Source organism: Tachysurus vachellii, chromosome 12 (genome assembly GCF_030014155.1).
Source record: "Tachysurus vachellii isolate PV-2020 chromosome 12, HZAU_Pvac_v1, whole genome shotgun sequence".
Lineage (NCBI taxonomy): Eukaryota > Metazoa > Chordata > Actinopteri > Siluriformes > Bagridae > Tachysurus > Tachysurus vachellii.
The window spans coordinates 7,095,933-7,218,432 of NC_083471.1; the positions used below are offsets into that span (position 1 = coordinate 7,095,933).

Sequence of the window (122,500 nt, forward strand, 5' to 3'; positions counted from 1 at the left end):
TTGTAAACTTACTTCTTTTTTTTTCCGCTTCGGCACTTAAAAGGGAAAGCAACTATAGGGAACAGAAAATATCCCATTTAAGGCTTTTGTGAGTGAACTGCCTGCACATGGTCCAATAAAGGAAATCTTTTTAAATAAGCGTTAGCGGTCCTCCCTACAATCCTCCCCTCCCTCTCGTCTCCTCTCTTTTTCCTCTCCTTTATCAGAGAGACGCAGAAAGGTTATGAATGATAGCTCGTCGTCTGAGGAGTGAGAGGCAAGGGCCAGGCTTCTGTGTACCATTTGCATTTGAGCCATTTGAAGGAATTCGGGTAAAAAGTGCAAAAAAAAAAAAAGAAAAAGAAAAAAGTCGGCACTCTGTTTGGCGACTGTATAATTATGATTTTGTGTGAAGAATAGAAAATAAAAGTCGTTACTGTAAGGGAAGTGACACACTGGATCAGACAGTTGCTCTGAGCTTCTGTTTATACAATATTCAGCTCCTCCTTCTTTTCAAGACCAGTGATCAACCAATTACTAAGCAAGGAGGGAGGTCACAGGCTGGTTAATGACTGTTATTCAAAAAAGTAAGCGTAACACTCGAATATTATTAATCCACTTATCTAACAGATCGCATGCAAGTCATGGAAAAACAACCCAGACTGATCTTCTGGAAAACAATGGAATCCCTCATTAACACCTACCCCCTCTTATTTCCTACACACACACACACACACACACACACACACACACACACACACACACACACACACACACACACACACACCGGCCATCCGTCCCCTGGTCTAATCCCAAAAAATGAAGCTTCCTCAGTTAATGAGTGGGGTGTGATCTTCCCACAGTCAGAAAGCACAACGTCATACAGTCATAGCTGCTCTATTCACTAATTTGACACAAGTCTTTCTTTCTTTAAACAGACACACACACACACACACACACACACACACGGTGGATCAATCAGCAACAATCCATCACTTAAAGAGAATATTTTAATGATATGAAGTGACATGAGTCATGAAAGAAGAAAAAGAAAAAGAAGAAGAACAAGAAGAAGAAGATCGGCTCCTTATCGTCCCCTAACCCTGTGTTCACATTAGCAAGTGACAGAACCTCATTTTTTCATATACACACATGCATTAGCTGTGATTTCATACTGTACCAGTTGACAGCATGAAATTGAAATTCTTTCAATCCTGAGCAAATTTGCAGTCCTGAGATGCAGTCAGGCAAAAATTCCTAATCAATCCTTTTAATAATTTTAACGTTTTTAACACTCATCTTATAGTTACTATATATTAGCATTCATTTTCTAATTACAGGAAAAAATGGACGGAAATAAAAACGTCTACTTGTGGTTTCATTGCTATCCTGTTATACATGAGCTTTTATATAAACATTAGGAAGAACAATAAGGGTAGATCAAGAAGATCAGAGAGATTACTGTTGCTTCTGGTGAGTGTATAAAGCTAGTCCAGTTAGCACGCTTTGGTAAACAGCTCCACCCCTTGCCAAATAGTTCAAAAGTTTTGTTAATGTGTGATCAATTTTTTATTGCTTTTTCAAATATAAATAAACAAACTTCCTTAGAAGAAACAACCAAGGAAGAATTCATCCATGGTCGAAAATTGGTCTGTCGTAGACTGTCGTAAGCTTAAACATAAATCTGAGTCATCATTGAGAAGATATAAGCCTGGATTGGGAGTGTAGTGAACTTTCAGTAAGGAGCAAAGGTTTTCTTTCCATCAAATGCTCTTGCTTTTTCTTTCCATCAAATGCTTTATTTCTGATGATTGTTACTTCTTATGACTTTTACTTCATCAGTCCTCAGCACTTGTTTCCAAATGATCCTTTGCATACTTCAGGCATTTTGTTGACTTTTGTTAAGCAGATAAAGTTTCCTACTGATGACACTCCCATGCAGATCTTCTGAACATTGAACAGCATGACCACTCTCGGTGTTAGTTCAACCTTTCTGCAGCTCCTTTGCCTCTCTGCCAATCATTCATCATGTCGCACATGATATTTTCTTGGTCTTCCAGATCTTGCTTAGACTTCCACATTTCATCTTAATTCACGTTTCTTTCAGGTGATGTTTCAGATAGCCGAATTCATAGGCTGGAAAAGCTATTTGAAGAGCTTAGATATCTTGCAAGAGCTTTGGTCTGCTCTGGAGGTGTCAATCAAATTCATGTTTAGATCCTCAGCCAGCTGCTTAGAGGAGCCTGAGGTTGTTGAGTGTTGACAAAGAGTCAGGATTTGTTATTCCTAATGACAATTCTTGACCTGCCTAACGAGTCCTAATGAGTCGATTAAGGCCTAATGAGTTCATTAGCTCATGAGTCAATTAAGGGCCTAATGAGTTCAACTGTAAGGATGTCCGAACTTTTAAACTTTTTTGGTTTTATTCTTTTTTTTTAAGTTTGTCAAATATTTAAGGAACTAGGTTTAGGGTTAGGGTTAGGAACTGTATTTAAGGAACTGTGAAGCAAACAGAGTGAAAAAATTTCAATTTTATAATAGCTCACTTCTAATTATTTCTATTTGTTGGCATAAAAAATCCTGAAATGATCCATCAGTAGAACCTGTCATTTAGATCTAATTATTCATCTGACTAAAAGACACACTTGAGGGTTAAAGGCTTACCAAAAAGTGGTACCTTGAAGGCAGCAGGGTTTGAATTGTTTATCTGCAGCTCAGAGCCATGAAGCCGAGCTTCTAATGACTGTATTTTCTTTTTTATCCTCATAAAATAAACCTTTGATGACAAGTTCTACACTTATAGGTCTTGTTTCCACACAATAAAAACCTCAGAATCCAAACCAGTCCTTCTCCAGATTTACCACACAGTCACATCTGTGCCTTAATTTTAAACGTGTTCAAAAAAGTTTTTAAGATCTTATACAGTTATGTGATTTTTCTCTGTACATCATCAAGAGGAGAGGATATTAAGAGGATTTAACAAGCTGGTCATCTACATACTTTTATCTTGGTGCTTGATTACTGAAACTAATTCCTGTACTTCGTTTTTTCGGTCCAGAACCCTCAAGATACTCAACTCTACTATTCATTTGACATATGTGACATATCTGCTCTTGAATGGTCTTCTTGGAAATGCCATTAAGTCCTTGAGGTTTCTCCCAGTTAGATCCTCCTCATCATAAACAATATAACAGCTAGACATCCTGGGAGTCAGAAGGAGCTTAGTCATCTTTAGGCTTAAGTGTAAATTTAAACTTCATGTTCTAGAAAATGCTGGGAAATCCAGAAAGGTCCAGTGTTGGGGCAGGTTTTTATTCCAATCTATCAGGAGCCATACCCGATACTGGGGGACACACCCAATAATGCCCCTTTTCCACCGAGGCAGTTTGAGTGCTGGTTCGGAGCCAGAGCCTAATTTAGAACCAGTTCTTCCTGTTTCGGCAGCCAAAGCACCGGCTCTGAACCAGGAAAAGTGGTTCTTAAGTAGCACCAAAACGTTGTTGGTCTAGACCTAAGAACCGCTTCTGTCAGGGGCTGTGGGCGGGGCTACTGTTAACGCATTTGATAATGTACCTTAAGTATACTAATGTTTAATACACTTTTACTTTACAGCGATATGATACTCACACATGATAGTAAGTAGCTACATGCTAAGGCTAACTTTTTTCCGTGTTAATGATAAAATAACGTTATGTACTTTCTCGATTACAACCTCCGTTTATACAGATTACATGGAGCTGCACGTACACGTTGGATTCGCTACGTTTGGATGCTAATGTAGGTTCACAAAGCCATGAGCATTAACAGTAAAGCAACATCCGCCATTGTTGATGTGTTTGTGCTTGCCGCTGCTGCGCTAAAGTTGCTGGGACACGTGACACGTACAGTATACAGTGACGTCAGACTCGGCTCTGTGATGGCTCTTTAGCCGGTGGAAAGGCAAACCGGTTCTTAGAAGGTTCGCCAGTGGAACCAAATTTGAACCAGCACCAGTGCTAGCTCTGAACCAGCACCCGGTTCTTTTTGGTGGAAAAGGGGCATAAGACACCCAGACAGGGAACCAGCCCAGCCATTGCGGTTACACAAGCAGGTCCAGTTTCAATATTTTGGGCAGGTCATCGTGCAGAAAAACCTGTGCTGAAGAAAATATGGGGCCATTGATCAGCTGTGAGAAAAATTGATTAGTTTTACCAAATAAGTGGCTTCGCTTTTCAAAAATATTTTAATTTATGTAATATTCTGAACATATCATATGTAATAAAAGTGAGTTTTTTGCTTCAGTTGACTGTGTAATTGGGTCATTTGCCAGTTTTAAGTTAGCTTTGACCTTATGGGCATGCCATATATGAGCTGACTCATAACAATGAAATGATTATATAATCTTATATATGTACAAATATTAGCAGTTAATTAATTAACTAAATATTTGATCTAAATGTACAGTATCTGCAGTTTGCATCGGTTTTTATGTGACCCAGTCTACATCCTGGTGGTTAAATAACAAGTAATTGGACAGAGAATAAGATCATAATGTAGTGAATATGTGAAACAAATATGATTTTTTAAATTTGATAAGGTATTTTATTTAATAGTTTTTTAGCTGGATGTATTTTATTTTAAAAAGGTCTATTACTTAATATCCTCCTTTTTTAAATGGGCTAGCCGTGTTTTTATTTTTTGGAAATGAATATTTGTACAGATAAAAAGCTGGCCTCTTTTACTAACGCATAAGCACAAGAGACATAAAATAGGTATTTCAGACAATGTTTATAAAAAAAAAGGAATTGTGTCTACACATCTTCAGTTGTGACTTTATGTAAGAGGTTTTGATAGAGAACCATTGAGAGGAAAGGAACGGAGGTGAATATGCAGCATTGCATCACACTGCTATTATTTCAGGATTATTATAATCACAATGTGATTGGAAAACTTTTGGCAGGCACATCGTTGCTCTAGAATGTACCATTCATCCGCTGTCACCTGACGACATCAGTAAGCCATAGCAGGCAAAGTGAATAAAGTTACAGTATAATAAAGTCTGTTTTTTACTGGGATTGTTTGCTGTGAACAGCCAGTGCTTCACTAGGCAACTGTCATAATTTGTTAACGTGGCTTTTCAAAAACGACAATGATAATGAGAGGATGAAAAAAAAGTGGGAGCAAGAGAAATGTCAGGGAGGTAGGAGGGGTGAAGAGTGACCTGAAACATAGAGCACAGTCCCCAGGGAGTCCCGGGACCGACATCAGACCGATTTCAGTGCAGCAACATGATGGCATCTCTGATATTTTAATATTAATGAGCAGGCTCTTCAGCTCAACAGGTGCCATGGCGGCACGCTACACAATACTAAAGCCTCTCCAGTGTCCTCTATACACATGACCAGCCCGGTTAGGGCCAGTGTGACTTAAAGAAAGAAGGACACGTACAGAGAAAGCAAGAAAGAGAGTTAAGTCAGCCATTTGAAAAACTAAGACGAAGACGAAATGAAAAGCGACCCTTTTTGATTCACCTCTCGCGAAGCCGAAAACACGAGGGCCCGATATTTCTCCTCTTCTTCCCAAACCCCCTTGAGAAAGAAATTGACTTTTGTTTGGAGTTTGTGAAAAGTGGGAATCAGGAGCAGGACAATGGGGCTCCCCATGGAGAGGACCCGAGTGAAGCCATCTCAAATCAGTCAGCCAAGGGACCAATTAATCCGGCCATTGTCAGGCCCAAGCCACTGCCAGCACATCAACACATTCACGGCCCATTGTCCCGACCCTCCTGCAGCAGGATTTAGTCCGTCCAACAGCCAGTTTTGTCCGAGCCAGCTCAGGCGGAAGTTTCTCACTGACAATTTGCCCCAAATAGATTTGTCAGAAAGCGTCCATCAACCTGCCAGTTAGAGTGGGTGAGGTGGGTCTGCACGAGCTTGTTTAGGAGGATGTGATGTGCCATGGGCAGCGAGTAAAACTGTAGGTGTTTATGTGTGACTGATAAATACTTGTTCGAATAAAACAAAATAACTGAATGTTGATGTTAGTAATGATGATGATGATGATGATGATGATGATGATGATGACGATGATGATGGCAACAGATTGGCATGTTGGCTAATTGGGGCTCTATGTGTCTACATATTGCTGGTTGATTTGTTCCATGAATCATTTTTACACTACTTCTTCAGGCATGAGGTACTGGGAAAAAAGGCTTTTAAGAGTCCTTATTGAGACAAAAGGGTTCTATATCTAACCTTTAAGGTGCAGCCATGAAGTCAGTCTAGCAATCCGACAAATATATTAAGTCACCAAAGTCAACCAGATATTATGTGGGGAAAAACATGAGACAGTTGAACAGTTTGATCGGTTTGAAAATGTGTAGAAAAAACTTTATAACCATAAGCATTAAGGTAAGCAGCGGTGATGCTTGGTGTCGACTAAACACTGGTGATTTAACTGTTATTTCTCGCCTTAGATCATTTTCAGACAGACGTTATGGCTTAATCCTTTTCCTTATCTACAGCTGGCTGTTACAACAATGGATGCTGGAATACGTTCGCCACTCAACTTTGAGGACTATGTGAGTAGCTGCATACCAACAACTAGATACACAATCTGATGGTTCTTTGTCAAAGATTTTCATTGACTGTTATTGAGAAGAGAGTCAGCAGCCCCCCCTCCAAAAAAAAAAAGTGAAAGCAAGCAGCCGGGGCAACCATGATGTTGGTTATGTTTGTGTAAAGACTATCTCTGAATGACAGGATTAGAGAGAGTTAAGGAGATTACTACCAGCGGACCACCCCACCCCAACACACACACACACACACACATACACACACAATTGTGTTTCCATCCTCATGAGGACCTTTCACTGACAATTATTAATGCAGATAATTAATAATATAACTGTAACCGTAAGCATCTCCTCAGTAACTAAAAACCTGACTCTGTTTTGTTTGATTGTTTGTTTGTTTGTTAAACAGTAAATAAACAATATAAACACGTTTTTCTACATGAGGATCATCCAGATGGTTCCATAAGATAAGATCAAAACTGTCTGCTATTCCTATTCTTGGTTGGACATTTTGATTTAAACCAGAATGTGTGTGTGTGTGTGTGTGTGTGTGTGAGAGAGAGAGAGAGAGAGAGAGAGAGAGAGAGAGAGAGAGAGAGAGAATGTGAGATCCTATTTATTTACCTACACGTCTTTTTATCAATAACAGCAATACAACTCACACCAACAGCTCACACCATCCAGGTCCTCTATTAGTATTATTTTCTTTCCAGAAGGCTACGCGTCATCGTGTAAAACAAACCTCTGCATACGCAGTCAGTCACCTGTCACAGAATGCTAATTTCTTTTAAGGGCTCGTTAAAAAGGGAGCAAACGACAATGCCTAATTGCGATTCGATACGCCCTCGGTCGCGGGTCGCCTCGCCTAAACCCGAGACTTTGCGGGCTCCCCCATATGGCCCTAGGGCTCTAGCGTGGGAAGCTGCGTCATTAAAGCCGAATATACTGACGGCGGCGGCCTTCGCCATCCGCGAACGCGTGTGCGTTACTGCTGCGCGTGTGCGTTACTGCTGTCTACGCGTGTGCGTTAACTGTTGCGCGTGTGCGTTAACTGCTGTCTACGCGTGTGCTTTAACTGCTGCGCGCAAACCAGGAACCACGCAGAGAAATTGGAGAGAAAGAAGAAGAAACAGTGGGTCCAGTGGTGGAAAACTTACCTATGATGAACTTTGGTTTGAGAGAGAGAGAGAGAGAGAGAGCACCATGTTCACTCTTGTGTCTGGAGCGCGCACAGCTTACTTAAACACAGAACAGCAGGATATACACATGTACCTAATGCGCGTAACTTGTCTGTCTTGTGCGAAATCCAGACGACTAGAAGGCAGCCGGAAGTATGGTGTGAACTATAAAGTTCGGAAAAAAAGAAAAAAGACATCTCCATGGTTTGGTAGTAGTAATAGTACAGTTCTGTACAGCTGATGCAGGCTACACAGCGCGCTCAACAGGTGCGCGCGCACACACACACACACAAACACACACACCGTGCCAAGATCAGCGTGGTGAATGTGTCTCAGATCATCAGTTCGTCATAACCTTTCATTATTACAAATAAAACAGGTAATACAAGAAGAAGAAGAAGAAGAAGAAGAAGAAGAAGAAGAAGCGAGTTTAGACAGTGTGACGCACATGCAGTGAACGATTAAATCATCATCATCATCATCATCATCAACACCAACAACAGCAGATCAAACCCGCGCTCGTGTCTCCATCTGCCTCTGCTTCGTTTCATCTCAAGCTGAACCACCATCCTTCCATCACCCTTCCACCACTAACCACTCTTCTCGGACACTGACGTCATGCGCAAGCGGAACGCAGAGTAGAAAGGCTAAGTGGGTAAAGGGAAGTCGGGCTCTCCTCCCACCCGCCTTCTCTCTCTCTCTCTCTCTCTCTCTCTCTCTCTCTCACTCTCCCTCCTCCGATACTTCTCATACATATTACCAAAGCCTTTAATCTGACGGCACACATCACAAAGTCAGCGAGGCTTCAGGCTGCCGGGCATTTCTTAGCTTGTAAGTGACTGTGTGTATATAAGTGTGTATATGTGGAGTTGTTTTTCTTTCTACTTGGCTTCTGGTTCCTGTGTGAGGGTTGTAAAGGTGCCTGGGCGCACATCCACCGGTACACGCAGCAGTTTTCCGCTGGAGAACCTGCCTCGGATCTTAGGGAGATCAGACAAACAACACAAACTCATCAGAAGTCCGGATTCTGGTTTTCCTGAAGAGCGGAAAAAAGGGGTCTGAAAAGAGAAGACTGGTTAAAAATAAAAATAAAAGCAGACTTAAGAGACCTGCCTGCTGAATAATCCAGCACAATCCAATTGAGTATATAGTTTTTTTTATTTAAAATAAAAAATTGTTTTTCTTTTAATTCATTGAAATCTCAGCGGTTGAAAGAGTTTCCTGATATCAGGGAAAGAAAAACAGAAGGCCAGGATGAGCAAAGCTGCCAGTTCAACAAGTGGCTGTTTGGATATTTTAAATGTCAAATCCAGTAAGTAATCTACTTTTACTCTCTTCACACAAACTCTACAGTTACACTTACTCTAATAGGTGAAATTAACTCCTTATATATTTGTTCGTTCATATAATATTCAAACAGGAAAATAATTCTATTGATTGTTATATGACATCTAACACGATTCCATGTTATAAATTGTACTAATGCAGTATTTGTGAATGGCTAAAACTTTTTTCCTTTCAATATTCTTTTTGGCTTAAATTTAAACTAGGATATTCTGTACAATGATTGTGAAATTCGAACTTATTTATCTTTTATGAGTTATTATAAGGTGCACTGGGATGAAATCGCTTTCTTAAGATTTCTCATTTCGAAAAGTCTCATCATTATTAACTTTTGGTTTAACGACCATTGAAGTTGATACACTGATAATTGCCTAAGCTGGTTTGCTTAATTAGGGATCCTGTGTGCATGCTGGATATTTGTGTGCACCTGTCAATTTGTTTCAAGGAAATGAAATTACACGTGCAAAAAAAAATAAAAATAACAATAATAAAACACGAACAATAAATAAACAAAACAATTAGCATTCTACAGAAATCATCCTAAAACATTTTTACACTATTTCTCAAAGGCTCTGTATAAAAATAGACTTCTATCATACATACATTATATATTTTAATATCATACATAATTAAATATATTTAAATTAATTATGTACTGAGTATAACCGGTTCATTTGTGTGCGTAATTCGATTTTAAATAATAAATGGTGCGCGTAATGGGGTAAAAAAGTGAATCAGCCGTAAATTACTGACAACCTCCAGACAAAAGTTTAAGCATTTAAAAGCACTATTTCCTCAAAAATCGTTTGAGCTAAAACTCTTTAAGACCGTTAAAAATTGTTCGTCAATTAATAAATAGAAATGGAAATTATAGAAATTATAAATAGACTTTCTAAGCTTTTTGGAGTTCACAGTTCGTTACATCCTCATGATAGTCTCTCTGTGTGTGTACTTTTTAATTCATTAATAATAATAATAATAATAATAATAATAATAATAATAATAATAATAATAATAATAATAATAAAAAAGCAAATTTCAGGCCTAAATTCGCAGCTGCACCTAAACCCCTGAACCCTGAAGCTGGTGACTGAAAACAAAAGTGATCTCTGGGAAGTGGCTTGGAGTAAATACGGCACCATGTCGGGAAAGTTTGCAACACACACATGAAACAAACTCGCCTTCTGTAACACTGACGGGAAAAAGATGTACATAATGATGCACATCTTTCTTATCTACACTTATAACTTAATTATAATGACGTGTGATGCTGACGACGGCGTCGTTAAAAATGTTCTGCAAGTCTAGAAAAAGTTGCAATCATTCTGTAGCTGTTTTTTAACGGTGGGTGATGAATGTACATTTAAAGAACATGATAATATATATCTGATCATCAAAATAGAAGCATGTGATAATAATAATAATAATAATAATAATAATAATAATAATAATAATAATAATAATAATAATATACCGCATTATTCCTGCCTAATTTCTAAGAACCCTCAATACAATCATTCTTGTATTCTTATTATATTTAAGATTTTTTTTTTTTTAGGATTTTTTTTTTGGTTTCATTTGAATCAAAGATTACTTTGTAGAATAATTGTAGCATCGCTTGAACCTACTTAAAACTATAACATTTAAAGATGAGTGTTATTATGCTCATTATGATTATTATAGTTGCAGTTACAATAAAGGATCAAATTTGTAAAAAATTTCTTTATTTGTTTTTTAAATGCAAATAATTTCATGGAAATTACTTTGGAACGAACTATAATTTAAAAAGGGATTTCTCCAAATAGCAGAAAGCCGAAAGTCATTGTTTTGCACTGAATGCTTGCTGAGCTTCCTCTGAATTCCCATGCTACCGTTTTTAGGACGGGTCAGTGCGAAATCAATGAGCAGGTGGACATATGTCAGTAATTACACGGCCGTTTCTCTAAACAACACCCCCACTCCCTCCCCATATACATGCAAATATACCTCCATTAACGGATTTAAATACGGGAGGAGGTGGAGGGGGAGCTGAAAGTTTTATACAACACACGAAGAAAAAAAAACATCACAATTTTCATTTACTTCATCCTCATTTGCATACACTTCATTGGAGGCGCGTATTGACTCTCGGTCCGCTGTGTCACTCCTCTAATCCGCGGGGCCCAGAGACCGCGCGCAGAAAAGCAGCTGTCGAGCTTCATTATGAAGCAGCACTGGCAGTTTGTTCAGATTGGTCCAGTCAGACGAGGCTCAATGGGGTGAAATCATTAAGTTAACACTTTCCCTAATGTCGCCTTTGTGCGCGCGCCATTGTTTTATTTGGAAACCTGCGGCACGGCGCTAACCTCAACAAAACGCACCATCAGCGCGGGGCCTGGATTCCCACAGACACAAAGCTGGTCATCAAAGGAACGTGTGTTTAGGCAGGTCTCACATGGGACGATCGTACAGACAAGTTTTATTTTCGTTTATTATTATGACTTTATGCGCTACGCGTATACAAACTCACCTGACATCTGCATTCTAGATATTAGTTGAATGATGAGAACGTAACTTTTATTATTATTATTATTATTATTATTATTATTATTATTATTATTATTATTATTATTGTTGTTGTTGTTGTTGTTGTTATTCTTATTTATTTATTTTGTTCTATTATTATTATTATTATTATTATTATTATTATTATTATTATTATTCATTCCCAGGTCGGATTCTGGATATCCCGTGTAAAGTGTGTGGAGACCGAAGTTCAGGGAAACACTACGGAGTTTACGCATGTGATGGATGCTCCGGATTCTTTAAAAGGAGCATAAGGAGAAACAGAACATACGTCTGCAAATCCGGCACTCAGGTGAGACTCGGATCCTCATCGACCTTCTTTCTATTTTTTTCTTAAGCAAAGAGCGCATTATGTAATTTGAGCCCCTCCAGTTCCCCGGAAGGAAGAGGTTGCGTCTATTTTCATAATTGGAAGATTAAGCAAGAAGTGAGCCTCCTCCCGTGCCTTTGAGAGCCCTTTGGTCCGTCTAGTGTAACAGGTGTAATCCAATCTAACTGGCTGGATTTGGAGAGCAGTAGGCGGGAATGAGATTATTGGCCAAGCGGCAGGGGAGCGAGTCAATGGCCGTCATTACTGCACCATTTCCCCCATACCTGTGGAGTGTCTCCCTCCCCTAAGGAAGGAAAGATGTCTCTGTGCTCTCTCTCTCTCTCTCTCTCTCTCTCTCTCTCTCTCTCTCTCTCTCTCTCTCTCTCTCTCTTTCTCTCTCTCTCTCTCTCTCTCTCGGATCCCTTGCTTCTCTAATTCCTTTCTTGTTATTTTTTATTGCACTTAGGGAGGCTGCCCGGTGGATAAGACGCACAGGAACCAGTGTCGCGCGTGTCGCTTAAAGAGATGCCTGGAAGTGAACATGAATAAAGACGGTGAACAGACTAATGATCTTTGCTTGTGGAAAAATAAAATGATGCGTTGAAATCAATGTGTACAGAAAAGAATATATTTAATACGAGCTATTTGTTTTTTTCCCCCCACCCTGCATGCTGAATTTCCCCCGAACAGCCGTGCAGCATGAGAGAGGCCCGAGGACGTCGACCATCCGCAAGCAAGTGGCGCTTTACTTTCGGGGCCACAAGGAAGTGAACGGATCTTCGTCACACTTTCCCAACACGTCCATCCCGGGGCTGCACTTCTTCACCACAGTCACTCAACTCGAGACTCATAGTCTGGAATTAAACACGCTACCGAGCACACCGGAGCGCCAGGGCATGGTGGGGCTCGCACAACCCACTCCTAAAGTAAGCCAGATATACACTTGGGTGTGAATGAGTGTGTGTGGGTGTGCGTGTGTGTGAGTTTGTGTGTGTGTGTTAGTGTGAGTGTGAGTGAGTGTGTGTGAATGAGTGTGTGTGAAAAAACCTGAATTTTTCTCAGCTTATTATCATCTCATGTCCTCTTCAGTATCCACATGAAGTCAATGGCACACCCATGTATCTGTACGAAGTGGCCACGGAGTCTGTGTGCGAATCAGCCGCACGCCTCCTGTTTATGAGCATCAAATGGGCCAAGAGCGTTCCCGCTTTCTCCACACTCCCTTTACAAGATCAGGTAGGCACACTTCATAAATAAAGAAATCTACACAGTCAGTTTTTGGAGTCTCACTTCATGAACATTATTGTGATGCAGTTGATCCTGTTAGAAGATGCCTGGAGAGAGCTGTTTGTTCTGGGTGTAGCACAGTGGTCCATTCCAGTGGACTCAAACACTCTGCTTGCTGTTTCAGGTAAAAATGAATACTCAATGTATATTAAATATGAAGCATTAGAATGACTCTGTTTTCAATTTTACGCACACACTTATTTCATAACTACATAATCGCCAAGCTCCTCACAGTTCCTTCTATATCCTGTGTTCCTTCAGGGATGACCACAGAAAACACGGACTCCCAGAGGTTAAACAAGGTGGTCTCAGAGATCCAGGCTCTGCAGGAAGTGGTGACGCGTTTCCGGCAGCTGCGACTGGATGCGACGGAATTTGCATGCCTCAAGTGCATTGTTACCTTTAAAGCTGGTAGGTTTTAGCTCGAAAAAGTCCCTGCTTATATTGATACAGTTCATGCATCAACATGTTTAAAATGAATAATAATAAAAAACAATCTATAAATAAATATAATAGAACACTCTCAAAAGCAGTAATCAGTAACCAACAAAAATTTGGTGTTTGGTTTGAGGGCATTATTGCGTCAGGTACAGTTTGTGTGGCTTTATGGAGCATCTCTATGCTCTATGACATACAAATACTGTTCTGTACCAAAAAAATTTAGTTGCTGCAAAAGTATGAAACAGAAGTCATAAAATAAACATCTCCAACATTTTTACCAAAAAATGGAATGTATTGCATGATTTGTACATGTACTAATTTGCATCAATAGCCTACTAAAGGTGCTTTGTTTGCTTGGTTTGCGTCATAGTTCCAACGCACAGCGGTGCCGAACTGAGGAGTTTTCGAAATGCCAGCGGAATTGCGGCGCTCCAGGACGAAGCACAGCTCACGCTCAACAGCTACATCCACACCAGGTACAACACAACAATGTCCTGAGTAAGGGTATGGTGGGGGTGGGGGTGGGGGATTAAGGGGTTTGCTGACAAAGGAAACTAATCACCAGAGGGTTGGAGCGATGCATGAGGCAGAAGGGTGAAGCAAATGTTAACAGCAGTTAGCTGACACTGGAGACTCCTTTCTCAAATGCTGAATAAATGTCATCATGTCAATCAGCAATTAGAAATTTATTTTAAAAAAAATCTGTTGATGCTCATGAATAAGTGGTTTCTATGGAAACACAGATCATGTAAACTATGCAGACCAATCAGAATCAGGCATTATTTCTAAAGATCTTGCATCTTTTCCTTGTAGGTACCCAACTCAGCCATGCCGCTTCGGGAAGCTGCTGCTGCTTTTGCCCGCGCTGCGTTCAGTCAGTGCGTCGACAATCGAAGAAGTGTTCTTCAGGAAGACGATCGGAAACGTGCCCATCACGCGGCTTCTCTCTGACATGTACAAATCAAGCGACATTTAAGCTCTTTCTCTTCCAACTAAGAGGACTCTGCAAAAGTGACAATGTAGAAGCACAGAAACGACGTACTGTACCAAAAGGAACGGCTTTAAGGAAAACATCTGGAAACATCATCTACAGCAGACAGCGTTAAAAAAGGAAACGCTGGAGAAACTCTATGCTGTAAAGACTGGTGGCTGAACTGAAGTTCTGTTCAGTGTTGAGAAAAAAATGTTACACTGTGGACTACAGGATACTTTGTGACTAATTTCCAATCTAATCTTTTCCAATCTACTTATTGAGATAACCTTCTTGATTGATTTGCCCCAAAAATGTACATTTTTTTTTTTTTTTTTAAATTATGTGGTGGACTCAGATATGTACAATCACAATAATGAGTTCTCATCGTTACAGTCTCTAGAAGACCAATGAGCTTTTCTACCAATGCTTTTTTTTGTTTGTTTGTTTTTTTGGTTTTATTTCTGTCGTTGTGACTGAGAGCTATGGCAGAAACCAAAAGTGATTTTTAGAGAGAGAGAGAGAGAGAGAGAGAGAGAGAGATTGAATCCAAATGGCTTGGCAGACTTCTTGATGGAGTCGTTTCAGATGCACCTGGAGACATTAGCCAGGTGATGAGGTGATGATGATTAGGAGAACATCTCAGTTCCTTTGCTGGAAAACCAAAGGCTCGTGCATCTAATCTGATTGAAATACAAATGGGTGAAAGCACTACGTCTCTTTTCCGGTCCAAACCGAACGTCGCTAGAGCTCGTACTGAAGTCGTCAGGAGTGGAAAAAAAAACATGAGAAATGCATTTGTTACAAAAAATTGTACTTCGTCCTGAATCACAATCACAGTTATGAGAATTTGACTTTCTTCTAGTGATTAACACGACTTAGGTGTTCATTTGTTCTTTTAACTAAATACTGACCCCTGATCTCCTCAGCTCTGTGATTCGGATTAGATCGGACCCCAGAAAAATAAAGGAAATAATCAAAGCTCTCATTTCACTCATCCCTATTATTTAGCGCACATCTCTCTCGTCCCTGCTCCAGCGAAACTGGATGATAGATGAACGGTGAAGCTACATCCTGAATCGGATACGCTGCAGGTTTGGATGGAGCTAACGATGGCTGTGGCGTGACGTCACTCTTCCATGCCATTAAAAAAAACATAAAACTGCCATTTTCTGTTTTTTTTTGTTTGTTTGTTTGTTTGTTTTAATGTTGAGTAGTTACTAACACACATCCAGAAACATGTTCAGCACTTGTATTTTTTTGTAGTTTGTAAATATATTCCTTGTTGTAAAAAGTAATAATTTTGTGAAAAGTTGTCTAAATATTAGAATAAATATTGAATATTAATCTGTTGCCTTGCAGCTTTGTTAAATATTTAACCCTGATTTTTGAATCCTGTAATTTTTTTTTTATTTTATGATCGGGTTGAGTTCGGTATACTCGATCTTGTGCGGTGAAAGATCCACATCTCCCCCCACCTCTAAGCTCACGCTAAACAAGGACATAGAGAGGTTCATGTCTGTCCTGGAGTGCATATTGAACCATCAGAGCTACAATACACCCAGACCTTGAGTTAAGTTGCTGTTCCTCGGGCTTCAAGCACTCTTTGATAAATCAAGGGCTTTGGCCAAATTGCATTTTTTAATCTTCATTTTTGGATAGAGGAGCAGCACAATGGAAAGAATCATGATTGCAGATGACAATGTTCAATCCAATTTAGCTTCTTCCTTTAATGTGGTCTGCAATGGCGTGGAACGAACCGCAAGGTTACTGGAACCAAACAGACGCACCTTTCACCGAGTCTCTTTCCGATGGAGCTGAAGCCAATTTGTAAATATTATCAACAATCTACAATCCACTTGCAAGTCTTGTACAAGGCTATTACCTTAGCATGTCACATGTCTTCGGATTTATAACATACATGTGTGCAGGTACCCAACCAGTCAATCAAGTGGTGGCAAAGCACATTAAAATATAAGGATTTCAGTTACCTTTTGCTAACGCAAGAGATCGGTCACATACCCATAGAAGCATCTGAAACTGGACCACATGCCAAACCATCAGGCTACAAATGTACTCGTTAGCTAAGGTCAGGAATCTGAGGCTACCATCAGAAGGTACTGTCAGCGTCACCCAAAGTGGACAACCTGCAGCGAACCTACAGCGACTGTAGCCACCATGTACAGGTATTAGTGCTAAAGTGGCCAGTGGGTGTGTGTATTATCAAATATTCTGATATTTTTCTCTTAGGCAATCTGTAGAAGAACGTCAATAAAAAGGATATGAATAAATACAAAAAATATAGAATCTCATTAAAGTTTTCCCCCCACAACAAGCCACCGCTTCACTGTGTCTTGGGAGAGGTTTTCCAAATCTCTGGAGCTCTACAGGATCCATTTCCTATCCAAGAAGTTCCTTCTTTTTTTATCACTCCATCCTGTGGATGGGGGTGGAGTCATTCTGGAAGAGACCACTGTACATGTTCTTATCCTGACTGTGTATTCTCAAAACCAGATTATACGATGGAGGATGACGGCACGCCAGACTCGCCAAACAGCTTCGTATACAATCGTAGCGATGATGAAACAGACTGCGGATGTTTCTTTGCACGAGCCTTGTGTTTTGTTTTTTTTTAACACCAATCATCCGCAAAGTCTGTTTTACGATCGTTCCGACAATCCTTGTAGCTGTTCAGCGGGTTTGGCGTTAGTTACTATTCGTGCGTTTTAGACACAACATCTAACAATGTAACTATGAGACATTAATCAAAAACAAAAGTGTGTGTGTGTGTATGTGGGTGAATGAGAAACACTTACAGGCTGAGAGGAGTGTGTGTTTGTGTGTGTCAACAGTTTTATTGGAAAACCTTCAGAAACAAATAATGGCACAGCAATATACAAATCAGGGAGCAAGCCTTTTTGTGTTTACATGGACTTCAATTAGAGATAAAACCAAAACCAAAGCAATTCATTGAGGCTCAGCTCAGCTGCATGGTTCTTACAGTTCACACGACTTCATGTCGGAGAGGCGACAAGTTTTTTGCTCCGTGAGAGAAAGAAGAGTCCTAGCTTTGTGTTCTCAAGAGTAGTGCAAGTGTTAGACGGGGGGGGGAAAGAAAAGAAAGTGCCTGAAAAGATTAAAGCCAGTTAAAGAAAAATAGAATTAATTCCAATGACAGTAAATTAAGTCATAACGTTTGCAAGTATATATATATATAGAAACCTTTTTGGTTTGTGTGTTTTGTTTTCTTGCAAAAATATCCTGAGCCTCTAAAAAGTTAGTGTCGCTTTTAAGCTAGCATGATATCCGCAAACCTAACAGATGAGACGCCTCGTTTTCGTCTACGCTTTAGAGACGATTATCGGTTTAATCCGAGAGAACAAAGTGATCTGTAGTGACAGAGTTTTGATGATTCAATCTACAGAGAGATGTTTGAGCGTCAGAGGCTTTTTTTGGGGGCTCAGGACCATATGCAGTGTGAATGGTTCAGAAGTTTCTTGCTTTCTGCTTGTTTTTGAATCCCAAGTGAAGAGGAGTTCAGGTCGGACGAGACGAGTCATGTCGTGTGCAGATTCCAGGTTCAGGCGTGTCTGATTTTGGAGGGAGTGTAGTTTTTATCCAAAGATTCGTCCTGAAGGAACATGTGCAGGCAACGCTCGTTCTGGGCCAACGGATGACCAGCCACTCTGAGAATGAATCACAGAAAAGAGTTTAGTCAAAGGTTACAGGTACGAGGACACATCAGGAAACACAAAATTAATAAGGTGGTGATGAAAACAGACACCACAGGAAAACTTCACGGTGAAACGCCATTTAGGAGAAAGATCTGTAATATTTTATTATCTTTGGAGCCTGATCTGTTGGAGAGTTTATTTAGACCAGTGCTGAATAAAGGATTAAAGCGCTGCTGCATCGCTGCAAGCTCGGCTTACATAGTGAAAGGAGGGCAGGGCTAACAGGCGCTGAAGTCAGGTGAGAAAATATTTTAAAGATGGCCGACGACAACGTGTTTTTCTTAACCTAGCAGAGGTGCGTTACAAGTGTTCAACATCATTCACCATCTACTGGCTTTTTCTACGATACAACCCTTTATACCGTAGACACTAAAGTGCATAGTGCAAGTGTGGAGTACGTCATTTGGGATGCAGCCATTAAGCTGTAACATAATCAGCATGCTCATCAGAGAACGTAGGGGAAAAAAGGGAAAGTAAGAAAGAAAGAGACGGTGAGTCTCTGCCATATTAATGGATCTGTTCAATCATTTGGTCTCTGCATATAAGTGGATCTTTTCCATCATTTGGTCTCTGCTATATAAGTGGATCTGTTCCATCACTTGGTCTCTGCCATATTAAAGGATCTGATCAATCATTCGGTCACTGTCACATAAGAGGATCTGTTCGAACATTCAGTCACTGTCAAATAAGTGGATATGTTCCATCATTTGGTCTCTGTCATATAAGAAGATCTGTTCTAAAATTTGGTCTCTGCCATATAAGTGGATCTGTTTGATCATTCGGTCACTGCTATATAAGTGGATCTGTTTGATCATTCGGTCACTGCTATATAAGTGGATCTGTTTGACCATTAGGTCACTGTCATATAATTGGAACTGTTCCATCATTTGGTCTCTGCTATATAAGTGGATGTTGTTCCATCATTTGGTCTCTGCCATATTGAAGGATCTGATAAATCATTCGGTCACTGCCAAATTAAAGGATCTGATCGCTCATTCAGTAACTGCCATATAAGTGTCTCTGTTCCATCATTTGGTCTCTGTCATATAAGAAGATCTGTTCTAAAATTTGGTCTCTGCCATATAAGTGGATCGGTTTGATCATTCGGTCACTGTCATGTAAGAGGATCTCTTCGAACATTTGGTCACTGTCATATAATTGGAACTGTTCCATCATTTGGTCTCTGCTATATAAGTGGATTTGTTCCATCATGTGGTCTCGGTCATATAAGTAGATCTGTTCTAATATTTGGTCTCTGCTATATAAGTGGATCTGTTTGATCATTTGGTGTCTGCCATATAAGTGGATCTGTTCGACTATAGGACTTCCTTTAATGTCGTGTTCATTCTGCATGTAAAGTCATTGGGGAAAAAAGAAAGTACACAATCTTTCAATTCTGCATTTTATTCATCAGGGTATAAATAACAATTGTGTGCTCATCACCAACATATCGTCGCTGTTGGGCGGAAACCTCGTATGTCCAAATTTGGTCAATTTCATATTTTTCACATATCGGTGCTATTGGTCAGTCCCCACGTGGGTCTGTTATTTTTATAAGTTATTAACCAATCTAAAGTCTTGAAAATATCTTGAGCGCAAATCTCATAACTCCATTGGACACTTCAACTGTCCACCTCTTCCTCACTCCACGGGAGAGATTCGCGGCATATTTCTCCTCAAGACGAGTCGCAACGAATCAACACGTCTTCTGAGGTAAATGTCTTCAAAACACTGGGCTCAAAGAAAAAAAAATCTTGACCCCCGCTAGTTCTGGTGCTGAGGACAGGAATTTAGCGCAAGACAATCCACTGCAACGTGGACTAAACCCTGTGCACTGCAGATAAGGTACTGTGTTTTTTTAATTTCCTGAAAAATAACGGTTTTGGAGATACGAGGATTCCGCCCGACAGCGACGATATATAAACAAACAAATAACCTCAGGTGGCAACAACCGACATTCAGAAAGCAGATGAAGGAAGAAATAAGTACACCCTTCTTCCCTTCTTCCTTACATGATCATTAGGCAAGTAATTACAGCCAGGTGTTTCTAATGAACTCTGTAATGCAGAAGATTAGTTTATCTTTTGGCAGTTTGGTGTTCTGGAGCAATCATGTGTTTGTCTACATCACGCCAAGAAATAACGGCAATAATCTGTCATGACCCCAGAGAAGATCTTATCAGAGCGGTGTATAAACGAATGTCCTCAAACATCGATGAGCTGAAACAATGTTTGAAAAGAAAAGGCGGCCATAATCTCTCCAAATCAATGTGACTGATAAACGTACATTTATTTCAAGTTATTTTTACCAGAACCAGTTCAACATTTAACGGCAATTTCAGGGTGTACACATATTTGTTCCCACCTGTTTTTTTTTTTATGTTGGTTTATTTTAGAGAGGTGATCACCATCTGATGTTATCTGCTTGTGACTTTCCTGTACATATAACCAGAAAATCAGAAGAATTTGATTATCGAATGTGTGTGTAATCGAATTTTCACCCCTTTTAGCTTTCCGCAAAGTGCATCTTCGAATTAATTGGCGCCTCATAGCTGGCATATCTTTTTCTGGTTTCTACAGTTAAGTTTCTAACTGTTAAGAAGGATGAAGAGGACAAGATGTAGTGGAACACTAACCATTCATATGACTACACATTTGGCATAATATATCGTAATAACGCCGTGAATATATCAAGAGTTTGTCTTAATGTCAGTATTAAATTTTTTTTCCAACTTGCAAAACTACCCAACTTAAGGCAAAGCTGATATGGTGGGTGTTTACCGAAAATGGAAACACAGATCATCTCGATTGCACGTAATCACACAGCGACGCTTATGCATGCGTGCGCTGTGCGTCTATAAAGCGCAACGAGCGCGTGGACCCCTAAGTGCTATTAACGATGAACAATGACATTTAATTCAGGAATTTTTGTTAAGAAAGGGGGAAAAGGAGAAAAAAAAAACGGAGAAAGAAAAAAAAACCCTGTCTTAATTACTCGCGTATTGCTTCCGTCTCCAAACCTAATTTGCAGCGGCTCAGTTCGTATTAAAATTCAAACAGGTAGCGGCGACACATTTGCACATGAAACAAAGATAACAGGCAAAGTCTGCAATCAAAGCAAATAATTACAATCGCACTGTAACTTTTATTGTCTGAGCCGGTGGGGGAACGACACCTCGGATCAAAAATAAGCACGGGTGCACGTAACATCCTGCGGGGAAGAGGAGCGCGCGCCTGTAATTTCACTCGCAATTATCATAAATTACACAGCGAAAATAAAACAAATGTAAAAAAGTAAAGCTGGGTGCACTCGCGGCCTCTCATCAGTTTCGATCCATCGGTGGGTAATTATGAGGGACGGCAGAGAAGAAAATAAAAAAAAGGAGTGTAGAAAGTAGAGATATCAGCTGACAGCAAGGCTTGTAAAGAAATCTGATCCTCTGTTTAACTTCAACCTAAGAAACTTCAGATTAACTTCGGGAGAGGAAGAAGTATTGTTACTGCTCGTTCTTTTACAAGCTTTTACAAGCATTCCAGCGCGTTTTCTGCGACCCTGCTACGGAGCTTCTTTGTCGCTGACACAATGAGAGAAAAAAGCAAAGAGAGCTCAGTTTCAGGATTTAAATAATAATCATCATCATTTAGAACATTTGGACCGACAGGATTGGACTCGCAGCTGTGGCCAAATGACATGTTTTCACAACTACCAGGAAATAAGGACTCTTTTTGGACTGTACAGTGCAACCGAAAGAACGGAGGGAAGAATGAGACAACACAAAAGGACAACTTTTTTTTTTTTCTTTGAAAACTTCCCTGTGAGATTTCTGGCTATAATATGATCCGATCTGTAATGACTGATTTGCAAATATAGAAATCTTAACAAAAACAAAAAAAACCAACCACAAACTAAATTCGAGTAGCAAAATCAATGGTGTAAAATCAATTTGCACCTGAACATCTGACTTGTGTTTGGTTCTTGAACACTTTCACACCTACTTGTTGAGGAATTGCTCCAGACCTGCCCGTCGCTCCTCGATGAAGGAGTCGTCGAAAATGCCGTCATCTCCACGAAACGGGAGCTGTCTGAACAGGGCTTTCCCTGGCAGAGGAGGAACAACCACCTGACACACACAAACATGAAATAAATTGCTTTGGATGAATGTTTTTATTACTGAAACTCCTTTAAATCTGAAAGAAAAAAAAAACCTTTGTAGCCTCCTGAGTACAGGCGTAAGAACACAAACTAATCTAAGCCCCGACTTCTAATCTAATCTGCATGGATTTCTGCGCTTTTATATCTGGAATATACCATGGAGGTCAAACTGCTTATTTTTGATGATGTTTATGATGTTATAATGTATAAAGCATTAAATCAGGGACGTAAAGCGCCAACCAGAACATTTAGTGAAAATCGATCGAATCATTTCATTGCCATTAATTAAACAACATGAAAAGTGAAGAAAGCAAGCCAACACAAATTTAGAAATGAAGACAAATAAAATCAAGAAACTTAGGACTGTACACAAACCCCTGTAGCTGATGGGAGGATTCAGTTCTTCTGATTGTAATCAAAATAATTTATTATAAAATAAGTTTATCGACATAAAGGTGACAAATATCTTTCACTTCTGTCGTTCGGCCTTTACGCTGATTCTTCATTTCATGCTCCAAGCTGTCTGTTTTATGGAGTTTTGTGGGCGTCAACACATGTAACTGAGCCACGTCAGATGTTTGGACTTCGCATCTGATCAACGTACGTACACACGAAATCCTATGCATGGAATTTATGTCTGCATCCAGTATTGGGGAGCGTGTCGTCATCTGTGTTTTACTTTTATTCAGTATTCACCTCCATCACAAACCGTAAATTCAATCTTTGGGGATTTCTTGAAATTGGCGTCACGAATGTTGACCCAAAGCGACGCTGTGAGGAGGACACAACGTGCGCGAGATGTTTTTCCACCACTAATTGTAACGATATTGAACTTTTCTAACCAGGAAATTTCAAAATTTTAAAGATATCTATAGAAAACTGAACTCCAACATGTCCATACACCATCTGCTTATTATTATTATTATTATTATTATGAATATTATTATATCACCCTGATCCCATGTTTCCTACAAACACACTACAGACAATATTAAACTGTCGTCTCTTAATATTTAACAGCTGCCGCTGATTAAATTCTGTTTATTAATGTTAATTTGAACCCACCGGTGTTTCATCATCAACGGTGACGGCTTAAGTCACGTTGTTATTAAGCGGAGGACTAAAAATACTCCATTTTGTAAATATGTTTAGTGTAACAGACTGTTTAATGTAACTTCAAAGAAGTGTTCCTTCTTAGAAAGGACCATGGGCTCTTCTTTCGCTCACCTTGCTCTCTCTCTCCAGCTCGGATCGGAGCCACTCGAAGTCGCTGTATCTCCTCCTGACGGACGACTCCTTCAGCTTGAAGATGGGAAGGTTGGTCTGACGAGGACAAGAAGAGAAAAATAAACAAATGAACAAATAAATAAATCAATCAATATCAGCCTGTGATACACAAACAGGGAGTCATCGGTGATGCACGGAAATAAGAACGACTGAAACTGAAATTCTGAGCAGTTTTCGGACACGTGGTATCAAGTAAGTGGCGTTCAATATGCAGAAAAATAGCGCAAGGTGAAAAATCTGAGAACACACACACACACACACACACACACACAAACATTAATCAATCAGAGAAAGATAAAAGAAAGTCTCGATCTGCAAAATGTTTTGACCATCTGTTTATTGGGGACAAAAATAATACTCAAAAATGTTCCTGAGGCCCCTAATTGAAAATAGAAGGCTGAATCGTATCCCTTATCAAGCCCTGGTCCTTCATCATGCCATCTTCGTCCTCATCCCTCTGAATGATATAATAAGTCAGTCCTCACCCTTGAGAGCGCCTCTTCAGCTTTGTTTATAATGAACAACATTGATGAAACACAGCCATCCTGTTTCCCTCAAACCTTGCTCTAGCTTTTACCAGCCTTATCCCCCCAACCCCCCACCCCTTTTTTTTTTTACTCTCTTCACCTGAAGCTTGTTCCTTGCTACGTATTTCCTTTTCCTCAGAACTCCATAAAGAGGAGGAAAATTTCACACACACACACACACACACACACACACACACACACACAAAATACAAAATCAGTTTCAGCAACCTTGATGCTTTACGGATATAAAGATTCGGAAGATTCTGTTCAATAATTAGCGAATAAGAATGAAACGAACGTTTTAGATGTAAATCCTTCAAATAAAAAGAAAAAGAATTCTGAAATAATCAATTGGCTGCGCTTTCTTCTTAGAAAAGAAGTTAATCCTCAGGTCATCCCAGCAGGTACACTAAAACACAAGCACACACACAGACACTATACAAGGGTGTGTGTGTGTGTGTGTGTGTGTGTGTGTGTGTATTTGTCCGGGACACAACAAGCATCTCAGAGAAACTCAATACAGATGTGTCTCACTGGGATGGGGTTTAAAGAGGTGCTGCCTAAAGCTCTCATTTAAAGCCAAAAATTAAAAGCCATTTCAGCTTTTTTCTTCAAAATTTATGAGTTTTTTTGTGCCACTTGAATTGATCTGGGTTGCCAGGTCCTAGTTGTTGTGAATCTGGAATGCTCACTAATTTCCTAACCCTAACTTGCTCCCATGTAAACACTAAGGGGAGAAAGTGTGACCTATACATTCGGTAGTTTAAAATATTTTTGTACAGTTGAGCTGAAGATAGGATTTCACAGAACCTGGCAACCCTGACTACAGGCTTTTAATTTTAAAGTCAATTTTTTCCCCCCATTTCATTCAGTCCGGAAGCAGACGGGTCTAAGGCTATATGGCCAAAGAAAACAAGCAAAAGAAACTAAAACTGGAGCGCGACCCGTACCTGGATTCACCTAGAACAGGTTGCCTGTTCAGTTCGCATTAATCTATGCGTCTTTAGTACAGCCACCGGCGTCTATCTTGGCTCTTCCCAGTTTTCCTAACCTTGACGATCTTGTTCAAAACCCCAACCAAATGTAAAAAAAAAACAAAAAAAACAGCAAACAAAACAGCACAACAAAGACCCTGATTGGTTCGAGAAGATTTAACCACGCCCACACAAGCCCACTTCCACTTTCAATACATTCTGCTGGTCGAGTAAAACCAAAGCTGTTTATTCAGTTTATCAGAAACCTGCTCATTTCTGTCTTCCACAACTGATTCAGAGTTTGGAGATATTAAAAAGAAACTAACGCAAAATCGAGAGACATTCGGAGGAAACTGAGATTTTCCGAGACGTGTTCAGCCTCTTCCTTTCTTGTGTGGAACATGAGTAAAGCTCGCAGAGAAAGCATTACATATATAAAGAACAAAAATGTTCAAATAAATAAATGTAATAAAAAAAAAAAATAATTAAATTGCAAAAAATTTGTAAAAACGTTTATGCTGCAAATCTTTTTTCCACGTTTGGTGTTTGGTTAAAGTTGGTAAAAAGTGTCAGGTGGATAAAAAGACACCATAAAGACACAACAAAAAGAACGTTCTGACGAGGAGAAAATAACCCTTGTGGTACCTTCCGACTGTTTCATCAACGTGATGGAATTCACTTTTCTTTTTCTTTTGTTTTTTTTAAATCGTCTCGATATTTGCGGAAAGTTTCCATAGGTAACCGGCTAGCTATACGCCTTTAGAACAAACAAACAAGCAAACAAACAAAAGCCTGTTATGTGCCGTCCATCGGGGTCGTAGAACACCACAGAAACTAACTGGAGGAAGAAAACAGACTGCAAACAAGAGTCATGTACAAAACCAAACTTTATCATTTCGAAAAAGAAAGGGGGGACAAAAAGCGACAGAACGACGGCACTAACGGAGAGAAGGAGATCGTCCATTTTATACACATCAACCCAAAATAGCGGATTGTCTGATATATGTACTAAAAGCGCTTCTTTCTTCTTTCAGTCTCTCCTCAGAACTGTTAAAAGCCTCCACATGGCTTACACCGATCCCAGGAGAGGGGTCTCCCTCCTCTTATATTTAATCCCCCCCAGAGATGCATGTGTGTGCTGGGGGGACAATGGCGTGTCCTCATTAGGAGGAGAAGTGAGGGGAGTGGGAAAAGAGAGAGAGAGAGAGAGAGAAAGATAGAAAGAGAGAGAAAACCTGTGCTGAAAGGTCACTGTGCTCACTGTAAGGGGTTCAGCGCCAGCTATGCATTAGCTTTTAGTGGGCCGCGTCGAGTCAAGTTTAAGAGAACGCATTTGGGTTCACCGGCCCTTCTCTCGGTCTCTTTTTCAAAATAAAAGTAGCAGGAAAATGGATGCACAATGCCATCTCATCGCATCATATCTCCAAAGAGATGAGGAGAGGGACAATAAGAGCACTCGCACTTGATGCTTACAAACCCCCCCACCACTACCCCCCACTCTCTCTGTCTCTCGCTCTCAAAATCTACCTCTAGAGACTCTCACACTCTGCTCTCTCTCTCTCTCTCTCTCGCTTTTTCTCTCTCTCTCTCTCACATGAACTAGCTCTGGCAAAAAGCTGCTCCCTCGCTTTGTTCCCATAGCATCAACTCCCACTTTTGATACTGTCATCTCAAGTAGGATATGGTAGCCTTGATACAATATGGCCCCCATTACCATTAAAATAGTTGTCGGGGAGGATGCTGTAGACTTTGGATTACACTTGACTGGGACTGACAGCCTAGGCAAGCAAGCTATTTTTTATTAATGGCCAAGAGTAAGAGAAAGAGAGAGGGGTTTTTTTTTGGAAATGGAGGAAAGAATGAAAGAGGGATGAAGAGGTGGAGGTGAAAGGAAGGGTGAGAGAAAGAAGGACGGGGGCCGACGGGGGCGGATTCTCCTGTCTGTAAACAAAGTCCTCTCCCATGCTTTTTTTTTGGGTCAGACGACGCTCTGCTCCAGTTTTTTACTCTGTAAACATGCACGAGAGAGAGAGAGAGAGAGAGAGAGAGAGAGAGAGAGAGAGAGAGAGAGAGAGAGAGAGAGAGAGAGAGAGAGAGCGCAAAACAGATAGTCCAGGTCATATAGTGTCAAACACTTCAAGCTAACTTTTTTGGCATCTGCCTTTAATTAAAAAAAAAAAAAAGAAAAAAGAAAAATCACCTAACAATAAAGTACATTAGCGATGACAGTATTATTTTATTTATTTTTAATTAAGCACAATCCACTTTGATGACTGATACATTTTTAGCAGTTTATTTTCTTTCTTTTTTTTTTTTTAGATCACGGTCCATTCTCATTATTTCAAAATATTCGTATTCATTGCAAAATTCTTCAAAAAGAAAATTTACACGGACTGCAACACCAGATCTACCGCTGTCCGACAAACAAATGAACAACGAACAAACAAACAAACAAACAAACAAGCAGATCCCACAATGACGCTTTGCCGTAAAAGAGTCTTGCAAATGTCTGACTCTAAACAGTACCAACTTTTCCTGTTTTCGAATTTATCTTAGAGACAACAAGTAAAGAAAATGGGGGGGAGGGGTTGGGAGGGTATTGGGGTGCTTTTGGGGTGGAGTGGGGGTGGGGGGTTCTTCAGTAGGGGGTAAGTTTGGTGAAGGGGGTTCAAATGGGCTTCACCATCACCACTCATTCACTCCACGCCTCTCTCAATGAGCGGATTAAGAAGGCAGGCGTTCACACACACACGCACGCACGCACGCACGCACACACACACTCACGCACACTCACGCACCATCATCTCTGAGATGTGGGACATGAAACTCAACTCAATTAATGCACGAGTTTGCTGTTAACTTCACCGATCACGCTCACCTCTTTTGGCACACAAGTAAATTATTATTAAAAAAAAAACTGACAGCTCTGATGTCGTTCTCTGTCGACAGAGCAAAGGGAACGACGGTACCGAGAGAGCCGAATGAGAGGGGCACTCCCTCATGCAAAGCAGGGTCAGCGCGGGCTCCCTGGCACACAATAATGCTGATTACACGCATATGCTAATTATTACACGCTAATCAAGTACAGTAGCTTTAGATTCAGGCTCATGGCTGCCAACGTGTCGCACTGTAGGAAGAGGAAAGCTATAAATACTATAGGAAAAGAAGGCAGCCCGCACGCCGCCAGTCCGTCTGTCCCTCCATCCATCCCTCCATCAGTCCGTCCCTTCGTCGTCAAACACAAAAGCGTCTGTCAAAACTCATCAGCTACAATCTGAAGTAAAGGCCGCATCAGGAACAAAATTACTTCTTGTTCGTTTAGCGGTTTCACAGCAAGACCGACAATACTTCATCACTATTTTGAAAACAGCTACCTGATACCTAATCAAGATCCTTTAAAAAATATCTCTCTCTCTCTCAAAGACATCTGACCAGGTGAAATTCTAAGTTATGTCGAGTTAAAGGTGCTGTTCAGAGAAAATGAGAGAGAGAGCGACAGACAGAGATAGAGAAAGAGAGAGAGAGTGTTTGTGTGTGTGTGTGTGAGTGAGAGAGAGAGAGAGAGAGAGAGAGAGAGAGAGAGTGTATGTGTGTGTGTATGAGAGACCGAGAGACAGAAAGAGTGAGTGACTGAGTGAAATAGAGAAAGTGTGTGTGTGTGAGCAGGAGAGTGAGTGAGTGTGTGTGAGTGAGAGAGAGAGAGAGAGAGAGAGAGAGAGAGAGAGAGAGAGAGAGAGAGAGAGAGAGAGAGAAAGCGCAAGCCAGCACAGAATGGGACCAAGCATCATCACTGAAGGCTGAATGGGGTAGGGGGGTGTAAACATTTGAACAGGATAATCGGTCTCAACATTTTGTTTCTTTTGCATTCAGATTTCCCTTCAGGCGCCAGAAAAGATATTTTCCCAGAAGACAATTCGCACCGATCATCCCGTTCAAAAGTTTACACCCCCCTCTTAACGCATGGTGTTGACTTAATGATAATCTGCGAACATTTGCTCAGTGTAATTGTTAATCGTGTACGAGTCCCTCAGAGCCGCTGCATTTCTTCCACAGGTTTTTTTCACTGCTGATAAAATAATTCCTTTGACTGCACAAACACTTTCTCTAAACCTTTTCTCTATAAGGGAACAACACAAACGGGAGGTTTGTTTTTTGTCTTTCAGATACTGTATGTATGTGAGAACACTGGAGACCCAAACTGAACACACCTGGAACCAACACAGTCAATAACATAATTTAAAAAAAAATAAATAAATAAAATGAAAATTAGTCACAACTGAAAGTTTACTGTTAGTGTGTCTCTGGTGGTGGAGGTGGGGGTGTGGTTGTGGTGGTGTCGGGTGTCATGCGTCGTTTCCCATGATGCACCCTCGGAGCATTCAGCTGATCTTAGTGAAAACTGTGTGACTAAGATTACTCTGAACTCATGAGATATTCTGTAAAGATTTTTTTTTTAGCTGGAAACAATACCGTAGTTTCCGATGACCAACCACTAATCACCATAATTCCAACTGGCCAATCACTAATGGTTATAGTTCCCAATGACCAACCATTAATCATCATAATTCCAACTGGCCAATAGCGATCACCATGGTTTCCAATGACCACCATAATTACCAATGTCCAACCACAAATAACTGCATACTCCTATGACAGGAGTTTAGATCATTTTCCTCAAGCCATGTGTACAATACCCTCTTCCTTGCTTGGAGTTGAGTACAGTACCCTTTTGCTCTCAGTATTGTACTCTTCTTCTTCATTAGAGGGAGGGTACTGTACTCCCTAATTGGTGGAGTACCTGAGTACCAGTATTGTGCCATTTTGATACAGTATGTTTTATGTCCTTAGTCTTTGCTAGCCTTCAATGTCTAGTGTTCACTAAAAACAAATCTTGGTGGAAGGTTGTAATCTTGTCTAGCACTCCCTAGCTCAAGCTGGCACTTCACCTGCCTGTGTGCCCTGTCCTGAGATAGTAGAGCATCTTCTCATATCATCTAACTTCTCGTTTTTGGTGTGCCACTATGGTCAAAATTCATCGTATCTAAACCAGCAACCACCGTAAACATATGATCTAAACCCCTGCTATGACCAATCATTAATCACAGTGGTTCCAAAATGACCAATCACTAATCACCGTAATTCCCAACAACCAATCACTTATGACCACATATCATCAGATTTAGAATACTTTATTAATCCCCAGGGAAAAATTCCAATGACCAATTACTAACCAGTATTGTTCCCAATGACCATTCACAATAATTCCAAATGACCAATAACTAATCACCATAGTTCCCAATGAACAATCATGAATATATTCCTTTGACCAATCCCTATTCACTATAGTTCCCGATGAACAATGAAGTATTACCACATATTGCACCAAATGACCAGTCACTAATCACCATAGTTCCCAACGGCCAGTCACTAAATCACCATAGTTCCCAACGACTAATCACCATAGTTCCCAACGACCAGTCACTAATCACCATAGTTCCCAACGGTCAGTCATGAATAACCATAGTTCCCAACGGCTAGTCACTGAACCTTATTTGTTCTTCATGTTAAACACACTTCATAGATTTATTTACCAACTAATAAGTTAGTCTGCACTGCTTTCTAAAGGCCGTTTCAGTCTTAGTTAAACAAGTTACTAAGCATGCCCATTTCTGAATCATTTCAGGGAATCATTCTGATACAATCCAAACAAAAAGACTTGTGAGCCAACAAGACATACAGAAATAAACAATAGATGCGTGTGACTCAAGCCAGAAGAGAGTAAACTTTTGAACCCACTGACTTTAATACTTTAACCCTTGCAAATTGTTGCCTTGTTTGCCATGGCATGTGTCGACACTAGAGAGACAGTGAAAGATACGAAAGCAAGTTTGCACCAACAACAAACAGTTTAATGTTTGAAGCAGGAGTTTCCGAGTTGTAATATTTTGAATACTTGGTTGTCATGAATGCTCCACCTGTTGTAAAATTCACAGAAAATCATCACCCCTAACCTTAAAATTTCAACTCATCAGCTTGTGGTAGTTTTATCAACTACCAGTTTACCGAGTGGCATCAGATCAACATGGCTGCGCACATTGTGTACGGAGTAAAGTCCTGCTTCTCTATTTTTAAACAAACACTGTCTTTAGTTCAGTTTATATACAGACAAAGCACTTGGTTAAATCTATAACATTGACCATACTAATTGCAGTTTTGAGAAGGTAATCAACAACAACAGAGTTATCACTAATTGCTGCTAACACTTCTCACTATTGTCCACTGTTATACATTTACGGCATTTAGCAGACTCCCTTATCCAGAGTGACTTACATTTTATCTCATGTTTATACAACTGAACAATTGAGGGTTAAGGGCCTTGCTCAGGGGCCCAGCAGTGGCAGGTTGGTTGACCTGGGAATCGAACTCACAACCTTCCAGCTTAAACACTAGGCTAACACATCCCAAAATCATCTGTAATACACAGTGTACTTATACTTTTTTACATTTCTGACATTTCACAGACTCCCTTATTCAGTGTGTTTCATTGTTATTTCAATTTATACAACTGAGCAATTGAGGGTTAAGGGCCTTGCTCAGGGGCCCAGCAGTGGCAGGTTGGTTGACCTGGGAATCGAACTCACAACCTTCCAGCTTAAACACTAGGCTAACACATCCCAAAATCATCTGTCCTACACAGTGTACTTATACTTTTTTACATTTCTGACATTTCACAGACTCCCTTATTCAGTGTGTTTCATTGTTATTTCAATTTATACAACTGAGCAATTGAGGGTTAAGGGCCTTGCTCAGGGGTCCAACAGTGGCAGCTTGGTTGACGTGGGATTCGAACTCACGACCTTCCGATCAGTAGTCCAACGCCATAACCACTATTAAAGTGAATAGTAATAGTAACCATGAGTAAATACTTTCCTGACATCAAAACAAAAACACGCACATTAGTAATTACATGGTCACAAACTCAGAATCAGAAAGTTCTCATTTATTTTTTTTTATCTGATGAAATCTTTCCTTATTCGTGTAAACAGTATCAAAATGCAAATAAGAGCTTAGAGATCATGAATAGGCAAATTAGTCCCGTGACGTCATCCCGCGACTTTCTGAGCATGCGTTTACAGTGCAGTGAAGTGAAAAGGACCTTGTCAACAGTGAGGGAACTAATTTAACTAACATTCTAATTTATTATTCTAATTCGGTACCATTCATATATGTGTTATTTACGAATACGTTCAAGTTGATACACAAGCCATAAACAAACCGATGTTTAACCTGGAGTACCTAATTTATAGTATGATTTATATTATAATTACATTATATACTAGTTACTTTAGTCTGTATAATTCTTTAAAGCTCTAACAAATCGCCCGGTTTTGATTATATGGCAAAGAGAGACTCATCGAGCTAACATGCTAACAAGCTAACATGCTAACCAGCTAGCCGGCGCACCTTCAGTCTGATCTCGTATGTAGTGAATCTGCCCCGTCCGACTCCAACCGTCTCGGGATTGCTGACATCGATCTCTAGGAAGTTACTAGGAGGTCCGTAGGCATCGTTAAGGTTTTGTGGTTTGGCGTAAAGCCTCCGTGTGTCCGCTACGGTGTCCACCATCACTCCCCCGCTAACACCTTCACCTCCGACTCGAACTTCCGATCAGCTGAGACGCAGCTGACGCCTGAATGGGCCGTATTCCAATCCGCTCTACCCTGCATAAACACGCGCACTACGTAGCACTAACCCTAGCACCGTTGACGCCCTAACTAGTGCACTTCATCTCTATCTAGTGCACTTCATCTCTAATCTCAACCTGTTTGATCTCAAACCGAACACTCTCCAGGTTTCTCTGACCAAACTTCTACATTGATAACGTTTTCTTTTCTGAATTAATTACATAAATAATTTTCCAATCCCGGCTTTATTGATTTGATTCGATTTGATTGTCTTTCTATATGTTTACCGTACAAATATACATACATGCACGTATTATCCTTTTTTAACAGTAAACAAAGGCCTGCATTTCACATAAAGTTTAAATGTTTTGAAAATAAAAAAATAAAAAAAATAAATAAAAATGGCGGCGCTCATAACAGCAAGAGGAATCGTGGGTTATTTTAAAGCGAAGCCTTTATTTGAACGGTCTTTTAAACTACTGACAGGTATGTAAATTAATTTAGTGTGTGTACTGATATGCAAATTAGTATTGTACTCAGTATGGTATTACTCAATTCTCTAATTCTCTATTAATACGATAGTTATTAACCACAAAGGTTAGTTTGTGATATTATGAAATAATCACATTTTTTTAGCACTATATTTAATTTTCAGTTATTTTTATGCTTGAATTTAGGTTTTGTCTGAATAATATATATTAGTCAACATTTGGAGTGGAAAATTGTCCTAAAACCAAAAATGGGTTTCTATCACAATTCATGTATGTAAGTCTGTTATTTGAATTTGGATTTGAATTTATTATGTTGTCGTTAATTGTAATGTCATCCTTCATGGCTTTTGATGGTCACCACACAATATTGATTGTCATTAGGTACCAATTGACCTTTCCGTAATTGGGAACCGGTCATATTTTAAGGCTCTGAAAGGTTTACTTGAGGTCAGAAAGCATTGAATATGGCACGTTTAATAAGATTGCAGGATTCAGGGCCATTGAGATGCTGCAAGGTGGCATGATTCAGCTTGAAGTTGCAGATGCAGTGGGAAGGTCTCAAAGTGTCATTTCCAGAGCTTAGAGCAGGTTCAGAAGGTCTGGTAGTGTGAGTACCCTCTCAGACAACGGGTTGTGACCGCAGACGGTCACCAAATCAAGGTCGACACTTGACCCTGAAATTGGGATAGAAAATGAGCAAATGTTAAACATATTTCACAAAAAGCTTCAAAAAGTTTTTAAACATAATATTTCAATTCCTTGAGTTCTTTCAGTTGTTCAGACCCTGAATTATGACCCAAAGTCAATTAAAACTAATCGTGTAAGCAGAAACTTTGTGAAAACTATAAGCATCTGTGTCAAGTAGGGCTGGGCGATATGGCTGAAAACTGTATCACGATATCAGTGTTTCATATCGGTCAATATCGATAATTATTGATATTTTTTTAGACCCATTTAAAATAAGGACCAGGAGAAAAATATATTACATTTAAACATTTTTATTTTAAACTTAACCTTCCTCTGATCATAATACCCCCAGTTATTAAGACAGAAATGTCAACAACCAGGTAAACTCAAATAATTAAAATGTAAACATAAGTCTAAAGTCACAATGAACACTTAACAATTATCTCTTAACATTTAAGGTGCAAAATGAAAAAAAAATGTAAGAAATGCTTAATAAAGTGTAATAAAATAGTGCAAAGTGTTAAATATAAACATAGAGATACCTGAGAATTTAGTGCAAGTTTAGTGCTAGGAAGTTCACTAGCTGTTCACCTTCTGGTGAATAAAGTGTTTTAAAATATGTGCAGTGTTTTGTAAATGTAAATAAAACTGAGGTAGACTGAGATACATCTGTAATATAAAAAAACAAACCTGATCCAGTACAGTAACATTGTTTGAAATATAAAACCTGCAGAAATATGAAAAAGTAGCTGACTTTTCCTCTTTTATTTACAATTTCCTCGCTCGCTGCGGCGCTCATTTTCTGCTTATCAGTCGCCGGTTACTGAAGCACGAGACAACGATATGGCGCAACCAAACGTGATACTGTTACATGACTGGCTGTTAGCGTGTCTCTCCCTACGTTGCTAGTTTACCAGAGTGTGAGTGCCTTTGTTAATGCAACCAAACTTGCTTCGCAATCTGTTTTCTTCCTATGAAGAATAAAAAATATCGAACGTTTTATCGAACATATTTTTTATTGATATCGATCACGTGTCTATCGCGATACATATCGTTAATGTTTTATCACCCAGCCCTAATGTCGAGTGGAACTATAACACTCGTTAGGAACGTTTGTGCACACCCCCAACCCCCCCGCCCCCCCAAAAGTTTAAGAACTAGCCATCTGTTGTGAGCCAGCTTCTATGAGGCTGAAAGTAATATTTTTAGAGTTATTAAATCCTAAACATGGCTTCCTTGGCCCCACATGCTCCTAGGCTTCTTATGAGTTCTGTGAAGGTGAGAAAGCAATACAGGTTGCTTTCTTGGTGTATGGATATCATGGCAGGTTTGGCTGTAACCACAACGGACCGTGTACCGTTGAGACTATTCCTTGAACAGCTAAAGATTAGCCATTTAGAAAAAGCTTCTGAACACATGACCTTAATTAGACTGCCTGTGTATTCCTTTACATGGCATTTGTGAATAGAGGTTTACCTTGGTGACTTGATACACAGCAGGCTCATGGACTGCTGGATGTTGGTTAGTTCCCATTCTCTCTGGCAGCTGTTGCAGTACGTCACCTCTTTCTATGGTCTCAAAAGCTTATTAAGACATATCTGAAAGTCTTAAGGTACTTTCACTGTCATCCATGAAAATTTCCCAGAAGTTTAACATAGGGTCTCTTCTATGCACTGGAGTCTTTTAAGGATCTTCCTTACAAGCTAGTGCATAATACTGAAGAGAATTTAAGGTCTCTGAAAGCTGGTGATGAGCTTATTTGAAAGGTTCGATGGCCAGAGGACTCTTTGATGAGCAATGAGCTTTGTTGCTGAACCCATGTTTTCTTTGCGAAGGTCATGCAGTTTTCTGAATCAGCTCTTGAACCTAACTGATTTTCAGTCCAGCTGGCTTCCTGGTCTAAACAGATCCTGGACTACAGGCTGATGGATGTTCTTACTGTTGCCTGTATTTGGAGGCTTTAGTCATTGAAATTACCTGGATGTTCAACAAGGTTACTATTGCCCCTCATAGTGACAGGAGTACAGTATTCATATTTGAAAACATTTCAGCTGACATACTAACTTCCATGATTGATTTTCAGCCCCTGTAGATTAGGATGGATTAAATATCATTACAAATGCTATTTATGTGCATACATTTTGCACTCTGATTCCTAAATAATCACCAGGACCAGCACAGACCGTTCCATTCGTTATTAAGAGCATCAACAACTAACTGGTACCTGGTATCTTTTTCCAGGTTGCTGGACATCTGAGAACTACAGACACCTGTGGACTACCCCTGATTGCACCACACCCACTGGACTCATCGCTCACTATGAAAATCTGGTGCACTCCAAGTTCCTCCATGAAGACAGTCTGCAGAAAGCAGCACTTTGGCAGCTTGAGAAGTTGAGTAGAGAAATGGCAAGATATACCAACCTACCACTTTATCTTCCAGAGAAAATGAAGAGAAAGGACAAAATGTCCAAATCAGAGCATAGAGTTAAGAACAAGGAAAGCGTAAAGGATGTTGCTTTGAGAGAAGACGCACAAGAAGATGAAGGGTATTCTAAAAAGGTGTGTGTTTTACTGACATGCTGTGGTTTACTAACTGACTGCTTATTGTGTGGTGGTGGGTTTTTTTTAAGTTTGAAAGGGGTTATTCTTTAGTTTTAGGATATGATTGGGTCAAATTCAACTGTGTCTCGACTGAAACAGACGGATAGTACAGATTTTGCTCCTTTGTGTACTATGTGCATAATCGGTCTGAGGCCATCCTTAAAAATATTTTGGTTTGCATTAACAGTAAAAAAAAAAAAGGGTCGGTAGGTAGGTCTATTTTTTTTTTTCAAGTTTCAGTGTAAAAAAAAAAAGTACAATATTGGTGATGGTGATTACGTAGGTATGAATTTCGGTTGAACACACCATTAACTTTTCTGTTGTAAAAAGGGAAACATTGTGCAGAAGTATTATTTGCTGTTATGCGTGTGTCCGAAGCTGCAGTTGCTGTGTGACGCGTTCCAAAAAAAAAAAAAAAAGAACCTGGACGCGCTCCGAGACAAAGCCGTTAAAATCAATTTCCTATTTCCGTTGGTTTCGTTTCCTATTTTACTTGTGTTGGTTGGTCCAATCGATTCGTGCAATAGATTTTCGAACAATAGAATTTGTATTAGTTGTTTAAAGAATAAAAAATAAAAAGGTCGGTCTTAACGGGGGGCACGGTGGCTTAGTGGTTACCCTCGAGGGTTGGGGTTCGATTCCCGCCTCCGCCTTGTGTGTGTGGAGTTTGCATGTTCTCCCTGTGCCTCGGGGGTTTCCTCTGGGTACTCCGGTTTCCTCCCCGGTCCAAAGACATGCATGGTAGGTTGATTGGCATCTCTGGAAAAATTGTCCGTAGTCTGTGATTGCGTGAGTGAATGAGAGTGTGTGTGTGCCCTGTGATGGGTTGGCACTCCGTCCAGGGTGTATCCTGCCTTGGTGCCCGATGACGCCTGAGATAGGCACAGGCTCCCCGTGACCCGAGGTAGTTCGGATAAGCGGTAGAAAATGAGTGAGTGAGTGAGGTCGGTCTTAACGCAAATTTACAACCGGCTTGGTCAATCGGTCTTGAAGCAAAAAAAAAAATAAAAACATTTGAGTCGGTCCTAAATTGACAGGGTCGGTCGGGTTACGGCAAACAAGAATATTTTTAAGGATGGCCTGACTTCGTTATCCACCCTGTACTGGATTTAAAGCTTTGAAATGAAAGCATTTAGCCACATTTACAAATGACATTCAGAATTGTTTTCCTCTTTCACACTGATCAACATCAGCTTAATGTTTTGAATTTGCATCACTTGGTCCTGAGTGTATGTGTAAGTAAGCCCGATGTGTGATTTTGTGTACGCTATCCCAGTTTGGTTCAGAGTAACTAAGCGTGTGTGTGTTTTTATGCGTGTGTGGGATGCTAGATGAATTGATTTTTGTATTTCATGAATTTTAACAGGGCAAGCAGTCCCGTGAAGTGGGAGGCCTTGCAGCATGATGATGTTTCTATTCTCTATAATAATTGTCACCTACTCTTAGAAATCAGTCACGCAAACCTAAAATACATATTTATCCCCCGGAAGATGAGACCGTAAGCTTTTTAATGGTGTCAAAATAATTTATGCCTGTCTGCTCCAAATATCAGGAGTTACATGAGCTGTTGAGTTACCACCGAATGCCTGTTTGTAGAGCTGCAAAGTGAGTCAAATGGGTCATCGCTTCACTGACTGACTAAATAAAGATTAGCATGAAGAACTTGGGCTGCGGCTACTATTTAATGAGGTAAATTAGCTTCTGGCGAGGACAATTTTTTTAAAGTTAGCTAGAATAAGTGAGATTTAATATGAACTTGTTAAATGATGTTAGTTTGATTTAGATGAAGCCCCATAATAAATACCCAAGCGAGGGCCAATGTCTGTGTTTCTGACCATCATATTTTGATCAAATACACGAGTCCCACATTTTTTAGGACCCCCTTGGCAAATATTCAATGGTGTAATTATTTCATACTTGCTGGTAGGCTTTAAATTTTGATGATAATGAGGTCAAAAACACTAAAATTACAATCAGCTTACTTTAATCAATTTGCATGTCAAACCTTAAAACCCAATCATTAAAATCAAGCACTCTTAAAAAAACATTATAACATTTTATAGTACTGGGAAGATTATTTTTGAATACACAGGATTTTACCTGAAATTTTGAGAAACTGAATTTCTGTCTGAAAATCAGAAAGTTCCTGGAGTCGACAGCTTGATGAACCTTTATGTAATCTTGATTTGAACTGCCGTCATGTGGGTCAGCTTTGTGCTCAGGCCTTCAGCAGTGAACACTTGAAGACAAACTACAAACTGTTGTAGAAAGGACATTATTTACTGTTCAGTGTCACCCAAATGAGAATGAGGTTCCCTTCTGAGTCTGGTTCCTCTCAAGGTTTCTTCCTTGCCACCGTCACTGCAGGCTTGATCATTAGGGATACTGTAGATGTTAAAGAAAAATACTAACTTCATTTTAAACTTTGGAATTTTTATTCTGTTTTTATTCTTCTGTACGGCTGCTTTGAGACAATGTCAATACTGTAAAGAGCTAAAAGTCTGTTCCATGCCAAGGTGATTTCTAGATTTATTGGGACTCTCACATGGTGCATAAGAAAAGTGTTTGTCTTGTTACCACAAGAATGAGAACGTGGATCATAAGATCACAGAATGCACTAGAGGGCAGATGACACTTTTCTCTGAGAGGATTACGCTGCCGTAGGTGTTTGAAAAGAAAAGAAGTGGTTGGTTAGCTTCACATGTCTAAGTTCTGCAGAGACATGTGAAGCATGTGTTAGCCTTCACACTCCCAGGTTGGACTCGGAAAGCTTACTAGTGTTGTGTGAAATTGGCAGGAGAATAATTTGAGGAGAAAATGATTAACTCACTTCTAGTGTGTGATATAAGTTTAGGTAATAAAATTAAACAGAATTTTTCCAGTCAAATTGGCTAGGATGTGCAACATAAAGAGAGCTATGCTTGGACTTCGTTTATACATTGCTCAGTCGTACACTAGTGTTAACTAGCTAACAGTGAAGTTTAGATCAGTTAGACATGTAGCTGGATTACTGGCTAGAGATGGAGCGTGTTGGCTTAGGGGGTGCTTCTGATTTGAACCCGGTTTACTTGACGAGGCTAAACTTTAGGCAGGGATTGTTCTTTGCATATTATTTGATTGGTTATTTTCCGACCCAGAATAAATGAGGACTGAATAAACATTTTGAAAAAATATAAACTCGTATGTTGGAAGGACCTGAAGGATTTTTCTGATGAAATGTGGCCAGGTAATTATATACAGGATCAGAATTCAGGGGGATGTAAACTTTTTAAACTGGTTCATTTGTGGAAATTCAGTTCTTGTTTTGTTTTATGTGAAACTGTTTATTCAATGCAAAACTAAATAAGATCTTTCTTATTTCTTTTAAAGTGGGATGGACACATATGACATCAGCTGTATCAATATGAGAATGAATACAAATACCTAAATGATGTGAGCCCCAAGTATGTTGATGGCTATAAAACATGAAGTGGCTATAAAAATAGCTACATATCTGTAAATACCCAATAATTAAGAAGCGTAAAGCAACCAGCACTGTAATGAACCTGCTTGGAAAAGGACGCAAGTATAATTTACCCCTACGCATAGTGAAGAGGGTGCTTAGTGAGGCAGATTTCTCCAAGGATCACAGGTGAAGATTTTCAGGAGTTGGGAGCATTCTGAGGATCACCAAGTCTCTAGATCTCCAACTGTTTGAAGTTTGGTGCGTTGTTCTGGCACAGATCCCAAACAACTGGTGTCAGTGCCACAACCTGGACTGCACCCAAATTCTCTTAGACAAAATTAGAGCTTTTTAGCATAAAAATAAGAATGGCTCTACACAAAAGAACATTACTGTTGAAGACGATCAATAAGGATCTGTGAGATCTTGTGAAGATCTGTGATGTTTCTCCTCCAAAAGCTCTAGGAAGCTCATTAAGCCTGTACATTTGAAACATATTTCCATATGCAAATTAATGCATAATTAATGTAAACTTTTCCTGATTCATTTACATCTGCTTTACCTTTTCTGAAACTTGGCTCCAGATTTTGGTCCTTCAGGTGCTGATACACTGTAAAATAATATATTTTTTGTTTTTTTAGTGAGTCAAAATAACTTTTGAGTGTCAGTTTTGTCTTTTTGTGAACTTTGTCTTTAATGGAAATGCAAATCTGTTATGCTGTACCTGAGCCTGGGAATTTGCGTTCATGGAAAATCAACATTGGGGGAAAAAATACTTTAGTTCTGTTTTTACGAATAGATTGATAAACCAGGCCCCTTATGAGATACACAGCAATGTGGAGTCTGAGGAACAGGCAGCAGAAGAATGACCCAAAAAATGTGTCCAAATTAACCACAGCATTTTTATGCTGACTAGAAAATCATCATGAATCTGTAAGCATTTATTGTTCATTCAAAGAGGTGGGGCTTTTTTGTTTGTTTGTTATTCACAATTGTCACAATTGTCTCGCAGGATAGTTTGAAGCCGCCTTCCCCTCGTGGATGCTACGTTCACGGTGGCGTTGGTGAGTTTCGCACATCTTAATCTGAACTCTACTGTTATACAGCAGCCATTAAAGATGCATCGAAACACAGAACTTTGATCAACTTTTTATTCGGCAGTGACTCGATGTCTGTGTTTAACTGTAATACACCTCTGTACATCACTGCATCCTAGTATAACCTGGAAAGTATTTTTTCCTTCTCAGGCACTGGAAAAACGATGCTGATGGACATGTTTTACTCTCATGTAGAAAATCGCAGGAAAAAAAGACTTCATTTTAACGCCTTTATGTTAGACATACACAGAAGTAAGCTCTCTTTATCTAGGTGTATGTGTATATATATATATATATATATATATATATATATATATATATATATATATATATATATATATATAAATAAGAGTGTGTGTATATATATATAAATAAGAGTGTGTGTGTGTATATATATATAAATAAGTGTGTGTGTGTATATATATATATATATTATATATATATATATATATATATATATATATATATATATATATATATATATATATATATATACACACACACACAAGTACACTCTTATTTATATATATATATATATATATATATATATATATATATATATATATATATATATACATGTATATAAATATATATGCATGTATATAAATATTATCAATAATAATAATAATAACATTTGCTCTTTTTATTTACTTTATGAGGACTGATTGTATTCGTTCTGTTCCAGGGATCCACCGTCTGAAGCAGAGTCTGCCGAAGGGAAGCTCGGGCGAACTGACAATGCACGACCCCATCTTCCCTGTTGCTATGGAGATCGGCGAGGAAACCTGCCTCTTATGCCTGGATGAGTTTCAGGTGAGGAGGGAGGCAGGCTGAGGAGTCGCAGAAGGTGTTCAGGGCTGCGCGTGGGTGGAGGCGATCAACAGGTGTTTGCGAATCAAGAACTAAAAAACACAAAGCCAATTTGTTAGATCGTTAGCATGGAAATAACAACATTGAGATGCAAAATAAATCATGTGCGCTGTATAATGTAATGCCGGTTCCAGTACTCGACATATTAATACTCTGCTATTAGAGATTATATTTTTCTAAACGCTGCTGCTCTTATTGTTGTTTTTTTTTTAAATTGTATTTTTTTTATTAATATTATTAAAATGCATTGTTGCTACACTGCAGGACTCGTCCTACATTTAACGTAGAAATCATCCTTCAACACGATTCAGGTTTTGAGCGATTGAACACCTTGCTTGAATAACTGTGATTTTTTTTTTCTTTATTTTTATTTTTATTATCAGTTTGAGGACTTGAAGGTGATGTTTAAGCATGTAAAACTGACATGTTTGTACATTTTGGAGCCATCTAGTGGAGTCCAAACCCTAAATACAAACAGATACAAATCCAGGAAAGCTATATGACTTATGTTTATTAACTTTTCATTCATTTCTAATCAGAAAAAGGAAACACAGTGCGCGAACACAGTTATGTAGAACACGGTTTTGAAGAACATCTAGTCCTTCAAAAGATGATTTATAATTATTATTATTATTATTATTATTATTATTATTATTATTATTATTAAGTGATTCTTTTCCATAAGCAGGTCTTTCACATGCTGTTCATCTCAAATCTGCAAATGTTAATAAATTGTGCATGCACGTACACACACGCGCGCGCAAACACGTCTGAAGTCCACAGTGTGCGTGTTTGTCACGCGTCGCTGTCCTCGCGCTCGGCTTTCCTGCACTTGTGGATCGTGGCAAGCGCTCACACGGAACTCTGGTAGCCGTGTTTTGTTTGGGATACATAAATTAGGAGCCTGATGGACCCTTACCAATCAGGAGCCGCGTCCACTTAGGCATGCAAATAAGGCATCGGGTTTCAGACGTCCCCTCTGTGTTCCTTAAGTGAAGGGGTAATGGAGAGCAGCCGCGGCGGGTCGCGCGCATCCTCGCCTCTTAAATGCTAATGAAATTTCTTCGTTCTCTTCATTAGTCAGCCGTCATTATCAGTAATTTGTAGTCTTCCCCTTTTTGTCCCCCCATTCGCTGCCCTAATGAACACAAGGTATTGAGACAAGGGCCAAGAGAGATATAGAGAGAGGAAAAGAGAAAGAAAGAAAGAAGGAAAGAGAGCAACCGCTCAAGGCATTGTCTCAGCCTTCGGTCCGAAATTACGCATCGCCGGCTTTGAGTAAGTAAAGGTTTAAGATCAAAAGAGCGTAATTTGGCACCCGCGCGCGCCGCACAAAAGTGACTCTCCGCCGCCGTAATTGGAAGCTCATTTAAATATTTGCGCCGTTGTTTTTGAGGTCGTCCTCGACGACGCCGAGGCTTTCTTCTGCTCAAACGGGCAATCAATACACCGTGTGTGTGTGTGTGTGTGTGTGTGTGTGTGTGTGTGTGTGATGTTGCCTGTGTGACAAACAAAAAAACAAATACAGGATAGATGAAAAGGTCATAATTAAATGACTCTTTTGAAACGGGCCATAGGCAGTTAAAGGACATGTGATCCAATTCAGCTAGCAGCACCTCAGCTTTGTAGCACACACACACACACACACACTCAAAAGTACAGATGCTAATAGGGTTACATTGAGGGCCTAAGGTTTAATATGCAAAAGAAGAGAGCACTTCAGTGGAAAAAAAAACAACAACATATGCTAAGGGTATGGCTGTCTTAAGTGCCCCCCCCCTTTTTTTTAAACAAATAATCCTATAATGTCCATCAGAGTGTGAGGGCGGTGTGCTGAAGAACAACAAAAAAGCATGTGTCTCCAGTCCTCGCTGGAAAAAGCGGCACTCATAAAAATGTACAGTAGGCCATGGAATAGAAACCTGAAGAATCTGTTATTCACTGAAGGACGTCGTACAACTTAAAATGCACTCGCTATAGTCTTCACTCAGGGCCGCGCGGACAAAAATATTGCTCATATTGACAGGATATTAAACACAAAAGATTTCCGAAACGAAAAGACGAAAGCTAGCTGGAAAAGAGGGATGAAGAGCGAGTGAGCGAAATGGAATATGAAAGGAAGAGGATCTCATTTGTAGGTTATTGACTAAAGGGCTCCTTTTGTTCACAGAGGGTCAGCAGCTCCTGTGTTTTTGCAGATGTGTGTGAGGCGACAGCTCGCTGCTGTGAAAAAGGCAACGTTTAAATGATAATAATGACAATGACGATGATGAGAATGATAATGAAAGAACCACTCGTCCCCCCGCGCTTGCCCGAGATTCAGGGACGGCCATGCCAGGCCCTTAAGAACACAATGGGAACGCATCTGTGTGTGTTTGTGTGTATGTACAGTTTGTGTGTGTGGCCATCTGGCATCCATTGTGTCACTGATTTTGCCTCGTATCGCACTGTTTGTTTATTTATTTATTTATTTATTTATTTATGCATTCATTTATTTATTGTATTATTATTATTCCGTCCGGTTGTGCTGACTTGATTAGCTCATCTGAGCCACCTCGAGACACTTGTCTTCATCACCGACAGAAAGCTGCAGCTCCACGTGGCCATTTTGCCGTCAGGTGGAGTGGCTTTGTGTTTGTGTGTGGTGGTCAATGGACCTTGGCCAATCTGAAATGCAACAACACCTGGTATTCATGTGTGTGTGCGCACACAAACACACACTCACACAATCACAATTGTGGTAATTAGCTCAAGGCAAAGGAGTGGTCTTTTGCTCATCCTCAGCTTTTCCACCTGGGACTGCTCCCATAGCCTCAGAAAAACACAAAAATCCCTAAAAGCTAAATGCTGCATTGCTTTTAGGCCAAATACCAAGGTTAGCTAGCTAGCTGAGTAAATTCAGATTATTTATTTCAGTTTAAAAAATGTAATTTTAAAGAAAAATTGTTTTTGTTGTACTGGTCGGATTTAGGTGACTGATGTTGCCAGTGCCATGATTCTGAAGCAGCTCTTTGAAGGCTTGTTTACATGTGGCGTGGTCCTCGTGGCCACCTCCAACCGACCGCCAGAAGGTGAGTGGATTATTTTTTAAAATCTGTCCTGTAAACATAAATAGACGCAGGTAGACTCGTTGCCTCAAAGCTCCATGGTCCACAATTCCTCACGTCCTCGTGGATTTCCACCCGGACCGTCATCATGTACCACCGTAGGTGTAATTGTTTGTGCGAAACCTGTTAACCTGGCCCCCCATTCTGTGTAGTTCATTTGGCACTTCACAGAAATGTATAAACTTTGCTCTTGCAGGACTTCTCTTGTTCTGATGCACGCATGTAGTCTGAAAAAACGTCTGTTATTAGAAGTGAATGTCAATAACAGTTCTGCTGATCTGATTGGTCGAGCAGCTGACATTCAGCGTGCGTGTATCACACTGCTCATCTGTTTACAAGAACTTAACATTCCTCGTCAAGCACTAGTTCATTACACCGGAAACCAGGCTGTCGGTCGATCTGTGCGTTGTCATGGCAACACGGACGACTTTATCGTTTTATCGTCCTGCGTGTCTGCTTTGGGAACGGTTTTCATCGACTTACCTACACATCCGAGTTGCTGTCATGCTGATATTTAGTTATATTTATTAAACGTTTACGGAATTAAACCCTAAATATCTAATAATAAATACATGAAAACATGATTTTTTACATAGACGTCCGCCGTCCGTACACAGTGCGACACACAGTGCGGTACAATGCTTTGTTTGACTCTCTGGCTCATAAAAATAGACTCTAGAGATGCGAACGAGAAAAAAAACAGATAGAAATGTATCCAGAGTAATGTAGAAGTATAGATTGGTGGCAAATCAGTAGGACTGTTACGAATAAAGTACAGATGTGTGCAGATGTTTGGAGAAATAAATAAATATTGACTTTGTGTAGTTAAACACACCTGAACTGTACTCTGAAGTATATTTTATAAGTCTACACTATATTTTGTGACCTGTGTATTAGTGAGTTAACTGCCTTTAAGTAGCCTTTAAATCTAATAGTACATTAGATTTTACATTTACAGCAGACGCCTTTATCCTCATTTATCTCATTTATACCGCTGAGCAATTGAGGACCTTTTAAGGGCCTTGCTTAAGTGCCCAGTGGTAGCACCTTTGATGGCCCTGGGATTCGAACTCATGACTTTCTGATTAGTAGTCCAACATCTTAACCACTAAGATTAGTTGAGTCTCCCAGACTGGAGGTAAAGGTTCAGTTGACGCTTTGTGTTCAATCAAACCTCTAGGATAAAGCTTTAGAGTCTAATCATAAACTTTGCTCCTCCACCTAGACCTCTTCAATTCAATTCAAGTTTATTTGTATAGCGCTTTTTACAATTGACATTGTATCAAAGCAGCTTTACAGAACATAAACATAAAACAAAAGGTTAATATAAAGAATAATATAAAGATTAATAGAATACAAAATTTGAGATTAATATTAGATTGATTTTGTTCACAATGTGTATGTATTTATGCCCTATGAGCAAGTCTGAGGTGACTCAGGCAGCAGTGGCAAGGAAAAACGCCCTTAGATGGTAAAGGAAGAAACCTTGTGAGGAACCAGACTCAAAGGGGAACCTCATCCTCATATGGGTGACACTGGAGGGTGTGATTATAAATATACAGTCTAACAAATGTTGTATTGTTGCAAAAGATCACATGGAGTTCACATCTCCTCTATAGTATAGCAGATATAGTCGGCCTCATCTCAGTGGAGGTCCAAAATCTTCATTGCACGGAAGACGATCTGAGCTGGTACAATTTCTGGATGCCTCAGGATGGGTAGAAAGAGAGAAGCAGTGTAGAGGGATTAACATATCTGCTGTTCATAAAAATGTGCAAGTCTCATGTAATAGTGCACAATATTTTGGGATGTATTATGTGTACGCCTGACTAAAGAGATGAGTTTTTAATCTACAATTAAACTAGGAAAGTATATCTGAGCCCCTGAACCTTGAGTAGGCGTTCATACTTTCAAGTCTTTTTCCCCCGACCCCTTTTTTGAAGAACCAAAACAGAAACCGGCATCTACCTGAGAAGTCCTACGTGCAGGCTAACCAGCAAACGTCTGGATCCGTGTTCTGGAAAGTTCTCCAAAGAGGATTGTTCTTACTAACAAACTGAATTGTTTCGTTTTCGTCAAAGGTGAAGAAGTGATCTTGTGGTCAACACTCACGAGACCCAGAGAAGGTTAGCCATTAATATTTCTTTTCACTCCATACTTTAAGTCAACGCTCTTGATTTGAGTTTGAAGCGAAGAAGAAACAAGTTCTTTCTAAAAGTGCCTCCAATCGTCTTTCAGCGATATTTTGTCAGTGACGTTATCAGATCACCTGATGTGCTAGTCTCCACTTAGATGATCTGAGCATATGATTGGTTTAAGCCACTTGAGAGATTCTGCTTCTGAAACCACGACAGATCATTTGATATGCTGCAGGATGATGTTTATATTCCCTCAGCGTACTTTATTATGGACTTTTTTCTCGTAAGGGGACGCAGCAGCGATCTGCGTCAAGTGTCATAATCGTATGTTTTCCTTATCCGTGGATTGATCTGATATTTTGTATTTATCATTTTATATATATATATATATATATATATATATATATATATATATATATATATATATATATATATATATATATATATATAATGATATAGCTATATAAGCTATATATAACTATAGCTTTCACGCTATAGTTTAAAAAAGTCCCTTGGTGTTGGAGACATTTCTTCACCTGTGTTCTACTCAGTAAGTCATTCACTGGCTTTTCCGATCTACGTAAAAGCTGTTGCAGAACTCAGACACAGAACATGAAGTTTACGCTCTGTTGTACCTCTGGAATATATAACTTCCTGAACACACAAAAAAGTGTGTATCTCATGCTGACCTTCTCACCTGGACGGCTCACATGACCTCACTACATTTTCACTTTGCATTGTCTCGCCGCAATTGTCTCTCTCTCTCCGAACAAAGTCAAACATGTTCCTAAAGCCCCACGGCCTTCTCGTGTTCTCTAATCCAGCACCGAACGCTCTCGGATGTCAGCGCCTCCTTACCTTTCAGCACCTTTTGTTCTGCTCATCATAGCCTTTTCACCCCAAACTCAGTTCACTTCGCGTGAAGTTGCCGTGTCATAATTCTTTCACCTCCGTCGCCTTTTCCTCTTTCCGCTTGCTTCACCACAATGTCACGTAAAAAAAAAGGAGGTTAAACTGATATGAATGGCTATTACTCTTACTGGCTCCTTCTTCTGCAATTTCTTTCCACAGCTTTATATTTCCTTTAGGTCTTTTATAGAGGGACAGCTGTGCATTTTTTTCTCAATGAGTCATGAGGAGAAAAAAAACCACACAGAGAAAAGAGAAGGTCGTTTTGAGGTTTCATACCATTTGTACATCATTGTTCGCTCCTGAACACTTGATACAGACGCTCAACAGCATCCGAATCAGTCTGTCTGCTTCCAGAGTTACTCTTTAATCTCTTCCTCCTTTCCCTCACTTTTCTTTTCCCCTGATGTTACATTAAAGTAGCGAGCTATAAGGAGGGCGATTGAGTCAGTCTTCCTGTCATCTTTCCCTTCTTTTTCTCAGAGCTCTACTAAACGTCGTGTAGCGTGAAGTGGCCTTGCGCGTGGAGTGTGTGTTCCACAGCAAACGCTTACATAAAGAGACACTCTTGTAACATTAACCAGCCAGCGAGTACAAAGCGCACACTAAAAACGTAATAGGCAGCTTATTTAATTTTAATTAGGGCCGACTAATGGAAGCGCTCACATGAAAGAACGGGAAAGGAGATGATGGAAAGGCGTGTTGGTGGCGGCGCACGGCGGCACCGCGGTGGTGAAAAGCCGCCAAAGAGGCTCGAGCGTTTGAACTTGGAGATGCTCTCTTTCACACTTCCTCCAGGAGCAATCGCTTCACCCTTTCTTCATTGCCTCTCAGAAGAAGTGAGGGGGAGGAGAATAGAAACAAGGGATGGTGTTGCTCGGTCACGCCGACATGTGACTCATCAAACTTCTTTAATGTGATTTAAAAAAAAAAAAAACCTTTCAGCTGCCCAAATTGTCTACGCTGAGGAGACAGACGTCTCGTTACAGGGTTTCGCTGTCGCTTCGGGTTCTCCAGAGGGTTTCAGCTTGAGAAATGAAGGTTCTGGAAAGATCATAAAAGCAATCAGTCAGATCCTTTTCTCTTGCAAAACTCTTCAGTTTTTTTTTTTGGACACACAATCAACAAACTCTATTTCCAAATGGCCGTCGATTTGTTCTGTCATCACAACACATGTTCAGCTTCTTCCAAGTAAAGAGAGAGCAAAATTGGGTGTGGTCGCTCGGTCGGACAAACGGACGGTCAGACGGATGTATACTCTGTGCTCTGTCAACCAATCAGACATGTCCGTGTGCTCTTGCGATCATGTATGTGATAGAGGGTGGATGGCGTTTTCCTTACTGGTTGTCCGTCCGCATCATGATGAATTTTAGTGCCTCAATAATTCATTCATTATACAATAATTATTTAATGATGTATTAACGATACCTTTCTCCAGTAGTCAGAAGTCAGAACTGGCAAAATTGGGACAAATTAGGGAGTCCAGATATAATGGACAGATCAACTTTAGAAAGAAAAGGAAATTTAATATAAAGACTAAAAAATGTCTCGAAATCAATGTCCAGTTTGTGATTGTTGCCTTTACAATTCTTCATGTAGATTTATTCTGAGATTAACAAAAGGTTTTTATGGGAAACGTGACAAGCAGGTTTTTCAAGTTAGTTCTTGAGGCACTGGAAAGTCAGTAGTGTGCAGATTGAAAGAAGGAAGCGTGGTTAAAATAAATAAATAAATGCATTAATGAATAAATGAATGAATAAAAGCTCATGCTATAGGCGGCTTGTTTAAAGAGGAGAGAATGCAGTGCTTTCAGGATTTTGTCATCACTTTCTGTGTATCTCTAAACAAGTCACCAATAATAGTATCTCATCATCTCGCTTTTTACGTTCTGGTACGTGTGTTATCAGGGTTTATAATGCCTCCAGGGCTAATTGAAGTCTCTATTCAACATGATGTTGGTCCATTGTTTGCGCTGAATGAGAGAGACTTCTTCTCTTGAGCCCATTGTTAGAGAATGTAATGAATTTCATGTGCCGTTGTTCTCCGACGCTGTACAGAGAAATCATTTTGTGCCTCCTCTCGTCCCCTTTGTCCCTCCTCCCATTCCCCGGCTTCACTTCACATCATCAATAGACACTTTATTTGCCAATCACAGGAGGAAAATGACATTATGAGGAGGGTAAAGAGTAGAGCTAATAATAACCAGCCTGACTCTCTCTTTCTCTCTTTCTCTCTCTCTCTCTCTCTCTCTCTCTCTCTCTCTCTCTCTCTCTCTCTCTCTCTGTGTGTGTGTGTGTGTGTGTGTGTGTGTGTGTGTGTGTGTGTGTGTGTGTGTGTGTGTGTTTCTCAGAACTCTACAAAAACGGTCTTCAGAGAGCTGCTTTTGTGCCTTTCATTCATGTGCTCAAGGTAAAGACAAAGTTAATTTATTTATCCTTTTTATTCTCCTTTTTGTCCCTCGCTCTTAATGTCGCGCGAGCTGTTGGTCCAGTTTTTTTTTTGATGTATTTTATACTTGGTGTAAAACACTACCCCAGTGCAAGCACGCAAAAAGCACACACAACATAGAAAAGGCACCTTTGATCATACCTAGAGAGAGAGAAAGAGAGAAAGAGAGATGGACACAATTAGGCGTTCTGGTTGCGAATGAGACAGAGGAAGCTGTTTAATGATGAGCATGGCTCGGCTGGAATGAAGCCGCCTGCTTGCATTTCAAAGCGAGGCCTATCACAGACGGACCTCACGGACGCTCTGATCTGCTTTTGTAATTTAATGGCGTCATTGTAAGCAGGTATTGGCATTATCCCTCACGCTGTCGGAGTAATTAGCACAGTTCGACCACGGGCCATCATAAATAATCAGAGCTTCATTTCCAGGCATTGCAGCAGCCCACATTCTTATACATTTAACACAGCTCACCTGAAGGAGCTTCAAATCTGTGACACTTTATACCAAATAACTGACCTGTCATTGCAACAGGGCTCGAAAACGTCATCCTGTGCCATGTGCATTTAGTGCATTAACAGAGAAAACACTTTAACACGGTCCCCAAGAACTGATTTGTACGATTTCTCTCAGGTTCCAGTTCAGTTTTCTAAAACACAGATTCACCTTTAAAAAAAAAAAAAAATGTTAATGTGAGTAAAAATGTAATAAAAAAAAGCTTTTATTTTTCCCCGCTAATAGCTACAGTAAGTCAAAGTGAATTCTTTATCTGTTTCTCACTGATGGACAGAATAAAATGTAAATCTCCACATTACTTAAGAATATCGAGAACATTGTTAATCCTCCTGTCCTTCGTTCTCATAATAATGTTGAAGGTTTCTGGACTGTCTTGTGCACAAAATCACAGTTGTTTCATTTAAAAAAAAGATCAAAAATTGTATTTATCTTCACTGCTGCTGTGCAGTCCTAATAAAACAGTTTTAAAAAGTTATTAAATATTTTAGACCTGAAGGTTAATATTTTGTTTATATACACATTAAAAGATCTTTCCTTCTTCCTTTCTTTAATTTCTTTCTTTCTTTCTTTCTTTCTTTCTTTCTTTCTTTCTTTCTTTAATTTCATTTTTTCTTTCCTTAATTTCTTTTTCTTACTTTTTTCTTTCTTTAATTTCTTTCTTTCTTTCATTCATTTCTTTCCTTCTTTCTTTCCTTAATTTCTTTCTTTCTTTCTTTTTTCTTTCTTTCTTTCTTTCTTTCTTTCTTTCTTTCTTTCTTTCTTTCTTTCTTTCTTTCTTTAATTTTTTTCTTTCTTTAATTTCTTTCTTTCATTAATTACTTTCTATCTTTAATTTATTTTTCTTTCTTTCTTTCTTTCTTTCTTTCTTTCTTTGTTTTTTCTTTCTTTCTCTCTCTCTTTCTTTCTTTCTTTAATTTTTTTCTTTCTTTAATTTCTTTCTTTCATTAATTACTTTCTATCTTTAATTTCTTTTTCTTTCTTTCTTTCTTTCTTTCTTTCTTTCTTTCTTTCTTTCTTTCTTTATTTAATTAGTTGCTTAATTTCTTTATATTTTAATATTTCTATACTTATTTAGATTTAGGTTCTATTCCTACAAATAGTCAGTTTGTTTAATTTTTTAATGTAAGTGATATACTTTTTTCTTTTAGAGTAAATGTAAAATTCCTATGAGATTATGGCAGGTTTAAGAATCTGTATAAGTTGAAATGTTTAATTAAATGTTTTATTATTTTTTTTAATATAAGTCCTACTCTGTCTGGGTGGTTGTTATTCGTATATTTTGTGGGGTCTGGGGTGAAATAGATCGGCCGCCATATGTGTTAAATATCAGCCGCTGCCTAGATCTTTGCTCTTCACCACAGTTTATAAGCGAATAGTTCACAGGCTGTTTACATACTTCACTTGCTAGGGTTAAACCAGGGCCACTGCCTTTTTTATTTCTGTCATCAGTTAAAAATAATTCTGCACGCTATACTTTTTGGTCCCCAAATGAAAACATTGAAACGATTATTATTATTATTCTTATTATTATTATTATTATTATTATTACTACTACTACTACTTAGGAGGGCAGACCTCAGACTTTCCTCCCAGGTCAGGGAGGCATTTTCGCTTGGACACGAGATGATTCTTCCCAGGCTCAGGCAAATCTGACGCACACTAAATCCAGATGGTCTGACAAAGGAGAAGAGCAGAGGAGAAGAAGAGAGGAGAGGGTGGGAGGAGACCGACGGCTATTCAGCTTCCTTATCAGGCAGAATTAACAAGGGGCAGAGCGCAGAGTGACTTTCAGGACCCTAATAGGGAAGGAATGACCTGTAAGAGACGCGTCCACTGTGTCGGACCAGTGACCCCGAAGACCGGGGCGTCCGAGGGGACTCGTTAGCCGAGTGAAATCTTTCCTGAAGCCTGGAAATACTTTATATTCCTTACACATGTTGCCATTGCATACGCACATACATATATAAAAAACATTATTTCAGGTAATTGAATATTAAATGCAGTATATGTTTTTGTTGTTGTTTTTTTTGTTTTTTTTCCCCCTCTCATTCACTGAGGATTTATTTTTCCTTTTTTTTCTTTTTTTTTAAAGCATAGCTAAGTCTGAGGTCAACCGGCTGTTGGAGTTGAGTTTGAAATAACATCGCATTGCTGCATCATTCCCTTTTTTCTTTTTTATACCCCTATTCAGATCTCCAGGGTCAAATGCTCCAAACTCTAACAGCAGTTTTTAGCTGACTTTTTTTCCTCTCTCTCTCTCTCTCTCTCTCTCTCTCTCTCTCTCTCTCTCTCTCTCGCAGCAGCATTACAAAATGGCAGAAATATGATCACCTTTAATTCTGCTTAAGTGTCTCCTTTCTTTTTCTTTTTTTTTCTCCTTTTTCCTCCTCCTGCTGCTTTTGTTAGGATTAATTGGTGTGTACAGTTAACCGGGTATTTAAAAAAATTAATCGAAGAGAAATAAATGGAAGTGAAAGATGTCTACGTGTGTGTGTGTGTGTGTGTGTGTGTGTGTGTGTGTGTGTGTGCGCACACCCGGTGAAGGACTCTGTGTCGAGTCACAAATATGATGATGGAGTGACGTGTAGAGAGGCTCTTCAGAAAGTAGAATTGATGTTCAATGACTGTTATTGTCCCTCTGGCCTTTGGTAGGCCAACAATAACTCCTTATTTTTCATATTTTTATTTATTTTTCCATTTCTTTGCCCTTTTATGCTGTCTTTTCCTCCCCCTTCCTCCTAAAAACCGAGTGAACAAACCTCCAATGGTAAAGTTCAGCGCTTTCACTGAAAAGCGACTCAGCCTTGGTAGTGTTTAAGGGCCGCAAGTGAATAACAGCGAGAGCGAGCTTTCCCGTTGTGAGAAATCATGGCTAATTAGCGAAGGCGGTTAGCAAGAGCAGGCCACCTCAGAGAGAGATCTAATCCAATAAAGCATCCAGGGTGAAGGGTGAGACAGAGAGAAAGAGAGAGAGAGAGACAGAGAGAGAGAAAGGTGATCACTAGGAGGAGCTGTCTCTTTCTTCTCAGCATCTATGACCATCATTCCAATAGCCAGCATACATCCTCCCTCCCTCCATCCCTCCCTCCATTCCTCCCTCTTCACCTTTTACTTTTGGTCAGTGTCTTTGCTTGTCTTTAAGCATGTATGAAGAGGCCCAGGAGAATGTGAAAGTAGCACTCTGGTGACGTGTGTGTGTGTGTGTGTGTGTGTCTGTTTGTCTGTCTGGGGTGGTCCAAGCTTTATTTTTTTTTCGTTCTTCTTCAGCGCCTATGCAGATGTTCTAAAAGGTTACGTTTCCCTAAGAGCTCAGGACGGGGCAGCGAAAGGTTGTGAGAACGTTACAAGAACGTTCCGAGTGGCTAACAAAAGCCGGTACATGTAAAGGGAATAGATAATTAGGCGTAATTAGTGTGTTCACATCTTAAACCACCCCCATCTCTCTCTCTCTCTCTCTCTCTCTCTCTCTCTCTCTCTCTCTCACTCACACACACACACACTCACTCTTAATCTCTGAATACGCTCACGCAAGACACACACACATGAAATCACACACCAGAGTGGTGAAAACACTTTGATGTAAGAGGAGTCGTCCCCGGACTCAAAAGCATAAAGGCACTGTTTTAAGCTGTCTCTCGTTCTCTTTCTATCCCTCCCTCTGTTCCACCCCCCTTTTTTCTTTCCTCTTTCCACAGTGGCTGTAAGACACACACAAATGAATGGACAACAACCTTTACACACACACACACACACACAGCCCCACACCCCCGTCTCTTTTTCACTCTTCCCACCCTGCACTCTTTGAGCCCCGGCTCAGTCAATTCTCTAGCCTGCAAAGGGGAAAGCAAGAAAAAGCATCAAATGTTTTCGGCCGTCAGTAATGAGGTAGTGGACCTCATCAGGGCCCAATCGCCAGCTATCTTTGGCTTTTGTTCCGTCTCAATAGTAAGGCTCGCTTTGAAAAAAAAACTGAAAGGCAACTTTTTTTTTTTTTTTTTTTAAAGAAAGTGAGTCAGAGAAAGAGAGAGGGAGAGAAACACGCACAACGTTGTGGGGTTTTTTGTTTTGTTTATTTTTTTACCCTCCTTTTCATTTCCATTCTAAAATGTTATTTGTCTGAACAGCTTGTGTGTCCAGCTTCATACACAGCAAACGTTTTACGGCTTTATGAACGTCCGTCTGTGGAAGAACTGCTTTTATTACTGACTTTTACACTTCAGAACAGCTTCTGAGAGAAAGTTTGCTTTCGGATGAGCGCAGCCTCGGGTTTGGTGTACAGGGAGAATGTTCGCCTCAAATATCTGGGGTTGTGGGTTGCATTCTCTCGTGTGTGTGTGTGTGTGTGTATTCTCCCTGTGCTTTAGAGGTTTTCTCCAGATTCTCCAGTTTCCTCCCTTAGTCCAAAGACTTGCCTTGTAGGCTGATTATGTGTGTGTGTGTGTGTGCGTGCGTGCGTGTGTGTGCCCGAGTGCACGTTCGTCCAGGCTGTTCCTTTGGATTAGAGTCTAATTTCCCTGCGATGTTTAGGATAAACACTGGAGAGAATAGACTTGATTTCAGTTACACACAAACACACACACACTATTCCACGTTGTTCCGAATCCGAGTTCACCCTAAAAACTTTCATGTTTCACTTTTATGATCGTAGCCTCGACTCCTTTCAGTAAAAAATGTGAAAATTTGTTCAAATAAATCAAGTTTGTTGATTTGGACAGAATTTTTATTTCTTTTTTTTTTTCTAGATAAGAAGCTGAATTTTAATGAAGGTCTGATTTAATATCTGTATGTCTGATCTGAATACCACTAACGTTGTAAGTGAGTGGATATTTTTTTTTCTTACCGGCCGATTTTGTTGTAAGGAAGTAAAAATGGACGCGATATTGACGTAGAGCCAAACTCTAACGTCGCTTTAGTCTTGAAATCTCCTTAAGTATCGGATTTTATACTGTTTATTCATGTAATACTGAAAGGAAGCAAACTAACTTCAAATATCCTGTAGAAGTGTGTGTGTGTGTGTGTGTGTGGGGCACGGCAGCATCCCGTGGGTGGAGGATGACACCGAAGGCTTGAAGATGAAAAACTTTGAGGAGTTATAAATCTCTAATGAACCCATCACAGCCCATAATCATGCGATGATCCCCCAAGCAGGCACGTCTCATTATATATAACCACTGTCTGATTGTGTTTCTCCACTCCTCCTTTCTCCCTCACTCCATCACTCCCTCCATTTTCTCTCTTCTAAACTGAAGGATGTCTCGGTTACCCACCAGCTGTCAAGATACACTCATGAGGAGAAACTTTCTCTCTCTCCCTCTCTCTCTCGTTTTTAAATAAACAGTCAGTGAGGTGTAAGAGAGAGAAAAAGAAAGGAGAGGAGAGGAGAGGAAGAGCCTGATTTGGCGGTTGCCGTCACCGCGCTGGCTGTTTACCCGGCGACTCGGTGATGAGGTCATGCAGGGGCTGATGAAGCGACACACTCCCTTTTGTGTTGCGCTGCTCGCGGTTTGTCAGCCTGTCATTACACCCGATTCAGCCAATTGGCTCGGACGCGGAACTCTGAGCTCGAGAGAGAAAAGTTGACAGCGCCAGAGAATGGGAGAGGAGTGTGGTGATGAAGGGGGAAAAATAGGAATATATCATTCGTGTGGTGATTGCTAATTATCCCTGGTTCAAGGAGGAGGGTGGCGGAAAATTCACTGATTTCATAATTCGCCGGATTTGAGGACTGCTTCAGGCGAAGGCCTCTTCGCGTTAATGCTACATATTATTACTCCTGTTAAAAATAATCACCCGTCCTTTTCATCAGCACTGTTTTTTTTTCTGGCATTCTGTTTTTTTGTTGTTTTTTTTTTAAAATAAAGACAGTCTAGATAACTTGCCAGTTTGGTGTGTCTAATAAACTAACACAGAGACATCGAGCTTTCAGTTTTTACAGTGCAGGCTTGGGTAGAAGTGATAAAGTATGAAGAGGCAATCAGTGAAAAGATTCTCTGGTCAGAGGAAATAAGAAACAGAGAAGATTGAAGTCCAATCTCATGACAGTTTGCTTATAATATCGCCGTGCTCCAGTCCTCACGTTAACACCTCACAGGTCGCATCGAGCGACTTAAATCGTACATCAGACTTGGACCGGTACTGTATATTCCTTAAGACGAGTGTATGAGCGTAGACGTGTGTAGGCACGTGTCTAATCCATCACGGCGTCGCCACCTGGAGGCGGGTCGTGTATTGTGTTGTGTATACTGTGCTCCCAAGCGAAATGTTCTCAGAAAGAATGTTTACGTGTTTGAAATTTTTCTCTTCTAGGAGTACTGCTGCGTTGTCAGACTGGACCCAGGATTCGATTACCGCAAGAGGGAGATGGAAGCGGCGGGAAAACTTTATTACACGTAAGAGTGTTTGTCACACTGAACAAACCAGGAATCAGGAAATACGAATAAAAAACGAGAACCAATAAAAACCTGGTTTTCGGTACCTCGATACAACCCTGTACTCTTTACTATCTGTCCTTTTAGTGATGCTAATGCATGTGTGTGTGTGTTTGTGTGCAAGCGTGTATATTGGTAGGTACCTGATTGCCACTCGCTCCCATTCACGCTCACGCTGTTTGTTTTGAGCTCGACACGCCGTGTTATTGAGGCTCCCTGAAAAGCTAAACACAGCCGCACACCGCTTTCTGTTTGATGTGAGCACTACAGCTCTGCTTCATTTCATATTCTGTTCTCCGGCTCTCCGCAGATGCAGTGAACTGGACGCAGAGGTCGCCGTCAATACGCTGTTCCGCCAGTTGGCTTCCAGACAAAACGATGGTACGCAAGTTAATTTCCTTTAGTTAAAATAAAAGAGCGGGAGAATACGGCTTGTGTGTGTTTTGTGTTTTCCAACACACACACACAAAATACACAGTCATAAACACACACAATACACACATACTCATACACAAACACACTCATACACACCCACATAAAATACGCACACAATATACGTTCATACAATACACACTCACATACACACACTCCTGCATCTAAACATACATATACACACACACACACATAATCTCTCACACACACATTTTGAAAGAGCAAAAGAGTTTCAGTGTTCTGTTTTTGTGCTGCAGTAGTTTGTTGTGTCTTCAGTAACCAGGCCGAGAGCGTTGAAGGTGCAGGGCAGAGAGCTGACGTTACACCGGACCTGCGGTCGCGTCGCTGATTGCACCTTCCAAGAGCTATGTGAGCGTGTGAGTACAGAGAAGCATCACTACTTCTGAAGATGGTGAAAGAACCCGGCATGTCATCTTCTCAGAATTACACTGGAAAAAAAAAAACATTTCACACATGAACACGACTCACAGAGAAAACTCTCCTTTTACACACTGATGAGCTTTATACATCAGAAACGTGTATCTCGGTGTACTCTGTTAATAATATCATTTGGACCGATGCATTAAAGGTGCAGTAGGTAAGATTTTTCTCTTCCTACTCACACAAATAAGGTGTAAAGTTTGGTAGAAATGATCATAAATAATCGTCTGAGCCACTGACTCAGGGCAAGTGTTTATTACAGAGCAGTAAAAACACGTTTGGAAGCCTGAATGTTTGTATGTTTATAGCCACACCTCCAAACCCCCCCTTCACGTCTCCTCAGTCATCGTGTGGAGAAGCAGCAGTTCATCTTTCAAGCAGCTGAATGTCCGAGTTTGCTACAAAGTGATGCCGTGACGGCGGATGCTGATGCTAGCTCTAGCTGAGCTGTCATAAGATTTGAAGGCGGAGCTTTGTGCAGATGAGGGGGAAAGGGGGCGGGATCAACAAGTTTATTCAATTTCACCCACTTAAACGTTACAGAACTATTTTTCTAAAAAACGTGACGTGTGTTAGCTTAGATAGTGCTGATCCTTGTGTGTGTCTGTATGTGCACGCATGTGTGTGTTTGTGTGCAGGGATTGGAGAGGAAGTTGCAGAGGCACACTGTAGTAACAGGTTTACCAGTTGTCCAGTTGCACATTGTAGCTTTTTTTCCTGTTTAAAATAAAAAGAGAGAGAGAGAGAGAGAGAGAGAGAGAGAGAGAGGGGGAAAAGAGAGAATCAACATGCTATTCTCTAATGGAGAGCCACAGTGCTGTGTGTGTGTGTGTGTGTGTGTGTGTGTGTGTGTGAGTGTGTGTGTGTGTGTGTGTGTGTCCTTCGGCCTTTTCCAGAGTGCTGTTCACTTCCATTCGCTGTGTGTGTCTATAAAGAGTCCTCAACTTCTTTATCTTCATGCGCAGGCTAATGCAGCCGGGACAATGTCAGCATGATTTAATGTGCCTTCCATGCTGGATAACACACTCATAAACACGTACACAGGTTCCACTGCGCATAGAAAAGGAAAAAAAATAGAGAATGAGCAGGAGAAAAGAGGAAAAATATCAAGAGAGGGATAGTGAAAAAAATGGTTTGGAGCACTTGAGAAAAAAAAAAGAGTATATTCTACATAGTCTTTGTCTCTCAAGGTTGAGAGGAAGCTCTCATACAAACACAGATTAATTTTACTCGCTCGAAACTTCAATTAGAAGTGCTTTATCTTGAAGTCTGTTAATAATTGTTAATTGAACGATAACACTTTCAATGCTGTGTGTGTGTGTGTGTGTTTCAGCCATTAGGAGCGAGCGATTATCTGGAGATCGCTCATCATTTTGATACAGTCATCATCCGTAAGGTGCCTCGGCTGAAGGTTGCTCTAAAGGACCAAGCCAGGCGCCTCATTACACTTATCGACATCTTCTACGACCAGAAGGTAAAAGAGAAAACTGCCGCACAGTGTAGAACAGGAGAGTTCAGGGAAGTTTAGTGTACATTCTTACTAGCAACTATAAGCTGTAGCAAACGTGTCTCCTGGACACATGCTACCACACAACAACATACGTGTTTTTTCCAGTTAAATTAAATTCCTAATTTATTCCCTGGGGAGGAAATAGGACATTGTCAGAAGCTGGATTTATTAGTTCTATAAAGCCGCTACTAAAATAACTCCGTGAGCAATGGGTTTAATTCATGAGTGAGCTGATGATCATAACTCTCGTTTTGCAGGAGTAGAAGCTTTCTTTGAGTGGAAATATTATATATCTCAGACATGGAAGCTTTCTGTTGCTGTTCTGGTTCTCTCTCCTGCTGTATTTCAGTCCAGTTTATTTATCTGCAAAGTGTTTTTCAGGTGAGGGTAGCGGTGTTAGCCGAAGCCCCTCTGTACCGTCTCTTTGATGGAGGCTCTATGTCTGGAGAGGAAGAGCGGGATCGTCTGATGCTTGACGAGCTCGGCCTCACTAATGTAAGCGAGTGCTTTAGCCACAAGGCCAGCAGTGGTTGGCTGTTTTTAAGCATGAATTCATAAACAACCCATTAAATTGCCTGGACTCGTTGATATAAGAAAAAAAAACATGATTTAAACATGTTATTTTTCCAAAAGGTAAACCAACATTTAAAACCAAGTGGTTAAATAGGCAGGGGTGTTGGAAAAAGAAAATTAAAACCTGGGCCAGTGTAGTGTTGGAGGTTTAACACTTATATGGCTTGGTGGCCAATCAGGTCACTGAGTTCACATTCCGGCCTGTTGGCCAATCAGATCACAGGGGCTTTTTACACCTGGCCACTTCAGGCGTTTTCTGTGATCAGATAGCTATCCGATGGTAAAAAGACCAGGTCTAAATGCCCTCCGAAACGTTTTCGAGACGGATATAAATCCGATCGTTCAAACCACTTCAGGAGGTGGTCTGGGACACGTTTCAGATGAAACTGGACAGGTGTAAATGAATGTGGTTGTTCAAGCCACATACATCAGCGATTATACTCCTCCCAAAAGGAAGTACGTCACTTGCAGGTGATCTTTCACCCAGGTGTCTTGTTGGGTATTAAAATGCACTGCTGCCACCAGCGAAAATGCAGCAAACAGTAAATGCTGTTTTTTTGTAGCATAACCGTCTTAACAAGTTTTTTCGTCTTCTTTTTGATTGCATTCTGAAAACCGCATACACCAAAGCGTGTTCCATTTCAATTACCCCGCAAATGAGGTAAAATATATTTGCATTTTGGGCGGGAGTAGAAAGTTCGGATTGATATCCGATTCGCCGAGACGCATTTATGTGGCCTTATGTAAATGGAACAGTTTTAACAAATCAGATAGCTATCGGATCAGAGAAAACACATGAAGTGTCCAGGTGTAAAAAGGCCCACAGAGTTCATAGTCCATAAGTAAAAGCAGAGTTGAATTAGTAGAGCAGTAGTACATTCAACACTACTATCCACACAACATAAAGGGAGACACTCAGAGTTCAAAAGTGTGTTTGTGAGTGTCTCACTGGTGAAACAGAGCCCCGTTATCCAGGGTAATGTCCACATACTACCATGAAGGACCAACATCATCGTACAGGAGTAACTGACCACACCAGAGGAAGTCTGTCTGAAATTGATGTCCGGGTCCAAACCAGGATTGTATCCAAAAAAACATAAAATATCCAGCACAACTCAACACTCCAGTTTCCATCAAAACGTTTTTTTTCTGGAGCTTCACAGGGTCAGTATTCATAGTCATGCTGCTATAGCTGAAGCTTTGGTCACTTGTGCCAGTGCCAAACATTGATTTCAATGTTGCCATTGGTGGAAATCCTGGGTTGTTGACAACGTGATATGTGTATTGTTTTCTGATAACTTCATGATGTTTCCCACATCCAGCTTAGTTACAGAAAGCCTCAAAGAAGAATCCTGGACTGTGCCCAGATTGTAGCATATGGTGGACCAGTGATAATTTGAGCTGCAATATCATGGTGTTCTCTAGGCCCAATACTTGTGCTAAATGGGTACCTCACTGCAATGGACTATTCTGGAGGATCGTGTGCACCCACTGGTTCAAACACCTGAAGGCGGCTCAGTGTATCCGTATGAGGATGCACCGATACACACAGCCAAACTGGAGACAGCGGTTTGATGCTTGTTAAAGTAAAGTGAAGTAAACATCTCACATGGCCTGCTACTGTATGTCAACAGATCTGAATATTATTGAGCCACTTTGGGGTGTTTTTGACTTAGGAAATGTTTTCCTTCACCAGCATCTCCTAGTGACCTGGCCACTATTCTGCAATAACAATGGCTCAGAATCCCTCTGGCCAATGTGCAGGATATGGATCTGTCACTCCCAAGACGTATTGGCCACAAAAGGAGACCCTACAACCACTTTAAATACACCCTTTCTAATTCCACAGTCATTAAGAGAGTAATTAGCAGCCAGCTTTTGCTAATGAAATGCACACGATTGGTCCATCAGTAAGATTGCATAGTCAAGTGTGACTACCTCTATACAAGCAGCACTTTTGGCAATTTGGTGTTCTGGGCAACTCAGAGGTGTATCTACATCTTGTCAAGAAGAAAGCCAGGACCTCAGAGAAGCAATTGTTGCTGTCAGTTCAGTTTGTGAAGGGTTTGAAGGCCGTCTCCAAACAGTCTGAATTTCTTCATGGAACATTGAGAAGAAATGTTTACAAATGGAGATCCTTCAAAACAGTGGTCCAGTTTTCCCACTTCCAGGTCAGACGCTCGAAAACATAAAAGAAAACAAAAACCAACCGATACATCATGTGAGCATTAAATGTTTATATGAATGAGGGTACTGTCAGAAGAAGACTAAACACACCGTAATGGCTCTCATGGAACTATGGTTAAGAAAAAGCTCTGGGTCTCCATAAAGAATATGGAGCATCACTTAACTTTGGAAAAGGGAATCTGAACAAACCACAAAACTATCCAGGGTGGTGAGACCATGGTAGAGATCAGTTTGTTTTTATACCTGAAATTCTTGAGATAATGTGAGGCCATCAGATGAACAGCTTAATATGGGATGGAATTTGGTCATACAATAGGACAATCATCCTGGGACAATCCTAGGACAATCAATGGCTGGAATAGAGACGAAAAAAACGTTGTGGTGAGATCTTAAGAGAGCTGTGCATAAAACAGATGCCCAAAACATCAATGAACTGAAGCAATGTTGTAAAAAAAAAAAACATGGGGTTAAATTTCTCTCAGGATGTTAGCGACTGACTAACTCCTGACAAATAGGTTTTACTTCGTTATTGTTAATAAAAGTGGTTTTATGAAAAAAACACATTTCATTTATTAATTTCTTGTCTTTTAATTGTTTATAGAAGATAGTGAGGACCACAAAACAGGGGTGTGTGCTTTCTTTTTCCCATAACTGTAACTAGTCATTAACAGTTACAGAAAACGAATAAGCAATTAATAGCATATTATTGCATGATGCTTAAAGATTTGTGTGCATGGATGTGTTCAGGAAGCAGCGAAGCGTCTGATGCTGTTCACCTCCGAAGAGGAGATTTTTGCCCTGCAGAGGACGCTGTCCCGACTCACAGAGATGCAGAGCAAGCACTACTGGATTCAAGCAGAGCAACGTCACAAGTAGCTGCTAATTCAAAGGGACTAAACCAAAGCCAAACAAAGTGTAACTGTATAATAATACACATGAAGAAAGATTATTTACATACCGTATTCACCCGGAAGAGGTTAAAGTCTTTCAAGTGTATTGCAATAATTAAATTATATGATTTAATCATACCACAGATTTTCTGACTTCTTGAATATATACTAAATATATAATTAGCGATATGTGCACAGGGACCGTTGTAGCAGACGCTCTGCAGAATTATAGACTAATAATAAACTGATTTACATAAAACCTGTTAATGAAAAGGACAAGAGCCAATCGTATGGGTCTGTGAGCAAAATGTATGCAGAAGAAGGCAGATCACACGGGCCTAAAGATGCAGGACGTTGGCTTCAGGTGTCAGAGGGAGCAAATATTAGACTTCATTCTTCTTGGTATAACAGTTTTTCATAACATCACAAGTTTTATTAGTAAGAGAGAGAGAAACTCTCACTCATTTTCTACCGCTTATCCGAACTACCTCTCAGGCTATCTCAGGCGTCATCGGGCATCAAGGCAGCATACACCCTGGACGGAGTGCCAACCCATCACAGGGCACACACACACACTCTCATTCACTCACACACTACAGACAATTTTCCAGAGATGCCAATCAACCTACCATGCATGTCTTTGGACCGGGGGAGGAAACCGGAGTACCCGGAGGAAACCCCCGAGGCACGGGGAGAACATGCAAACTCCACACACTCGAACCTCCAACCCTGGAGGTGTGAGGCGAACGTGCTAACCACTAAGCCACCGTGCCCCCCAGAGAAAACTCTTGCTGTTTAATTAGTAAATTCTATAATGTAAATGCTAACAGGAAGAAACGTGTTTCACAGGCATTCGTCAAGAAATAGTTGTACAGAAGTTTAACATTAGATTTACGTTATCAAGGATTGAGGAGAAAATCTCAAGTTATTTCGCCGTTAGATCAGTAGTTAGTACTGCATCTGTCACATCACCGTCACAAATGTGGAAAGGATTTGGACTTTATTTATGCAAATCTCAGAGTCTTTATTACTGTATAATCTACACAAATGTTATCCAATACATATACTGTATACAAGATCCCATTGCCATTAAAATGCAATGAAAATACATGTCATAGTAAAGGACATGCCCTGAATAATACAGCTGGAAGATTTGGTTGTCTTACATTAATATATCATTTAAATTACCACAAGCTTCATCAGAAGTGTAACATGACTGTAAATGTATAATTGTAGTATATATAAAATACATAGGGTACTAGAAATGTTTGTGTTAAATAATGCTTCAGGCATTTATAAAATAAAATAATAGTTCAATTTATTTGTATAGCACTTTGAAAATTGGACATTATCTCAAAGCATCTTTACAGAAGTTTAAAATCAAATTATTATTTATCGCTAACATCTGTTCCTAACGATCAAGCCTGCAGTGAGAGCGGCAAGGAAAAACTCCCTGAGGTGATATGAGGAAGAAAAGCTGAGAGGAACCTCATCCTCATTTGGGTGACACTGGACAGGAAATAATGTCAATGTAAATAATGTCTTTTCTACAACAGTTTATTGTAGATTGGAATTGTGTAACCAAGAGCTCCTGAGGAACTAACAAATCAGCATCATTTCTGGGTTCATTACAGACTTAACACTAATTCCTTCCTGATGAAGTCTTCAAATGTTCGATGATTAAGATTAGAGCACAAAGCTGACACACAACGGCAGTTCAAAAACACAGTCAGCAAACCTGTGCTCCTTGCGAGGGTGGTAAGGCAACAGCATCAATGTTCGCCAAACACTATGCCCATGAACCCTCCAGATCTGCTCCTTTATCTAGAAAAGCTATTCATAAAAAGCTAAACAAATGTGTTTTCAGCCAGGACTTAAACACTGAGATGGTGTCTGAGTCCTGAATACTAATTGGAAGGCTGTTCCACAACTACATGGCTCTGTAAGAAAACGCTCTGCCCCCTGCTGTAGCCTTTACTACTTGAGGCACCAACAAATAGCCTGTACCTTTTGATCCAAATAGGTGTGTCAGATCATAAAAGATCACTCAGGTACTGTGGTGCGAGACGATTAAATGCTTTATAGGTTACTAATAGTGTCTTATAATCAATTTGAAATTTGACTGGGAACCAAAACAGTGTGGATAATATAGGATTGATGTGTTTATATCTTCTGGATCTAGTTAGGAAACTAGCTGCCACATTCTGGACTAACTGCAGCTTGTTTATGCTTGTACTGGAACATCCAGAGTGTAAAGCATTCCAATAATCCAAACTAGAGGTAACAAAAGCATGAAAAGCGTCTCTCTGCATCATGTAATGACATATTATTTCTTATCTTAGCAATATTTCTGAGATGAAAAAAGGCTACCCTAGTGAGTGTCTACATGAGCGTCAAATGAGAAACCGGAGTCAATAATCACACCAAGGTCTTTTACTGCTGCACATGATGAAACCAAAAGTCCATCCAGAGTTACTCTGGAATCAGAACGATTATCTCTGGCTGCCTGTGGTCCTAGTAAAAGCCCTTCTGTCTGTCAGTTAAGCCGGAGGACTTTAGAAAGCCTCAACTGTCTAATGTTCTTTATACATTCTTCTTAATAAGTTGGTGTGTCTCATCTATATATAAAGAGAAAAGAAAGAGACCTAAGTCACAGTTTAGATCTACGAACTGATGATGATCAGTCAAATACGACCTGAGCCAGGAGAGGGCTGGTTCTTTAACATCAACAACATGTTCTAGCCTATCAAGTAAAAAAGCATGGTCAATGGTATCAAAAGCTGCACTAAGATCAAGTAACACCAGCAAGGAGACAACGCTGATCAGAGGCAAGTAACAGGTCATTTACAACTTTAACCAGTACTGTCTCTGTGCCATGATGAGGCCTAAAGCCTTACATTTTATGAATGTTATTCCTATGTAGGTCTGAACATAACTACTGTGCTACAACCTTGTCTAGGGTCTAGGAAATAAAGGGGAGGTTTGATAACCCTCTCACTCACTCTCATGGGGAGCCTGTGCCTATCTCAGGCGTCATCGGGCATCAAGGCAGGATACACCCTGGGCGGAGTGCCAACCCATCACAGGGCACACACACACACTCTCATTCACTCACGCAATCACACACTACGGACAATTTTCCAGAGATGCCAATCAACCTACCATGCATGTCTTTGGACCGGGGGAGGAAACCGGAGTACCCGGAGGAAACCCCCGAGGCACAGGAAGAACATGCAAACTCCACACACTCGAACCCCCAACCCTGGAGGTGTGAGGCGAACGTGCTAACCACTAAGCCACCGTGCCCCCGGTTTGATAACCGGTAGTTTAAAATATTTGTAAGCGGTAATATCTGTTTATAGAAACATGAAGGTACTGTAAGGGATCCAGTTCGCAGGTTGGCCATTTTAAGGAGGAAATCAGTGAAAATAAATAAGTCTCTTGAAGGGGAGTAAAACATTCTAAGTGCTGATAAGAAACAGTACTATTATTATCTACAGCATTATCTAACAAATTGTTTAGTATTAAATTAATGGTCTGAATTTTCTGCCTGATATCAATTTATACTAAAATAAGTTATGATGTCATTACTGCTACATAATGATGGTGTGTGCTTTTCTAAAGCAGGTTTAGTCCTAGTTAATTTTGCTACAGTATTAAATAAAAAATGTAGGATTATTTTTGTAATCTTCAATGACGATGGAGAGATACAGTGATCTAGAAGCACTAAGTGATTTTTTTTTGTAGCTATCAAGGCTTTCCTTTCATGCTAATTAAAAAAAATGATAATTTAGTTTTACGTCAATTACGTTCCGATTTCATGGATGATTGTTTAAAGGTACCTGGTCATTGTATGAGGGTGTAAGTTATTATATCGTATCCAAGACGCATTTTAAACCAAATAAGATAATGATCTGAGATAGCTTCTGCTTGTGGGACTGTGACTATATTTTCTATCCATATATTTAATCCAAAGGTTAGAATGAGATCAAGTGTGTGTCCTCCACCATGAGTGGGTCTAATTACTGGAATCGACTCAGTAGGCTTATTTTTTTGTTAAGTTCTTATAAAGAACTTCATGTGTTTTGTGTCTAGAATTTATATCTAGATTTATCTTATGATGATGAATACTATTGTGATGGTATTTAATAGTAACTACCGAAGGTACACAGCACCCCCTGGTGGTGACGTGTTTGGAACCAGCTGAAAAAATATCTGTCGAAGAAAATATTTGGATTATTTTTTTTATGTTGTTCACAATCGTCTTATTTTTCATTTAATAAGTTTTTGTACGTACGTAATACGTATTAATACGTACATTTTAATACGTTTTTATTTATTAAACTCATAAATCACATTATTAAATATCTCTAAACAGCTCACAACTCCAGGGTTGGGGAACTGATTCCTGCCTCTGCTCTGTGTGTGTAGAGTTTGCATGTTCTCCCTGGGGTGCTACATGCTTTATAGGCTTTAAAGGTGTGTGTGTGTTTGTTTGAGTGTGTGTGTGCCCTGTGTGTGTGTTTGTTTGTGTGTGTGTGTGTGTGTGTGTGTGTGTTTGTATGTGCCCTGTGTGTGTGTGTGTGTGTGCCCTGTGTGTGTGTTTGTTTGCGTGTGTATGTGCCCTGTGTATGTGTGTGTATGTAACATGATCGTTTCCATAAACTCCTCGTGTTAACTAGCATTAATTCCTTTCTTTATTCTTCAAAGGTTACATGCACTACAATGTAGAGCTGTGTGTTTTCTCCAAGACATGTTGTATACATTGGTGTATACTTCCTTCAGATCATTCAGCCGTGATCAAACCTTGTTTCCATGAACCCGACTAGGAGCTCTTTTCCTTCTGCATTGTTTCTGAACAATGGAAATGTAAACACACTCGCATGCTATACTCTCAAACAACAAGCTGCTGTGAACAAACACTACATTATAACCACACTGGTTCCTGACCCTCATCCTGGATCCTGGTTCTGTGTCTGAAAGTTTTTGTGAGCCCTTTCTCAGTTAAACTGGACACTCAAATGTTCAGGACACTATTTGAGAACTTCATAAGTCTTGTTGATAGTTTTTCTCTAATTGTCCACTAGATGGCAGCAAAAGGCAGTTGTTCAGGCTGATATGTAGCATAAAGCGTCTATATATAATGAATTCTTTGCTACGGTAAGAAACAGACTGCAAAACGTACAATCTGTTAAAACGAATGCAAATTGTTTTAGAATTGAAGGTAGTAAGAAATCATAATGAATGTGGTATTGTGGTTAAGGTGTTGGATTATTGAATGGAAGGTCATGGGTTCGAATCCCAGGTCCACCAAGCTGCCACGGCTGGGTCCCTGAGCAAGGCCCTAAGTGCCGTAAATGTAAAAAAAAAAAAAAAAAAAAAAAAAAACATCAGTAGAGATGATTTTGGTATGTGGTAGCCTAGTGTTTAAGGCTAGTGTTGGGCTACCAATCTGAAGATTGTGAGTTCGATTCCCACATCAACCAAGCTGCCACTGTTGGGCCTCTGAGCAAGGCCCTTAACCCTCAGTTGCCCAGTTGTATAAATTTAAATAAAAATGTAAGTCACTCTGGAAAAGGGAGTCTGCTAAATGCCAGAAATGTAAAAAAGCATAAGTACACTGTGTAGTACAGATGATTTTGGGTTGTGGTAGCCTAGTGTTTAAGCTGGAAGGTTGTGAGTTCGATTCCCACATCAACCAACCAAGCAAGGCCCTTAACCCTCAGTAGTGTAAACATGAGATAAAATGTAAGTCGCTCTGGATAAAGGTGTCTGCTAAATGCTGGAAATGTAAATGTGATCATTGTGTGCAGTCATGCAGAGACTCTGAGCCATTCTGTACATCAGACAATTAAAAAAGCTTGATGAAGTATGACATCTTGACAAAGAGATACAGAGTGGTATTGTTTGTAATGTTTCACTACACTAAAGAATCACTTCCTGAATCATACTGTATCCATGTATGTAATGTGCAGTGTATCTGAGACGTGTGCATTAAAGGTTAATGACATCATCCCAGTGCCACAAAGCCACTCATGCTTTCTAGTGGACGGATGAAGCTCATTACTATTACATCATGTGTTGGACTCCTGATCATGGCGCACCCTGAAAAAGGATCTTGCAGTGAATTACAGTCTCGCGTTAGCAGGCATTCTTCATTAACCTAACATAACATTTAACATATCATATAACATAACATATAACATAACATAACATGGCGCGCGACCCGATCCCTCGCTGCAGGCGGGTGGCGCGCACAGGTGGAAACTGGTGCGCGCTCTAAATCCGTCACGTGCACGAGCCGTGAGTCATGGTGCTTATCATCTAAAGAGGGGTAAAAAAAAAAACACTTGGTTGTGAACAAAGATGTGCTGGATTGTGGTGTTTGAATGACAGTGAAAAAGAAAAAGACGCAACGCATAATTATTATGACGAAATAATATCTTGAGGTAGAATCAACACAAATTTGTGTGAAATGATTGGTCATCATCACAGAATAGAAGACGCACTGTGTCTTTATTTCTAACAGTATGATGTCACATCTTTGAACACTCTCTCGTGCTGGCAGAAAAGGGGGTGTGTCAGGAGCTTTTACAGCGGTACATGGGATTAAAGGGCCAGCATAGAGCACTACAGTATGCCAAAAGTACCTGACCGTACATCTTAATGTCAATGATGCATGACATCCCTCTCCAGATTTATATACATTTCCTTTACTGTTATAATAACCTGCTCCGTTCGAGTTCTTTGTGCACAGGGACATTGTCATGCTGGAACAGTATCCACTGAAGGGAAAGCAAACAATTGCAGAGGCAAAATAACAATTGCGTGCTTCCAAATGTTTGTCAGATGTTTAGGTTGGTGAGATGGTTAGTGACCACATGCTTCCGGTCATGTACACTAGGCATTACTATGCCTATTGCACACATTGCATGACATGACATGAAATGCTGTACTGTACTTAGCACACAAATGCAGTTTGTATTCTACTAAACGCACGTCAATAGCTTGTCAGATGTGCATGTACACATAATCTTCATTCTCATGCAACTTGCACTATATTTGGCAATCTTAGGCTTGTCTGAACATGCCCTCGTGCGCGCGCTCGGGGTACTTCATGGGCCATGGCCCTTTAAAAGGCGATCCCACGCGCAGAAAAGGGAGGAGTGGATGGAGGGATGGAGGGAGGGAGGGAGGGAGGAGTGCGTGCGTGACGGGTTTAGTCTCCCTTTCTCTCTCTCGCTTTCTGTCTGTCTCTGCAGTCCTTTGTATAAGTTGTACAGGAGCTGGTTTAGTACTGAAGAGTGTCTGATCTACAGTAGAGTACAATAGAGTGCAGTTAAAGAGCACTGGGTGGTTTTTTGTTTGCTTGCTTGCTTTTTCCCGATCGCGAGATAAACTGAGTTTTTTCTCTTTCTATTTTGCACAGCATTCTCTTTTGTGAGTGAAAAGAAAAGCTGAGAAGCGAAACCAAATGACTAATACGAGTAGTAGTGATCTCCCGGATTTCTAGATCTGACGCTGCGCGTTTTTTAATATTATTATAATTAGTTTTGTTTTATTTTGAATGTAGTTCTGGTCCTCTAGAGAGCTCGTGGAGATTTGACTGAATGGGATGGTTTTAGTGACGTCTCAGCGCTGTGTTCTTGGCTGTTGGCGACGTGCGCATGAGATATACAGCTGCATTACATCAGTGCTCTGTGTGAGCTCGAGCGCGCCGCAGGAACGGGGTCCGGTGTACGGCGGGGAAGGGCTGCGGGATCTGAACGGGACCCGGTGAACGGTGTGTGTGTGTGTGTGTGTGTGTGTGTGTGTGTGTGGGTTTGGAATATAACAGCCATAGCGCACAGTTCTGCCGAACGCGCGTGCCTTCTCTAACCTAATTCGAGTGTTTTTTCCTCTCTTGACGTTCTCTACAGATTGTACGAGCGCGTTCATGGCACGCCACCTTGAAAGCATCTAAACTTGCACAGAGGAGCTCGTGCATAGATAGTCTACAAGTTCTGACGTCTCCATGGCTGAGACAACATCCACCGAGCCTCTGTCCAGTCTGGAGGTGGCCATAGACCCGGACTTTGAGCCTCAGAAGCGCCCGAGGTCATGCACTTGGCCGCTGCCGGAGTCCAGCTTGGCGAAACCAGAGGCCAACGACACGTACATCATCCCGGAGGAAGAGGATGATGAGGAGAATGCAATGGCTGTCAGCGTGAATGAAGACGACGGCAGGCCCGACGGGCTGAGCTCGAGCGGAGATCAGGATCAGGATCAGGCGGGATCGCAGAGGCAAGTCGAGGCTGCAGCGCGCGCTGCTGAGCTAAACGGACAGGGGGTGCAGCAGCAAACCCCACGGAAGTCCTCGTCTCGCAGGAACGCCTGGGGTAACCTTTCCTACGCAGATCTTATCACAAAAGCCATAGAGAGCACGCCGGACAAAAGACTGACCCTCTCCCAGATTTATGACTGGATGGTCAGAAATGTCGACTATTTCAAAGACAAAGGAGACAGCAACAGCTCTGCTGGCTGGAAGGTACGTAGGCACTACAATCAGAATCCATTTGATACATGTTTTTCTCATACACGTTCACGCTAAGGTGCTCATGCAGAGTACACCGCGATTGCCACAACCAAAACAAAAACAAAAACAAAAGGAACACATGTTCTGGCGCGCGCGAGCGTCTCAAGACGGACGGGCGCGGGCGCGCGCGCGCTTCCAGCACAGCGACAGGAGCGCCCGCGTGACTAAGGCAGCAATGCTTATGACATCATATATAAACAAAGCATATTTTTACAGGTTTAAATATTTGCCGAATTCATTGTTCGAAGGATACACACACACACACACACACACACACACACACATATATATTTATATATAGGTAGGATTAATTTCTAATGATCTATAATTTAGATGATTAAACACATTGTTAAGCTGTAATAACTTGCAAAAACAAAAAAGAAAAAAAAAGTTTCACGTGAACTGACGAGGCCTTTTGTGAGTGTTATGGCTTGCATGACATAAGACACAGGAAGTTATTATCCTGCCCAGACCACACCATGATCATAATTCTGCAGTAATTAACACTTAATGACACACACACCTCCACAGATCTCTATTGTGCGAAATGCCTGTAGGCGGATTTGGACCTTCACGTCAATAATTCTTATGAAATTTTCTTTAAAAGAAAATGGGTATGTTTCCTATTTCTGCAGCATGGCCAGTTTAAAGAAAACCTGCCTGGACATGTTCCTGTGAAGGTTGTTCTCATGTTGTTCTGCACACATCCTGCCTAAAGGTGGCTGTAGACTAGACAACTTGTTTAAATCAAGATGAAGAACCTCAAACACCTTAGTTCTCTTGGAGGATCTACTATTTAGGTGACTAGCAGATAGTAAAGATAGCTAGCTTAAAGCATTAAAGGGTAAATTATGGACTGCATTAGGTAAAGTTACAGATTAGCTCGGACTCGCTAACGTTCTGTAGTTTCTTTAACACAAAGAGTGAAAATTCTTTCATTTGGTTTGTCTTTCCTACATATATTTAACCATTTCTCATCTTGATCCTATTTTTTTTTTTTAATGCAGGTTTTCACTACTGTTTTTTTTTTGTTTGTTTGTTTGTTGGTTTTTGGACCGGTTCACTTAATGACTCTGATAAACATTTTCACAATTTACTCAGACCTTCTTTGTAGCACCCCCACAAAAACTTAAAAATAATAATCCCATGTTTAAGGTCATCAATTCATCAGTAAATGAATCAATCAAAATGAGTGGGCAATTTCACCAAAACCTCCAAGAAGATCAGATGCATAAAATCTGAGGTAGCAAAAGCTGTGTTTCTGCATCGATGGCCACTGAAGGTCAGAGTTAATGAGGAACAACCTGGGATCAGTGTTCATGGATCCTTAAAATTTAGAGTGAAAACACCAGAGATGGCCATAAAAGCTACACTTCATTATAATCTTTGTTGTGTGGTGGAATTTAACCGGAATCCTCAGATTTGGCCACTTACACTTTCGAATCTTATGAATCTGGCTACACATATTGAGTAGAGATTTCACAACACAGCAAAGATGGCAAAGATGTACCTTCAGCATGGATTGTTGTTTAGATCGCAGCTATAACTATCAATAAAACTGCTACCGGTTCACATGGACGTTTTTCCTTTCTTGAATATAATCTCTGTGGGAGTCACACAGACAACCATATTCATGGTCTGTTTTTATTTTTATGGTAAAGTGTCAAAGTCATATTCCTGCAATGACAAGCACTGAAGCCTTAAAGAGAAATACAGTCAAAGCTCTTCATGTGTACATGAGTCAAAACCAGGTCTTGTGTAAACAAGCGTCTATCTATAGATTCCTCTCTTTGGAGCATATGATCAGACATTTGTTTTTAGTTTGGTCAGGTCACATTGGAGAACACAAACCACCTTAGATGAGTTTTGATTGTGCCATAGCGTGCACACACTGTGCTTCGGATAGCATTCGTTCTTCTGTTAGTGTTTGAGAGAAAGAAAGAAATGGAGAGACAGAGAGAAAGAAATAGATGAGTGTCCTGTGCACTGCGAAACAAATTCCTTCCTAGAGCTATTACTGAATGTTTGGCACAGTGCCATCATGTCATATTATACCTAGACAAATTTTTAAAAATTGAGGTGTGTCTCTTTACCACAGAGGGTGTGTATGTGTGGAAATTCTGCCCCGGCGATATAATTATCCTATTAGGGTAGGTCTGCTTTAACCTGCGTGAATTAGACACACACATGAGTCTAATGAGCGTATCTGGACGTCATGACTGACTTTCCTTTGTCTGGTGGGATCTGCTGCAGTTGGAGAAGAGGGGGTGGGGCAGGACAGTCAGGGGTAGTATAGGTAATAATGCAGCACTCATAAAGTCGCAGTCGGTGAAAAGATATGGAGCTATGCAGTGCGGAATGCCCAGTTGGCACTCTTCTTTTAATCCGTCACACACGCTGTTGTGTGTAGGTGAAGTCGTAGCAGGGTGAAGGATCATTTATTGATTTAACATTCGTATAACATTTGATTTAACCTGCGTATGCTAAATGCATCATGCATGGAAGAACTTATATATTTTCTCTTTGTGTATTTTGGGACTTTTGGGCCCCTGTAAAAAGTCATAGCCCCGATCATAGAGAGTTTGAATCACCTGCTGCAATGCAATGTGTATCTCCTGCCTCTTCAATCACCAAGCTTGCAAAAAAAAGTGTATACCAATTGAACAAATCCATGTTAGTGGAAATGCAGCATGTAGCATGTGCTCCTAAGTAAATAATGTGTTCTTTTATAACATCATGTGATTGGTGGTTTCTTGCCATGGTTGCCCATGTGTGGTATAATTTCACAAGAGGGTGAGGTGGTGTGGGCACCTGTCAGGCTGGCACTGCTACCACAAAGCATTTGTGTTTTGTGTGTGTGAGCAAGGGTGTTTTTTTTTTTCCAGCCAGGATAGTCATAGGTTTTTCAGATGGCCTTGTGTTGCCATGGTAACCCACAGAACCTTAGATGACAGGGCTCCGAGAGTACGGTTCCATTTCCATCCAAAATTTTTAGAATATACAAATGTGTCTCTGTTAATTACGACTGCAATTATTCATAGCAGCGGTAACAAGTCGACACCGTTAAATGTGTGTCAGATAAACACACACACTCCTTTGTTTGAAATCATTTCTTGCATCATGGGTTCCTCAGGGTTGTTAAGGGCTCCTTAGGGTTCCGTAGGTTTTTTTAGGGTTCTTCTGGGTTCCTCTAGGTTTGACCTTTACTATAGGTGTATTGGCTAAGATAAACAGCCTCAGGTGTGAATGAGCGTGTGATTGTGTTAGTGGGTGCACAGTGCTCTGTGACACACCTGCGTCCTATACAGGATATATTCCCACCATATTCCCACTGTTCCTGACCCCGGGATCCGGATCCAAATCCAGAATTCCACCCTGATCAGGATAAACCACTTGCTGTAAGCGAGAGAATCAGAATCAAATGTTCCTCCAAGGTCGTGAAAGGTCATACACTGTGGGTGATTCTGACACATCCACTAAACTCCAACACTGCCCCACTACCCCTCCACCCCCTCCACGCTCTGACATAAAGACTTTCTAAGGTGTAATCTGTCGTCATGACTTTGTGTTCTGTACGATTAAGGCTGTCCGCTACGGCAGCGGCGCTGAGGCAAAATGATTCTTGATTAAAAATTAATTGACTACCATGAAGCTAGCGTTCTGTGTCAGGAGTTCCTGATGGCGGCGATGAAAAGAAACAACTCTGTCTTTAAAAAAAAAAATGAAAAAATGAAGTCGCTCTTCAAAGACACCCCACAGTCTAATTCGGACCAGGACCAGGTGGATGATTACTGCTTAAGCAGGTGGTATCTGGGTTTTCAGTGAGATCTTCATTAACATCAGGTCAGATTAAAGAATCAGAGATACTTTATCTTAAGCTCCGTTTTCTTTACCCCTTGGTTATTCTCTCTTTTTACTGTTTCACATGTTTTAAGTAGGAACAAAGGGCAACTGAGGCATGTCTCGTGTGTGGCTCATGTCCTAAATCATTCCTGGGCAGCATAAAGATCTAGTGTTACGATCTCCAGGGAAGAGCTGAGCTAAGCAGAGCTGGACAAAGAGAACAATGGAGTGAGCAGGGTACTGTATGTCAGTGGACGATGAAGATTGATGACGTTTGCGTAGTTTTTTCCCAGCTTTGGTTTGTCGATCGAGATATAAAATGTCGTTAATTCGCTCCCTTTATTCTGGGAACTGCGACATTCCTGTTCGCTTGCTTTTTTTTCTCTCGCTCTGCGGCAAAACAAATGGCTGTTTTATTCACAGTAGCCACATGCAAGTATGAAATTTGACAGTCAAAGATGCTGTAATGTATACGCCAACTGTCTCTAAACATATAGTGGAATGATCCTCATGGGTCTCCGAGAAGAACTCCGTGAGCCATGCGTCTGTGTATAAGTACAACAGATTCGTACTTTTCTAAGCCGAAAAATCTAAATTAAAGTATGTTCCAGATGACTAAAGAGACGTGAGTTGACGGCTAATCAGACTCTGCTGGCAGCTTAGGCTTTCTTGTGTGTAAAGAGGACAGTTTTCCTTATGCTATCTGAGGCGCTTTATCACAGATTTCCACACGTTTTAATGTTTGCACACCTGTTTTTACGGTCGTACACCAAAAGTGCAGCGTCAGAACTCCGGCTGAACTCCTGCAGTAAAGTTTGAGTGGCTGTTCAGTACGCCGGATCTCCTGTTTCACTCTGAGCAGGCGAACAGGTTTGTGCCTGTAACGCTATCAGTGCTTCGACACACACATTGAAAGGCTGCAGCCTGGATCTTGCAGCCGAGTTGCTTTTTGCAGTTAGATTTGTGTCCTTTCGGTTTTGTTCATTCTGCTCTCTCTCTCTCTCTCTCTCTCTCTCTCTCTCTCTCTCTCTCTCTCTCTCTCTCTCTCTCTCTCGTCGCTTTTGCGCTACGAGGTTTATGGGGGCATGAAATTGTTCCAGAGCTCCCAGGCACATTGAGTCCTGCCTTATCCAATCTACTATCTCTCAGTTATGTAGTCTTTCTCTATTTATTTTTCTGCTTGTTCTCACTCTAAATAGCTGACTAAACAGTTTCACACATTTTTATTCGAATTAGTTTGCACTCCCACAATTGTGCTCTCTTATAAGACTTGTTTGGTGCTTTGTTTGGTGCACATATCCATCTGGAGTTTTCATTTTTGCTGCAGTTACAATGTGTAGTTTAGTTTAAATGATAGAAATACGTTTATTAGGAAATATTGCAAATCAGCTGTGAGTCAGAATCAAAACTGTAGAACCAGAGTTGGTTAAACTTTCTGAGAGACTGGGTGGACTGAGTTTTTTGCTCAATCAATCAATCAATCAATCAATCAATCAATCAATCAATCAATCATTTAACAATTCCTATGCTGGACTTTGGTGTTTTTTTGTCTTGATCTCTTCAAATCAGAGATACCAAGATTATATTTAAATGACTAAAAGACATCATAATTAATGGAACACAGTAATTATATTAACATAATAACATGTGGTGTGGTTTAAAAAATAAATAAATAAATAAAATGCATGCACTCTAGATGTGTGAAAGAGGTTCTAATGGTAGTCAGAGCACAGAGCGTGCCTGCATACAGAAAGGCACTAGCGTTAACCCAGGCTTCAATGCACGCACACACACACACACACACACACACATGCTTTACCCTGCATTAAAGTATCTATGGTGCTGTTGCTTCTTAAATGGGCTTGTTAAACAAATTAATGCCAATCCGGTGCATCTACAGAACCGTTCTCACAGTCCCCCATGCAGAGCTCACAGGGTCACAGGCTTGAGCAAGTTCACCTTCCCGTGTCTGTGTACGACCCCCTCCTTGCCCGTTAATCCCCCGTGTGTTCGCCTGTTGAGAGGCTTCTTTCTGCAGCACACAGACCAGCTCAGTGCTCCGGCTGCACTCTTCAGAGCTTCCCTTATTTGTATGCCTAGGTATGAGCGCTAGAGTCTACTCCTCTTTTAGTTTTAGATTTCGATTATATGGTGTTTTCTTCAGTAATTATTTTTTTATATTTCCGAAAAGGATATGTTGATACTACTGAACTGAATGGATTGCAGCAGCAATGATCTCTCCTTCTTCCTTGAAGAGTTTACGTGTTCTAAAATCATATACTGTTTTGTCTCAAATACAAACAGCAGGAAGGACGTTTGATGGGAACTTTACGTTGGGGGGAGGGGGGGGTTCGGGTCGGTTCACACTTTAATTCGTTCATTCAGATCAGTCGCTTTAGAAATTCAATGTCAGTTGACTATTCGATGAAATCAGGGTTCCGGCTCGTGCACACACACAGAAAACGAGTGTTCGTCCGTCGCTTTGTTGCTCGCTGCTGTGCACATGGGTTAAGGCAGGTAGAAATGTGCAAGACACAACGGCACCTTCAGCAAAAGACAGAAATCTAGTGGGGGGTTTTTTTTTCAGTGGGGAGGCCCAGTCTGGGTTCAGGCTTTATCTTTCTCTAGCACATGTAGAAGGCTACAATAGTACAAGCATTAGGGCGAAACCTTGTAGTGTACAGCGCTTCTGTTTTTTTCTCAGATGCAGAGCAGCACCTCTAATTTAGGTCGGAAGCGAGGATTATAGGTGTGGAAGGTGTGGTCACATGACCCTGTAGATTCCTGAAAAGTGGCAAAAGTGAGAGAATGGCGGGTGTTAAAAGTGTCTGCGTGCCGGTACTTTTGACGATGGCTTGTACGCCAACGGGAGACGTGTTGATACTGTAGAATAGTCGATTAGCTGTAATATATTGGAAGCAGAACTTCTCACACGTCGTATAAACAAAGTCTTATATAGAGTATGTCTGATTGGACGCCGGATGCTGATAGATAGACAGACAGACAGACAGACAGACAGATAGATAGACAGACAGACAGACAGACAGACAGACAAGAACATGAGCACTCCAGGATCATTTTCTGGTTGCTGGTGACATCACTGTTTTCCTGAGTAGGCATTTACCCTGATTAATTGACCATGTGGTTTCGTGTCTGTAGTGTATAGGACTGCTTTTGTGTCCAGTAACACAGTGTAAAGTGGATCATGTGTCCAGTATTTTTAGTTCTAGCCCCCTCTCTCTCTCTCTCTCTATCTCTCTCTCTCTCTCTTTTCTCTCTCGTATATACGAGGTTAATGTGTCTTTCCCGTCTCCTTCTATTTTGTTTGTTTTGCTTTTCTTTCACCTAGTATTTCTTTCCCTCTTTCCCCCTCCCCGCTTCCTGCAGCTGTGGCTCTGCCGATGGTTCAGAGGTTTTTCCATGAAAACACAAAAAGCTGCATGCACAAAAGAAAAAAGACCAAATCTCAGATTACAACTGGTTCTATGCAGTGATGCTTTGCTGATCAGAAATTGTAGTCATGTGGAATTTACTACAAATAAGTACATTTAAGGTAAGGGATCTGCAGAGCTTTGCGTAAATATTCACCCCTTGACCTTTTCCACTGAGGGTAATTGGGATTATGATCATGAGTGTGCATGAAGTAACTCGTAATATTGAGGGATCTGGTGCCAACATGTTGGATGGAGCATATTGTTCCTTGAAAAGAGGAAAGGATTTAGAAGTAGTTTCGGTTATTATCCTAAAGTGTGACCAAAAGAATACGAGCCAAGACGACAACGTCTGGCAAAAGCCAGGAGAAGCAACCACATTAGAAAATGTTGCACTAATGTCTTGGTGTATAAAGATTAGAGATGCAGTAGTAGTCAGGTGCCTGGTCATGTGGTCACATGGTCATGCGAAGAGTTCTCAGTGTGTATATGTGATTACACTGGGTAGAAGAGTCAGGCAATCATAGAGTAATCTGCTCGCTGCACGTAATTACATCAACCACACCATCACACACAGATACCATGACCATGTGAGGAAGTGTCGAGAAAGAGTGAGAGAAAGATTAACCGAGTGAAAGAAACAGAAACGTATTGAGGTCAGATGATAAAAACGGGTAAAAAAGAGCAAAGGTAGCAACTCCCAGCAGATGAGGGAAGCATTTTATCAGCCTGATCTTTATCACCTTTCTCTAATCAGATGGCTTGATGGAGTCACCAGACTGTGTGACCTTGAACGTCGTGGTGTTTCACCAGAAACGTTTCTGTTCTGCTCGCTTTACAGTACATCGTTCTCAGTGTGACAGAAAAAGCAAGCGTTAGATAGAAGAGCAGAGTGCTGGATCACTACGTTAATGAATCTAAGACTGAAGTGTTTAGGAATTTGACGAGACTGAAACCAGTATCTGCTCAGTTCACACCGCTGACTGTATAATTAGAAAGAAGTCTAGGCGACAGGACACGCAAAAGAAATGTGTGTATGTGTGTGTGTGTGTGAATGGTGGAGAAGGGGCATGGTCTTTGTGTTAATTTTTCTAAACGCATCTCGTTGTTAGTGTCTCTCGATCAAGCTCCGTCTCTATGGCTTCTAAGTGTTTTCTGTGACGCCCCGTTTCCCCTCTTTCGTACTCCATTTTCAGACCCTTTCTCTGTTTCGCTCTGTAAACCTTGTGGAGAATCGAAGAGCTGATGTGATTGGTTAGATGGCACTCCGCCCCCGCATGTGACTGGCTGGAACATTCAGTGGGCCACTCAGCGCTGTGGAAGAGTATGTAGGTCAGTGTGTGTGTGTATGAGTGTGTGTGTGTGTGTGAGTGTGTGTGTGTGTGTGTGTGTGTGTGTGTGTGTGTGTGTGTGTGTGTGAGAGCCGTGACCGTGTACCCTGGCAGTCCTCCAGCTCACTCCTTCAGAGAGAGAAAGAGAAGAGTAGAGAGGGGGAGGGAGAGAAAGAACCACAGAGAGTTGACGGGGAGGCCTCCTACACTCCAACTGTAACTCACAGAGGGAAAAGAAAAGAAAAGAAGAAAAAAAAAACAGCTACAGTGTCTTCAATTTTCAATTTCTAAAAGCGTTTGTGTAGAATTTTGCGTTTGGTTTCAAACGACGCGATCGTGAATCAGTCAAAGATGAAAAAAAAAACAGGATGCCTATGCAGAGGGTGACTTGTTACTATGGTGACAGGTCAAACTGCCGTTCTTCAAACTGGTGCCTTCTTTTTTCGTTTTCTGCTCGTGTTACAGGCTGCTCCTTCTGCGTGTGTACCTCTTTCTCTTTCCAAATCCCACAGGAAGCGATTTCCTCTGAGAGTTCCGGGCCCTAAATTTGTCCTTTTCTTTCTGGCCTGAACATGTAAAAAAGTGTGACATGGTACATGAGGCTTTAGTGGATAAAACCACCTGCAAAAACACACACACACACACACACACACACACACACACACTCAGACACACAGACATCAGCACAAACTTGAGCTGTGACTTCTGTTGTGTCATCACACAACAGCTGTCTAGACCATAAAGCCACTCTGAACTCTCATGAGCTTTGCATTGTGCAGTATGCATGCATGCTTTATAAACCCACACACACACACACACACACACACACACACACACACACACACGGTAAAGGCCTGTCAGAGAACTTAATGCTCAGCCAATAAATTATTCACTAATGCTCTGTTCAGCCTTTACCCAGATTTCAGACGGCCCACACGCATATGTGCACCCAGCCTCTCTAAAGACGTGTGAAGAACTTCAGTGTGCAGTTCAGGAAGACGACGTTAACCTAGAACACCACACGCTTTGCTATTTATAACCCAGATAAAATGCAGAAGTAGTAAGAAGGTTTTTGCCAATCGGGTTCGGTGCAGCTTTGCGGTCTATTAGAAGAGTCACAGAAGTCTTCCTTAAGTCTTCTTAAGCCCGTGGTGTGAGAAGGCTGTATTTACACAGGGACTCGGTTACATGCTTAAACACACAGAAAAATGTACAGAGAGAGGGAGAGAGAGGTGTGTCAGGAAAGTCAGGAACAGGGACACACCTTCTGAACAAACCAGAAGACTAAAGCGTCTACAAACTGGCTGACTGCAGCATTGTGATCAGACCAACATGTCTGTGTGTCTGTGTGTCTGCAAGAAAATATAAACATACTTCCCTCCCCCCCCCCCCCCTGCCTATCTAAAAGCTCGGTGACTCAGCGATTGTATGCAACACATGATGTTATAGATAGGAGATTTTTGCATGTAAGAAAACATTTATTTTCTCAGCGACTGTTGCACTTTTGGAGCTTTGTGTGTGTTTGTTCGTCGTACATCTAAGCTCCCAGGTGCGCTCGCACGCTCGCGTCTGGTTGTAAAGCGATCCGTTTTGCACAAACCCCCAGACAAACGAACACGAAGCTCTGAGATCGGTGTTATTGTAGGGTTATTATACGAGGCCTCGGGAGGGTGGAGGCGAGTGTCGAGGATTTCTGCGTAACAGCGCTGTTGCTTTGCAGGTTTTTCAAGTCAGCCGAACAGCTCGTCTTTTTTTCTGTTTTCAACAGAAGAATTAACAAGGCAGTCAGTGTTTCATCACCTTGCTCACACGTCTGTTTTTTTAAGGCTCTTTAGTTGAAATCTGGCGTATTGTTTGGCGAAACATAGCGTATGAAATGGTGCTAGTTTCTTCGTAAATGTTTGAGATGAACAGGGTAGAAAACTCCAGCCAGAAGTGTGTAACTGTTTTGGCCTGGGTCCAACCTCTGTGTGTGTGTGTGTGTGTGTGTGTGTGTGTGTGTGTGTGTGTGTGTGTGAGAGAGAGAGAGAGAGACAGAGAGAGAGAAAGAGTGATATTTTGGCACCGTGCCAGAAAGCTCCCTAAGGCGAAAGAGAGGTTACTTTTACGATTTTGTTCAGGTTTTTATCACTAATTCAGATTAGCAGCTCACATGACACTGTTCCTTCTCGTTCGCTTCAGGAATTGAATTCAATCAGACAAACCAATATACTTGTCAAGTCTATTTAATATTTCTATTTTTAAAAGCTCGTCATTATCCGTGCCAAAAGTTTGTCTGAGTTTTTGAAGAAGTACGAGTTCCAGAAAAACTGAAAATCCCTCACTAAATTCGACTCAGCGACTTTCACTACTGTTGTTTAGATTTTTGCGTCGACTCGTTTTGTTGATGTGAAAAAAGAAAAGAAAGAACCGACTCCGATGGCTGGTGAGGGATTAGAAGAAGAGCGAGGCGAGAAAATCAATACTGGAGCGTGAGCTGGGGCTCGGAGCGCTCGTTTGAGTTTGATGGGTTTCAGTGGGTTTCATCATGCCTCTGAGCTTCGCTACTAAAAACGTGCCTCACAGAGCAAGAACAAAGAGAGAGAGAGAGAGAGAGAGAGAGAGAGAGAGAAGGAAACAGCAAGTAAATAGTGCAAGGGGAGGGACAGAAGAGTGACAAATTGGAGTGTCGTGTCTGCACCGCTGCTACACAATCCAAACGTGCAGAAAGTCCGAGGAGTTTTGTTTACAGTTTAACACAAAGCTCTTTTTTTTTTTATCGATCGGGAAAAAAAAAAAAAAAAAACCTGATGCAACAAACTCTTTAGAGCGTGCAAAGCGCTCGCTCGCACATCATACAGTCATGAATTTTATTGTGTCGCCATCATCTGTCCACGTGGGTTTGTGTTTGCTAATTCATTACTCAGCACAGGCAAATATGAGTGGTTTTGTGTGTGTGTGTGTGTGTGTGTGTGTTTCTGCACCATGCTGCTGAAGTTGCTCGCACCAAAGCAAACATCTCCCCAGACCGAAAGCTCTACAGCGTCTCGGCTCGGGGTGAAGCATGTGCGTGTTGGTGGATGTGTGGCTTCATGTCTTTTTTTTCCTTCTTCATGCTGCCACGTTGTAGCAGAAACAGGAAGTCATGTGACTTGAAAGTCAAGGGAATAGGAACTAAGAGACGTGTGTGTGTGTGTGTGTGTGTGTGTGTGTGTGAAAGAGAGAGAGGGATGAGAATTGCTGCTGCAGCAGAAAATCCCATGACATGCGATTATACTGCGACTGTACTCTTTCTGTCCGTTTCCCTTTTTTCCGCTCCGTTATGTTGTTAGCTGGATCCTGACACACGACTAACACTAACACTGACAAACTTTAGCTCTTCATTCAGATTCGAGGCTTAAGATGACGAAGCTCGTGTATGAGACCTGACCTGTGGAGCTGTCAGCGTGGCGCTGCTGGAATCTCTGCTGCGTTTATGTCCTGCTGTGTAAAGCCGTGATTCCCTAAGGAAAAACAAAATACAGACCAACACGAGGGTGAATATCATGCGGGTTAACACGGCGATATTTTATCAACTGAAATGTGATGCTGAATTCATCCATACATGTGTATCATGGGAAACATCTGTACATCTGTAACATGGGGAAAAAAATTAAAATAAATTATATATATGTGTGTGTGTGTGTGTGTGTGTGTGTGTGTGTGTGTGTGTGTGGAGGTGTGGGCGTGTTCAACCTAGACTGATGAGCTCAGCAAATTAGAGTGTCTCTCTCACACACACGCACACACACACACACACACACATACACACAGAGCGACTGCCTAGTACAGATAAAGCTACGGTTCAGACTCTACAGTAACATTAAAATAGTTTAGATATGAAAATATCAGCTCACACGTCTGTGGTGGGAGAAAAAAAAAAAAAGGTTTCCCTAAAAACCTCCCAACATTTTTAGACCTTTGATGAGAGTTTTTTTTTTTTTTTTGTATTATTATTATTTTATTTATTTATTTATTTTTTGAGAAGAGTTCTTTAAGCATGCTGGTTAGCCAACTCTTTAGACACATGAAAAAAAAAAATACAGCCTCTATTATTGTATTGATTTATTTATTTTTACTGCACCCCACAGAGAAGGTCTGGTGAGTAAAACACAACCTGAGCCACGTCACATACACAACCTCGAAATAAAAAAGTTCACTCCTAATGACCTAGAGGGCAGCGAGCGACTCGAGTGTGTGAGGACGAAAAACCTTTGTATATCTGTACGTATATCTACACCTCTGCCAACAGAAACTCTGCAGAGACGCCTGGTCAAAGGTCTGATTGAAAATGTCGTCGATATCAGATTTTTTTTGGCAGGTGGAGCAAGAGCTTAAAGAACACAGTGTTCACTTCAACCGGCTCTAAAAATACATTTGTGTCGCCCAAAGTTTATGTATGGGTTTATGTGTGCAAGAACGCCCAAGGCCATGCAGGGTGTCTGGTTGAGCCCAAGGGATTCTGGGTATCCATTACCATAGGAGGTGCTGGGATTGGTACAGGGCAGTGGGACGGCAAGCGGGAAGTGGATGGAGCAACAGGGAAAAGACATATGTGTGTGTGTAGGCATTAGTCGTGTTTAGCAAAGTCTTAAGCTCTTGTTTCATTTTGTAGCCTCACCCAAAGAGTTTAAGGGAGCTGCATTTCTTTTGGGTCCTGATGGTACTTGAGGTTGAGCTCATGACACGTCGTCTCACAGACATTTATCAGCTGTTGACAGGAAGGGAGCATTTAGCCTTTTTCCTGATTAGGGGGAAGAAGGCGCCTCCTCCCGCTCGATTGGTCAGATAGGTGAACAGGAAGACTGCTGAAACAGCTACGAAGAAATATTCACACATTTGATATGTCTGTAGGAGATTTTTCTGAGTTATACCTCAATATATGTCATTATGGTAAAATATCTTCATTGTTTTGACTCTTTTTTTTTCCCCCTTCTGACTATCGGAGTCAGGAATCGTTGATGAGAGCCGTAACTTTTTGTTAATGGATTTTCACACGTAGTCTCTTTCATACTCAGATAAAGCGAATGAATGGATCGTGACGGAAGGGTGGAAAATAAATGAAAAATCAAAGCTTAAGAATAAGAACATTGAGGGGATTAACTGTGTCTGAAACCAAAGCGCTGGCTTTCGGTACAAGTCTCCTGTTCTTTCTTCATTCTCTGCTTTCCTCCAGCTTTTTTTTTTTCTTCTTTTTTTTCTCTCTACTGGTTCAGTAAGAGTGCGTGTGTGTGTGTGTTTACACTGGCCAGCTCAGGAGGATGGGACGTGCAGTTCTCTGGCACGCGGCAAAAATGTAAAGCTCCAGAATTGCACGATTTGCACCCAGCTCCTCCCTGATCATTGCGAGTTGTGACATTATCACAATGATGATGTTGCATCTCGGTTGCCCCGGGGATGACAGGAAGGGGTGGAGGGGGGGCTATGAAGTTAGGGGAAAGAGAGAGAGAGAACAGTGCTTAATTGTTTATGTTAGTGCACATGTGAGGACGTGTGATATATCAATCAATTGGACAGCAAAAACACAGTGTGTTTGTGAGAGAGAGAGAGAGAGAGAGAGAGAGAGAGAGAAACAACGTGTCTCTGTGCTAGCCCTCTGATTGGCTAACGAGTGTGGGTTGGAAAGGCCGACGCCCACTCATGAAAAACAGCGTACCGGATTATGCAATGTGTACGTCCTTTCAGACCTATTGATATCACGTTACTATCTCCACCCACATTTTAAAATAAAGTATGGACTAATGTAGTGTTTTTATATCAAGGCAGATATGTTTACACGTTACAATCACTTTTACACGTTGCATACAAACACGCAGACACAAATGAAGATAGACGCCTTATGCTGTCCAGGGGAAATAAAAAAAAGAAAAAAAAAAACATTCACATTTGGTAGTAAGGAATGGAATGTTCTCTTCTACAATCCAGCACATAGAGCAGCTGGGAATGGAGAGAGAAAGAGAGAGAGAGAGAGAGAGAGAGAGACAGTGGGGGAGTGGGGAAGAAAGGGGGGAGAGAGAGCGAGGGTGAGTGGAGAAATGCTTCGTGTTTTTTTTATTTGTGTTTTTGTGAGTCTAAGGTCCCCCCCCCCCCTTTTTTTTTTTTTAAAGGGGAGCGAGTATAAATATCTCTCCTCTACTGTGCAGATTCAGTGCCCGGTCTGAGTTTATTTATAAACTGCCTCCTACATGTCAATGGTACGTTTTACTTCTCTACTCTCTCTCCCTTCTAAAATCTGTCTCTCCATCCCTGATTAAATCAAGTGTTTGGAGAACTATAAATTTTGTGCTGAGGAACAAGGCTCAATAATTATTCCTGGAAATTTAACAGCACACACACACACACAAACACAGAGAAGGTTAGGCCTGCATCTCACAGAAAGTTCACTGTGGAGAAAACTTCTCCTGACAAACCCGCCCCCACACACACATACTGTACACACACAGGACACACATAACCTTGCGCTAAGTTCGAGAAGTGGTGTATGTGTGTAAGGGTGCTTTGCTTTTCGTTGTTATGATGCATGTGAATTCTACCAAGAGACTAAGAAAGGATTAGTCGCCGCTATGGAATACACGCACACATAAACAGACTGAGTCAAACACACACACAGATTTATTTTTTTTTCCATCACTGATTATGTCATCAGGTCCCACTAGGAAAGTAAAATTGGTGATATCATCTCCTCTACATCTCCTTTCTTCCCTTTGAAATGGATGAAATACTCCAGAGATTTAGTTTGTATCAAATAAGACATTAACTAGACGTGTAGGTTGGACTCGAGAGCGTTTCTGAGTTAGATAAAGCACGCACTGTGAAAGAAAGTTAGGAATGTACGCTGACTTGTGGGTGAGGGCCAAAGTCAGGTCAGTGAAAGCATCCAATCAGCTGAGGAAAAGCGCCAGTGTAGAGGCTCTTATTGTGCACTCTGGCCTTGACACCACAGTGCTGCCGTTTTGCTTACAGCATTGTGGAGTTTCCCTATGAGCGAGTCAGCGTGTTCTGTTTGGACATACGCTTATTCCTGATGAGTGTCGGTGCAGTAACCAAGAATCAGGCCACAAAAACAGGACAAAAGTTTGACCTTTAAGACCTTTAGCTTCGTTTCGATTGGCCGAATGTATGTATTAATCACATCATGATGACTTTGCTTGCTCTGACAATAAAAGTAGAGTGAAGTTAAAGACGTATGCACGCATGCGTGCATGTGTGTGTGTGTATGTGTGTGTGTGTGTGTGTGTGTGTGTGTGTGTGGAGTGTGTGGCTGCTGACATTGATAGATTGTTACCACATGTTGCTGAAGGACAAAAAGGCCTCTGTGTTCCAGAGAAATTCAATGTGCAGCTGGGCTCTCAGTTAACAGCCCTATACACGCAAAACACACACACACACAATTAAAATCACTATTGTACTGGAGAAACACAGACCAACTCAACCGTTAAAGTAACTGATTTCAGGTAACTGATTGAATTTTGTATTCCCAGCTTTTGATACACTCAGGATCTAGAACAGAATAAATATGTGTGACTCTCTAAACAACATATTTTTGTGTTCTTTTAGGAGTTAATGAAGGTATGTGTATATATAAATGTGTGTGTGTGTGTGTGTGTGTGGTACTACATTTGCTTGTACCACACCTAGTGTGTGGGTGAAAGTATAAATCCAAACACTTGTCTGCCTTGGGCTTGGTGTTTTGATGTGATTGGGAGAAATTCGGTGAAAGAGTAAGCCTCTTAATTTTAATTACTCCCAGCTTGATTTTTTTTTTTTAAGGAAAACCAAAAATGCATGCATGAAACGTTTCTGGTAATATACCACAGAGAGAGCGAATAAGCCTTAAGTACTTCATTCACAACATGTTTCTCCGTTGAGATCTTAGTCATTAGCGCCCCTCAGCTCCGTTCCTCCAGTCACATGTGCACATACACACATATATATGCACTCACATGCACAAACAAAGTTTAATGTCCAGAGAGACAGCAGTATTTGTAGTTTTTATATACCTTGGCATATACATGGAGCAGTAGCGTAATCTGCCACTGATCTAGGCACCAAGATCACATTCAGATCCATCAAAAGTAACGTAAAGACGGAAAAAGCTGACTTATAGGTGCAGATATAGTTGGTGAATTGGTTTGTTTCATGTGTTTGGGCATCTGTAATGTTCAGGTTAAGGTGTGTAATGTGGGATTAACATCTACTCTGTTCTATGTGAGCCTCATGCATTGGGAAACTCAGCTGCTGTATCAAACACGGTTGAAGAATGGTATGTCTATAACTGCTCAAAGAAACCTGCTCAACTGCTTCTTATGGGCTTCTTCTAAAAGTTCACCAAACCTTAGCCTTTAGCATAAGACAAGTGTGATGGCCTGCCCTTAAAAAAACAGCGGGTCATGAGCTGCTGCTCAGAGGAAATATCTTTTCCAGTCCTCCAGTACAGTTCCAGAGACATTTTTGTTTATTTCTGTTCCTAGCAAAGCTAAATTGCTCACTCCATTAAAACAAGAAGATTCCTTGTTGCAATTTTTCACACATCACTTCCTCATGTTATTACTTCAGATAGTAAAGAATTGAGTGCAGTTATGGATACACTTTCTGCACATTCATCATTTGTGGTAATAGTAGTTAGCATTTTATTATTATTTAGAAACTGATCTCATTTGTTTCTCTTTCTTGGTACAGAATTCTATCCGTCACAACCTGTCCCTGCACAGCCGTTTTGTCCGTGTCCAGAATGAGGGAACTGGAAAGAGCTCGTGGTGGATGATAAATCCCGAAGGCGGAAGGGGAGGCAAGGCACCACGTCGTCGGGCGGTTTCCATGGACAATGGAAACAAGTACACCAAGGGTGCGCGAGGACGTGCAGCTAAAAAGAAGGCAGCATTACAGGCTGCTCAAGAGGGATCGCTGGAGAATGTGTCTGCTGGGGGTTTGTCCAAGTGGCCAGGTAGTCCTACATCACGCAGCAGTGATGAACTGGATTCCTGCTGGACTGACTTTCGTTCACGAACAAACTCCAATGCTAGCACAATAAGTGGCCGTCTGTCACCTATCCTAGCCAATCCAGAGTTGGATGAGGTTCCAGATGATGAGCTGGACCCACCACTCTCCCCAATGCTCTACTCGAGCTCCAGCAGCCTTTCTCCTCCATCTTCAGCCTCCTCAAACTCCAAACCATGCTCAGCTGAGCTTCCACGGCTTGGCACAATGAACCTCAATGATGGGCTAACTGACAACCTTATCGATGACTTGTTGGACAACATAACACCTGCACCATCAACACAGGCAGGTCAAGATGGATCCACTTTCACTTTTGGGAGCAGCACTTCCTCTCCAGGCTCCTCCTCTTCCTCATCAAATGGTGCCAGTAGTAGTGGAGGGTTTGGTAATTCTATTTTTGGTCCCTCTACTGGAGCGTTACGCCAGACACCCATGCAGACCATCCAGGAGAACAAGCAAACATCTTTCTCAAGCATTTCTCGTTTTGGGAACACCACTCTTCAGGAGCTGCTTAACTCTGACTCTCTAGGCTCCCACAGCCATAGTGATGTCATGATGACACAGTCTGACCCCCTCATATCACAAACCAGTGCAGCTGTTGCTTCTCAGAGTTCCCGTCTTCGCAATGGCCTCATGCACCCTAAAGACCCTATGATGTCATCATTCAGTCCTGGGTTTAAAGGTCAGAGCAGCCTTCTCCAGAACAACAGACATCATCAGGGCTCCAATGTACAGGGACCACTGCACTCGCTCCCCAAAAATGGTCACCCAAGCCTGGCCAATGAAATAAATAATGTAGTATCCGCCAAGCAGCATCTCCAGCAGCACTCCTCCATGTTGCTGAGTGAGGCTTCTGTTTACTCTGGGTTGAATGGCAGTAATGGAATGGGGATTTCAGGAACAGAACGCTTTCCCACAGACTTGGACTTGGACATATTCAACGGGACTCTTGACTGTGATATGGATTCCATAATCAGCTCAGACCTAATGGAGGATGGCGGTCTAGACTTTAACTTTGATGCTTTGGTGCAAAATAACGTCAGCCTGAACCCTGTTGGCAGCTTCAGTGGGACAACACAGTCTACTCAGAGCTGGGTGCCTGGCTGAAAGTGGTTTCAAAGGTCAGTAAGATTTGTGCGCATTTAAATAAAATATAAAATAGTTGCTAAAGGGGGGCACGGTGGCTTAGTGGTTAGCACGTTCGCCTCACACCTCCAGGGTCGGGGTTCGATTCCCGCCTCCACCTTGTGTGTGTGGAGTTTGCATGTTCTCCCCGTGCCTCGGGGGTTTCCTCCGGTTACTCCGGTTTCCTCCCCCGGTCCAAAGACATGCATGGTAGGTTGATTGGCATCTCTGGAAAAATTGTCCGTAGTGTGTGATTGCGTGAGTGAGTGAATGAGTGTGTGTGTGTGCGTGCCCTGCGATGGGTTGGCACTCCGTCCAGGGTGTATCCTGCCTTGATGCCCAATGACGCCTGAGATAGGCACAGGCTCCCCGTGACCCGAGGTAGTTTGGATAAGCGGTAGAAGATGAATGAATGAATGAATAGTTGCTAATGTATTAATGTTTCAATACAATTTAAATGCCAGGAACAACAGTGTACATTCCATTATTAATCCATTTTAATGGAAAATGTTGAATGTATTGCATCCAGTTTCAGTCCTTTGATCTCAAAATTTAATGAAACGTTTAAAACTAAATGACCAGAAGTATGTGCACCCTTGACCATCACACCCATTTGTGGTTTTTCCCCAAACTGTCACCACATAGTTGGAGGCACACAATTGTCTAAAATGCCTTCATTTGCTGTAGTATTAAGATTTCTATTTGCTGGAAATGGGAATAGAATCCCTCTGTTCACAAACATGATCCATGTAGACATGATTTTCCAAAGTTGGTGTATAATTCAAGAGTCCGGCAAAGAAGCTTGAACTTAACTCCACTGAACAACCTTGGGATTAACTGGAATAACGGCTGTGCCTGTCATCCAATTACGCTTCTGAGGTTGAATGGCGAAATCCCCACAGCCACGTTCCAAAATATAGTGGAAAGTCTTTTCAGAAAATTGGAATGGGATGTTTAATACTCAAGGGTCCAGATTCTTTTGGCCATATATTGTATGTTCAAACAGATATCCGAAAATATATAATTGCGAAGTAATTCCAATTTAACAATTTGGTGTAATAACACAAAAGAGACAGCAATTAAGGGACATAGAGAGGTCAAGGACTAATGGGAAAATAACATAAACTGAGACTATGCCATAAATGTCTAACTTATTTATCTTACTCTGTTTCTCATTCAGGCTCCAACTGCATTGCAAAAAAAACCCACACACAAGTTTCCATCCATCACAGACTCATGCCATCCATTGCCAAGCCTGCCGCCAGCAACAAGCACTGGAACCTACACCTGTTTACAGTCTACAGCTACGGAGAATCTTACCTTCAGCGTAGGAAACACACCATCCTGAATGAATGACTATACACTCATAGGAGTTCAAACCAGCTCCCTTATGGACAAATGAGAAAATTCCAATAATTTGACACCTATTTCAGATACTACCCCCCTCCCCACAGGCAAAAAGAAGAATCATTAATCAACATAATGCCTAGCTCAGGGTCTAGGGAATAGATCTTCTGTGACATCCTTATGGTTTGTTGTGAGATGTCACCTTCAAGCACTTACACTTTAATCATTAATCGAAATTAGAATAAAAAATTAATAGGGCAAAGGTCAAATGAGTCTATATAACCCTTGCAAATTTTAAGAAGTAACACTCTGGTGTTCTGTCTTGGTGCACTTTGGATCGATCCTGCCTACAGTTTCAGTTTGGATAGCAGCTTAATAGTTTCTAATTTGAAGTAGTAGCTTAATATCAGAGAACTGAAGTAATACCTTATTGTAGCTCAATATAATAAGAGAAATTACTTACTGTTTGTTTGTACTGTATGTAACTATTGGTAAAAAAAAGAGTAAAAAAGTTATGAGTTATTTGCTCAGTTGTAAATGCTTAGCTGGTGGAAGAATAATCTTTAGCTAATAGTGATGCAGTGTCTGGGCTATGGCATATACTTGTAGCCAAATGATTTGCGAACATTTCCATGCCATACTGGGTGCTAAATAATCAGTGTTGGGCCCTGTGCTTTATGGAGGCCGTGTGTTTTCCCAAGGCATGAAGGACAGAGCATAAACAATTACCATAGCTTATGGCAGCATTCAGTGGTGGGTAGGCTTTCCCTGTGGAAGCCATCTTTACTGAGCAAAAACAATAAGCTATCATTTGTATATTTGCCAAATTACTTGAACATGTTGGAGATGCTGGTAGCCAAAATAAAGTTAAAAAAAAAAAGATAGTTTAATTTAGAGACCTCATAGAGTCTCTATATGCAAACTACATCACTGTGGCTCAGGGTTGAAAGGGGTTACCATAAACATTCAGGTCCCCGTTTAGTTCTAACTGCAACCTGGTTGTATACAATTTCTTAACAGTAAGAAATGTTAAGGGAATGTGTGCATTTATACATAAGCAGCAAACAAAAAAAAAACAAAACAAAAAAAAAAAAGACAAATTTGTTGCTGAGGGTTTGTGGTGGGTTTGTTTTTGTCTCTTAAGCTCGACTTTAATTACAATTGTATAAAAACCACAAAACTCCCCGGTGTTCAGTGTCGTCTCCCTCCACTATGCATGTATGTAAATGTGCATATGCATTGTGTGAAATATGTAAAACATCCTGCTTTAAAGTCATGTAATGTTGTGATGGCACAGTACCAGTTTTGTTTTCAAATATGAAGTATTGAGAATGCGGTGGGGATTAGTTTTTTGTTTGTTTTTGTTTTTTTTTTTTTTGTCAGAGGGGTTCAAACCACTCGTGGGGAGAAATTAAGTCGAGCAAAAAAAAAAACCCAAAATTTTCTAAAAAATCTATCGCCTTCAGATACACAAACTACAGGTGCTGTGTAGGTGTTGTGAAACTGAAAACCTTGTGTAACAGACTTTTTTCTTCTTCTTTGCACAAAAAAAAAAACACCAATCCACAGAGCAACCCATCTAATGGGCCTCACTTATCAATCTTTTAGAGAAGTTGTGTTTAAATCGTTTCACTGCCATGTTTACAAAAAAATTCCCGTAACACCGATTTCCTTTGATCAAGCGTATGTTGATAAATACCAATCACGCGTAATGTGCAAAGCACGTTCAGCTGATTTTGATTTAAACTCCCTAATAGTTCAAGCTCACGGAGGGCTCAAAGTGCAAAATGAGGATAACATGGAGAACGAAAGAAAAGGAACTTCTCAGAAATGGTACAAGCGGAAGTTATATTCAGTTATATTAACACCAATAAAAGTTAGCATTCTTATTCAGCATCTGAAAAGGCTAAAAAAAATAGATTAATTACAGAAACAGTGAATTAGTGTGTGAGGTGAAAAGAAATAGAGACAAAAAGCAAAGAAAAAAAGATTTCTACACTGAATTGGTGGCTGTCTCTTGGGCCCTTGTAGAAATGTGTTGTAAAGGAAACCTAATGAATTCATGCAGAAACCGATGATGTACACTCCACGTTAGGGCAGATTCAGGCCATTGGAGGTTGAGATATAGCAAATCTATAACTTACTGGACAGTATTTCTCTTCCGAATGCACCATTCTCATTATTAACTTTGATTCTCCAAAAATAGTTCTCTAAATGCCCATTCACTGCTAATTACAGTATGTCAAATCTTCCAGTAGCCTCATGCTATCTGATTCGTTGTACATTGGCTACAATGCCATCGTCTCAGTTTATGGATTTGGGCTGGCTTGTGGTAATGCCATAATACGAAACATCTTTTTTTTTTTTTTTTTGCTAATTCTATGCAGCTGAAATAAAACCTACCATCATAATTGATATACAAATCTCCAGTAGCACTTTAGTTCATATCCAGCTTGATAAATGAGGCCCCTTTTTCGGAAAATCGCACAAGCCATGCCTAACGTTCAGGATACACACATTTTTTAAACTTTTTCAAAATATTTTATATTGGCCCTTGTTTTCCAAACAACCTTGCATGTGGTTCTTCTCCTTCTTCTTACTATTATTATTATGATATAATCTTATTTGTGAGAGGGATGGAACAGAGTTCAAGCCCACCTCACTATGTTTCATGGGAATGATAGTTATCCTATTCATAGCCATGTTTAATATCCTCCTAAATCAAAGGTGTTATATGTCCATGCTGAGAATCAGAAATGAGTACCACTATTCTAATCTATTCCTGACTTTATCCCGCTTTCATGTTTCCACATCTATTATCTTTGACCCCTTGACCCTGTAGTAATAACTTCTCTTCTTGATGTTAGTGGGTATTTTTTGCCTGTGTACTCCATTTTGAATTGTAATTTAGTTTATATGAAAATGGTGCGCATGTAAATAAAGCTTGATTGAGCTGTCCGCCTCTGTCCTTTACACGTGACTCATACTGTACTTCACTAACTGATAGTGAGCTTTTAAATGGCTCACTACATAATGAATTTACAAACTAGACTAAATAGCTCTAATAACCCTCCACACACAGACACAATCTCTTACCAAAGGTCAACTTGTTATGTAATGTCAAGGGGAATATTTGTTGTACTAATACTGAGGCATCTGAGCCATTCTGTAAATACTTATTTAAACACACTCCCTCACACTAGCATAGACAATCTACCAGCGGTACAGAAGCTTCTGAGATCTTACGCAGAACTCAGGATCGAACCTGAAGCATTACCTTGCTGATTGTTTTTCAGAAAAAAAAGCAATGCTGTGACTCAGCGCTCCATTCTCCTGATTATCGCACAGGAGATCAGGGGTTCGAGCTCAAGCGCCACCAAGCTGCTGCTGTTGTGCTCTAAATCAAGACCCTTAACCCTGTCTACTGCAGAGGTGTCATATCATAGCTGACCCTGTGTTCTGACCACAAATTCCTGAAAAGCAGGAAAGGCAAAAAAAAAGAATTTCAATGTAATGTATATGTGACAAAGGCTTCATTTTCTTCTGCTGCTTTTTGAAATACTGTTTTTACAACTTGTATATATGCCCGTGGCATGGCTGCCAGTTTGATAAGCTAATAAAGCAAGTAATAAAGCAAGGACAATTGCTCCAATGGAGAAATGCAAACCAGTACACCATATTTAACACATATATAGAGTGAAGAAAGGGATTTTAAAGATGATTTGCAAGTACTTGCTATCATTACATTTGTGTGTGTGTGTGTGTGTGTGTGTGTGTGTGTGTGTGTGTGTGTGTGTGTGTGCCTGTGAGTGAATTAGAGAGCACATGCACACGTTCTTGCATGCGTGTGACTGTTCAAGTGAGGTCAACGCTTTGATCTGATTGGTTGTAGCCAAGGATCAGTAATATGGGAGATTTGAGAACTAGGCTGCAGAGTGGTGATGTCATTACTGAAAGGAGGCTTTGTGTGAACCAGAGAAAGAGAGCACGGGAGAGAGAGAGAGAGAGAGAGAGAGAGAGAGAGAGAGATGTGCAATCTCAGGTTCACTATATCTCTAATGTCCATTAGGCAGTAAAATACGATCTTTCACTCAGCTGGGTGAGGGACTGCACCCTGAGATCTGTTACTGGAAACACCATTAAGCTTTATTGCGGAGAACATATGTGCAGAACAAAAGGCAAACCCCTATGAGAAAGTGATGGATGACGTGAAGAGAAAAGCCAAAAGCTTCTATGAATGTTTACTATTTAGACCAACATCTAAAATGTAAATGAAAACAATTCTGAAAAGTAATTTCAATTCAATTCAATCTTTTTTTCTTATAGCGCTTTGGACATTGGACATTGTCTCAGAGCAGCTATAAAAACAGTGAATTAAAGTTTAAAATTAAGTTATTATTTATCTCTAAATCATATCCATAATGACCAAGCCTGAGGTGAACGTGGCAAGGAAAAACTCCCTGAGATGATATGAGGAAAAAGGGAACCCATCCTCATTTGAGATGACACCAGTTTATAGTCAAGTGGAATTGTGCAACCAAGACTTCTGAGCAATTAACAGGTCAGCGTCATTTCTGAGCTCATTACAGACTAATTCCTTCCTGCCAAAGTCTTCAAATGTTCACTGATGTAGAGCCGAGCACAAAGCTAACTGACGCAACGGCAGTTCAAAGACTGTGTGATTTTTTCCAAGTGGTTCTATCCACAGCAGTCCCATGGGCTACGGGCTGTCCATGCAGATCTATCCCAGTAGAGTGCACCACTAAGCGAATGGAGTGTTACTGTACGTATAGCTTTTCAGAGAGAGAGAGAGAGAGAGAGGGAGAGAGAGAGAGAGAGAGAGAGAGAGAGGCAGCTAGTATGCTTTTGTTGACCAATCTGTAGCACCTGACCAATTTGCATACCACCTGTAGACCATTTTTCATAGATGATTTACCTCTACAGGTTACCTCTGCAAGCACCTAGCACACATGATCACACAGGGGTTAGGTACATCTAAAATTTGAAATATACACATACAACAAATGGAAAATTGCTAGTTCAAGTGTTTTAGGAAGAGGTAGGTCTTCACCCGTCATTTTAGAGGAATTTCATTCCACCACCTTGGTGCCAGAACAGAAAAGAGTCTTGCTGTATACCTACTTCTAAGAGATGGTGGGACCAGTCGAGCAGTGCTGGTAGATCTGAGGAAGTGTGGTGCAGTGTAGGAGTTATAAGAGCTTTGAGGTAAGAGGGAGATGGTCCATTTTTGGCTTTGTAGGCAAGCATAAGTGTTTTGAATCTGATGCATGCAGCTACGGGAAGCCAATGCAGGGAGTGAAGCAGTGAGGTGGTATGTAAGAACTTAAGCAGGTTGAAAACAAATTGTGCAGCTGCATTTTGGATCATTTGCAGAAGACGAATTGCGTTCATAGGTAGACCTGCCAGCAGTGAGTGTCAGTAGTCCAGCCTTGAAAGGACAAGTACCTGGGAAACCTGTGTGGACAAAAATGGCCAAATCCTTCTGATGTTGTAGAGAAAAAGGACAGTTGATTGTCCATGGTTAGTCCAAGGTTGCAGCTGTGACTGAAGGGGAGATTGCATCGATGTGCAGGGATATTGCAAGATCCTGACCTGGGAATGAATCACCTGGGATGTGTTTTGCTGGGATTGAGTTTCAACTGATGAGCTGTCATCCATGATGATATGTCTGACAGACATGCTGAGATCCAAGCCAAAGCCATGGTATCTGAGGAAGGGAAGGAGAATATAATTTGATTGTCATCAGCATAGCAGTGGTAAGAGAACCCATGTAGTTTCTCCGAGACAGGCAAAAGGGCAGTTTCTGTGGCATATGCTGCTTTAAAACCAGACTGTTTTGGATCTTAGAGGTTGTTCTGTGAGTGATAGACAGACAGTTGATTATACACAATGTGTTCAAGAATTTTTGAAAGAAAAGTGAGAAGTGATACAAGTCTGTAGTTATTGATGTTTGATGGATTCAGAGCAGGTTTCTTCAGGATGGGAATAACCCTTGCTTTCTTGAAGGTAGGTTAAAAGACTCATAAGGATGATCTATAAGGGATTCTGTGGCTGGCTGGAGGTCTCGTGATGAGATGCAATGGCTAATATATAAAATTTAGTGTAGAAATGTTCTTCCCTGAAGAAAGGAAAAAATGCATATAAACGAACAAGGTTCAACTGAACTCAAGCTTTATTGTCATTCTTCCACATACACAGAACAGTAATATAGCTAATACAATGAACAAAACAGTTGCAAAGGAATTTATATGACCTAGGTGCAATCACAGTCCTGTTAGGGTTCAGTTCAAGGGCTATTGCCTATCTGTGGCAATAACAGTGAAGTTGCTAGGGTGTACCTCTGAAAGTAGTCATAAGGAGGATATCATAAGGACAAGTGACTTCCTCATGAGTTGATGTCTGATAAGCATGTAAACATGTAAGCCTAACTAACTCAAGAAAAAACTCCCTCAAAAAAACTAAAAAAAATATCCCACCTTCACAGTTTCAGGATTCCTGACTCAATCCCTGGCTACACTAATTTGGTCCTAGGTATAAATGTATGTGCTTGGTGAACTCCTGCCTCAGTCCCAGTGTCCCTGGGATAGGCTACTGATTCATAGCAAACCCTGACCAGGATAAAGCAAATACTGGAAACCTTTAATAAACTAACTACTCTACAGTACTCAGTCCAGTTTGATTTGGCCAGCTACCATCTCTTGTGGTTGGGTTAACGCTCCAAACTCCAACTTGTGAAGCAGGATCTGTGGTGATTATGTCTTTGACATGGGCTACTATTAGTTAGCACCACCAGTGAGTTAAAGCTTAGGGTTTTTTTAATAAGACATGAACATGTTTCAGTCTGTGGCATTTGGGCTCCAGTGGCAGACAGATGACCACACCCTGGAATGCCCACAATTCCAGAAATCTTAGGAAGATCACTGCTGCTGCTGCCATCATCACTCATCTTCAACAGATACCAGAAATGCACATGGTGGCCTGGCTGGAGCTGAGTAATGATTTCCACAAGATATTGGGGTGATGGAGTGATTATCATTCTTAGCAAAATTAGTCCAGACAGGATTTCCTAAAACCACCACACAAATAGTCATGAATCAGGAACATGCACAATTCTGTAAAGGGCTTCTGAGGCAGCAGGCCCAATGAGGCAGACAAGGCAGGTTTAATAAGGATGATTTGCACACATTAAGCAAAGCACAAATCACCCTTGTACAAACCAATGTTTAGATCTCATATCTTGGCCCAGATATCCCACCACCAGTAGTGAGATTGTGTGATGCATTATTGTAAGTTACCATTGCAAGAATCATGGGTGCATCTGAATACCTCACTTAGGCAGCAAAATCTGGGAGTAGTGCTTAGTCTGATAAGACACCAGTGACAATCGTCAGATGCAGGTATACAGTATACTGTAAACCAAGCTCAAACCGAGATTCATAATTTCAGGGCCAGACAAGCTGGTAATAAATTCCTACCACAAACCCAACTGTGACAAAAGGCAGTGTGGAAGTGTACATTGCATGTTGTGGTTTGTGCTTCATCATCAACCCTAAGTGAGCCATAGCCATGTCTAGGATGTTAGCTGTCTTTACATCACGTACAGTTACATATGATTCTTTTCTATCTACCTGTCTTGCCTTACAGAATGGAATAGGAATATTACTAACATAATACTGCTAACAGTCTGTACTTAAATAATGTAACATTTAAGAATGCACAGACACAGGATATATATTTTAAAATGTATTACAAGGCAGCCCACAAATGTCCCATAAAATCTGTACATTTATGTGTAAGGTTGTCTGCAAACCTTGTATATTTAAATGTATGTCTGCAATGCATTTTCTAGATTAAAAAGAGTTGAACACAATGACACTTTACGTTGCTGGTTACGCCTTCTCACTTTTCTGGAGGAGTGAAGAACCTCAAAGGAGGTGGTATTAATAAAAGTGTGAATTCAAACACTTTTTGGGACCTGAGAAAGATATTCTGAATGTTTTTCACAAGCAAAAAGTATATACAGCAGTGCAGCTGTGTAAGTCTGCGCCTGTGTGAGACAGGCAGTTTCTTATTTGGCTAATTAGGATTTAGACCTTTTATAGTCTACAAACTGGACAGATGAGGATTGGAAAATGACTTTTTTTTCTAATCTACTGAACCCATTTATTTTCTTTCAAACTGGGGGGCACGGTGGCTTAGTGGTTAGCACGTTCGCCTCACACCTCCAGGGTTGGGGGTTCGATTCCCGCCTCCGCCTTGTGTGTGTGGAGTTTGCATGTTCTCCCCATGCCTCGGGGGTTTCATCCGGGTACTCTGGTTTCCTCCCCCGGTCCAAAGACATGCATGGTAGGTTGATTGGCATCTCTGGAAAATTGTCCGTAGTGTGTGATTGTGTGAGTGAATGAGAGTGTGTGTGTGTGCCCTGCGATGAGTTGGCACTCCGTCCAGGGTGTATCCTGCCTTGATGCCCAATGACGCCTGAGATAGGCACAGGCTCTCCGTGACCCGAGGTAGTTCGGATAAGCGGTAGAAAATGAGTGAGTGAGTGAGGAGGTAAACTGTTGTGGTTTCTTGCTTTTGTAGCACATCTGCCTCAAAGCTTTTGTGTGTTTTAAAATGCTTTTCTGCTCACCACAATTTAAAGAGTGTTTTTCCCTCCCACCAGCCAACTCTTTTCTATCATACAAGAGCTACCAACTGGGGATTATGAAGGCTAAATCATACTATATTATCTTATCCTACATGATACGTGTGAGAACATCCAACTACATCTTTTTAAACAGTGTCACAGTGTGGCCTAAAACGATTTTGCTCTTTCCTGGATTGAAAGAGTGGCTATTTGATTTACTGTAGACTTTCTGACATCCCAGGTGATTCCCAGGATCTTCTGAAATACTCAATATATACTGTAAATACCTAAAAATGCACACACTAAATTCTACACCAAATTAATATCATGAACAGAAATCATTATGTACAGGTACATACAGTAGTCCTTATGTAAAATTGTAGCTGATGAGTCATTTAAAACACTTTAGATAACCTGTGAGATCATCATGAATTGACTAAACCAGTTGGGTAAAACACGATGTGAGTGAAACTAATGTCTTTCACTGTTTCGGAAGAGTCCCAAGAGAATGCTGGGCAGTTATGTTTAGGCAAATGAATGCCTATCAATAGATACATTTTTAGACAGACAAATAACAACTAGCATGCAATGTAATCAACATAAATACTGATAGTAGCTTGTGTTGAGTAAACAAGAGACGATGGCATGTTTGCACAAAGAAATACAGTTAAAAAAAGTCTGTGGTTTGTATGGGTGTAAATACAGACCTAAAAAAGTGTTTGAAATTTCAAAAACAACTTTAAAGGCTTATATTCTTCATGAAGCTACATCACTCCAAGACACTTTCAGTATCATGTGAAGTTCAGATTTACTTTGAAACAAACAAAACCGCAAAACTCTCTAATGTGAAAACAGAAGTACAAATATCTTAGACCAAATTTAAGATAATGTTAATCTATCATATCAATACAAAACTGCCTAAATGTTACCCGTTAATAATGTTACACCATCTTACCCATCTGGTCATAAGCTAAAGAGTATGTAATGTTAATAATAATAGCAGGGTGAAATTATTTGTACTGTAAGATTAAATAAGCAGGCCAAACCATTGCAAAAGACTTTTTTCCTCCACAAAAACGCAGATTGTGTGCACATGGCTGTCTTTTGTATGAATGAGTCAATCAGTCTGTTGTCATTGCGACATTATCAAATGACGAAGATAAGCACTGTAACTGTCAGCTGCTTGTTTCGATTTTCTCTCTGAATTTATCAAGAATAAGGAAGCTTATTTAAATGCAACATTTATTTTTAACCTCATTATCAGTTGAACAAATCTTAAATTCTTCTACTTATTCAGATTGGAATGTGGGCATGATCGATGTCGTGGTTTCTTTTCCTCATCTTGCAGATTAAAGCGAGGGCTTGAATTCATCTTCAGAAGAATGCGAGGCACTGAAAGAATGAACAACAAGTGGGACATTATTTTAACATGGCTTTTACACTCCCTACTCTTTCTACGTTCCTGAGCAAGACAGTCATTGGTGTTTTTTGTCAAATCTGCAGTGAGGGAGTGTGTGTCCAGAGTCAGCAGTATGAGTAACTGGTTACCTAGGAGACACACCACCAAGAAGGACCTCGGTCCTTACAAAGCAAACCAATTTACCTTGATGGTGTCAAAGGGCTCCCAAAGTGTGTGTGTTATCACTATGACACATATAAATATATATATGCCTATGATAAATAAGTTTTTTCCTAGAATCCTCTCCATAAGCATGTGCTCTGTTAAACGGAGCATTATATATTTTATGGAGCTTGCCTTATTGGCATGATGGTTGTTAGATTACTATCCTGGCTAGCCTGGCACACTACACTCCCCCTCCCCAGTGACTATGAAATAGCTCTGAGCAGCTATTGGCTGATCAGCATCATGGCAATGACTCCTGATTGGTCAAGCCCACCAGTTACTCTCAACCAATCAAACAACCTGTATCCATGAGAATGAAGATTGCAGAGCTATTTAAAACCAAGCGGACAGACGTAAGATTGCCCGTATGAACGTCTTAGATCTTTTCAGAGGAAGGAGAAAAGATGAGAGGAGAAAGAGAAATTAAATTTAAAAATGTGTACTGTCTACAGAATAAATCCAGCAGGTTTTCCGGGTTATAAAGCAGTTCCAGGGTTGTCAAGCAAGCTGGTGAAATAGAGAGGGAGGGGATTGAGTTTGTGATATGCATGATCCCTATGTGAATTTGTTTAAGAAAATCTGTTGTGTAAAGTAACACACCTCCGGTTTCGCTCGTCCCACCTTCTTTTAAAGTCTGTGAAAGAACCTTCAGGACTGAGGACTACAAAATGTATGGCACCATTGGATGGTAATCTGACAACCTAGTGTATGTATAAATATATACAAAGTATAAATGTGTTGAGTAAATATAAAAGGCAAATACTATAGGCAACACTGAATTGACTTATTCCTGTGGTGTGACTTTTGGCTAGAGGTCAAACCACAATGAATCAGAGACATGCATGCAAAAGAGATGCTGTTCATAAAATATTCAAACAGCACCAGTAAATCAACTGTGCTCAGTTTAGCACACACCTTCTACCACACTGCTATGAAATTTTATACATTATAGCTTTAGATAATGAGTGTGATTGTAGCTTGCAGTATGAGTTGGCCATGAATTTGCACTGTAATGTCAATTAACAACATTAACGTCATTTCCCACAGTGCTTTCCCACAGAAAGCTGTTTGTACTACCAAGAGAATTTGAGTCAACATCTATGAATATTGAACTGAGTATTTCTTTTTTACAGGGGGTTTTATAGTGGTCAAAATTTCCAAGTGAATTTCTGATTTGACTGCAATGTCTAAAAGTGTATTATGTCTGAATAGATCTCAGGGGTGCCAATATTTTGTAGGGTGTATAATGTACCCCAAGACCATGGTCAAATAATAATAAAAAATTTTCTTAATCCTTTTTTTTTATATAGATTTTGAGATTTTGTGACTGCGACTGCAAAAAATACATCTTAAAATGTTACCTACTTTTTAATGATGTTTAAAAGTATAAACTGTTATTCTAATCATTTTTAGAAATTAATCTTTTTTTAAATGCAGTCAATTTTACTTAGACTACTGAAAATTTTACTGAAACTTACCTTTTAATTATGTTTTAAATTTATCTGTTTTTACTGCATTTCAAAAGACTGTATACGAATTTGGAAACGTGAAGTATAAACTGTTATTCTTATTATTTTCAGAAATTAATCTTTTTTAAATGCAGTCAATTTTACTTAGACTACTGAAAATTTTACGGAAACATTTTTTTAATTTAATGATACCTTAAATAAACCGATTTAACTAGTTCAACTAGAACTAATTTAGTTCAATACGATTTGATTTACATTTCAATTATTTTTGCTTTTTTTTTTTGTGATGGACATCGCAAGTAAACTTTACAGTAAACAGGATAAGGAATTAGAACTTGATCTGTACCAAGCAAACCTGAGGCAACATTGGAAAAAGAAAACACCCCGAGACATCATGAGGAAGAAGCCTTGAGGGGAACCCGTTTCAAAAGGGAATTTTTTAACGATTATGAGTCCTTAGTAAGAGCTGTTAAAGGATATTCAGTGCAATCGGATTCATTGTTGATTTAAACCTACAACTGAGGATGAAATTAAGTCCTAAACCAATAAAAAAAATAAATAAAATGATCAACCTGGCTTTCAATCCAGGCAAAAGGAGTACACTATGACTGTTAAGAGTGATTTAAACAATTTTTTTTTCTTCAGTCTGTCAGTCAGTCTCTTGAGGACTTCAGAACTGTATGCTTTTTGTTTATTAGCTTAGAGTTTAGACAAGTTGGGAACACAAACTTTATACATGACGTCACACTGCCTTATTGATAGCTATCACGACGAACCAATAGCCTCCTGACCTCCGCGTGTGCGCGCGGCCGTACGTCATCACTCTTGCTCTCGGCGCGTGCGTTGAGTTGCTAGGTAGTTTCTGAAGACAGTAAACACGAGGATACGAAGACGTCAACCGCTTACTTTTAAAAATAAAAGAACAAGGTAAAAAAAAAAGAAAAACAGGTTTAACGTATATATTTTTCCACTTCTATATATTGTCAGACAGGAACAAAGCATCCGTTTTGGTGTAGTTAAAATCGTTTCCTAGGAAACAGCGTTTGTAGCTGTGGAGGATAAAATGATTGGTTTGTGGCTCTGAAAAGAAACGATGAGTCGTAGAATTATTTTTAGGTCTTCACAAATCTTCTTCTTGTTGTGATTTTTTCTTTTTTTTAAACATACTTACTCGCTGTTTTCGTTGTCGAGCTTGAATTCCGGCAACTGCTACACGTTGCCATAGTAACGCAGCGTGCACGCGCAGGAAGCTCACGCGCTGAGTACATACCGGATAGCAAGCGGTTTGAGCTATAAAGTGATATAACAATGTCAGATAACAACAAACTATGGTTCATTTTAATGCTTCGTAGTTGATTTTTTTTAAGAATGATAACCAACTTCACAATTTCAGTATTTCAGTGCCATTTTTTAAGACTCAACCCACATAAACACCTTAACGATATGAACTGGAACTGGAATCTCTTTAACATCCAAACATCAGAATCTGATCTCACTAATGCTGTTGTAGCCGAACGAATTCCCACAAATCCACACAGCCACACTCTAACATCTAGTTAGATGTAGTCTAGTCTATAATGACATGGATGTGATGGTCAGATGGTCATGTGTTACTCATATAGCTCATATAGCCTCCATAACAGTGCAATCTACTACCTATAGAACTATAATGACATGAATGTGATGGTCAGATGGTCATGTGTTACTCATATAGCCTCCATAACAGTGCAATCTACTACCTACATGTATAGAACTATAATGACATGGATGTGATGGTCAGGTGGTCATGTGTTACTCATATAGCCTCCATAACAGTGCAATCTACTACCTATAGAACTATAATGACATGAATGTGATGGTCAGGTGGTCATGTGTTACTCATATAGCCTCCATAACAGTGCAATCTACTACCTACATGTATAGAACTATAATGACATGGATGTGATGGTCAGGTGGTCATGTGTTACTCATATAGCCTCCATAACAGTGCAATCTACTACCTATAGAACTATAATGACATGGATGTGATGGTCAGGTGGTCATGTGTTACTCATATAGCCTCCATAACAGTGCAATCTACTACCTACATGTATAGAACTATAATGACATGGATGTGATGGTCAGGTGGTCATGTGTTACTCATATAGCCTCCATAACAGTGCAATCTACTACCTACATGTATAGAACTATAATGACATGGATGTGATGGTCAGGTGGTCATGTGTTACTCATATAGCTCATATAGCCTCCATAACAGTGCAATCTACTACCTATAGAACTATAATGACATGAATGTGATGGTCAGATGGTCATGTGTTACTCATATAGCCTCCATAACAGTGCAATCTACTACCTATAGAACTATAATGACATGAATGTGATGGTCAGGTGGTCATGTGTTACTCATATAGCCTCCATAACAGTGCAATCTACTACCTATAGAACTATAATTTTTATGTGTGCTCTTCTGATGGCTGCTGTGTCCACCTCATCTCCCACAAGATGAGTTATTTTACTTGAAAGACCTGATCTATTCAAACAGATAAACCCTGGCAGGTCAACAGATACCTTCAGAAACCAAACAATATAGTATGTTATTGTAGTAAAAACCAGGGTGTTTTTTCTTCAAAATTAGTATAATCTTTCTGCTTGGTTTATTTGTGGTGCTGGAGATGATTTGTGCACTTTCATCAAACAGAGAGTGAATTGAGAGACAGACTGAACTCAATATCTATGGAATTTATAGAACAGATCATCAGACAAAATAAAAGTCTGTGGTTGCAGGTATTATATGATAGCAGCTACAGCTAATAATAATTTAAGTTAGAAAACCCTGTGCAGGTGGTGAAAATGTGTCTTGAGAAAAACCTTAGAATCCAATTTGGGTGTTGAACTTATTCATCATCCTGTTTCTTTGCAGCTTGGCACTCCATCCTGCCATAAAATGCACAAAAGATTGAGACCGGCTTTAAACTAAATAGGCTGAATTTATAATAGAAAGATAGAGGGCTCAGAGGTACTTGCTTTTGCGCATTATTTCAGAAGTATTCATTAGATATTCCATTAAAAATATTCCTTTTTGTGCAATATGATTATTCTACTGAACTGGTGTCCCTATTATCTTATCCTGTCTTAATAATCCTATCTTCCTACAGGTTCTTTTCTCGTCATCATTCGATATTTAATTTGCCACCGGATTGAGACCCTGTCTTTAATTTATTCTGTTCTAAAAATGAATAACAATATTTTACCTTAATAAAACATGAAACTATTTTGCAATCCATTGGAGTCTTAGAAAACCAGGTTTCTCTCCAGCTCTTTGTATTACCATTAAAATGCCATACCACATAGGTACAACAAAACCAAGTGTTCTTCCAAACTTATGCAAGTTTGCTTTTTTTTGTTCTCAGATTCTGCTGGTGTAAATGTTCACTGGTATGCAGAGACGCTTTGTTCTTCTGCTCTTCTTTGCATGTTGAGTCTGTACAGTCCACACATGGCCTCGGTGGAGCGTAAGCAGGAAAAGCAAGAACCCTTCTACCATGGCTTAGGCAGCAGGAGACAGACGAGTGCAGAGATAGTGAACGAAGCCCGGCATTCTCTCAGGACGCTTCAGACACAGCGGCCCTTCACGCCGCGAGATGAGCACCGGCAGCTTTTTGGAGGATCAGCCCGCACACGTGATGGAAGACCGCCATCTTCATTCAGGTTTTTTCGTGGTTATTGAAAATTCATTAATGTACCCCAGTTTCTCGATGTAACAATGCATCATCTATTGTCCATACATTTTCCTTGATTTTTCGTATCCTCCCACAGCCTCCATGCTCGGAATTTCGATGTGCCTGATTCCAGGCCGAGTTCAGGGAAGCGACTTTCGCCTCTGGAACATGTAAGGCTTAATTTTCCAGAATTCTTCATAAACCTGGTCTGATTAAGGGACGCAAATGTTAATGATGTATCATACCTCAGAAACCCAGGTTGGCACTTCCACCGGATGAAGATAGCAACAGAGTTGAAAAAATTGTGCCCAAACCTCCACCTGAGAGTATGGAAAGAAGCGGTTCGAGAGGAGGAGCTCGGACAAGACTCGTCAGAGCAAGATCGCTTACGATCATACCCTCTTTGATGCGACACACAAATGGTATGTGCAATTTCAGAGTAGATCTTAATTCAAAGCAAATTCTATAAATATGTCAATTAAGAATGAATCTAATGAATGCTAAATGAATGCTGCATGAAATACTTGTATTTGCATATCATGACCTGATTGGCTCCTGTATTCTATGACACAATAACTCTTTGTCACATGTTCAATTCAAATATAGATTTTTCAGTGAGGTTTTTGGTGCGTCTTTATACCTTGTATGGAAAAAAATGTTGTAAAACCTCTACAGGGATTTAAAAGGATTTGATTTTATTTCTATCAAAAAAAAGAAATCTGTAGCTAGATGACATACTGTGTAGTAAACATTGTAATCAAGACGTCGTGAGTAACAAGGAAAGGAACGAGTGAAACGAGGAGAAAAGGTTAGAGTCCTGCCGAATAAGAGAATAGATTTCAGGCTCAATACTTCTGTGCTCCTTTCATTTCTTCCTATTCATGTGTCACTCCGCTGTGAGAAAGACTGACGTGCCTTTTTAGCGTAACCTTGATCCCGTCCCCATCAGCCCTCTTTAAAAGACGCTCTGACAATTGTTTAAGTGTGTCACTCACTCACTGAAAGAATAGACTCTTTTATACGCTCGTGTAAGAAGCAAATTTAAATCCGCAGAACAGAACAATAACACGAAGGCTGCATGGGAAGAAGTATGCAATGCTTATAACTTACTCAAAGTTTACACAGTCTCACCTGCACAGTGCTGCTACCACCCAGAGTGTTGATTTTACTCTTTCAGAGCATAAAGACTGTGAAGGTTCATTCAACACTCCGGATTGTTCATTCAACACTGCTGATTTTTAGTGAGGAGAAGGTTTTATTCACACGGACAAAAACAAAGGAATCGGCTCCATAATTTACATCATATAATAAAAAGTTCTTATTCTGAGACTACTTTTAAAGCCCAGTGACAAAAAACCCCACGACCTGATTCCTTTCAGCAGTCACCTTCTTTTCACTATACCTCCACTATATTTCCTTTATGATTCTTTCTTTTCTTGTTTCTTTGCCCTCATGTCTCTTTGTGTGTGTAGTGCATGTGCCTTGTCTGCGCTCGCTATTGCAGTGTCCATTAAACCAGGTGTTTTTTTGTGGAAGTTTACGGAAAATGGCAGCAAAAAGAAGGCGTAACTCTTTGTGGTTTCTTAGTAGTGTGCTGTCTCAGTAGACATGCTGTAATTCTTTTTTCTAAGTCTTATGAACTCAGGATTGTGAAAACGTTGCTTTAATGTGCATAATTGATAACAGGAACTAACTTATCTCATGGATGCATTCGTCTCATAATGTTTTGTTTATTTGTCAATTAAAAATTGGAATATTTGTGAGTAAAATACTTCAGGATGTGATGTTCCATGAAACTAATCCAGTTCAGGTTGACATTCATTTCTTAGGGCTTTTCTTTAGATTTGGTAGTGTAGCAAAAATCTCCTTTACAATCAGTGTGTTTTTTTTTTTAGTAAATTTCTAGCAATTTGTATGCTTGCATGTGATTTTGTACCTATATTTCTGTAGCTCCTCAAACCGAGGGTGTTGATAAGCCAACCTCGGGTCCGAATCCACCCCAGCAAGTGAACACAGAGCCTTTTCACCTACATTCCAGTTACAAACAAGAAAGCATGGAGAAATCCTCCGAACAGCTCACACACGTACCAAACAAACACAGGTACGCATTTTATCATCATCATCATCATCATCTTTATTTAGTTCCCATCCCCTGTTAATGTTAGTCTTGTTATTTATCCCCTGTCTGTATATCTTCTTGCCTGTAATAGCAACCCTGAGAACTTTTGAAAACAGTTAGTGGCTCATCCTCATCCAGAAGAGCGATAAAATATTTTATAGTCAGTTGATCTAACAATTAGACAACCTAGTCAGCAGGAATTCAGTCTGTTACCATATCAGTCTATTAAAATCGATTTAAGGATTCAAGTTAATAAATTCTGTCTCAATGAATTGCTGTATTGCAGCAAGTGGATGAGCAAACAATTGGCGAATTAACTGAATAAACTGTCATCTGCTTCTTTCCCAAATGTACTGCGGAAAGTACCAGAAAACCCAAAATACACAAAGCAAGCCATATGAGATAAACAGAAGTGAAATATTATCTCTGCCAATGTTTAATGGCTAATCAGTACCACGGAGTAGCATAAAATACAGAAAACAATCTCTCTTCAGATTAGGAAGTAAATGGAGAATTCCCTCATTATTTCACGTACAAGCAAAGAACTTAAAAGTTGAACGCTAACGTTGAGCTCAAGTGCCGCTTGAAGTCTAGAAGATCTGTCGCTGCAAGTGAAGGCCACCAACATGAGGGTAGAGAGAAGAATAAAAATGAGTCTGAAAGCAAAACTGAAGACAAAAGTCCCCAAATACAAGCAGGAACTGAAGACAGCTGGAGTAAAAAAGTCAGCAACCAAGCATTAGAAATGAAAATTCATTCTACAGCCACATTTCAAATGATGTACTGCAAACTATACACTTACACTGTGCACTATATTAACTCTAGAATCTAGCGCATGATAGGAAATGGAAGTCCCAGTCAATGGCGATTGGCACGGTGGCTGGCGACACGCCGGTGGACGAGACATCCTACAAATTTTTCAACATTTTAGAAACTGATGAAAAATTTGTAGGACGTCTCGTCCACCGGCGTGTCGTCAGCCACCGTGAATTTATTCCCTCATCCAACATTAGCGCCTGATTGTCCACCTCTAAAGCTGTGAGCATCAGGTGCACGAAGTGTCCAACATTCCACACTAGAATAAGTGAATCATCTGGGTTTTTAAAATGCACTTCTTTTTCTTTTCTTTTCTTCTTCTTCTTCTTCTTCTTTTCCACATATCTAAATTATAATCTAAATAACAAGACACACCCCTCTCTCTCTCTCTCTCGCTCTCTCTCTCTCTCTCTCTCTCTCTCTCTCTCTCTCTCTCTCACATCCCCCTTTCTATATCTCTTTCTCTCTCTCTCTCTCTCTCTCTCTCTCTCTCTCTATCCCTCTTTATCCCTCTGACACAGTAGATAATGGCACAGTATTAGATTATGAGAGCAGGCTGCTCTGTTGCCCACCAACGTAGTTTCGCTCAAGACTCTCCCTTGATGAGATCACGTCTCAGACTGGACGAGTCCATCACCAAAGAGGCGTTCATTTATCAAGTCATTTAGAGGGACGAAGAAAAAAAATCTGTGCCCAAATAAACCACAATATCAGTAGCATGCCATTCTGTTTCTCCTCTTCATTTTAGCCACATTTTCAAGTCATCCTCACTTGTGTAACGTGTTTATTCACCAAGTTGCCCATCAGCACGTGTTGTATTAGTCACACTGAGAGATAGTGCTGTTTTTAAGATAAAGCCCGTGATGACACTGCATCGGACGTGAGCAGACGATCGTGTGGTTTCCTGTCTGCTGCCTACACATTTTCGCTCTGACCAGTTTGCATGCATTCACATTATGCAAAGCTGCAGATGTATCAGAGATGAGCAGAGCGAGAGAAGCGTTCGGGCCTCGGACCTGTTGGTACGTTCTGTGTATTCAGGTACCAGAACACTGCAACAGGGACACCTTGTGGCAAGCTTTCATAATACTGTATGTCTCCTCTGTGTGTGCGTGTGTGTGTGTGTGTGTGTATGTTATTAGCAGAACTCCACGGCCCAGCAGTGCCGACTTATCTCCAGCAAAAGGAACAAAAACAGGTTTGTTGAACCACTCGATAAACCCCGCAGCCTGTAGAAAATCAGACAACAGATACAACTTTCATCGTGCCGATCCAAAGCGCAGGGGCTTGCAGAATATTTCCTACTTTGCAAAGACGGCTTCCTGCATGCAAATGTTCACACACACACAGAGTTGACCTTTTTATGCTATGATGAACATCCTGTATTTCTATACATGTGTAAAAAAAAGTGAAACTGTGAAAACCTCTGATGTGAAACGTGTAGGTGGAATGCATCAATGTTTTGTGTGTTGTGGTTTGTGTTTTCCATGTCAGATGTCGAGCCAGGAAGTGACGAGTCCGTCTTCTGGACCTCAGAGGTGCTTCCTGTTCTGGAGATGTTTGAGTCAGTTGGTCCAGGTCAGTACACCGGAGTATTCAATGTGTAAACAGGGTTTGAATGTCTCTCTCTCTCTCTCTCTCTCTCTCTCTCTCTCTCTCTCTCTCCTTACAATCACAGTGACACTAGCCATTCACATGTGTGTCTGTGAGCTCATGTATGCAGAAGATGGTAGACAGCTAAAAGCCTTCACCCTCATCATCAGGTTGCTGTCATGTAATAGGCTACAAACAATTGACCAAAATTCTTGAAATATATGAATTAATCAATTACTCGATACAAAACATATTAGTCTTCCTTTTTATAAGGAAAGATATAATAGGTTCTTGGGTGTGGGTCCTGGTTTTGGGGAGTAGGTTCCAGAATGGACAGGGAGAAAGAAGACATGAAATTTAAATCCTAGGGAACTGAAAAATCTGTGTTTAGTTTGTCAAAGTCTCGATCTTTCAAAAAGCAAGTGCAGGAATGAGAAACAATAGCAGTAAATGTTTAACTGCATTTTTTTTTTTATTGAAGCAAAATTCATTTCAGAATTCGAAATTCATTTAAATATCAGATATTTATCTTGCCCAAGTGCCTCTCTGGGCTCGTCACGGCTTCAACAGCCAGGACGTGGACGAAGAAGCTGAGACCAGAATAGTGAAACAAATTTAGTTTATTTACATTTTTTTCTTTACCCTGAAATAGCTTTCAGAAGCCTGGTCACTTCTACTTTCCACTGTCCTCATGCTAAACTTGCAAAGTTATATTTTTATACTCAAACATGCTTCCTCATCTGGCCTACATTAGATTACATTTAACTAAGTGAATTTTTTCTGCTGTGTATGAAAGCTACAGATGACTGAGACCTGGAGAGCGAGTATAAGTGTCAGTGGGTGTTAGATAAATGTAAGTGAAATGTCAACAGATGAGAAAAGTCCACCGTATCTTTTGGCCCATGTAAGAACTGTGGGCTCAGAAAACTTTTTACCCACAGAACATGTTCAGCGTATACTGTACTTCACTCATCTTTGAACTCTGTATATCTCTGTATAACTTAGGAGGAACCGCGTCGAAGGAGACTATCGAGCGTCTGTGCGACGCCTGTACTGCTCTCCATAACGTCCTGTCAGAGAAAGGCATGCTGGGAAAGCGGTTGAAGAAAAGGTCCTCCGTTCTCCGGGTGCTGTTTCGACTGATCGATTTGGGATCCGATCGTCTGAACCTGACTCTTGCCAAACTCATACTAGGAGTAAGTATTTTAACAACTTTAAAGGGAGGAACACTTTCTTTGCAGCACCACGTGTCTTATCCGGCGGTGTGTGATTTCAGCTTAACGTCAGCGGAAACAACTTGCTTAACATTTGCAAGCTTGTCTTTAAAGTAAGCCGGAGTTCCAGAAACGACTACTTGTTCGAGGACAACAGCGTTATAGGTACGATTCTGTTCCCGTGTAACTTATTCACTCTGATCAGTCATTAACTGTCTTTCACAGCCAGCTTGTTGCTTGTGTGTGCGTGTGTATCAGATTCCCTCTTCTCACTGATCCAGCATGAGGATCTTAGCAGCAGCGGAGAGGCCGTTTTGTACTGCACAGGCTCCCTAAAGCTCCTCTCAGGAAACAGCTCCCTCGCCAGGTTGCTTCTAGCTAAAGACTTCATCTCAGTCTCGCTCCAGCTCTCTCAGCGTCTGATCCTAACAACAGACCCTAACGCTTCCCCTAATGATCATCACTCTATCTCAGGACACATACTGGTACAGGTGGGTAGCTTCGAAGATAGGCCTAAAATCAACGGCAGAGATTTTATCAATATGTTTCTGCAATAAACATCATATCATTATTATTATTATTATTATTATTATTGTAATTAGCTTTATCCAGAATGTTCTAGCAAAACTTGGGCTTCTAGTACTGAAACCCCAAAACTTGGACTGTGGATATATTTCCCTCAGAAGTTGTAGCAGTGAAGGAACAGACTGTCAGTGAACCCCGCCTAGACATTTCTCAGAATCTGGTGCTCTAAACTGGACAGACTGGAAGGGTGGGGTCACACAGGGTCCGTAACACAGGGTGAATTGTTTCATGCTTGTTTCCTTGCCTTGTTTTTTTCCCCCTCCACTTCTATATCCATATTGAGCTTATTTGTTCTGGCTGGATGTTTTATTCTTCTTAGGGACGTGTACATATTCACACTGAAGCTAATAATGATGAGTTGATGAGTTGATGATCTCTCACACCGAGCGCTCATTCGTTTGTTTCTTTTTTAAGGCTAATACACTAAAACGTCTTATGACTCTGATCCTCGCAGGTGACGGCGACGCTAAGGAACGTGGCTGACTTGTCCGAGTCCCGCGCTTCATTTTTGTCCAGCGACATCTTCTCAACGTTGTGCGCGGTCATGGATCGTCACCAGGAAGACCAAGACGTGTGCCTTAATGTAGCAAGGTTATTCAGGTGACACACCATCACTGTGCTGAAGAAGTAAAGAACGATGCTTTTCACACGATTAGCACAGTTCACATTTTGTTTCTGTCCAGACACCAGGATTAGTTTCAGAACAGAACGAATATTAAGACAGTTCATCTTTAGTCACCCACTTTTTCATGAGTGTTCATGAGTGATTTATTATGTTGTCAGATTTCTGTCACTGTGTTTTGTGTCTCCAGTAAACTGTCCTCTTACGCTGAGTGCTGCTGTGCACTAGCCGAAACCTCGAGCTGCTATGGGCTATTTTTAGCTCTGTTGTGCAAACACAGCAGGAAACAGGTGAGTACAGTCAAAACATATGTACACACACACCCACACACACAGTGTATAGAGCAATGTTAAACGAAGATGTACTGTATGATCGAACATGATAGCACGTGTTTCTATCCCCAAAACATTTTTCCCCCCTCTCTCTCCTCTGAGTGTAATGAAATCTGTTTGGCTAAAAAAAAAAAAAAAAAAAAAAAAAAAAGGATGTGTGAAGAAATAATCAGCCCAACAGCCCTTCTGTAGGAACATACTGTGCTTTCTGACTTCCTTATTGCAGAGAACACATTGAACTCTGTCTCCTTCTAGGTTTATAGGTTCAAGACCACACAGGAGACTGAATCCAGGCTTTTCCCTGATAAAGAGCAAAGATATTTTTGATCATTTCTAGTGACCGACACTGAGGCCTGAATTAGGCTCATGTACAGTAAAGCTAAATGCTAGTTAATTGATTGTACTGTATATTTGTCATATCATGTTACCTACCACACACACACACACACACACACACACACAAATCTGTTGTTTTTCTGCATCATCTATAGGCTCTGGTGGTGCGTCTCCTTTTCACATTGGGAAACCTGGCAGCGAGGAGCAACGACGCCAGGCAGAGAATATACGAGGAGAAAAGATTCATAGAAGTTCTCTTAGACATTTTCCAGAGCTACCTGCGAGTCCCCAGGAATCATCCAGACTTGGAGAACCATGTGGACGAGGACGAGGACGTCCTGATAAAGCTGATCCGAGTTCTTGCTAATCTGTCCATTCACCCTGTCGTAGGCTCAGCACTGGCAGCTAATACACTGTGTGTGCAGCTCCTACTGAAAGTGCTGGGTAAGCAAGAATCATCACACACACACACACACACCCACACACACACACACACACACACACCTACACACACACACGTGCTTCGCTATTTATTATTCTGTTTGTACCATCTGCATATTTACTGCAAATTGGAGAAGACATTTCTCTGTGGTTATTAAGTACAAACCGAATTTCACATGCGGTCCTGAGTGGGAGGTTTGGAGCGCTCACGGAAGGATGAAGAGGCGGTTAACATTTCCTGCTCTAAAAGCAAGGAGGACAATTGTCTGATCAGCAGTTTTAAGTTTTCACAGACACGCACATACAGTACGCAACGAGCCGCCAATATCCGTGTCTGTCTGCACACACGCACTGATTTCCAGTAACAATTCCCAGCATACAGTGCTGCAGATAACAAGAAGTGGCAAACTGATTTCCCAGAGTCTGTTGTGATTAACACGGCCAACTATTCTTCAAACATTTCCGAGACACAGAAAAAAAAAACGTCCTGTGGTTTTTAGGTGCAAACCGAAAGCCACTTTCAGTCCTGCATGGGAGTTTTTGCACAGGCTCGGGGAGAGGTGAAGGGGTGGTTATCATTTCCTGCTAAAAAAAAAAGAAAGAAAGATATAGTTTATCAGCAGTCTGTTGTTTTTTGCTGTGGTTTTTTTTTTTTTTTTTTTGGTATCTCTTTTCTCTAATGATTTAAAATCTTGGTTATAAACTGGCCCGAATGCACTGAATTAAGTGTGTGTGTACTGTAGGTGGGAAAAATTTTAACAACAACAAAGCAACAGCTGATGATGTATAACGAGCAACAAGTGAACCATCAGAAGACAGCAAACAAATTATGTATAGAAAGATCTAGATTAAATCTCAATCACAAAATCTAGAGCCTTGGTGGAGACGGAGATAAGGAATTGTCACACATCTGGCCTCACCTCTTGGAACTTCCTGTTTTTTTTCTTATTGACAACAATAAAAAAAACAAAGAGCTAAAAGCAGATGGAAAAAGAAACCGAGACAAACAGATTAGCGAGCGATGTTCTCGGCAGCCTCCTGAATGGTCCACACGCTTGCAGGGTGACACCAGAAATTGACAAAGCAAACCAAACCGCAGGTCTATATTTGAACAGGATGCTGCAGCGCTCTGGCATGCGCTCGCATGTCATATTCGTTTGTGTTCAATATCAGGAGCGTGAGTCAAAACAGTAACGATTATGAGCTGTTTCTGCTGCACACAAAGGACTCTTGGGTTTGGGGGGAAAAAGTCTCATCAGTCTAATATGGTTTCAGAGCATGATATTTTTCTGCAGTGTTTTGAAAAAATGCACCTGTCCTGAGGTTTCTGAATCGAACGGTTGCGACTGAGCCCATGTTACCCCATGTCTGTTTTGTGTGGTTTCAGAGATCAGATCCGTCGAGGAGAGCGCCGAGTTAATCGTAAACGCTTCCACTACCATCAACAACCTGTCCTATTACCGAGAAGAGAGCTCCGTCCTCCGAGTCCAGCACAAACACATCTCCGAGCGTAATGACAGGAAAACTACATGCTTTTGTTCAAGTGTGTTAAATAATCCTACTGTCTCACTGTGTGTGTGTGTGTGTGTGTGTGTCTTTGTGTGTAGTGGTGCTCAGGCTGTTATTAAGCTCAAACCTGGATGCTGTGTTAGAGGCTACACGTGTGTTTGGGAACCTCTCTCAGATTGAAGAAGTGCAGAACTTTATCATCAAAAACAAAGGTGTGTGAGTGTGAGCATGTGAGAGTGTGTGCGTGAGGTGTGTGTGAGCGTGAGGGGTGTGTGCGCGTGAGGTGTGTGTGTGCGCGTGAGTTGTGTGTGTGTGCGTGAGGTGTGTGTGTGCGCGTGAGGTGTGTGTGCGAGTGAGGTGTGTGTGTGCGCGTGAGGTGTGTGTGTGCGCGTGAGGTGTGTGTGTGCGCGTGAGGTGTGTGTGTGCGCGTGAGGTGTGTGTGCGCGTGAGGTGTGTGTGCGCGTGAGGTGTGTGTGCGCGTGAGGTGTGTGTGCGCGTGAGGTGTGCGAGTGAGGTGTGTGTTTGCCGGAACAGGTTTTCACCTTGAGTGGTCAAGTCGTGAAAATACGTGTGTGTGTGTGTGTGTGTGTGTGTGTGTGTGTGTGTGTGTGTGTGTGTGTGTGTGTTTTTCAGTGCACCGGTTTGTTGTGGCTCTGCTCGACTCCAAGAATCCTGACATGTGTTTCTCAGCATGTGGAGTTCTCATGAACCTCTCCGTCGATCCCAACCACAGGAGCGTAATAAACCATGAAGGAGCCGTACACAAGTAACAACTACGTCTGGCAGCTGGATTATTTTGGTGACACGTGTAAATTCCCTGCAGCTCTTGTTTTTCCATTTATTTTGCAGGTTGATTGACTGCTTACGTGACTTCGGGCCTCGGGACTGGCTTCTGGCTACACAGGTGTGTCAGACGCTGTGGAACTGCACCGATGGAGCTGAAGACAGACAACAGGAGTTTGTACAAGAGCTGCTGGAGATACTTTGTCTTTATTCAGGTACACACACACATACACACACACACACACACACACACATACACACACGTACACACACACACACACGTCTGTCTTCTTTCGAGAATCTTGCATTGAAATAAAAACTTTAAGACCCTAAAAAAACACCAGTTTTTGTAAATAATATTGTTTTATTCTGGTACTCCAAAATTATTGCAATTTTTACTATGTTTTAATATTTGTTTACTTGTTTGTTTTTGTTTCCTGTAAGAAGAGAATCCCTGCTCCCACATACAGTATAAAAGATTTTGACAATCACAAAACCAAAAAAGTTCTTGAGATGGTTGTTTGACGTTGTTGCCGGGGATGTGGTAGCCTAGTGGTTAATGTGATGGGCTCCAAAACGGAAGGTTATGAGTTTGATTCCTACATCCACCAAGCTGCCACTGCTGGGCCCCTGAGCAAGGCCCTTAACTCCTAAATTGCTCAGTTGTATATATAAAAAAAAAAAAAAAAAGATAAAATGTAAGTTGCTCTGGATAAGGGCGTCTGCTAAATGCTGTAAATGTTTCCAAGTCACACGATTAATAAAAATCCAAATTTTTCAAAAGGTTGCCAAATGTCAGAAACAACTAACTTACTGCAACAAGTGGATATTTTTCATCTGGTTGCCTCTGCCAGACGGTTAAGACGTGGTTTTAGATAGATCATTCGACAAACTCCATGCCATGCCTCCAGATCAACACAGAAAGTCTCGTCACGACCTCCTGTCTCTCCACACTTTTCCTCTGAACTCGTTAATAATAATAAAATAAAGTTTACTTCAAACATTTGTTAAGGGAAGTGGCGCTAATTTGGAAAATTGCACTAAATGCATTGGAGTCTTTTAATTTAGACTTTGTGACGTGTAATACATATCAATATCTGGAGACTCAGCGAGGTCAAAGAGATATATTTTTAATGTCAGTTCACATCTGACTCTAAATTGCAGTATCTGTTTACAGCGAATGACCTTTCTGATGAAGCACGGTGTTGGGTGCATACTAGTGCCAGGTTAACAAGATGTGAACCATCAAGATGTGAATCATCTCCTCTGTCTTCTGTTTCCAGACCAGAAGGCTTTGCAGTGGCCCGCTAGCAACGAGGTCAAGGCTTACCAAGAGGCATGCTGGGAGCTGGAGTTCTTACCAGTCGCTGAGAGGCTGAAGAAACGCATAAAGAGATGCGCAAACCTACCGGAAGCTGTGAGCGACACTTCCTGAAGAAATAATCCAGGGTATATTTATTTTGCACTGATTTCACTTTAACTTCTAGAACCTACTGATGATCCAGTGTAAAAATACAGGATCATAAGGCAGGAAATGTTTAATAATAAAGATCCAGGACTAGGGGAATGATCTCAAACTCTTTATTCAAGAGACCAGAAGGGACACAGGACAGAATTAGAATTTCTTTTTTCTTTTTTTTTTTTTTAGCATGTTAAACATCTTACAACAATGATACACCATGGCACCGGTTCTCCGGTTCTCCACTTTACTCAACGTTATTATCAGAATTAAATCGTTAGTAACATGCTACTTAAACCAAAGGTCAAAGACAGAAAAGCGGGACATAAACAAGATGATTCTCTCATCCTCTGAGGACAAGAGAAGTTCCTCTGTGTGTGTGTATTTGTGTTACTGCAATAACAGAATCACATCCTCTACTAGCCAGGTTGTGCTTCATGTGTGTTCACGTCTTCATGTCTTAATCTCATGATAATAACGAACGATAATATGCAGCGCATCAGCGTAAAAAGCTTAAACGTACATTCTATATCTTTTTTTTTTTTTTTAACAATACGAATAGTGAACAGTTGTCACAGCTGGAGGTATTTCTCTTCTTTATCAGAGAAAGAACAGGAATATTTAGGAAATATTCAGAGAAATCCAGGTAATACAAAGAGATTAAAATGTTTTATTTTCTTTATTAACATTTTATTTCTTAGAAAAAATGTCACTCACTGACATCAGGCTCTGAAGATTGATTAAAAAAAAAAAAAAAAAAGAAAACTCATTGCTTAGCATATTTCTCAAAAAAAGTACCATCCCTCTGTCTGTCTCTCAACACTCTTCTACAACCAGCTGATCCAGCCATCATCAGAATGCAGTACTTTTTTTTTTTTTTTTTTTTTTTTTATTAAACACGATTAAATCCTTAAAAACACACACACTCAACAATTTTAAAAGCTGCTTAGTTATACTCCTTGAAGTTCTCGAAAAAATATATTAAAAAAAAAAAAAAAAAGCAGTGTCTACGTGACGGACTCTAAGCGTCAACGCAACGACAAACGAGCTCTCGGATACTTCAGGAGATATAGAACAGGAGGTATTTAATTTTTTTATACTGACAATCGTTAACAAAAAGACAAAAACTATAGCTGTTTTTGAGAGTTAAGATGACCATTTGGTGAAGGGAAGACAGGTGCAGGGCTAGGGGGAGAAGGTTCAGACCGACAGGAAGCACGTCACGTCACACGGGAAGACTGGGTTTTATCGATTTATCGGAAATCGACCAAAGTGAATTTAGGAAACTGGTCACTAACCCAAAAAAAAAAAAAAAAAAAAAAAAAAAAAAAAAAAAAACGGCTACATTACAGCTGAAGCATATTGTGATATTTCAGAAACAAAGTGCTTTGATAATTTTTTAGGCCCGAAATACCAACAAAGGCTATGCTTTTCATATATATGTATATATAATACACACTGGTAAATAGAGACAGAGTGGTAACTTACAGTAAACCAAAAACAATGGCTCAGACAGCTGTTTTCTTTTGAATCTCTCACTCTCTCTATATCACACACACACATTTATCACTTCTTTCTCAAACAAACAAACATACATTTCATTCCTCACTCCGTCTCATCCGGCACGTTAGCTTATGAAATTGGCAAAAGGTTCTGGGGTTTTCTGGAGGCTCGCGGCCTCTCAATTGAGAAAAGCAGCATGAATGAACAGCACCTCTGTGTTGGTGCTGCATGTGACCAGGCACACGTTTATTTGCAGCTTCACTAATGCTTTTCTCTCCAGTCACCTGCACTACGATAAAAACGAATATGAGGAAAAAAAAAAAACACAGTAAGAGTAGAAAGGCATGATGGTGTACTGGAGTTAATTGGTTCTCTTTTTATCTAAAAAAAAAAAAAAAAAGAAAAGAAAAGAAACACTACGAGGAGGGCTTGCCTCCAAAAATCAAATGCTGCCCCTTTACACGGCTTTGCGAACATTTTGCCCTCTGCTGGTGGGCTTGGGCACTGCAGGCCAAAAGACAACACGCTTTAGTCAGCAAGTGGCTTCAGACTTCTCTCCAGACTTTTTTTTTCCTTGAGTCTCATTTTTTTCCATAGATGATCTGAGTCATCCTCCACTTCTGGCATTGCTTTAGGTTTTTTAGGTTTTTTCCTTTTTTTTTGTTGTTTTTACTTTTATTAACGTGTCCCACGAAAGCAACAACAACAGTGAAATTACAAAGAGAAACGGTAATAGCACTTCATGTCATATAGCGAGTGATAGCTCTTAGAGCATAGAGAAGTTCTGCCTGCATGCGCGCTTCCATAAGAAGCAAATTAACATGAACCTAGAAAAAAAAAACAGAGACGAAGACGGTCGTTAGAAACCAATATGAGAGAAGATAAAGCGTGTACCACATATGAACATACTGTGTTTTACCTTCTCAGAGTGTTGAAACTGCCTCCAGAAACTCTCGTACATCCTCTTGGTGGTCTTCTCCGGGCTGCACACCATCGTCTTGATGTAGACTTTAAAGCTGCGGTCCAGCAACTCGTTGATCTCGCCATAATCGTAATCGTCATACCTGTGGGCAGAGAAAAATGTTAGCAATCATGAAAAGAAAAAAAAAAAGTAAAGGGCTCCTGATCCTAAGAAGTAGACTGACCTGATCCCAAACATGCAGTGGATGTAGTTCCAGATGGCTCGGCGGAGCATGGAAGTGTCTACATCCTGGTGTGTGGCCATTGTGTTGTAGGTGAGATTGTACGCGATCTGGAACTTCTCGTCGAGCAGCTGGCCGACGTCTGGGTACAGCCGGTTCACCAAG

At 40.6% G+C, this 122,500-nt stretch overlaps 6 protein-coding genes across 13 annotated transcripts in view; 4 read left to right on the forward strand and 2 right to left on the reverse strand.

The window, feature by feature from the left end:
• Positions 1–8,964: 8,964 nt before the first annotated feature.
• nr2e1 (nuclear receptor subfamily 2, group E, member 1) lies at positions 8,965–14,929 on the forward strand. Of its 2 annotated transcripts, none has more exons than XM_060883544.1 (9): positions 8,965–9,022; positions 11,766–11,911; positions 12,396–12,483; positions 12,620–12,855; positions 13,019–13,165; positions 13,244–13,340; positions 13,478–13,627; positions 14,028–14,133; positions 14,471–14,929. In XM_060883544.1, the coding sequence occupies exons 1-9, from the start codon at positions 8,965–8,967 to the stop codon at positions 14,631–14,633; spliced, it is 1,191 nt and encodes a 396-aa protein (XP_060739527.1). In that variant the 3' UTR covers positions 14,634–14,929. The 2 variants fall into 2 exon arrangements, with proteins under 2 accessions (XP_060739527.1, XP_060739528.1); XM_060883545.1 differs by having other exon boundaries at positions 8,965–8,989.
• A 2,529-nt stretch (positions 14,930–17,458) lies between these two features.
• On the reverse strand, positions 17,459–32,979 carry snx3 (sorting nexin 3). Its single transcript, XM_060882818.1, has 4 exons — positions 32,766–32,979; positions 23,741–23,836; positions 22,357–22,481; positions 17,459–18,313 (listed from the first exon to the last, which is right to left on the reverse strand). Exons 1-4 carry the CDS (start codon positions 32,925–32,927, stop codon positions 18,208–18,210), a joined length of 489 nt encoding a protein of 162 aa, XP_060738801.1. The 5' UTR covers positions 32,928–32,979; the 3' UTR covers positions 17,459–18,207.
• Positions 32,943–63,895, forward strand: afg1lb (AFG1 like ATPase b). 3 transcript variants are annotated; one of them, XM_060882814.1, is made up of 13 exons: positions 32,943–33,472; positions 36,406–36,725; positions 41,222–41,273; positions 41,457–41,558; positions 41,992–42,119; positions 45,148–45,247; positions 50,681–50,739; positions 57,598–57,680; positions 58,030–58,100; positions 58,428–58,528; positions 59,926–60,066; positions 60,484–60,597; positions 63,610–63,895. In XM_060882814.1, exons 1-13 carry the CDS (start codon positions 33,388–33,390, stop codon positions 63,736–63,738), a joined length of 1,485 nt encoding a protein of 494 aa, XP_060738797.1. In that variant the 5' UTR covers positions 32,943–33,387; the 3' UTR covers positions 63,739–63,895. The 3 variants fall into 3 exon arrangements, with proteins under 3 accessions (XP_060738797.1, XP_060738800.1, XP_060738798.1); XM_060882817.1 differs by lacking the exons at positions 45,148–45,247; positions 57,598–57,680; XM_060882815.1 differs by lacking the exons at positions 45,148–45,247; positions 50,681–50,739.
• Positions 63,896–70,987: 7,092 nt separating this feature from the next.
• foxo3b (forkhead box O3b) lies at positions 70,988–95,377 on the forward strand. The gene is made up of 4 exons (XM_060882615.1): positions 70,988–71,535; positions 71,672–72,279; positions 89,630–91,068; positions 92,253–95,377. The coding sequence occupies exons 2-3, from the start codon at positions 71,767–71,769 to the stop codon at positions 91,052–91,054; spliced, it is 1,938 nt and encodes a 645-aa protein (XP_060738598.1). The 5' UTR covers positions 70,988–71,535; positions 71,672–71,766; the 3' UTR covers positions 91,055–91,068; positions 92,253–95,377.
• Positions 95,378–104,982: 9,605 nt separating this feature from the next.
• armc2 (armadillo repeat containing 2) overlaps positions 104,983–122,500 on the forward strand; it is a 25,449-nt gene continuing 7,931 nt past the window's right edge. Inside the window, exons 1-18 of one of the 3 annotated variants that reach the window (XM_060884395.1) lie at positions 104,983–105,089; positions 107,573–107,870; positions 107,979–108,051; positions 108,132–108,303; positions 109,832–109,982; positions 111,959–112,014; positions 112,311–112,394; positions 113,415–113,605; positions 113,686–113,788; positions 113,882–114,114; positions 114,663–114,808; positions 115,021–115,120; positions 115,654–115,942; positions 117,327–117,449; positions 117,547–117,660; positions 118,082–118,214; positions 118,298–118,446; positions 119,515–119,680. In XM_060884395.1, the coding sequence (XP_060740378.1) occupies positions 107,635–107,870; positions 107,979–108,051; positions 108,132–108,303; positions 109,832–109,982; positions 111,959–112,014; positions 112,311–112,394; positions 113,415–113,605; positions 113,686–113,788; positions 113,882–114,114; positions 114,663–114,808; positions 115,021–115,120; positions 115,654–115,942; positions 117,327–117,449; positions 117,547–117,660; positions 118,082–118,214; positions 118,298–118,446; positions 119,515–119,666 (2,505 nt within the window). In that variant the 5' untranslated portion in view covers positions 104,983–105,089; positions 107,573–107,634 and the 3' untranslated portion in view covers positions 119,667–119,680. Of the gene's footprint in view, positions 105,090–107,572; positions 107,871–107,978; positions 108,052–108,131; positions 108,304–109,831; positions 109,983–111,958; positions 112,015–112,310; positions 112,395–113,414; positions 113,606–113,685; positions 113,789–113,881; positions 114,115–114,662; positions 114,809–115,020; positions 115,121–115,653; positions 115,943–117,326; positions 117,450–117,546; positions 117,661–118,081; positions 118,215–118,297; positions 118,447–119,514; positions 120,701–122,500 lie in introns of those variants that run through there. The other 2 variants (XM_060884394.1, XM_060884396.1) reach the window with 2 other exon arrangements.
• The window catches only part of sesn1 (sestrin 1), a 43,309-nt gene continuing 41,149 nt past the window's right edge, over positions 120,341–122,500 (reverse strand). For all 3 annotated transcript variants that reach the window (XM_060884398.1, XM_060884397.1, XM_060884399.1), the window contains exons 8-10: positions 122,339–122,500; positions 122,113–122,257; positions 120,341–122,020 (exon numbers count right to left, since the gene is read on the reverse strand). The exon at positions 122,339–122,500 is cut by the window's right edge and continues 29 nt beyond it. In XM_060884398.1, the coding sequence (XP_060740381.1) occupies positions 121,934–122,020; positions 122,113–122,257; positions 122,339–122,500 (394 nt within the window). In that variant the 3' untranslated portion in view covers positions 120,341–121,933. The remainder of the gene's footprint in view (positions 122,021–122,112; positions 122,258–122,338) is intronic.

Bases quoted from the DNA above. Each gene is read 5' to 3' on its own strand.
- nr2e1 (XM_060883544.1), top strand. From the start codon at position 8,965: ATGAGCAAAGCTGCCAGTTCAACAAGTGGCTGTTTGGATATTTTAAAT. The intron at 13,628-14,027 runs GTAGGTTTTAGC...TTTGCGTCATAG, and splicing joins CATTGTTACCTTTAAAGCTG to TTCCAACGCACAGCGGTGCC. The intron at 14,134-14,470 runs GTACAACACAAC...TTTTCCTTGTAG, and splicing joins AACAGCTACATCCACACCAG to GTACCCAACTCAGCCATGCC.
- snx3 (XM_060882818.1), bottom strand. From the start codon at position 32,927: ATGGTGGACACCGTAGCGGACACACGGAGGCTTTACGCCAAACCACAA. The intron at 23,837-32,765 runs GTGCGCCGGCTA...TGTCCTCGTCAG, and splicing joins CATACGAGATCAGACTGAAG to ACCAACCTTCCCATCTTCAA. The intron at 18,314-22,356 runs GTAGGTGTGAAA...ATTCATTCTCAG, and splicing joins CTGGAGCAATTCCTCAACAA to AGTGGCTGGTCATCCGTTGG.
- afg1lb (XM_060882814.1), top strand. From the start codon at position 33,388: ATGGCGGCGCTCATAACAGCAAGAGGAATCGTGGGTTATTTTAAAGCG. The intron at 57,681-58,029 runs GTAAGAGTGTTT...GGCTCTCCGCAG, and splicing joins GCGGGAAAACTTTATTACAC to ATGCAGTGAACTGGACGCAG. The intron at 60,598-63,609 runs GTAAGCGAGTGC...GGATGTGTTCAG, and splicing joins ACGAGCTCGGCCTCACTAAT to GAAGCAGCGAAGCGTCTGAT.
- foxo3b (XM_060882615.1), top strand. From the start codon at position 71,767: ATGGCTGAGACAACATCCACCGAGCCTCTGTCCAGTCTGGAGGTGGCC. The intron at 72,280-89,629 runs GTACGTAGGCAC...TTCTTGGTACAG, and splicing joins ACAGCTCTGCTGGCTGGAAG to AATTCTATCCGTCACAACCT.